Source organism: Plecotus auritus, assembly GCF_963455305.1.
Source record: "Plecotus auritus genome assembly, chromosome: 2".
Taxonomy (NCBI): Eukaryota; Metazoa; Chordata; class Mammalia; order Chiroptera; family Vespertilionidae; genus Plecotus; species Plecotus auritus.
In genome coordinates this window covers 113,417,248-113,561,426 of record NC_137771.1, presented here as the reverse complement: position 1 = coordinate 113,561,426, position 144,179 = coordinate 113,417,248, and the positions used below count along the sequence as shown (strand labels likewise).

Sequence of the window (144,179 nt, the reverse complement as noted above, 5' to 3'; positions counted from 1 at the left end):
TTCTGTCTCTCCCTGGCCGCTTTTAAGATTCTTACTTTGTTATTGGTGTTTACCAATTTAATTATAATGTGCCTTGGTGTCAGTCCTTTGGGCTTCATTTTGCTTGGGATTCTGTAAGCTTCTTGGATTTGTGTGGGTTTTTTCTTCCCTATATCAGGGAAGTTTTCTGTCATTATTTCTTCAAACAGGTTTTCTATTCCTTGCTCAGTTCCCTCTCCTTCTGGAACCCCTATTATGCGGATGTTGTTTTGTTTTGTGTTGTCCCAAAGTTCCCTTAGGCTCTCCTCCTGCTTTTTAATTTTTTTTTAGACGCTGTTCTACTTGGGTATTTTTTCCTACCTTGTCTTCTAGCTCACTGATGCGGTCCTCTGCTTCTTCTAGTCTACTCTTGATGCTTTCTATTGATTTCTTTGCAGCAGTGATGTCATTTTTCATTTCTTCTTGGTTCTTCTTCATTTCCTCTTGGTTCTTATACATATTGTTGAATTTTTCTTCCATTCTTTTCAGCCACCGTATGACCGTTTCTCTGACAGGTTGCTTGCCTCCATTTCGTTTACTTCCTTTTCTAGTGATGCCTGCTTTTCTTTCATATGTGGGCTGTTTCTTTGTCTCCCCATGGTCTCTCTTCTCTGGTTATCTGGTTATGTAGTTCTCTCTCTCCTGCGTTGATTTAAAGGCAGAAAATACAAAACAACCAGGAACAATGCACAAGGCACTGAACTGAAATGTATTCACAATATTAATAACCCCAAATAAAGGTGACCACCAGAGAAAGGCAAATTAGAGGAGAGGAGAGAAAGAAGAAGAGAAAGAAAGAATTGTAAAAATGAAATTGGGAAAAGGAAAAAAAAAGTAAGAGAGAAAAAAAGAGAATATGAAAGAATAGGGGAACAAACTATATATATTGGGAGAAAACTCCAATAGAACAGCCACTAATCCCAATAAATGCCAGCAACAAGTACCTGGAAATGAATACAAACTACAAACAACAATTAATATCAAGCGAGGTGAGGGAAAACAGAAGCAAAAAACAAACAGAAACAAAACAAACAAACAAAAAAGAATATGCAAAACAATCTCACAAACAAGCATAAAAATCAATATAATCAACAACCAAGTAAACAACAACAAAAGGACAGAGAGAAAAACAATTTTTTTGGATAGTGAAGACAGAGAAGAGAGAGGTGTGTTTGGACTTGGAGCAGGGGATTGGAAATTAGATATATAAGTAGGGTGAAATTTTAACAGGGGTTAAAAAGGAGGTATAGGGAAAATCTAAAGCAGGAAAAGGGTAAGAGAAACAGGACAACAAAAGGGGAAAAGTTAGGAAGAGAGTGATGGCATAAAGGTAAAGTTGAGATAGAGTAAAATGATGCTAAAGGGAAGATGAAAATAGAATGTAGAACACTAATCCCAAAGTAAAATAAAGAGAAAATAAAATGATACTTTTTAAAAAAAGGTAAAATAGTAGTAGTAACAATACTGATTGAAAATAAAAATGTAAAAATTAAAAAGGTAAAATCAAGTGAGGAGAAAAGAAAATTAATTAGTTTCTTAAGTAAAAGATGAAAAAATAAAAATAAAATGTGCAGTAGTGAAGGTCATTCACTTCCTGTACTGTTCTGTTTGGCACACCTGTTTCCTAGTCAGGACAGTATTGCATTTCCCTGCATTCCACTGCTCCTCAGTGTTGTAAGCCAGTCCTGATTTTTAAGCAGGCAGTGTGTTTTAATTTCTTGTATTCCTTTACTTGTGTTTACACAAGAGTCAATTTGTGATTCAACCCCTGGGTGACAGTGTTTCTGGATTGACCTCCAGGTCTATAGGTCCTCTCTAGCCAGTGCTTGGATCCTGCTTTCCTTGTGGCATTCAATACCAGTTTGTGGGAGTGGGTTGCCCCAGAGCTGGTTCTCTGATAGTTATTCCTTGCTCTGATCCCCAGGTTTGCAGAAAAAACAACTTTCCCCTGCAGTCTCTTAGGGTGTCCTCAATTGGGTGATCCTATGTATTGGGCTTCATAATCAGAAGCAAGGATTTAAAGGAAAAAGAAAAAACAAAAACAAAAGAAAGAGCCAGCATAAGTTTGTAAACTCCGGGGCTGTGCACAAGTCTGTGCAGTCTTTTTTCCCCCTTGGGTCTAAGCAGCTGCCACACTTTTAAAATTTTTAGGCTGTCCTTTTGCGTCAGATCAAAATGGGTTGCTTTTAAGAGTTTCTTTCTGTTAGCAGCTCTGAGGACCCCCTTTCACATTCACGGATCACACCAGCCCCAACAGCCTTGGATTTTTCTAGGTGAAAACTTCCTCTGGTCCTCCAGCTCCCACAGTGCACACGTTTCTCTCTCATGCTGGGACCAGAGAACTCACCTTATCCCAGGCAACATCTGACCTTACAGTGGTGGAGTGTAGAGCTCCTCTGAATCCGCATGTTTGTGCCAATTGGGGACCGGTGCTCTGGGGTTTGTAGCTGTTCGATGGGTGCTGCAGTTGTAGATTTTCAGGCTTCTGATAACATCCACTTTCCCCTTCAAGATGGTGTGGTCTCTGCATCTGAGCCAGTTGCTCCAGAGGGGAACCCAGCAGCAGTGGTGGCTGCCCGGTCAGGGGAGCCCCGTCCAGCATTCCCCCACCATCTCCTGGAGTATAGCTGTCCCTCAACTCACCAACAAACACTCCCCATGAGACCCTCAGCTATTCTTTCTATCTGCTCTGGGACAAGACTCGGGACACATCTGTCTATTCCGCCGCCATTTTTTCCTCCTCTTAATAAATGAATTTGGCAATGTAGCAGGATACAAAATTAACACCCAGAAGTCTGTGGCTTTTCTATACAACAATAATGAACTCACAGAAAGAGAAACTAAAAAACAATCCCTTTTACCATTGCAATAAGACAATTAAGTAATTAGGAATAAATTTAACCAAGGAGATAAAGGACCATACTCAGACAATTTCACAATGCTGAAGAAAGAGAAAGAGGAAGATATAAGCAAATGGAAAATATACCATGTTCATGGATTGGTAGATTCAACATCATTAAAATGTCCATATGACTCAAAGCAATCTATAGATTCAATGCAATCACCATTAAAATACCAAAGGCATACTTCAACGACCTAGAACAAACTCTCCAAAAAATCATCTGGAATAAATAAAAGACCCCGAGTAGCTGCAGCAATATTGAGAAAGAATAACAATGTTGGAGGGATCACAATACCAGATATCAAGCTATAAGACCAAGCCACGGTTCTCAAAACTGTCTGGTACTGGCACAAGAACAGACATATAGACCAATGGAACAGAACAGAGAACCCAGAAATTGATACAAGCCATTATGCTCAATTAATATTTGACCAAGGGGACATACGCATACAATAGAGTCCAGCCAGTCTCTTCAACAAATGGTGTTGAAAAATTGGACAGATACATGCAAAAAAATGAAACTAGGCCACCAACTTACACCATACACAAAAATAAACTCAAAATGGATAAAGTATTTAAACATAAGATGGGAAACCATAAAAATTTTAGAAGAACCCATAGGCACCAAAATAGCATACATTTGTCATAGCAATATCTTTACCGATACAGCTTCTAGGACAATGGAAACTAAGGAGAAAATAAACAAATGGGACTACATCAAAATAAAAAGCTTCTGCACAGAAAACACACACACACACACACACACAAAAAAAAAAAAAAACACAACAACAACAAACAAACAAAAACAAAAACAAAAAAAAAAATCAACAAAACAACAAGAAAGCCCACTGCATGGGAAAACATATTTGCCAATGTTATATTTGATACGGGTTTAATCTCCAAAATTTATAGGGTACTCATACAACTTAACAAAAGGACCTTCAGTTGATCCTTTTGGATCAATAAAAAAATGGGCAAAGGACCTAAATAGACACTTTTTAAAAGAGTACATACAGCCCTGTCTGGTTTGGCTTGGTGAATAGAGCATTGGCCTGCTGACTGAAGGGTCCCAGGTTTGATTCCAGTCAAGGGCATGTACCTTGGTTGCGGGCACATCCCCAGTAGGAGGTGTGCAGGAGGCAGCTGATAGATGTTTCTCTCCCATCGATGTTTCTAACTCTCTATCCCTCTCCCTTCCTCTCTGTAAAAAAATCAATAAAATATATTTTTTTAAAAAGAGGACATACAGAAGGCCAAGAAACATATGAAAACATGCTCAAAGTCACTAATTATCAGAGAGATGCAAATCAAAACAGCAGTGAGGTACCATCTCACATCTGCAAGAATGGCTATCATCAACAAATCAACTAACAACAAGTGCTAGAGAGGATGCAGAGAAAAAGGAACCCTCCTTCACTGCTGGTGGTAATGCAGACTGGTGCAGCCCCTATGGAAAACAGTATGGCATTTCCTCAAAAAATTAAAAATGAAACTTCCATTTGACCCAGTAATACCACTTCTATGAATATATCCCAAGAAAAACAGAAACACCAGTCAGAAAGGATATGTTCACTCCTACGTTCATAGCAGCACAATTTACTATAGCTAAGTTTTGGAAACAACCTAAATGCCCATCAGTAGATGAGTAGATTACAAAACTGTGGTACATCTATACAATGGAATACCACGGTGCTGTAAAAAAGAAGGAATTCTTACCTTTTGCAACAGCATGGATGGAAGTGGAGAGCATTTACGCTAAGCGAAATATGCCAGTTACTGAAAGATAAATATCACATGATTTCACTCATTTGTGGAATATAAAAAACATTGTAAACTGATGAACAAAAATAGATACAGAGGCAAAGAAGCATGGAACAGACTGTCAAACTACAGAGGGAAGGCAAGAGCGAGTGGGGGAGGGGGAGTAAGAGATCAACCGAAGGACCTCTATGCATGCATATAAGCATAACCAATGAACACAAGACTCTGGGGGGGGCGTGGAGTGAGGGCATGTGCCAGAGGGTAGGGGAGGCCAGGGGGTGGTCGATGGGGAAAAAAGGTGACATATGCACTAGTATTTGTAATGCTTTAAACCATAAAAATAAAAAATAAATAAATTGACTTTCTGCATTGTGGCTTTAAATGACATATAAAATGTATCCTGAACCCACAGATGAAGACTGATTCTCCCCTTGGGAGAGAGAGGATGTCTTCACACAAGATGCCAAAATTATAGCTGGGACCATGCTCATTCAGAGGAGGGTAAATACTATCTGGGCACAGAAGCCTGACTTCCCTTCTTACTAGTAGTCTCCTGGTCTCAAAATGTGGAAAACCATGAAAGAAGGGGAGGGGTGGTATCTAGAGCATGAGACCTGATGAAATATTATTACCTGGCAATACAGGGTTTGAACTAGAAGCTCTGGATTTACAAGCAAGGATGGCTATAAGATGATACCCAACAGAGTCAATTGGCCACAGATTTCTGAGCTTCTCTCTATACTAAACATTCAAGTTAAACTTCAATTACTTTTAATGTTAAATGGTGGCAAAATATCCTATTTGTGCCAAAAGAGGGCTTATAAATTTACCCACATTGGAAACCAACTAGATTTGGAAAACAGATTCTTGAAGCTGGCTTGCCTACTAAAGGCAATTTATTTCTGCTGGTGGATTCTGATTTTCTAGCATTAACACACTGAGGTTATTCTGTCTGGCAATGGCAGGAAACAAACATTGGCTTATTTCTTCCTACATTCAAAGTTGCCTTTGAGAATTAGTTGCTAGGGAACATTTTACCTTTAATCAAACATTCCCAATAGATGGCAACCATCAAGAAATATTCCAGAAAAAGTCCCTGTTAGATGAAGTTCATAGTGTAAGTTGGATTATTGTCTACTGTGAACCTCCTAACATATTTCTGTTAAGTCTCACTGCCAGAATTCTCTCCTCATCATTGCTATTCACAGGAAAAGAGTACTTGCACAATTCATTTTGTTTACAAATCTTTGTTTGTTTGGTTGGTTTTGGTTGATTTTTTTGTTTGTTTGTTTGTTTTTGTTGTTGTTGTTAATCCTCATCTGTGGGGAAGCACAGGACTTGGTTGGAAAGTCTGTAAAAAGGATTCTCCGAAAGGTCGGAGGCCTCTAGGAGATTCTTGCTAAAGGCGGCAGACCCTGCCTTGACTTTTCCAAACAAGTCTGAGCCCCTGGGATCTTTATGTTTAAACTTCAAAACGTCCTTGTTTTAAAGACACTACAGGTACATGTGTTTTCTCAAGGATACTTACCCTGCTGATAATATCTAGAGGTTAATTTCTATTCAAGCTGTTGCTACAATAAAAAGCCTAGGGAGGCAGGTGAATGGGGTTGTCTGGTTCCTTTAGCCAGGCAGTCCCTTAGCCCTCTCTTTCACAGAGATGTGTGTCAGAGTAATCATTCATCCGTCGCTCAGGGTCTGCTGGTCAGTCCTGGCAAGTATTTCCCAGTGTGAGGAACAAGGAACACAACGAAAAGCTATGGAACCCTTGAAAATGAAGAGGAAGAAAATGAAAGTAACTGCATTAAGTCATTGGAGCCCACTTGGGATTTCCAAGTACAAGGGAATTGTTTCTCAGCTAAGGTTTCATAATGGGACAACAGTTGTCCACAGAACAGCAGCAATATATTACAGTGCTGAAACAGTTATTAAAAGCAGGTGGTGCCTCTGTTGCAGAAGAACAACTAAAAAGCTTATTACAAACTGTTATAAGTTATAATCCTTGGTTCTCTGATGCTGGAATGCTAGACCTTAATCTCTGGGAACAAGTGGGCAGAAATTTAAAGAGAAATCAGGCCCAGGGAAAACAAGTGCCCTTATCATCAAGTATGTGGGCTCCTGTTCGAGCTGCATTATGCCCACTTCATACTGAGGATCAAAAGCCTACAAAATGACAGGAGGATTTACTACTACCCCCTCCTCCTGAATCAGAGCTTGTAGAGCCTATAATACCTAAAGCTCTGCCACTGGAGGAAATATTTCCCGATCCTCCACCTCCAGTGTGGGAGAGTCCATCAACTAGATCCTTGATTATGGGATCCTGTGTCAGGCAAGCCATGTTAGAAGGAGAGCTTTTGGCTTGCCCAGTTATGAAAGAGCAACAAGGTAATAGAATTCATGAGCTGCTCTCCTTTAATACCTTTAAAGAAATAAAGAAAAGTATTAGAGAAAATGGGACTAACAGTTCATTTACAAAAGGACGCCTTAATGCCTTGTCTGAAAATTATCACATGACTCCTTGGGACTGGCAGATTTTGGCCAAAACAACTCTGGACTCCAGTCAACATTTTTTATGTAGAGCAGAATATAATGAGATCTGTGAACAACAGGCTGTTTGCAGGTGTTCACTAGCCACCCAACCCAGAAGCCCTCTGGCTGTAAGTCCCGGGCACTATAAGACATCTTCTGAAAGATCCATGGAAAGGAATCTGGCTTATTAAGTCTTGTCTGTAGGTTGTGTGTACCTATAGATATTGTACATAGAGTGTCTCTGTTAATTGTTGTTTTGTGTCTTTGTTGTTTGGTTTAATTTGTTTAAAGATGGGGCATATTTCACTTTGCTAGGGGTCCCAGCTACTTGTGGCAGGCTGAACACATGGCAGGGATTGCAGGAACTTCCCAGCAGCTGCCAAGAATTCTTAACCTTGGGAAGCCTTCCTGCTCTCCCTCTCAAGGCATCAGCCACTAGAAACTCTTATTTAGTAGAAGTTCTTGTCTGTCTATAATGTAACTTGGTTACTAATTGATGTTCTTGCGTCCTTATCTTTGGGGAAAGTAGTTTGCATTTCACTATTTTATGAATACAGGGAATCCTCGGTCTCTATTGTTTGGACTTTGTGCCACTCAGAACCCATTTGCTATACTAGGTTAATATATAATAATAAAAGGGTGGTATGCTAATTAGACCGGACGTCCTTCCTGACAAAGCCGGGGCCAGAGGGAAGCCAGCCCAGGTCCTGGATGCCTGTGGGTGGCCCAATGGAAGCCAGCCTAGGTCTGGGTGCCTGCAGGTGGCCAAAGAGAAGCAGCCCGGGTCCCGGGTGCCTGCCAGAGGCCAGAAGAGGGAAGCAGCCTGGGTGGAGGAGGGAAGCCCAGGTCCCAGGTGCTGGAAGGAAGCCAGTGCTGGCATCCAGGGGAAGAAAGACTTACTCTTGCACGAATTTTCATGCATCAGGCCTCTAGTGTGAAATAAGATTCTAAGGCTAATGTTCAAGTCCACCCTTTTCTGAGTACTCATTCATTTAATGTAGGGTTTTCTTTTTTTGTTTGTTTGTTTGTGTCTGTGTTTAAGATCTCTTTTTATATACAAGATTTCATATTGTTAATCTACTCAAAAAGAGAAAAATATGGGAAATAATTATTTAAACTCCCCAAGTATTTATCCTAGAGGGTTGGAGCTACAGAAGTACACTTGAATAGGCTGCAGAAGCAGCAGCAGTGGGGGAGGGGGAGGGGGGAACACTCCTTGTGGTACTTTTACACTAAAGCCATTAGAGGCCGAAGAGTTACTGCAGTCCTGGGAACAAACCCCAGGACCTGCTATATTCCCACATACACACCCACCCTTTCTCCAGTCCCCTAAGAGTTGTCAAGGTCATGTTATATCTTTTATGCTTTTTAAGAATGTGAGTATATTTTCCACTGGAAAAATAAGCCTGTTTCTAAAAGTAAAGGAAAAAGAGTTTTTCCTATATTTGCCTAAGAAGCAAAGGTTTTATATATGTACTAGAGACCAGATGCATGAAATCCGTGCACAGGGGGGATCCCCTCAGCCCAGCCTGCACCCTCTCCAATCTGGAACCCCTTGGGGGATGTCAGACTGCCGGTTTAGGCCCTATCCTGTGGATTGGTCCTAAACCAGCAGTCGGACATCCCCGCTCTGCCAGCCTGGTCGCCCCCAACTGCCCCCCCACGGGCCTGGTCACCCCATGCAGCCTGCTGCTCAGTCGTTTGGTTGCCCCTCACTATCCCCCTGCCGGCCTGGTTGCCCCACGCAGCCTGCTGCTCAGTCGTTTGGTCACCCCTCACTAACTCCTCTGCCAGCCTGGTTGCCCCACACAGCCTGTTCGGTCTTCCGATGGTCACTTAGCCATATATATATTGACAAAGCTTCCCATGTACCTTAAGTAGAAAAGGCCTGTTTCATGAATATTGGTGCAAGAATAGGCCTTTCTTTCCCTGGCTTCACTCCCGGCCGCTCAGGAGCCTGCAAGTCCTCACTCCCTGAAAGTCCTTGCTCCCGGCCAGAGTGCCGCTCCTGTAGCTCCCTCCGTCCCCCACCGTCCCCTTCATAGCAGGTGTCCCGCCCCGCCCCGCCCAGCAGCTCTGCACCTGCATATGCAAATTAACCCACCATCTTTGTTGGGTTAATTTGCATACTCACTCCTGATTGGCTGATGGACATCACAGAGGTATGGTCAATTTGCATATCTCTCTTTTATTAGTGTGTGTATATATATATATATATATATTTATATATATATATATATATATGTATGTATATGTATATATATGTATATATATTTAAAATAATTATGTTAGTCAGGAGCTTGACTTCTTTAAATGAATAAATTACTTAATACTGTTTAATAATAATAATAAATAATCTTTTAGTCTAACATATTTGACTACCTTCCCAGGGTTTGAATTTTAAAAAACTTCTTCTTGACCTAGAATTGGCTTTAGATCATTCCAATAGGCTCTAGAATGCCTCAAGTGTTTGTTTTCTCTCTTGTGAAGGAAAATTTTCTACTTAAGGTACAGGGGAAGCTTTGTCAAATAAAAATAATTATATTATGCTTTCACTTATAGCTGTAATTGTTATTCTGGAATATTGTATTTTGCAGAAAGGTCAAGATTCCATGTCATTTGCATTACTCTATAAAGTATCTGAATTTATAGATATATTAGCAGGAAAAATCAGAGGAAACAATTTTATTCAGAAATAAGGAAGCCTTTTTAAAGCAATTTGGTAAATTATATATTTTTCTCAGCAGGCAGTCTGGCTTGCGGTAATCTGACTAATGCTACTGTGCCTCCCATCCCTCCGTATAAGCAAAATAAATGGTTGGAACCCTCTGCTGAGGCATTCCATTGGGAAGTTTGTCGAGGAAATCATGCCCATTTGACGGTCCTATGGGACCAAGAGGTTATAGATTGGAGCCCACATTGTCATTTGCAAGCCAACCACATTGTCATTCTGGTACACTGTGCATCTAATACTAGCTACATTGGTTATGCAGGTATGCTTGTAGTGTGGACTGAGGGAGAGATAAGTTCCCCATGATCTTGAGTACTAGGCTTGCCAGTTTAGAAAACTTTATAGAGATTAGGCCATGTTTTCAGCCCTTTGAAATTGTGACACGGTGACTACCAGAATTCCTCTGGCTGCTATAGTATAATTTTACTAATATCTTACTGACAATAACCTGATTTGCACCACTCACTCCTATGTCTTTGTTATGGGCCCTAATCTACTAATAAACCATAGTTCATCTTTTCTAGTACAAGTTAGAGAAGGAACTTATTTTGCATCCTGTATTACCACCCAGAATATTACCTCATTGAACATCAGCACTATTATGATACTTAGGAGACAAGCAGAAATCCTAATACCTGTTAATCTCACCAGAAAATGGCAAGGCTCATCAGATATCAAAGTCTTAGAAAGAACATTGAGCCAATTATGGCCCAAAAGAATTTTGGGAATGCTCATCGCAGCCATCATCTCGGCTGTTGTTATTCTTACTACTGCCAGCATTGCTGTGGCAGCCCTTTCTGAGTCTGTACAGATGGCCACATTTGTAGACAATATGGCCTATAGTGTAACTAGGGAATTCACTATACAACAGCACATAGATAAAAAAAATATTAGCTAGACTACAGGGAATAGAGGCAGCCATTGAATATCTGGGGGAAATACAGGACACTATAGCATACAGGCAAGTGTTATATTGTGATTGGGAGCATAAGCACATATGTGTCATCCCTTTAAAATGGAACAGTATTCACCATCATTGGATTGATGTTAAAAAAGTATCTATGGGGAGTCTTTCATGATAACCTTACTGAAGAAGTAAACATGTTGCAAAGGCAAATTAGAAAGTCCTTACTTGCTATCAGTGAACATGAAAAACAGATTACTGCTTGGAATACGGTGAAGGAGCATTTGGAGTAGATAGACCCCACCACATGGTTTCCTAGAATCAGTTGGTACCTGATCAGACTAACCACTGCTGTCATTGTTATTCTCTTTGTTTTTCTTATAGTCTAAAAAATCAGAACTTTAGCAGTGAACGTGTTTTGTGGACCAAGACATTCCAAAGCAGAAAGTTCACCGCCTCCCTCTCTCTTCTGCAGCCAGCAAAACAAAAAGGGGGGAGATGTGGGAAAGCACGGGACTTGGTTGGAAAGTCTGTAAGGAGGATTCTCCAAAAAGTCAGAGGCCTCTAGGGAATTCTTGCCAAAGGTGGCAGACCCTGCCTTAACTTTTCGGGTGTTTAACTGGAATCTTTATGTTTAGACTTCAAAACGTCCTTGTTTTAAAGACACTACAGATACATATCAGACACATGTGTTTTCTCAAGGATACTTGCCCTGTTGATAGTATCTGGAAGTTAATTTTAGTTCAAGCTGTTGCTACAATAAAAAGCTAAGGAGGCAGGTGAACAGGGCTGTGTGGTTCCTTTAGCCAGGCAGTCTCTTAGTCCTCTATTTCACAGAAACATGTGTCAGAGTAATCATTCACCTGTCGCTCAGGGTCTGCTGGTCAGTCCTGGCACTCACCTGCAGATATTTTTCCATTGTTTTTTTTAGAGAGTGGGAGAGAGGAAGAGTGGGAGGGGAGAGAGAGAGAGAGAGATGGGAATCAAACCAGCAACCCTTTGGTGCACAGGCCGACACTACCATTGAGCCATGCTGTTTAGGACTATTTTGTTTTTTTGTGTGAAGAATACAGATTCACTCAAATAATTCAGATAAATGTGTTTGTGCCAATTGTTCTCTGGAGACACTGAATAGTCAAAGAAAAAATTAAACTCCAGATTTTGGAGTACCTGAAGGAAAAGCAATGCAACTTCTTATCCAATCACAACACAGTGAAGCTAACCAGTCAACAAGGCCTGTTGCAGAGGGGCCTGGCATGAAGGAGCTAAGTGCACTCATGACTCCCCCACCGGACACTTAATGAAGAGAGACAAACACACACACAAAAAAGCTAAACTTGGAAAAAAACAGAGATATTATTGGTAGCAGAAAAAGAAACAGAAGGAAAATAGCCCATAATTACAACCTCAGGGACATAAAAAAAATCTACAAAATAAGAATAGGAAAATATAATAAGTTCATTTGTGGAGGGTAAGAGTTAAAAACAGGATAGTAAAATTTTAAATTAAGATAGGAAACATAAAAATTAGATATTCTCTTAAAAATTTAAATGTCAATTAAATCCATCTGATCCAGTGTGTCATTTAGAGTCACTGTTTCCTTGTTGATTTTTTTTTGGTCTGGAAGATCTATCCAGTGAAGTTAGTGGGAATGGTACAGTCCCCTACTATGATTGTATTGCTGCCAAACTCTCCCTTAAAGTCCTCCAAGAGTGTTTTTTGTTTTTTGAGGTTTTTTGTTTGTTTGTTTGTTTTTGGCGTGTGTGTGTGTTTTTTTATTTAGGTGCTTCTACACTGAGTGGCCAGATTATTATGATCTCTGAACGCATAATAATCTGGCCACTCAGTTCAACCAGCAGGCAGGCCAGCCAACTGCCCATGTCCCCTGCCCCTGGCCAGGCTGGCTAGACCCCACCCATGCACAAATTCATGCATTGGGCCTCTAATATATATATATATATATATATATATATATATATATATATATATATATATATATACTGAGTGGCCAGATTATTATGTGTTCAGAGATCATAATAATCTGGCCACTCAGTGTATATTGGGTGCATATATGTTTACCTCTCTTAGAATTTTAAACAGACAAAAAATGTGGGTATGAGAGGGGAGGGATGCATGGAGAAAGTGGAAATGAAAGAGAAAGGTGACTTTGAATTCCCTATTAGGAGAGGAACACAGGTTGACCTTGGCCATTAGAAAAGAAGTACATTTACCGCCTGAATTGGGCTCACTGAAACACCAAGGTACTCTGGTCCAGAGGAAAGTAACCTAGGTGGTGATGTTTTAATTTTCCAAGAAGCGGGGGTGGGGATTACTGAAGCACACCTCCTGAATCTATCTATCTATGTGTTCCATTTCACAGTTCATGAGTACTCTTTTTTAAATAAAATGGTCCACCTCTTTGACGAAAACTTTTATGTAGACAATTTGTGAGAGAGCCCTCAAGATATTATTTTGCAAAGAATGGATCAACTCTAATTATAATAGAGGATAATGCTCTTATGTTGAGGTCTCTATCCCAATTCGAGGTGTCATCTCTTCTCCAGAGAATGCATTCTAAATTTTCACAAATTCAAAACAGGTCTCTCCATATAAGCCATATATTAAAGATACCAGTGCTTCCTTCCCTTAGCCTTTTCCTGGTATGATGATGTAAAGCAAAGCCCCACCCAAACAAAAAGAAAAACTTCCATTTGGTTGTTATATCATGAGATAATAACCAAAAAAGTCCATGTTATATTAAAGAAGTTTTATGGTTATTGGTGCTTCCAGCATCACCCTCAAATGTTGAAGACTAAAGAATTTGTGTTTGCTAGTCTAATTAGAAAATCTAAATGCCCTATTAAGCCAATTTCCTCAAAATAGAAAACGTTGCCCTACTTCACATAAACCTGAGGCACACAGATGTCAGGCCCTTTTCTACTGTTTGCCATGAGGCCCTATTATACAAATTCCACCTTGGGGCTATGGGACTCTTGGAGCTACTGGCCAACAGCAATTGGCCTGGACAAGAAAACAGAGACAACAGCAATAAAAAGGATTTTAAAAGAAATATATTTAAGATCCTCAGTGATACAATGCTTTTGACTAAAAATTACCTTAAATAGCTTAAACAAAAAGCCAGAATCACAAGAGCTACAACTATGACATAATATTAAAAGGGAATAAACTCTACCATGCAGAACAGGACAGCAATAAAACCTCTGTTTGTCCAGCTAGTGTGGTTCAGTGGTTGAGCATCAACCTATGAACCAGGAAGTCATGGTTCAATTCCTCATCAGGGCACATGCCCAGGTTGTGGGCTTGACTTCCAGTAGGGGGCGTGCAGAAGGCAGCCAATTGATGATTCTCTCTCATCATTGATGTTTCTATCTCTCATTCCCTCTCCCTTCCTCTTTCTGAAATCAATAAAAACATACATTTTTTTAAAATCCTGTTTGTTTTGAGTATGTAATCAGGCAAAGAATAAAAACAAATATTGTTGTTGAGTCCATAGCCACAAGCCAGCCTTTACATAACAAATCATCAGGAACTATGTGAGTCCAATGTTTTTTTTTTGTTGTTTTTTTTTTACCCACTTTTTTTTTTAAATAAATCTTTATTCAGATTATTACAATTATTTCTCCTTTTTCCCCCCATAGCTCCCCTCCACCCAGTTCCCACCCCACCTTCTGCCCTTACCTCCCCCTCACTGTCCTCATCCATAGGTGTATGATTTTTGTCCAGTCACTTCATGAACCCCCCCATACCCCTTTCCTCCTGAGAATTATCAGTCCACTCCCTTTCTATGCCCCTGATTCTATTATATTCCCCAGATTATTCTGTTCCTCAGGTTTTTAATTCACTTGATTTTTAGGTTCACTTGTTGATAGATATGTATTTGTTGTTCATAATTTTTCTCTTTACTTTTTTCTTCTTCCTCTTCTTTAAGAATACCTTTCAGCATTTCATATAATACTGGTTTGGTGGTGATGAACTCCTTTAGCTTTTTCTTATCTGTGAAGCTCTTTATCTTCCCTTCAATTCTGAATGATAGCTTTGCTGGGTAGAGTAATCTTGGTTGTAGGTTCTTGCTATTCATCACATTGAAAATTTCTTGCCACTCCCATCTGGCCTGCATAGTTTCTGTTGAGAAATCAGCTGACAGTCGTATGGGTGCTCCCTTGTAGGTAATTAACTGTTTTTCTCTTGCTGCTTTTAATATTCTCTCTTTGTCTTTTGCTCTTGGCATTTTAATTATAATGTGTCTTGGTGTGGTCCTCTTTGGATTCCTTTTGTTTGGGGTTCTGTGCGCTTCCTGGACTTGCAAGTCTATTTCTTTCACCAGGTGGGGGAAGTTTTCGGTCATTATTTCTTCAAATAGGTTTTCAGTATCTTGCTCTCTCTCTTCTTCTGGCACCCCCATAATTCTGATGTTGGTACGCTTGAAGTTGTCCCAGAGTCTTCTTACACTATCTTCAACTTTTTGGATTTTTTTTTTTTTGCTTTTTGCTTTTTCGGTTGAGTGTTTTTTGCTTCTTTGTGTTTCAATTCTTTGACTTGATTTTTGTGTTCCTCTTGTCTGTTTTTGGGTCTCTGTATAATATTTTTTATTTCAGTCAGTGTATGTTTAATTTCTAGTTGGTCCTTTTTCATATCTTCGAGGGTCTCGTTATATTTATCAGCCTTTTCTAGGATATTCTTAAAAAGCCTTATAACCATGGTTTTGAATTCTATATCCAGTCGTTTGTTTTCCTCCATTTCTTTCGTTTGTGATCTGATTCTTTGACGCCACATTTTCACTCTTCCCTGAGTTGGTAAGGTAGATTTGTGTGCTAGGTTTCCAATATGGCCCAGTGGGTCTGCCTCCCCAGTTAACCTGAGGTGGACACTCTTGGTGCACCCCTTTGTGGACTGTGTGTACAGCCTTGTTGTAATTAAGTCTTGATTGTTGTTGGTATCACTGGGAAGAATTGACCTCCAGGCCAGTTGGCTGTAAGGATCAGCTGTGTCTATGCTGGGAGAAGTTCGGTGCTGGAGACAGCCTTATAGGATTAGACTTGCCAAATTGCAATAGCCTCTGTGCTCAGCTTGGATGGGGTGGAGTCTCAGTCTTGGCTTCCTGTCAGCCTTACCCTTGCGCGCACGTGTGCACCTTCAGACCTCCACCTTCCCTGGCTCCTGAGTCTCTGCCCGAGAGTCCAGACTCCCCCCACAAGAGCGTGGGTCCCCAGGGGCTTGCCTGGAACCGGGGTTCAGTGCAGTCAGGAACCTCTGACTCCCTTCCACTAGGGAAAGCCTGTGGCAACCTCCGCAGCCTTTGTGCGCACTGCCGTGCGCGCGCGCGCTTTCAGTCCTCCACCTTCCCCAGCTCCCGAGTCTCCGCCCGAGAGTCCAGACTCCCCCCGTAAGAGCGTGGGTCCCCAGGGGCTCGCCTGGAACTAGGGTTCAGTGCAGTCAGAACTGGGGTTCAGTGCGGTCGGGGGCTTCCTTCCCCCTTCTGCCAGAGAAAGTCAGCCAGGCTCTCAGCCACCCTTCCTCTCTGCACGCACAAAGACCCTTTGCCGTACCTCCAATTCTCTGTGAGCTTTTCTCTTTCCTTCTAGTTGTAGAGTTTTCACTCAGCCAGCTTTCCTGTGGTTCTGGATGGTGTCCGTTCTGTCTTTTAGTTGTAGTTTTGAAATTGTTGTGCGAGACAGCAGTTTAGGTGCTTACCTATGCCACCATCTTGGTTTCTCAGTTCGTGAGTCCAATGTTAATCCTAAACTCATCAGTGTCACTTGGGCTGTTTCCACAATTTAGTTCTACCATCCTCAAGACTTGTTCTCTCATGGTCTCAAGATGTTTGTCAAATTCCACATATCACTGCCATATGTAAAGGTGAAGGAGGCATGCATAGATATATGCACACAAACATACACACATATAAAAGTAATCAGGAAACTCCTAGATTTTTCCTTTGCCAAGTCTGGGTACCATGCCCACATATGTACGAATCATAGGTAAAAGAGTCTATTGTCACTATGATGGTCTAAGAATGAAAAGTCATCCTTTGGATTTGGATCCTCCTTTTATGAACACATTGCTCACAAGACCTGAACAAAATAGGATTTATTTTCTAAGTGCTTCTCAAAGTGAGGTTCAGGGAACATTGTCAACAGCATCACATGGACGCTTGTTATCAAAGCCAATTCTCAGACCCCAACCAAACCTACTAAGTCAGAAAGCCTGGAAGTGGGCACGGAACATTGAGTTTTACAAGATTCAGATGCACTCTAAAATTTGAAGACCACTACTTTACCATGTAAAAGCAGATACTGAGTTTAGGTAACTAATAGTTTATACCATACCTAGATGTTATTTAATTAAAGATGACACTTTTATTCATAGACCATAATAAAATGAAAGTGAAGACAGTTAAAACAGAGCTGTCATTTCATTACACCAATGACAACAAAAACACAAGAATGTCTAGTAGTGAGTAAGACTTCAACAAATTTGAGAAAATGAAAAGCAGCAACAAATGTGATAAATTATTTAGAAAACAAGAAATCACAACCTACAATGTGTAAAGAGGGATGTAAGAATAAGGATATCCAATTTACCTCCACAGAGATGAGGACTTAGTGATGCCAAATAAAGAGGGTATAAATTTTCTAATTTTATTTCAAAAATTACAAATATAAATAATGCATAAAGGTCTATATTCCGAAAGCTATCCACCCACCCTTATTCACCACCCAAATGGAGAAAATGTGACAAGGGATGAAAAATTTCTTCTGTGTAAAACTGAACAGAAATGTCTTGGGATTTAAAAACACAATATTCATTGGGGGAGTAGAGGTTGAAAAATAATTTAAAATGGTAGCTACTAGATCTCTATAGTTTTCCTATCTGCTCTGCAGCAGAAGATCAACAGTCAGGAAGCAAAACCAAAAGCAGAAGCTTCTGCAAGTACTGGAGACCTTGGGCATCTACTTAGACCACTGCATGAAAATGTTTGTGTCCTCTAAATTTTACATGTTAAAGCTGTAAGCCCCAATGTGACAGTATTTAGAAAGGGGCCTCTGGGAGGTATTTAGATTTAGATGAAGTCATGAGGGTAGGGCATTATGATGAGCTTAGAATCCCTGTAAGAAGTAGAAGAGAGACAAGAGTTAGTTCTCTCTGCCAAGTGAGGACACAGTGAGAAGGCTGTTGTCTCCAAGCTTGGAAGAGGGCCCTTTACCAGGAGACAGATCTGCTGACACCTTGATCTTGAACTGCAGATCTCCAGAACAGTAGGAAAAAGTGTGTTGTTTAGTCAACCCAGTATGTGAGTTTTATTATAGCAGCACAAGATGAAGAAAACTGATGTTAAAACCAAAAATAAATTTCAGGGCCCAACAAGAAGAAAAAGCTAATAGAACATCCCTACTAAAATCTGAGCTCATAAAAAGTTATGACCACATAAAATGAAAAAGAATTAAATTCCACCATGCAGAAGTTAAGAACACAGAAAAAAACTTACTCCTATTGATGTGTTGCTGGATGAGAGAGCATATCTGTGTCTTTCTATGTATGTTTTCCCTGCTATCAGAGAGTAGAGTGTTCCTATGAAACCTTCTGTAAGCTGAAATGGCATAAATCAATCAGAGAATTACCTTAGGAGACAACTCAGTAAGGGTTCACAAAAATATAAATGGAGATAAAACACAGGCCCACAGGTCCTCACAGACATAGTTCAGAACTATGGTGGTTTGATGCTGAGATGCTGAGGATTGTTTCTGGGGGAAAAACTTGGTGTCACTAGTGGAGAGAAAGGATGGCTGCTGAATAGGCAGATGTGTCCCTATCCTTATCCCGAGCAGACAGAAGGAGCATTTAAATCGAATAACATCCACCTAGAATTGACAAAGGGGACATAGCTAGTGAGATAATTCACAGCCGGGAAGGGCAGAGGACCCCTGGAGAATGGTAGGATCCGGGTTGTTTTACCTCTGTTTTGTCTTTGTTTTTATTCACTAAACCCAGTTCATAGGACCTTTCAAGTACAAACAATCACCCGTGGCTCAGGGCAGACTTGTGGAATCTGGGGAGAGGCTGTGGAGGAGAGCAGGTTGGGGAGAGGTGACCAGGAGTCTGGCACTGGGACATTCCTGACCGTCTGGACCTAAGCAGCCATTTTTCTCCTGAAGAGCCAGCACCTCCAAGCAGCCTCAAGGCAGATAATACAGCCACACCCAGACTACATGCTGAGTGGTACAAAGGACACAAAAAATCTGAATAGCCCCAAAGAGCCCTCAGGGACTGGGTTGAAGAGAAGCCATTCAGTCCCACAAAGGGATAACAGCACCCTCCCTACCTATAGCCGTGTCAGAAACAGCTGCTTGACAGATTAAGATTGACAGCAGACAGACAGGCTAAGTGGGCAGATTGGTCCCGCCTGCTTTGCAGTCAAGACTTTGGAAATAGACACAAACAGAGGAGCAGTGGATCGTTTGGAACTTCAACATGGTGCTGAATACCCAACAGGAAAATGAGAAGTGGCAGAGAGAACAGAAGAGTGGGATCTTAAACCAGCCCCCATAAGGCATTAAAACTCAGCTGAAAGAAGACACTTCACTTTTTTCTTTTCTTTTTTTTTTAAAGTCTTTTTTTTTCACATTATTGTTTCTTCATTCTATTTTTATTTTTTATTTTATTTTATCTTATTTTTGTTATTTTTATTTTTTTATTTTTAAATTTTTTCTCTTTCATTTCTTCTTATCCACTCATTCTCTTTCTACCTCCTCTATACTGAAAGAAGGTCCTCCCCCTACGCATTAAATTCCTTAACCTTATAATCTGTATATAAGCTCTGCCTCTACAGATTCTGCCCCCACCTTTTTCTGGATGTTTGTTGTTTGCATTTTTTAGTTTTTTTGTTTGTTCTGTGGTATACTATATATATCCTATATAATAAAGAGCTAATATGCTAATTAGCCTGGACAGCAGAACGACCTTCTGGAATGACCAGTGGGCAGGGCCACAAGGCAGCTGGGGCTGCAATGGACCAAGGCAGCTGGGGCTGTGAGGGCTGAGCCCCTTGCACGAATTTCATGCATCAGGCATCTAGTAGATATATTTTTTCTTCTTCCTTTTCTTCTTTTTCTTTGCTCTCTTACTTTTCTTTCTTTTCTAGATATAATTTTTGTTCTCTTTCCTCTCTCTTAATTCTCTTTTCTCTGGTGATCACTTATATTGGGGTAATGGGTGTTGTGAGTACATTCGTGTTTTATTCCCTTTGTGTAGTGTCTTCTCAAGTTGTATTTTGTGCTGCTCAGTCAACATGGTAGGACAGCAAATCACATAACCAGACACCCTGAGAGGACATTCCATCCACAAATGGGAAAATAACAATCAAGACCCAACTACACCAAAAGAACCCGGCCCTGATCATGCACTGGTGGGGCTCGACCTGGCCTGCACCCTCTCCCAATCCAGGACCCTCAAGGGAGAGCTGGTTTTGGCCCCATCTCACAGGCAGCTCCACTCAGGAGGGTGCCAGACACAAGGCTCATGGCTAGCGAGTACTGCTGCAGTGGCACAAGCCTCTCCTGATCAGGACTGATTGGGTGAGAGTCCGCAGCAGGTGCAGTGGGGCGGGGATGACTGTGAGCTGAAGGTAGGAGCTGCAGGCAGTGTTGGACTGCAGGTTTTGACCTGATCCCCACAGGCCACCCCAAGGGACCCTACCCATGCATGAATTCATGCACTGGGCCTCTAGTAGGATATAACTCTGGTAAACATATATGCACCCAATACAGGAGCACCCAAACACATAAAAAACTTCTAGAAGATATCAAGGGAGAGATCGACAACAATAAAATCATAGTAGGGAATTTTATTATCCCACTAGAGGCCTGATGCACGAAATTCATGCAAGAGTAGGCCCTCCTTCCCCTGGTTGCTGGCACTGGCTTCACTCTGGCACCCAGGACCCGGGCTTCCCTCTGGCCGCTGACAAGCACCCAGGACCCAGGCTTCCCTCACAGCTCTGGCTTCATTTGAAGGTCATCCGGAAGGACATCTGGTCTAATTAGCATATTATGCTTTTATTATTATAGATTGACACCACTGGATAAATCCTCTAAATAAAAAATCAGCAAAGAAACAGCAATCTAAAATGACTCACTATATCAGATGGAACTAATTGACATCTTTAGGACATTTCACCTCAAAGCTACAGAATATACATTCTTCTCAAGTACATATGAGAAATTTTCAAAGATAAGCCACATATTAGGACACAGACAAAGTATCTTCAAATTCAAGAATATTGAAATCGTATCAAGCATTTTCTTAAATCACAATGGCATAAAATTAGAAATCAGCTACAATAAAAACAATGAAAAAATCAAACATTTGGAGGCTAAATAACATGCCATTAAACAAAGATTGGGTTACCAAAGAGATCAAAGAAGAAATAAAAAGCATCCTGGAAACAAATGACAATGAAAACACAACAATCCAAAATCTATGGGATATAATGAAAGCAGTCCTGAGCGGGAAGTTCATAGCTCTACAGGCCTACCTCAAAAAAAAAAAAAAAAAAAACAAGAAAAAATAATAATAAAGCATCTAACTCTGCAACTTGAAGAATTAGAAAGAGAGAAACAAGAAAAGCTCAGAGTGAGCAGAAGGAAGGAAATAATAAAAATCACAGTGGAAGCAAATGACATGGAGATGAAAAATATAAAAAATTAATAAAGCCAAGAGCTGGTTCTTTGAAAGGATAAAGAAGATTGACAAACCTCTAGGCAGGCTCACCAGGAAACAAAGAGAGAGGACGCAAATAAACAAAATCAGCTATGAAACAGGTGAAGTAACAACTGACCCCACAGACATACAAAGGATTATAAAAAATACTATGAAAAACTCTACTCCAACAAACTGGACAACCTAGACAAAATGGACATATACTAAAATAAGACAAGCTTCCAAAACTCAATCAGGAAGAATAAAAAAACCTGAATAGGCTGATAACTACTGATGAAATTGAAACAGTAATAAAAAAAAAAGTTCAGCAAACAAAAGCCCTGGACTAGATGGCTTCAAAGGGAAGTTTTACCAAACACTCAAAGAAGACCTAAAACCTAATCTTCTCAAATTATTCCAAAAGTTCAAGAGGAAGGTATACTTCCAAGCTCTTTCTATGAAGCTAGCATTACCCTAATCACAAAACCAGATAAAGACACTACACAGAAAGAGAATTACATGCCAATATCCCTGATGAACATAGATGATAAAATCCTCAACAAAATTCTAGCAAATCAGATCCAGCATTACATTAGAAAGATCATACACCATGACTAAGTGGGATTTATTCTAGGGATGAAAGACTGGTACAATATCTGCAAATCAATAAACGTTATACATTACATAAACAAATTGAGAGACAAAAATCATATAATCATATCAATTGATGCAGAAAATGCATTTGACAAAATCCAACACCCTTTCTTGTTAAAAACTCTCAGCAAAGTGGGAATATAGGCATCATACCTCAACATAATAAAAGCCTTATATGACAAACCTACAGCCAACATCATACTCAATGGGCGAAAACTAAAACAATTTTCCCTAAGAACAGGAACAAGACAGAGATGCCCACTTTCACCACTCCTGTTTTACATAGTACTGGAAGTGCTAGCCATAGTGATTAGAGAAGAAGAAGAAATAAAAGGCAACCAAATTGGAAAAGGAGAGGTAAAACTGTAATTATTTACAGATGACGTGATATTTTATATAGAAAATCCTGAAGACTCCATAAAAAAACTACTAGACTTAATAAATGAATTTGGCAATAGAGCAGGATATGAAATTAACACCCAGAAATCTGTGGCTTTTTTATACACCAATAATAACTCACAGAAAAAGAAACTAAAAAAACAATCCCATTTACCATTGCAACAATTAAGATACCTAGGAATAAACTTAACTGAGAAGGTAAAAGACTCATACTCACAAAACTACAGGATGTTGAAAAAAGAGATAGAGAAAGATATAGACAAGTAGAAGAATATATTGTGTTCATGGATTGGTAGAATCAACATCATTAAAATGTCCATACTACCCAAAGCAATCTATAGATTCAACGCAATCGCCATTAAAATACCAACTGCATATTTCACAGACCTTGAACAAACTTTGCAAAAATTCATATGAAATAAAAAAGACCCTGAATAGCTACAACAATCCTGAGAAAGAAGAACAAAGTTTGAAGGATCACAATACCAGATATTAAGCTCTATTAAAAAGTCACTGTTCTCAAAACTATCTGGTACTGGCACAAGAACAAACATATAAAACAATGGAACTAAACAGAGAACCCAGAGATGGACCCAAGCCATTATGCTCAATTAATATTTGACAAAGGAGGCATGAACATACAATGGAGTGAAGACAGTCTCTTCAATAAATGGTGTTGGAAAAATTGGACAGATACATGCAAAAAAATGAAACTAGACCACCAACTGAAACCAACACAAAAATAAACTCAAAATGGCTAAATGATTTAAACATAAGATGGGAAACCATAAAAATCTTAGAAGACTCCATAGGCAGCAAAATATCAGATATATGTCATAGCAATATCTTTACGGATACAACTCCTAGGACAATGGAAACTAAGGAGAAAATAAACAAATGGGACTACATCAAAATAAAAAGCTTCTGCACAGCAAAAGAAACCATCAACAAAACAACAAGAAAGCCCACTGCATGGGAGAACATATTTGCCAATGTTATATTTGATACGGGTTTAATCTCCAAAATTTACAGGGAACTCATACAACTTAACGAAAGATCAACAATCCAATCAAAAATGGGCAAAGGAGCTAAATAGACACTTTTCAAAAGAGGACATACAGAAGGCCAAGAGACATATGAAAACATGCTCAAAGTCACTAATCATTCAAGAGACACAAATCAAAACAACCATTAGGTACTATCTCACACCTGTCAGAATGACTATCATCAACATATCAACAAACAAGTGTTGGCCAGGATGTGGAGAAAAAGGAACCCTGGTTCACTGCTGTTGGGAATGCAGACTGGTGCAGCCCCTGTGGAAAACAGTATGGAGTTTCCTGAAAAATTAAAAATGGAACTCCCAATTGACCCAGTAATCCCACTTCTAGGAATATATCCCAAGAAAACTGAAACACCAATCTAAAAGGATATATGCACCCCTATGTTCATAGCAGCACAATTTACAATAGCTAATATTTGGAAACAGTCTAAGTGCCCATCAGCAGATGAGTGAAAAAACTGTGGTACATTACATAATGGAATACTACCTGCTGTAAAAAAGAAGGAATTCTTACCATTTGCAACAGCATGGATGGACCTAAAGAGTATTATGCTAAGTGAAATAAGCCAGTCAGAGAAAGGTAAATATCACATGATCTCACTCATTTATGGAATATAATGAATAACATAAACTGATAACAAAAATAGAACCATAGTCATAGAAGCATGGAACAGATCGTCCAACCTAAGAGAGAAGGAGGGTGGGGAGTTGGTAAGAGATCAACCAAAGGACTTATATGCATGCATATGAGCATAACCAATGAACACAGACAGTAGGGGGTGGGGGGTGAGGGCATGTGCTGGGGGGTGAGAGCAGCTGGGGAGAGGTCAATGGGGGAAAAAGGAGACTTATGTAATACTTTATGTAATACTTTAATCAAACAATAAAGAATTTAAATTAAAAAGAAAAAAAAACTTGGTGTCACTCTTGCTGCTCCAGGTGCATGCTGCCTTTCTAACAGCTGACTGCAAAACAAATGCTAAATGCTAACTTTTTGCCTTTTCTATGTTAAAGCAAAAATCTTCTTTGGATTTCTTTTCATTAGGGAAAATAGGTACTAATGTAGGTCTTTTGAAAAAGTGAAGTGGTGAAAGAAAACTTTAAAAAGCAAATCTTACCACTACACCTCAAAAAAATAAAATAAAAAGCAGGGATACCCCTATATGTGTATATGCCATATATGTGTAAATGACAAATATGTATATATAACATATATACATATATTTGTATATATAAATTAATTAAGCATTAATTTCAGACAAAACAATGTATAAAAAGCATTACTAGAAGAAAAACACTTCATAGAAACAAAGGTTCAATTCACCAAAAAGATACAACTTTTAAGTTTTGCCTAATCATATAACCTCAAAATATATGGGGGAAGGGGAATCTAAGCAGGAAGAAATAAATAAATTCATAATTAATAATTACAGCTGAAGTTTTAATATTCCTCTGAATAAATGATATAACATGCAAACAAAATAAAATAACTTTGCAAGTAATAAATTCAGCCAATAGGAAAAAACACTGTACCCACAGTTGAAGACTACACCTATTTTTCTAGTAATTGTAAAATATATACAAAAATTGACTGTGCACCAAAGGGTCATAATGCAAGTCTCAAAATATTGCAAACTATTAAAACCATTCACAGCATGTTCTTAGAGCACAATACAATTATAAATAATAAAAATATAATTAAAATTTTTCATTCCCTTGGCAATTAGGAAATAAACAGGTGTCAATGAATAAATAATAATGAATTTCCTGAGGTACAGTAGGCTTTTAAAAATGTGGAAAGCCCAAAAGTAAAAAGTGAAAAACGCAGTAAAATGTAATAAAAAATAAAAAATGTATGTATCATGAAAACAACTTTAAATAATTTACAATCCAGAGACCCACTAGGCAAAAGAATTGTACCTTATTTAGGAGAAGAGGACTTCAACTCCACAACATGATAAAGTGCACCAACAAATCAGCAGGGGGAAAGAAATGAACATCCCACAGAAAAATGGGTATCAAATACAGATAGATCACAGAATAAAATGGTAAATGATGGTAATAATATTAAAAAGTACTCAACCTTATTAATAACTAGAGGCCCGGTGCACGAAATTTGTGCACGGATGGGGTGTCCCTCAGCCCAGCCTGCACGCTCTCCAATCTGGGACCCCTCAGGGATCGGGCCTAAACCAGCAGCCGAACATCCCTCTCACAATCTGGGACTGCTGGCTCCTAACTGCCTGCCTGATTGCCCCTAACCAATCTGCCTGCCAGCCTGATAGCACCCTAACCACTCCTCTGCCGGCCTGATTGATGCTTAACTGCTCCCCTGCCAGCATGATCGCCCCCAACTGCCCTTCCCCTGCTGGCCCAATCGCCCTCAACTGCCTTCCCCTGTGGGGCTGAGGGGACTGGGGGACTCCAGCTGGATGAGGCAGGGCTGAGGGGACTGGGGGACTGAGGCTGGACCAGGCAGGGATGAGGAGACTGGGAGATTCTGGCTGGATGAAGCATGCGGCGCCTGCCAACCCCCCTCTCCACCCCCCCACCCCAGATGGGGCTGAGGGGACTGGGAGAACTCCGGCTGGATGATGCAGGGCTGAGGGGACTGGGCGCTGCCATCTTGTGGCTGTGGGTGCCACCATCTTGTAAGGGTGTGGCAGTTAATTAGCATATTCCCTCTTTATTAGATAGGATTGTTAATTACAAATAAAAATAAGATAATCCTTGCTAAGCAGAGCAGCAAACATTTAGAACTGATAATATGGAATTGGAAAACAAGCATCCTCATACTTTATTTGCAGAAAAATAGAATATTTTTCTGTAGCTTGTACAAAAAAAGATATGTGCAAGGATGATGACTACAGCAAAATTTATAATAGCAAAAAACTGAAAATGAAGTACTCCTAGATTATTAGATCAGTGAGACAGTTTTGTACTAAAGGCCTAGATCTAGATTTACATCAGAAAACAGTTTGTATAAAGTAATCCTACTTACGTTAATAAAAAACACTATATAGATGTGTATATACATATTTGTATTGTTAAAAAAAAATTTAAATGGAGACTAGCCTTGAAAATTCCCTGAGCAGACAAAACCAGTTTAGTCATACAAATAAAGTTTAATTTATTTTGCAAGACAAACCTGGGTCATTTCATGCTTATGCCAGCACACCTTGAACTGTTTCCCAATATTGATAATCTTTGAAAATTCTAATATAACTAATCACTGTAAAAAATAAAGTCACTGCTTTCTCACTATATAAGCTGCTTATTAACATACTCCTGAGCTTCATTCCATGTTTTGGTTTTATTGCTTCCAGTTTGGAAATCATCTTTTTGGTGTCTGCACAATAAACTTTCACTAATTACTACTTCAGTGAATCATTGATTTCACTTCTGTTACTTCTAAACTTTTTGACAGTATAATAACATTTACTGAGTGCTTATTCTGTGGCAGGTACCCATTCTATAGCCTTTATATATTTTATCTCTTTAATTCTCATAAAAATCCTATGATGTGGATGCTATTACTACCCTCACCTTACCTACATAAATACTGTCAGGTAAGTTTCACAAGGTCACAGAGATGAGTGGTTGAGAAGGATCAAAGTGATGAAAGCATTACAACTGAAGTGGCTTGGTTTTCTTCCCTCCTTTTTCCATCTGATTTTCTGTTTCTCTCTGTATTACTCTTCCTTCTAACGCTCTTCTTCTCCAGTCCCACCGACCTCTCTCTTAATTAAATCTTCAAATCTCTGTTAATCATGGTTTAAAGTATAATGGCAAGAATAGTGGGAAGGAAGAGGATAATTTCACTTTTTTCTCCATATTAGGCCATATTATTTAGAAGATCCTGTGTTACTTTTGTAAATAAAAATCTATAATAATAAAAGCATAATATGCTAATTAGACTGGACAGTCAAACAACCTTCCAGACGTCATCCCAGATGTCCTTCCAAATGAAGCCACCGTGTCGGGGGCTGAGGCAGAGGTGGTTAGGGGCAATCAGGCAGGCAGGTGAGCAGTTAGGGGCAATCAAGGCAGGCAGGCAGAGGTGGTTAGGGGCAATCAGGCAGGCAGGCGAGCAGTTAGGAGTGATCAGGCAGGCAGGTGAGTGGTTAGGGGCAATGAGGCAGGCAGGCAGAATGGTTAGGGGCGATCAGGCAGGCAGGAGAGCTGTTAGGAGACAGCAGTCCTGGATTGTGAGAGGGATGTCCAACTGCCAGTTTAGGCCAGATCATGCTTAAACTGGCCGTCAGACATCCCCCAACGGGTCCCAGATTGTGAGAGGGTGCAGGCACTGGGCCTCTAGTAATTTAAAGAAAAATCAATGAACAGTTCAGTGTAACAAGTATGTATAGAAAGGTAAATATTCCAAGAACCTGGTCACTTTGTATCTTAAACAAGTTAAAACGTCATTTGACAGAAAGCAAGAGGAACTAAGCATGAGCAAAGATAAAAGACCTTAAAGAAAAACAAGCTTGACCCGTCCTCACTCATACTCAGAGCACTGCCAGCTTTCCGGCTTTGAAAGCAGCAGGCATCCAAGGGACAGAGGTCAAGCCAGAGCCAAGGAAGGTCCTCTAGGGCCGGGCCCACCACCCCGGGCAGCCACCTCTGGATAATGACCCCCAGTTCCAGCGGGTGTGGACGCCCCAGATCATGTCGATAGAGTCAGTCCAGAGAGCAAGAGGAGGGCGAGCAATGGTTTCCCTGCAGCTCCCCTTCCAGCAGCCAGGGGAACCAGAGGAAGACAGCCAGCCCCAGGCCCCAGGAGGCCCAACTTCCACCCCACGGCCCTGCCTGCACGCAGGCAGGGCCCAGTGGAGGGGTTGGGCGGGGGAGGGGCACAGTGTCAGCGTCCCAGGGTGGGGTGGGGTCCAACTGCCACAAGAAGCCGCCCGGAAGTGGAGCCCGGGCTCAGGAAGGGCCCTGCTGGCCACCGGGTGCTCCAGGCCAGGAACTTGCCCTGACGAGGATCCCCGCCTGAATCCGCCAGCCAGGCTCCGCTTCTTCTAAGTGGGCGTCTTCACAGTCCCGAGAGCACCTTGAATCAAGGCACGAACCTGGGCCCAGGGGTATCTGCCAGCCCATGGGGGTAGTTGGAAGGGACGAGTAATAGAGCCTGCTAGCTGTCGTTTAACAGTAAACACTAAATAGGAGTGTGGGTGGAACTATGCCAGGCACCCTGGAACACCAGCATTGGAAAGATAGAGGCGGTTTGTAGAGGCCAAGACCATTATCTCAGGAGTCCACCTGCCTGACTGAATCCTGCCTGTACTACTTAATATCTGGGACTTCCAGCCAGTTTCTTCAAAGACCGTTCTTCCTTACCTCATTCTGGAAATTGTACAACTATTAAGATTTACAAGAGTTAGAGTATGGCCTGAATTAGTGAACTTCGTTAGGGCAGGATCTGGCACTGCAGAAAGTACTCAGTGAAAATCAGTTCTTATTGTTTGAATATTTGACAAAGTTCAGCTTCTCCATGCTTACTATCTGGTTCCCTGGGGTTTTATTTATACATTTATTTATTCCTGGAATTCTGGCATGGTAAGTTCCCAGTTCCAGGAACAGGCAGGAAACTATTGTTTCTCCTAGTTTAGCAAGATACGGAACATGATTAGTACTGTGCAAAGTGTCCCTTGCTTAGTGTCAAGTGTCAGGCAATTTGGGATCACTTTTTCTCCCTTGAATTTTTGTAACAGCAGAAGTTCCTCTTAATACTACCCTGGCGATTGGAGGAGTTTGAAGGCTGAACTAACACAAGGCTGCTTGTAAAATTAGTGGACTTCTGCACTTAGCTAGTACACACCCTATTGAATCAACAAGCACCAATTAAGTGCCTTGCCTTGGACTGGCTATGCTCTGGCCTTTCAGAGTGTAAAGTGCAGCTGGAGTCAGTGAATGTGTGAGCACTCCATCTCATGTCTAATGACCTCTTCCTCCTCGTCTGTAACTCACAGAACTTTCCTTTTCTTGAATGACACAAGCTCCCTCAGCCTCAGGACTTCCTACCTATGCAGTTACCTCTGTCTGTAATGCCACACCCTACCCACTCTTCACACACACTTCCTTCAGCTCTGGGATCTGTCTTCCTTGACACACACATCCCCACTATCTAACCTGGTGCCCCCATAACTCTATTTTAGCACTGTTGTACTTATTTATAGCACTTAGAGTGTTCATAATATATTTAATTTTGTTCATTTTCTATCTCCACCACTTTGTTCCATGCTTGGTATAGGGCCTTGCATGTTAATAATTTTGAAATGGAGATGAAGAAAGTGGTTTCTTCCTGTGAACAACAGAATTCACTTAAGCACATGAAGAGAATCATTGACTTTTATTTACCACTTATGATGAGCCAATAGGAAAAGTTAGTAAAGGGCAGTCAGGGCAGGACAGGGTCAGAAAAGGGGTAGGACTAATATTAGTGTATGGGTCTAAGATAAATCACATAAGGAACAGACTGTGTCATCTGTGTTCATTGTAATTAGGCAAGTAGGGGGTTGGTTTTAAAGTGGAGTGGTAGCAAAAGTAGTCTTTCCCACTATGGAAAGGCTAGGATAGGATCAAGGCACTGGAAGGCAGAAATACTGAATACACTGTTCTGTTTGGTTATTTGTTTGTTTTCTGTAGAAATAGGCAACACAAAGTTTCCACTGTCTGGTCATGGTCCTATAACAACTACTGAGAGGAGTAGGTTTTCTAGCTAAAAGCATGGGTGGATGAGCAGAACAGGTGATCAGGTCTACACAAATTTACCATCCACAGGACCTGGAATTTCCAGAGGTGTTTGCAGTAGTGATCTGATAGCTAACCTTTCTCCCTCTCATGGTGGACTATGCCTGTACCCCGAGGCTAGGGGCTAGATCATATGCTCTCCTTAGGTTGTGTAAGTTGTGAAGACTCTAATTTTTAACTTAGTTACCATGTGGGTCTTAACACTCAAAGTGTTTCTTCATGGCTTTTTGCCTCATTGGGCCCTCTCCTGCCAGTTTTTTAGAAATTTTTCACCATGCTGGGCTGACCAACAATTCCAAAATCCTACTCAAAAACTTAGCAATGAGAATGGGTCAAGCCAAAAGGATTTAAATGGCCAGATATGTATAGATAAGATGACTAAAGAGAAATATACCATGTGTGTGACTATGTAGTTTCAGAGTATTTTGTTTCAACAGTCCCATTTGACCTATAAATGTGTAGATAATGTATTAATAGTAGATCTTCTTTTTCAGAACTCTAAATCATGGATGACCAAAGTAAGTCATTTGCTTTGTTTATTTTCCTCCCTATTTGTTAATTCTGTTGTTAACAGGTTGTCATATGCTTTATTTAGTTTTTGAAAGGATATAATTTGCTTTGTGTTGCTTGTGCTCCAGAATCCAATGCCTAGTTCCGTATTTGAGAAGATATACACAAATATCCACTACAGCTACTTTTCCCTTTAAAAAATAAACAATACAAATCTTAGAGAAACCTAATAAATGCCAGGCTTATTGGAAAATATATAATATATACCATATTTCATCCAGATTGTTTTTTTTTTCATTTTCTAGTGCATTTTATATACATAAAGATTATTCAAATCATACTAATTAACAGATAATAAATTTGATGTGTCAGTTCATTGTAATAAAATTCTCAGGTCTCCTGATACATATTTCAAAACATACATAAGTGTATAGGTTTCAATAAATACCAATCATTATGTTCTGGATTTTTTCTATCAAGAAAATTCTAAATTAAATAAATATTTATCACCCTGAAATGTAAGTCCTCTTTTTAAAATATTAATTTTCTAAAGAAAAAAACAGTACATATTAGGAAAAAATATCAAGAACATAATCCCAAGAAAAACACTGTTAAAGAACTGATGCTAACCTAACAATAAGAAGTACTTATATAGCTACAGTAATCAAAACAGTGTGGTATTGGTGAAAGAATAGATGAATAAATCAATGGAACACAATAGAGAGCCCATAATTAGACACCATAAATATTGTCAACTGATCTTTGACAAAGGGGCAAAGGCAATACAATGGAGCAAAGATTGTCCTTCAACAAATGGTGCTGGAACAACTAGACATCCACACACAAAAAAGAATGAACCTAGATACAGACCTTACAACCTTCACAATAATTAAGTAAAAATTAATTACCTACCTAAATGTAAAATGTGAAACTAAAACCCTTAGAGATGATATAGAAGAATGTCTAGATCAGCAATTTTCAACCTTTTTCATCTCACAGCACACATAAACTAATTACTAAAATTCTACTGCGCACCAAAAAGTATACTTTTTGCTGAACTGACAAAAATAGATATAATATTGATTCATTCACACTGGACAGCTATTGTTGTATTGGTTGTCATTTTTTATTTAACAATCTAAGGGAAAAGAGGTCAGTGCCTTGACTAAATAGTCATGTATTTCATGTTTTCAAAATTCTTGCAGCACACCAATGTGCCTGCTAGAGCACACTGGTTGAAAATCGCTGGTCTAGATCAGTGGTTGGCAAACTCATTAGTCAACAGAGCTGCAAACCGCGGCTCACGAGCCACATGACATTACATGCATAAATTTTAAATGCATATTAGTAAGTGAAATAAGCCCATCTGAAAAGGCTGTATACTGTATGATTCCAACTATCTGCCATTCTAGGAAAGGCAAAACTATGGAGACAGTAAGAAGATCAGTGTATACCAAAGGTGGGTCTTGCAGGAAGAATGACTTGGCAGAGCACAGAGGATTTTTAGGACAGTTAAAATACTCTTTCTGATATAATGATGATTATATGTCATGATACATTTGTCCATACCTATAAAAGGTTTAACACCAATAGTAATCCTTAAGGTACACAAGGGACTTTGGTTGATTATGATCTTGTATCAATGTAGGTACATCATTGGGAAAAATATACCATTCCTTTGAGTGATGTAGAAATGGGACATATGAGAAAGCTTTGTACTCCCCTCTTAATTTGTTGTAAACCTAACTTCTCTAAAAAAAGTTCTTACCACAAAAAAAAAATGTTTTTCTGAAATGACCTTCCTTCTCCCTTTTATCTTCATTAATATATCCAAGATGATGTTTATTTCTCACTACAAAACAGCTCACTAGATTTATTAGATACTCTCAGGATCAAAAATCTCAACTATCTCTTATGAAGTTTCATCATTATCTCTTAATGACTGCCATATTGACTTAATTATGTTTACAAAACTCAAAGTTTTTAAATGTAAATTTATGCAATATTAAGCAAATATGTTTTATTTGCTACAAATATTAGGATGCTTCAAATCACTTAACAATGATATATTAGACCATGGTAATAATCACTTTTTAACTCTTCAGGTTCATTTAAACAATTGTACCTGTATGTATATGTGTGTAAAAATAGAAATAAAATATATGTATAAATGTAAATATATATAAAAGTAAAATATTTTTAAAACCATGTGATAGTCCTATGATTTTTATAATTTATTTTAACTTTCATATCACAAATAATAAATTACAGAAATACAGAAATACATTCATAATTCATATGTCCATTCACATATTTTCTCTTCGTATGAATTTTCCCCAAACTTCCTAAAACCAGGATCGTTACTCTAGTACCAAAACTAGAGATTAAGAGCTTCTAATATTTTGAATCTGTCAGTTCTAAATGTGTGTGTGTTTATAGTTGTTGAAACAATAGTCCTTTTTAAGAGTCCTGAAGTGTGACATATCATTTAAAGGTAGGTCTTTAAGTCCGACTTGCAGTGTGTTGTCTTGAGATCTGTTGACTCTGATCCTGTTCTCTCCAATGCAGGCTGAGAGTGGTGGCTCTGGGCTGAGCCTTGAGAGCCAGAAAACTAGGAGTTAGGCCACTCATGTGACACTGAGAAACAGAAAGAAATGGTTGGGAGGAAATAGCTTGCAGTATTTCAGAAATCTGTGACAATTTGGTGTGTCTGTCCAGGGGAAAGCCCTGATGGAAGTATCTCTGTTGCCTGAATTTGCAGTCTCCAGGGACTCCATTCTGCCGAACTTATTATGAAGCAATTGAATGGAGGAGAGAGTGGGCCCACAGTTCAGCCTTCCTGCTGAAACCACGTATTGAGTGATCTTAAAAGGCTCATGAAAGAGAAGCATACAGGGGAGGTGTCAGATTGAAAGTTAAGCCAAAATTTTCTTCTGCATTGATGCCATGTCCCCATGATTCAAAAAGAAACTTTTGAATTTATAGTTAGTAAGTCATAGGAAAGAGAGGAGGACATAATAAAAGAGAAGAGTCTACTAGACTTTAGGTTCTGTGAAGACAGAGCTAGTGTAGCCCCAGAGCCTAACTCAGTAAATACTTATTGTCCAACTGGGATGAATCCTATATAATAAAGAGTGAATATGCTAATTAGACTGAACAGCAGAACGACCATCTGGACGACCTTCCGGATGAAGCTGGGGCTGGGAGGGCCAGTCGAGGCTGCTAGGGGCTGCGAGGGCCGGCTAAGGCTGGGAAGGCTGAGGCAGCCAGGGCTGGGAGGGCCGAGCCCCTTGCATGAATTTCATGCATCAGGCCTCTGGTAATTAGAATAATTAGAGAAACACAAATATGAAGAACTAGGATGTTGAACCATTTGTACATATATTGGAATTATTTAAGGCATAGTTATGATTTTTGTAGGTCAAAATCAGTCAAATATTTACTTTGGTCAACTTTATTAGGGTAGTCCCAGAGTTAGCATGAAAAGGATATTTAAATACAGATATATATGCATTAATTCAAATATTTTAAATATAATTTATAAAAATGATTATAGATATCTTTAAAATCATCTATAATTCTTCCATTACCATCCACACATCCAACTAATTACATTTATTTATTTCTTCACAGTCTACTTATGGTTTTAAATATTTTTTTCTAATACAAAAAAAATTGAAGTATGGAAGTGAACACTCATCAGGCATAGTTGAAAACTAGAAATTCAACCCCAGTAACTCAGCTGTCTCAGTTTATCAAAAAAGGAATTTTCTTGAAACAGGATTATACTGCAAAATAACTATCTACAAATATCCAAGATGGCAGCGAAGTAAGTAGAAGTTACACTCATTTCCTCCCAGGACCAAACTAAAATTATAACTAAAATATAGAATAATTACCTTGATTGAAGACTAGCTGAACAGAAGTCTTATAAAGGATTTAGAGAAGCCACATTGAGACTGGTAGGAAGGGTGGAGACCTGAAAAAAGCGGGCCCCACACCCATGGGGTGGCAGCTGAGAATCCAAAGGGATATCTTAGCTGAAGAGGTCCCTCCTGAGAAGCATGAGAGTCTCAGCCCCATGCTAAGATCACCAGCCCAGAGCATCAGAGCTATAAAGAGGAGCCCACATAACATCTGGCTGTGAAAATCAGCAGGAACTCTCTCCTCCAGGGAGAGATGGGAGTCTGCTAGGCACCGTCTTAAAAGGCCAGCACACAAAATCTACTTGGCAGCCACTCACCCTAGGCTCCAGTGGAGGGAGGTGGGTGGCTCACAGCAGACTAGAGTCCTGTGAGGAGAGACTGGATTGTGTGGGTCCAGGGTGAGAGCTGAAGAGACAGCCACAAGGTCCCATGTGTTGAGTCTCTTTCTCACAGGACAGATGCCATCTCCATTAGCCTGGGAGAATGCAATAACTCTACTCTCTTGACTCCTGTAGCCCCACCCTGTGAAGCTTGTGCCCTGCTGAGGAGTCAGCTGCCTAGGCCCAGATGTAGAGCTCTGGGTGGAGTCAGGAGGTGTCAGAGACTGAGTTGTATGGCTCTGAATGAGAACCATTCACCCCACCTTTCCATGAGCCTGATTAGTGCAACCCTCTCATTAGAAGTCCACTAGCTCCACTGTTTCAACCCCCAGTAATCCTACCTATTTAGCTCAGGCCTTCAGGACATCCAGGGAGAATCCAGAACAGACTGAGTTCTGTGGCTTTAGGATGGGGCGATTTTCCCCTCATAATCCAAACTAGTGCAGGTGCAAAGCACTCATTTCACTTGGCCAAATATGTCTGGGCCTAATAATCTCTGCTGGCCTCTCCCTGATGACTCCTTGAAACCCTGCCCCTCTACAAAGGTCTGTGGGCACCCAGTGGGTGGAAGCTAACTTTGGTATACTCTGGAACTTTTGCTGGGTCCAGCAGAGGCAGCCACAAACTGTGGATCTCTATTTACTCCAAACAGGTTATTCAGGGCCATTCACAGGCACCATCAAACATTGACCTGCAACAGAGTCATCAGAGGGCCCAGAACCAACACACCAAGTGACTAGCTTCAGAAAACATCAGAGCAGGATCCAATTAGCTCCATAAGTGGCACACCTAAAGGTAGGCCTCAGCAGGCACCAGACCATGCAGAGGCAAATTCAGCTTCATGTGATCAACCTCTGCACAGCAGCTTATACTCTCTAGTCAGGTTTGATCCACATAGCCAGCCAGACTCATGCATGAATGAGCCAACAGCAATCAAGATTCAGCTTAAGCCCAGCCATTGTGGCCTAGTGGTTGAGCATCGACACATGAACCAGGAGGTCACAGCTTGACTCCTAGTCAGGGCACATGCCTGGTTGTGGGCTTGATCCCCAGTAGGGGGCATGCAAGAAGCAGCTGATCAAAGTTTCTCTCTCATCATAGATGTTTCTATCCCCCTCCCCCTCCCCCTTCCTCTCTCTCTTTCCAAAAACAAAAAAGACTCAACTTTAACTGGAGGTCTCACATAACCCACACAAGGGACATTCCTGGAGCACACAACTCAGGTGATTAAGGAGTTAAGGAGACTGCACCACTTGGTCCCACAAGACACCAACTACATAAAGACACCCTACCAAAAATGGCCAACATAACAGATCAATCTAATACACAGAAAAAAATACAGGCAGCCAAAGTAGGGAGACAAGCATGCCCCAAATGAAATAACAGGAAAAAATTTCCAGAAAAAGAACTAAAGGAAATAGAGTCAAGCAAGCTACCAGATACAGAGTTCAAAACAATATTTATAAGGATGCTAAAGAAACTTAGTGAGAACTTTAACAAATAGATAGCAAGCATAAAAAATAATATTTAAAAACTCATTTAATATATACCAGTCAGAAATGAAGGGTATAATATTTGAAATGAAATAAGTCTAGAAGGAATAAACCCTCAGTTAGATGAAGCAGAGGATCGAATTGGTGACTTGGAAGACAAGGTAGCAGAAGACACTCAATCAGAGCAGCAAAAAATGAATTTTAAAAAATGAGGATAGTTAAAGGGACTTTGGGACAACAATAAGCATAAAAACATTCACATTATAGAGGTACCAGAAGGAGAAGAGAGCAAGAATTGAAAACCTATTTGAAAAAATAGTAACGGAATACTTCCCTAACCTAGTGAAGGAAAAAGACACACAAGTCCAGGGAGTGTGGAGAGTTCCAAAAAAGATGAATCCAAAGAGGCCCACAACAAGACACCTCATAATGAAAATGACAAAGGTTAAAGATGAGAGAATCTTAAAACAAGCAAGAGAAGGACAGTTAAATACAAAGGAGATCCTATAAGACTGTCAGCTGCTTTAACAATAGAACATTTCAGGCCAAAAGGGATACACATGAAATATTCAGTGATGAAAAGCAAAGATCTACAACCAAGACTTTACACAGCAAGGCTAATATCATTTCAAATTGAAGAAGAAACAAAGAGCTTCCAAGACAAGAAAAAGCTAAAGATCTTTACCACCAAACCAGTATTACAAGAAATGTTAAAAGGTCTTTTTAAGAAGAAAAAAGACAAATGAAAAATTACATAATTATAAAGAATAAAATACATTCTTATCAATAATCACTTTAAACATGAGTGGCTTCAATGCTCCAATCAAAAGATATAGGGTAGTTACTTTGCCCATTTTTAATTGGATTATTTGTCTTCCCTTTGTTAAGTTGTATGAGTTCTTTATATATTTTGGAAATTAATCCCTTATCAGGTGTATCATTGACAGATATGTTCTCCCCTACAGTGAGCTCCCTTTTCATTTTGTTGATGGTTTCCTTTGCTATGCAGAAGCTTTTTATTTTAATGTAGTCCTATTTGTTTACTTTCTTCTTTGTTTCTCTTGCCCTAGGAGATGCATTGGAAAACATATTGCTATGAGAGATGTTTGAGATTTTGCTGCTTGTAGTTTCTTATAGGATTTTCATGGTTTCATAACTTACATTTAATTCTTTTATCCATTTTGAGTTTATTATTGCATCTGGTGTAATTTGGTGTTTCTTTTTTTTTTTTTTTTACAAGTATCTGTCCAATTTACCCACCACCATTTATTGAAGACACTGTCTTTACTCCATTGTATGCTTTTGCCTCCTTTGTCAAATATTAATTGAAGTAATGGATTGGGTGAAATTCTGGGGTCTCTGTTCTGTTCCATTGTTCTATATGCCTGTTCTTAAAAATGGACAAAGGAATGAAATGGACACTTCTCTAAAGAGGATATAGATATGGCCAAGAGATACATAAAAAATGCTCAGAGTCACTAATCATCACAGACATACAAATAAAACAACAATGAGATATCACCTCACAACTGTCAGAATGGCTACCATCAACAAATCAGCAAGTGACAAGTGTTGGCTAGGATGTAGAGAAAAAGGAACCCTAGTACACTGCTAGTGGGGAGGCAAACTGGGTGCAGCCACTATAGAAAACAGTATGAAGTTTCCTCAAAAAAGTAAATGGAACTGCCATTTGACCCACTTCTAGGAATATATCCTGAGAATCCAGAAACACCAATCAGAAAGAATATATCCTATGTTCATAGCAGCACTATTTACAACAGCTAAGATTTGGTAACAGCCCAAGTGCCCATCAGTAGACGAGTGGATAAAAAAGATGTGGTACATGTATACAATGGAATACTATGCAGCTGTTATAAAGAAAGATTTCTTACCTTTTGACACAGCATGTATGGACCTGGAGAGTATTATGTTAAGCAAAATAAGCCAGTTAGACAAAGACAAGTATCACATGATCTCACTTATATGTGGAATCTAATAAACAAAATAAACTGACAAATCAAATAGATCCAAAGACATTGAAGCATGGAACAGACTGACGAATCTTAGAGGGAAAGGAGGAAAAAAGTTAGGAAGACATTAACGAAAGAACTTATATGCATATATGCATAACTATTAACACAGACAATAGTGTGGTAGGCTTGGAGGGGTGTTGGGTAGAGGATCAATGGAGGAAAAAAAGGGGACATCTGTAATACTTTCAACAATAAAGATAAATTTAAAAAAAGACATGGTGTAGCCATATGGATAAAAAACAAGATCCATACATATGCTGTCTATAAGAGATACACCTCAGAATGAAATACACACACTGAATAGAAGTACAAAGATGATAAAATATAATTTATGCAAATGGAAATGAAAAAAAGCTGGGGTAGCAATATTTATATCAGAAAATATACATTAAAGTGAATACTACAATCAAAGACAAAGAAGGATATTACATAATGAAAATGGGATCAATCCAATACGAGGATATAACCCTTGTAAACATTTATGAAGCCAACATAGGAGCACATAAATATATACAGAAAATCTTGACAGAAATAGAGATTGAGAATAATACAGTCATAGTAAGTACATGCACTGATATTACTGGATAGATTTTCCAGACAGAAAATCAAAAAGGAAATTGTGGCCTTAAATGACACACTAGATCAGATGGATTTAATTGATATTTTCAAAACATTTCACCCCAACATGGCAGAATGTTAATTCTTTTCAAGTGCACATGGAACATTTTCCAGGATAGACCACAGATTAAGACACAAAGCATGTCTCAATAAATTTAAGAGGATTAAAATCATATGAAGTATGTTCTTTGACCACAGTGGTATAAAACTAGAAATAAATTAAAAGAAAAAATTTAAAACACAAACATATGGAAGTAAACAACATGTTACTAAACTATGTGAATGGATTAACAATGAGATTAGGAAGAAATCAAAGATACCTTGAGACAAATGAAAATAAAAACACAATAACTCAAAGTCTATGGGACACAGTGAAAGCAATCCTACGAGGAAAATTCATAGCATTACAGGCCTATGTGAAGAAACAAGAAAAATCTCAAAGAAACAATCTGACTTTATTCTTAAAGGAACTAGAAAAACAACAACAAAGCCCAATGTATGTAGAAGGAAGGAAATAATAAAGATCAGAGCAGAAATAAATGAAATAGAGTAAAAAAATAACAATACAAAAGATCATTGAAACCAAGAATTGGTTCTTTGAAAAGATTAACAAGATTGCAAAACCTTTATCCAGACTCATAAAAAAAAAAGAGAGGACCCAAATGAGTAAAATCAGAAATGAAAGAGAAATAACAACTTACACCACAGAAATACAAAGGATTGTAAGAAAATATTATGAACAATTATATGCCAACAAACTGGACAATCTAAAAAATGGACAAACTCCTAGAAACATACAGTATCCCTAAAGTGAAACAAGAGGAAATACAAAATCAGAATAGACTGATTTTAATTAATGAAATTGAAGCAGTAATAATAATAAAATACAACTCCCAATTTAAAAAAAAAAAAACAGCCTTGGACAGGATGGCTTAACAGGTGAATTTTACCAAAGCAATTTACAGATTCAACACAATTCTTATCAAGATACCAATGTGTATTTCACACAACTAGAACAAACATTCCAAGGGTATGGAATTACAAAAGATCCCACATAGCAACAGCGATCTTGAGAAAGAAAGAACAATGTTGGAGGAATCATGCTACCTGATATCAAACTAACAAGGCAATGTAATCAAAACAGCATGGTACTGGCATAAAAACAGACATATATGTCAATGGAATTGAATAAAGATAGATGAAAAAAAAAGAAATTAAGACAACCTTCTTGCACCACACACAAAAATGAACTCAAAATGGATTAAAGGCTTTAATATGGGATTTGAAACCATAAACATCTTAGATCAAAACATATGCAATAAGATGTTAGACATTTCTTAAAGCGACATTTTATCTGATATATCTCTTCAAGCAAAGGAAATAAATGGGACTACATCAAACAAGTTTTTGCAAAGGAAAAGAAACCATCAACAAAATGAAAAGACAACCTACTTTATAGTAAAACATATTCTCCCATATATCTGATAATGGCTTAATATACAAAATTTATAAAGAATTTACAAAACTCAACACCAAAAAATAAAACAATCCAATTAAGAGATGGGCAAAGAATTGGAATAGACACTTTGAGAAGACATACAGATGGCTAATAGACATATGCAAAGATGCTCAACTTCATTAATCATCAGGGGAATGCATATTAAAACAATGAGATATAGCCTCACACCTGTCACAATGTCTATCATCCATAAACCAACAACAAGTGTTGACAAGGATGTGAAAAAAGGGAACTGTCATGCACTGTTGGTGGGAATGCAGACTGGTACAGCCACTGTAGAAAACAGTAAGGTGTTATCTCAAAAAAATAAAGATGGAACTTCTTTATTACCCAGCCATTTTGCTTCTGGAAATTTATCTGAAGAAACCTGAAACACTAATTCAAGAGAATATGTGCACCCTATGTTCATTGCAGCATTATTTATAATAGCCAAGATTTGGAAGCAACCCAAGTATCCATCAGTAGATGAGTGGATAAAATAGCTATGATACATTTATACAACAGAATACTACTCAGCTCTAAATAAATAAATAAATAAATAAATAAATAAATAAATAAATAAATGGAAATTTTATCCTTTGCCACAGCATTGATGGACCTGGAGAGCATTATGCTAACTGAAATAAGCCAGTCAGAGAAAGACATGTACCATGTGATTTCACTCATATATGGAATCTGATGAACATACTGAACTAGCAAGCAAAATAGAAAGACACTCATAGATAGAGAGCTGGGTGAAAGTTCCTGGGCAGGTGTGGGGGTAGCTGGGGAGATGAAGGCATTGAGCAAAAAAATATTTTAAAAAAGAGAAAGAACTCATGGACATGGGCAACAGTGTGGTGATTGCAGGGTGAGTGGGGTAGATGGAGGTGGAAGAGGGTATACAGGGGGTAAATGGAGATGTAAAAGAAATCTATGCTAATAAAAGCCTAGGTGGTCCTCATGCCTTAGTGCAATGCCCTCATGTAATCACAAGATGGCCACCACAAGATGGCCGGCAGGGGAAGGCAGTTGGGGGTGATCGGGCCAGCAGGGGAGGGCATTTGGGGGCAATCAGGCCGGCAGGGGAGCAGTTAGGGGGTGATCAGGCTGGCAGGCAGAAGTGGTTAGGGGCAATCAGGCAGGCAGGCGAGCGGTTAGGAGCCAGAAGTCCCAGATTGTGAGAGGGATGTCCGACTGCCAGTTTATAAACCAGCAGTTGGACATCCCCCAAGGCGTCCCAGATTGGAGAGGGTGCAGGCCGGGCTGAGGGACATCCCTCCCCCCAACCCCCATGTAAAATTTCATGCACTGGGCCTCTAGTTTAAAAAATAAAAAAAGAAGAAACAAAAATCTGAATAGATCAATTACAATTAATGAAATTGAAGCAGTCATTAAAAAAAAACAACCTCCCAACAAACAAAAGTCCTGGACCAGATAGCTTCACAGGTGAATATTGTCAGACTAATACAATACGATTTTATGTATATGTGGAATCCAAAGAACAATATAAATGAAAAAAACTAAACAGAAATAAACTCACAGATACATAAAACAGATTGATGGTTGCCGGAGGGAAAGGGGTTTAGGGGACTAAAGGTAAAGGGCTTGAGAAGTACAGATTGGTAGATACAAAACTGTCATAGGGATGTAAAGTACAGCATAGGGAATATAGTAAAAAATATTTTAATAACTAGTTATGGTGCCAGGTGGGTACTAGAAGTATCAGGGAAATCATTTGATAAAGTACTTGATTGTCTAACTACTATGCTGTACAACTGTAACTGAAAAAATATAATGAAATATTTTAAATTACAGCAATAAAGTATGTATATACAGACATTGCATTTTTCCTTCTATTATATATCTTATTAAAGTAGAAAAATGTTTACCTCTCCTTGAATTACAAATGCCCAAATGAATGCTCCTTACCCAGGAACAAAATTTCCAGCTGGGTATCATCCTCAATATCCTCTGGCAGTGTTTCAAAGTAAAACATTTGTTTAAATAATAAATTGAAAATAAATCAATCATTGATATTCCCCAAAGGTTGTGTCTATCTGTCCATCTGTCTGTGTATTTATTATAGTACTAGAGGCCCAGTGCACAAAATTCGTGCACTGAGAGGGATGTTCCTCAGCCCAGCCTGCACCCTCTCCAATCTGGGACCCCTCAAGGGATGTCCAACTGCCCATTTAGGCAGTGGAGCTAGTGGACTTCTAATGAGGGGGTTGCACTAATCAGGCTCATGGAAAAATGGGGTGAATGGCTCTCATTCAGAGCCATACAACTCAGTCTCTGACACCTCCTGACTCCACCCAGACCTCTACATCTGGGCCTAGGCAGCTGACCCTTCAGCAGGGCACAAGCTTCAAGAGAATAGAGTTATTGCATTATCCCAGGCTAATGGAGATGGCAACTGTCCTGTGGGAAAGAGATTCAACACATGGGCCCTTGTGGCTGTCCCTTCAGCTCTCACCCTGGACCCACACAACCCAGTCTCTCCTCACAGGACTCTAGTCTGCTCTGAGCCACCCACCTCCCTCCACTGGAGCCTAGGGTGAGTGGCTGCCAAGTAGATTTTGTGTGCTGGCCCTTTAAGAGGGGGATTGTGGGGGATGACCCTCAGCCCAGCCTGCACCCTCTCCAATCTGGGACCCCTCTCACAATCCAGGACTGCTGACTCTCAACGGCTCGCCTGCCTGCCTGCCTGATTGCCCCTAACCACTTCTGCCTGCCAGCCTGATCACCCCTAACCACACCCCTGCCAGCCTGATCAACGCCTAACTGTTCCCCTGCTGGCCTGATTGCCCCTAACTGCCCTCCCCTGCCAGTCTGGTCACCCTTAACTGCCCTCCCCTGCTGGCCTGGTCACCCCCAACTGCCCTCCCCTGCTGGCCTGGTCGCCCCCAACTGCCCTCCCCTGCAGGCCTGGTTGCCCCCAACTGCCCTCTCTGCTGGCCTGGTCACCCCTAACTGCCCTCCCTTGCAGGCCTGGTCCCTCCCAACTGCCCTCCCCTGCTGGCCTGATCACCCACAACTGCCCTCCCCTGCCAGCCACCTTGTGGCAGCCACCTTGTGTCCATATGGGGGCAGCCATCTTTGACCAATGGGGGTGGTCATCTTGTGTGTTGGAGTGATGGTCAATTTGCATATTACCTCTTTATTATATAGGATTGCACTTCATTGTAGGTGTAATAATGAAATTGGCAGAATAGTTCTTGATCTGTTTTGGTTGACTATATGTTATCATCAATAGCATTAAATTAATATTTATTGATTGTATTGATTCTCCATCTCTTCAGAAAATTGTGATCATGAAATCAATCAGTTAGAACAGTGGTTGGCAAACTATGGCTAGCGAGCCAGGGTTTACCGCTCTGTTAACTAATGAGTTTGCCGACCACTGGGATAGGGACTTAATCACAAGGAACAACAACAGCCTGTAATTATTGGAATCGAGAGTCTAGGTCAGTGGTTGGCAAACTCATTAGTCAACAGAGCAGCAAACCGTGGGGGCAGGTATGATCCTGAGTGTTTTTGAATCATGTGGAGCTGAGGTTAATTGTGTTCAGAGAGAGTCACAGAAAAGACATGACTGCTTAAAAGGAAGTGCAAGCAATATAAATGCAACTACCTGAGCATATTCTCATCTTCATCTGGTAACAAGTGAAAGCTTTCCTTTCATGTACATGCTGGATCATGCCTTGCATTTCAGTAGGCAGGATCCCCACATCTTAAGAGACCATCCTGAGGACTTGGGACCAAAAGGAATCAGATTTTAAAGGAAGGGTGTATACATTTTGTATGTTACTCTCAACAGTCTACTTGGGAGCTGAAAGTCTCCAAGGTGATAGTCCCAAGGGTGCCTGCACTTAAATATTACATGAGAGCTATTAAAAACACTAGTGCCAGAGCACTACCCAGAAAAACTGAAGCAGAAGCTCTGGGAATGGGACACAGGGATTAGTAATTTTTAATTCCCCAAATTAGTTTAATGCAGCCGTGGGCAAACTATGGCCCGCGGGCCGGATCCGGCTGTTCTATCCGGTTCTCTTGCTCTCCCCTCTGCTCCTTTACTTTGAATTTATGTTAGTTCACACAAACACTTCATCCATGCTTTTGTTCCAGCCCTCTGGTCCAGTTTAAGAACCCATTGTGGCCCTCGAGTCAAAAAGTTTGCCCACCCCTGGGTAGCTACGGCTGAAAACCACTACACTAAATGCTTATATGGTTGGTGCTTGCAAAATTATTAGCAAGTCCATAATATTCATCCAAGGCACTTGGAGAATGATTTAATGCACCCACAGCTAATTAAAAGTAGGTGATATATCATTAAGTTTGGTTATCATCAGACTTGAAAATTGTAAGAAAAAAAATTAGCTCAATTTTATTTCTCAAGTTCAAGGCTATATACAGTATATATAATCTATACTAATAAAAGAGTAATATGCTAATTAGACCAGGAGATCTTCCAGAGACCTTCCGGATGTCCTTCCGGACAAAGTCAGGGGCTTGGCTGGCCTGCAAACCGCCCCCAAATGGCCCTCAGCCCCTCGCCCAGGTCGGCCATGCCCCCCAGTGGGGACCCTCACACTGATGGGGGCATGGCCAGCCTGCAAAGGGCCTTCAGCCCCTCGCCCAGGCCAGCCACGCCCCCCGGTGGGAACCCTCACCCCGATGGGGGCATGGCCAGCCTGCAAAGGGCCCTCAGCCCCTCGCCCAGGCCCACCCCACCCCAGAGGAGATCCTCACCCCAAAAGGGGAGTGGACAGCCTGCAAAAGGCCTTCAGTCTCTGGCCCAGGCTGGCCACACCACCTAGTGGGGTCCTCCATCCCGAAAGGGGTGTGGACGGCCTGAAAACAGCCCTCAGCCCCACACCCAGGCCGGCCACACCCTCCAGTGGGGATCCCCCACCCTGATCCAGGTCCTCCTTCAGGGCAGACCAGCAAGCCCCCACCCCTGCACCAGGCCTCTATCTATACTAATAAAAGGGTAATATGCTAATTAGACAGGGAGACATTACGGAGACCTTCCAGACGTCCTTTCGGTCAAAGCCATGGTGGCAGGGGCCTAAGGCAGAGGCAGTTAGGGGCAATCATGCCAGGAGGGGAGGGCAGTTGGAGGTGAGCAGGCCAGCAGGGCGGGGGGGGGGGCATTTGGGGGTGAGCAAGTCGGCAGGGGGGGGCAGTTGGGGGTGAGCAGGTCAGCAGTGGGGGGCAGTTGGGGGTGAGCAGGCCGGCAGGCAGGTGAGCAGTTAGGAGCCAGCGGTCCCAGATTGTGAGAGGGATGTCCGACCCCTGTGGGATCAGGCCCAAACCAGCAGTCTGACATCCCCTGAGGGGGTCCCAGATTTCGAGAGGGTGCAGATCAGGCCGAGGGACCCCACCAGTGCATGATCGGGGCTGGGGAGGGACCACAGGAGGGCTCTAGCACATGTTCATCCCATCTTGCTCAGTCCCAATCACCCAGACCCCAGCAGCAAGCTAAACTACAGGTCGGAGCGTCTGCCACCTGGTGGTCAGTGCACATCATAGCGACTGGTCAACTGGTCGACTGTTTGCCCCTGGTGGTCAGTGCACGTCATAGTGAGCAATTGAGCAGCCTTAGCATACCATTAGCATATTACACTTTGATTGGTTGAACAACTGACTGGTGGACTGAACACTTAGCATATTAGGCTTTTATTATATACTAGAGGCCTGGTGCACAAAATTTGTGCACTTGGGGGGGCGGTCTCTCAGCCCAGCCTGCGCCCTCTTGCATCTGGGAGCCCTCGGGGGATGTCCGACTGATGGCTTAAGCAGTCAGTCAGATATCCTTAGCACTGCCGCAGAGGCAGGAGAGGCTTTGGCCACGGCTGCTGCGTTCACCAGCCATGAGCTCAGCTTCTGGCTGAGTGGCACTCCCCTTGTGGGAGCACACTAACCACCAGGGAACAGCTCCTGTGCTGAGCATCTGCCCCCAGGTGGTCAGTGCCTGTCATAATGACTGGTCATTTGCAGTTTGGTTGATTTGCATATTAGCCTTTTATTATATAGGACTAGAGGCCAGGTGCATGAGGCGACCCAGTGATCAGGGGAAGGCAACACCCCATCACACCTCTATTGCTGCCACTGCCGGCAGCGCAAGCCTTGGCTGGCCCTGGTTACCTGAGACTCAGGCAGCCCTGGGTGGCTGGGCAGCCGCCATCTGAGGCCTGCCTGTGCTTCGGGCCCACCCTGGGCAGCTAGGCAGCTGACATCCTAGGCTTGCCTGTGCCTTGGGCCAGCCCTGGCTGGCTGGGGGACTGAGGGGACTGGGGGACTCCAGAGGCAGGCGTGTTTAGCAGCCTGACCTGCCTGGGGGCTGGCCCAGCCATGCCGTGCACCTGCCACCCCAGTGGGGCTGAGGGGACAAAGCATCGCCATCTTGTGGCTGTAGGCACCACCATCTTTAAGGGTGTGGCAGTCAATTAGCATATTCCTTCTTTATTAGATAGCACTAGAGGCACGGTGCATGAAATTCGTGTGTGGGGGGGTCTCCTCAGCCTAGCCTGCACCCTCTCCAATCTGGGACCCCTTGGGGGATGTCTGACAGTTGGACATCCCTCTGACAATCCAGGACCACTGGCTTCTAACTGCTCACCTGCCTGCCTGCCTGATCACCCCTAACTGCACCGCCTGCTGACCTGGTTGCACCTCACTGCCCCCCCCTGCCAGCCTGGTCACCCCACACACCTGCTGTTCAATCCTTTGGTAGGCCCTCACTAAACCCCCTGCTGGCCTGGTCGCCCCACGTAGCCTGTTATTCAGTCGTCTGGTCGTCCCTCACTAACCCCCCTGCCAGCTTGGTCGACCGATGCAGCCTGTTTGGTCATCCGTTCGGTTGTTTCGGTTGTGACAGCCGCTTAGGCTTTGATATATAGAGAGGATAGCACAGGTCTTAATATAACAATGGTACTAACAATATTGATAGCTTACTCTGCATAATGTGTATTAGTTCATTTTAGTCTCAGCTATCTTATGAGGTAAATACTATTAATTATCCTTATTATGCAAGTGGAAAACAGGTATAGAGGGGCTTGATCAGGCTTCCAATTCTGGGTTCTGTACTTAATAGCTGTTGGTGGTTTCAAACAAGTTGCTGTTACCGCTAAGCCTCAGTTCTTATCTATAAAACTAGAGGCCCAGTGCATGAAATTCGTGCACTGGGGAGGGGGTGTCCCTCAGCCCAACCTGCACCCTCTCCAATCTGGGACCCCTCAGGGGATGTCCGACTGATCCCACAGGGATCGGGCCTAAACAGGCAGTCAGACATCCCTTTCACAATCCAGGACTGCTAGTTCCCAACTGCTTGCCTGCCTGCCTGATTGCCCCCAACTGCTTCTGCTTACCAGCCTGATCAGCCCCTAACCACTCCCCTGACAGCCCAATTGTCCCCAACTGCCCTCCCCTGACAACCGGTCACCCCAAATGCCCTCCCCTACATATTCCCTCTTTATTAGATAGGCTTTTTTCTTTAACATATTGGACAGCCCTAACTGGTTTGGCTCAGTGGATAGAGCATCGGCCTGCAGACTCAAGGATCTCAGGTTCGATTCCGGTCAAGGGCATGTACCTTGGTTGGGGGCACATACCCAGTGGGGAGTGTGCAGGAGGCAGCTGATCGATGTTTCTCTCTCACAGATGTTTCTAGCTCTCTATCCCTTTCCCTTCCTCTCTGTAAAAAATCAATAAAATATATTTTAAAAAAAGGAACATTTAAGATTCCTCCACATCTGCCTGGCTGGTGTGACTCAGTGGTTGAGACCCCAGGCTGCCGCTGCTGCAAGGGGATCACACTGTGGGGTGCGTGCCACTCCCAGGCTGAGATCCCAGCCCAGGCTGCCTCCACTGTGATGGGATCACGTGCTGGGGGTGCACACCCCTCCCAGGCTGAGACCCCAGCTCAGGTTGCCGCTGCTGCAAGGGGATCGCGCCGTGGGGGTGTGAGCCCCTCCCAGGCTGAGACCCCAGGCTGCTGCCACTGGGATGGGATAGTGCTGTGGGGAGTGAATTTGTTTTTGTTTTTTATAAAGGGTCTGGAGGGCCTCTGGGCAGCATTCTGCCAGGCCACTTACTCTGCAGGCTCTCAGCTGCAGCTCTCCCTGAGACTGGGGGACTGCGGCAGGGCTGAGAGGACTGGGGGCCACCATCTTGTGGCTATGGGCACTGCCATTTTGTGACGGAGTGATGGTTAATTTGCATATTACTCTTTTATTACATAGGATGGGGATAACATTTTCCAATTCTGTTCAATTTTGAGATTAAATGAAAGTGTATGTGAAATACCTCATAAATGCTTTATCCTATCTAATAAAAGAGTAATGTGCAAATTAACCATCACTCTGCTACACCCACAACCCACAAGCCAGGCCCAACAGCCAATCAGGAGCAAGGATGCAAATTAACCCAACCAAGATAACTGCGGCCACAAGCTAGAGAGAGCAGGAAGCTTGGGTTTCCCCGGCAATGGAGGAAGCCAAGCTTTCCGCCTGCCCTGGCCTGCCTTGGTCTCCACTCAAGGCTACAAAATTTCATTTATAGAAGATAAATAAATCCCAACAAAAATGGCAGCAGCCACAGAGCTGGAGAGAGCAGGAGGCTTGAGTTGCCCCTGGTGATGGAGGAAGGCAAGCTTTCTGCACACCCTGGCCTGCCTTGGTCTTCGCTCGAGGCTACAAAGTTTCAATTATAGATGATAAATAAATCCTAACAAAAATGAGTGTCGCCACGGAGCAAGCAGAAGGCTTCGCTCTGCTCAAGGCTACAAAGTTTCAATTATAGAAGATAAATAAATCCCAGATACCAGGGCCTCTGCTTGGGTCACTGCGGGGTGTGGCCAGCCTGCAAACCACCACAGGCCCCTCACCCAGGCCACCCCACACCCCAAGGGAACCCCCACCCTGATCCGGGACACACTTCAGGGCAAACCAGCTGGCCCCCACCCATGCACCAGGCCTCTATCCTATCTAATAAAAGAGTAATATGCAAATAGAACATCACTCCAACACACAAGATGGCTGCCCCCATGTGGTCAAAGATGGCTGCCCCCATTTGGACACAAGATGGCTGCCACAAGATGGCCAGCAGGGGAGGGCAGTTGAGAGGCACCAGGCCTGCAAGGGAGGGCAGTTGTGGGTGATCAGGCCAGCAATGGAGGGCAGTTGGGGGCAATCAAGCCTGCAGGGGAGGGCAGTTAGGGGTGACCAGGCCGGCAGGGGAGGGCAGTTAGGAGCAAACAGGCTGGCAGGGGAGTGGTTAGGGGGTGATCAGGCTGGCAGGCAAAAGTGGTTAGGGGCAATCAGGAAGGCAGGCAGGCAGGCGAGCAGTTGGGAGCCAGCAGTCCTGGATTGTGAGAGGGATGTCTGGGATCGGGCCTAAACAGGAAGTCAGACATCCCTCAAGGGGTCCCAGATTGGAGAGGGTGCAGGCTGGGTTGAGGGACACACACCCCCGTGCACGAATTTTTTGTACCAGGCCTCTAGGCTATATAAATAAAAATGTAAATGTTTGTTTGTTCAAAATCTTAAATCTCCGAAAGTTCTTCACTGATTGCTTTGAAATTTTGACACAACATTGCTTTCGAATATGTGTGTGTTTTTATGTACCTTATGCCTACTATTATATAGATTTCACACTTGTGACAGGTAAAAACATGCTTTTTTTGAAAAACAGCGCCATCTGTTGGACGTAAAAGCAACACACGCTATACTAAATATTTTACGATTCCATTTCAATGTTTCCTATTGCATTGTTAAATTGAATTTTCATAAATTTCGGTTTATTTTCATTTAGATTTAATTATTTCATGTGACATTGCGTTGGAATTGAGTTGTGTCATTTACCATAGCATTCATTTTGTGAGTATAGTTCGACCTTCTTTAGTTCATCCAAATAATGCCTCACAGAAGATCAAACCTAGGTCATCATACTCATGGAGCAGAAGCAGTGCAACGAGTAATTGCAAATCAAACTGAGGAAGAATGGGCATCAGCAAACGAGTGAAACAGACAAAGAATGGCTCAAATACGTGCCGAGGAAGCAGCAGAGCGACGTTCAGCCAGACTTGAGGATGCATGGTTGCAAGCACGGCGATCGTGTTCTGCAGCTTCAGATCTGCTTCGTTCTCAACAGAATGAACGCGACAGGCTGAGAGTGGCTGAAAGACGTCAACAAGAAACAACAGATCAGTGTCAAACATGACTCCGTGCTCAGCAATCATGCGATTGCAATCGCCTTGCATTCCAGTACAACCCAGCTGATGATTATAGTTTGAGCCGGCATGTTCTCATCGGCACTATGACTGAAGTGTGTCCTTATTGCAAGGCTCTGAAATTTAATGGAGAAACAAAAGGAATGTGTTGTGCCACCGGAAAAATTAAACTGCCTCAACTTGGAGAACCACCAGAGCCATTAAAAATTTTGTTTGCCGGATATACCGCCGAATCAAAGCATTTCCTATCTAACATCAGGAAATACACATCAATTGCTGGAAATTGGGAATGGAAAGGTGCCGGTTGATCTGACCTCAGGACAAATTTCATTGCCTCATAACTTCTGCAATTTAGTGACGTCAAAAGAAGAATTGGTTGAAAAAGTATTTCCCAATATTCAAACCAATTATAAGAATCATGATTGGCTGAGTGAACGAGCTATTCTTGTGGCCAAGAACAAAGACGTCTACGAACTTAACAATATTATTCAGTCTAACATTCAAAGCGAGGCAGCCACATACAAGTCCGTCGACACTGTTGTGGAAGCAGATGAAGCGGTTAATTATCCAACAGAATTTTTGAATTCACTCGATCTGCCAGGGATGCCACCGCACATACTGCAATTGAAAATCGGCGTCCCAATTATCATGTTGCGAAATATCAACCAGCCAAAGCTTTGCAAAGGCACGCAGCTTGCAGTAATGAGCAATGTCGTAGAAGCAACAATCTTGACAGGACCTTTCAAAGGTCAAGATGTCCTCATTCCTCACATTCCTATGATTCCAACGGATATGCCATTTCAATTTAAGAGGTTGCAATTCCCAATTCGACTGGCGTTTGTAGGACCTACACAGCAATGTTTGCATTTAGAATTGAGGGTCAGATAGAGCTTCACAAACAAAAAGCTAAAGGAGTTCACCAACACTAAACCAGTGTTATATGAAATGTTGAAGTGTATTATTGAAGAAAAGAGAAGAAGAAGGAGGAGGAGGAAGAGGAATTAAAAATATAAACAATAAAATGGCAACAAATACATATCTATCTGCAATCCAATCTAAAATCAAAATAAATGAACAAGAAATCTAATGAACAAAATAAACTGCTGAATAAAACAGAATTAGTGGCATGGAAGCACAGAACAGACTAATGAATCTCAGAGGGAAAGGGGGAGGAGGGCGGAAAGAGATTAACCAAAGATCTTACCTATGTAAACAGACAGTAGTGAATGCATGGGGTGGTGAACGCATTGGGGTGAGGTGGGAGCCAGGTGGAAGAGGTCAGTGAGGTGAAAAAAGGGGGACATCAGTAATATTCTCAACAATAAATATTTTTTTAAAAATGTACAACAGCAAGAACAAAATAAAATAAAAGCTGTAGTATTTAAAAGATATCAGTACCAGTGCCCTGGTTGGATGACTGAGTTGGTAGGAGAGTCCAACCATACACCAAAAAGCTATGGTTTGATTCTGGTCATAGCACATACCTAGGTTGCAGGCTGATCTCAGCTCAGGGCATGTAAGGGAGGCAACTGATCAATATTTCCCTCACATCTCTCTCTCTCTCTCTTTCTTTCTCTCTCTCTCCAATAAACATATCTTCGAGTAAGGATAAAAAGATACAACCTTTGCAATATAAGGTAATGCATTTCTCGTCAGTGTCCCATTCAGTTTTTTACAAATTGCATATTCTAAGTTAAATTTTGCATAGCCCTTACTTTTAAAATATTTTGAAGCACAGTACTTTAAAATTATATTCTATTACTATGAAATTATTATTCTATGCACTATATGTAGAAGCTTATGAAGCTTCATTGTAGTCAAAATTCACATGGAATATAGAGTATACACTGAGCCTATTATGTAATTAAGACAGTTTTGCTCATTAAAAATGTTTTGCCTACCCTGGTTCTCAAATTGTATTTCCAGAGAGCTGAGGGTACTAAAATGTGAAATTTAAACTTGTTATCTTAATATCATAGTGGATTTTTCTTTTTCATTTAGAGGGTCTCAAAAACTTCTTGCAAATGTTAAATCAGACAAGTATCTGGACAGTACTAGATGGAATGACATGTCTTTACCTCTGAACCAGGGTTTTAAAATAGTGGCATTATATTTTTGTATGGATAATTCTTTTCCTCAGGATTATGTTTTAGGAATTTTAGGATATTTATCAGCATTCCTGGTCAATATCACCATCCTCTACCATTTTGACAACCAAAAACATGTTCAGATTTTGCCAAATATCCCTTAAGGGGACACAACTGGCCCCAATTCTATATATCCAAGAGATACTGTTTGTTAGAATTCCAAAATATCATTTTTTTGCAGTCTGCTTTGGATCTGGAAACATTGGCTCACAATTTCTATGATGGCCTTCTTCCCACTGCCATCTCTCTTTTCCATGAAGAAATTCCAGAATCTTGATGTAGGTGACTCTAGATCATTGTTAACTTTATTTATTTTCCTTAGGTTTCTAACATATCTAATTTTAACAATAATGGTAAGGCTGCAAGTTGACTTGATTCACATTCAACCACCCTCAGAATAGAAGTATATATGAAACCAGAGATATTTAATAGAAAACTTGCTGAAAGACAAAAACACAAACCTTAAGCTTTGTTGAAACAGTATTCTTTTCTTTTTATCAGTGATCTTTTGGTATTTCAATTATTTATTTTTCTTTTTTTCTTTTATCTTTATTGTTGAAAGTATTACATATGTCCCCTTTGGTGTTTTTTTCCCATTAACTACCTTCACCCTGCACCTGCCCCTCCCAGGCCTTCATCATGCTATTTTATATGTCCATGGCTAAGCATGTATGCATATAAGTTCCCTGGTTAATCTCTCCCACCCACACCCACATTCACCTTCCCTCTGAACATTTTCAGTCTGTTCCATGCTTTTATGTCTCTGGATCTATTTTGTCCATCAGTTTATGTTGTTCATCAGACTCCACATATGAGTGAGATCATGTGATACTTACCTTTCTCTGACTAGCTTATTTCACTTAGCATAATACTTTCCAGGTCCCTCCATGCTGTTGCAAATGGTAAGAGTCCATTCTTTTTTATAGCTACATAGTATTCCACTGTGTAAAATGTACCACAGCCTTTTTATCCACTTGTCTACTGAAGAGTACTTGAGCTGTTTCCAAATCTTAGCTATTGTAAATTGTGCTGCTATGAACATAGGGTTGCATATATTCTTCTTAAGTTGAAATTTCAGCTTGTAGATAACTGGGGCAATTCTAAATGTATTGATGTTTCTGTTTTTCTGTCCAGATACAAACTATTTTACTTGTTCATATTTCAGGACCTCAAGGATATAGTGCCCAAATCAGCCTCCAGAATGCCTATCCTCTCCCCGAGGCTGACTACTCAGTGCCACTACCTGGCTATTCAGGTGCTGGTCCAGTGGACTCTCCTGTTAAACACCAACCAGTGTATAATCAGCCAGGTGGACCAGCAGGGGTACCATGGATGCCAGCACCACCACTTCCATCAGACTGTCCACCAGGGTTGGAATATTTAAGTCAGGTAATTTCAAGTACCTAAAACAGTCATTCAAATTAAACTGTGCTTCCAGTTTACTTATTAACAAACTAGCTGTACCCGGCCACGTGTTGCTGTGGCTCAGTCTGGTTAAATGGAAAAGAAAGAAAAGAGAAAGCGCATGTTTTTAATATGTTTAATTTCACAATGCTTGTGGGTATACAATATTTTTTGTTGTTCCATTGTCTGTGCAGATATAGAGATTGTCTGGTTTGCTGAGTACATGAAACATATAATTGTCCATGAGAAAAGCAATCCGTGTCTAGATCTAAACCGCACAATTCTAAAGATTGGCCCTGAACTTTGTTGATGGTGATTGCAAACGCCAATCGAATTGGGAATTGTAACCTCTTAAATTGAAATGGCATATCCTTTGGAATCATAGGAATGCGAGGAATGAGGACATCTTGACCTTTGAAAGGTCCTGTCAAGATTGTTGCTTCTACGACATTGCTCATTACTGCAAGCTGCGTGCCTTTGCAAAGCTTTGGCTGGTTGATATTTCGCAACATGATAATTGGGACGCCGATTTTCAATTACAGTATGTGCGGTGGCATCCCTGGCAGATCGAGTGAATTCAAAAATTCTGTTGGATAATTAACCGCTTCATCTGCTTCCACAACAGTGTCGACGGACTTGTATGTGGCTGCCTCGCTTTGAATGTTAGACTGAATAATATTGTTAAGTTCGTAGACGTCTTTGTTCTTGGCCGCAAGAATAGCTCGTTCACTCAGCCAATCATGATTCTTATAATTGGTTTGAATATTGGGAAATACTTTTTCAACCAATTCTTTTGTTGTCATTAAATTTCAGAAGTTATGAATGAGGCAATGAAATTCGTCCTGAGGTCAGATCAACCGGCACCTTTCCATTCCCAATTTCCAGCAATTGATGTGTATTTCCTGATGTTAGATAGGAAATGCTTTGATTCGGCGGTATATCCGGCAAACAAAGTTTTTAATGGCTCTGGTGGTTCTCCAAGTTGAGGCAGTTTAATTTTTCCGGTGGCACAACACATTCCTTTTGTTTCTCCATTAAATTTCAGAGCCTTGCAATAAGGACACACTTCAGTCATAGTGCCGATGAGAACATGCCAGCTCAAACTATAATCATCAGCTGGGTTGTACTGGAATGCAAGGCGATTGCAATCGCGTGATTGCTGAGCACGGAGTCGTGTTTGACGCTGATCTGTTGTTTCTCGTTGACGTCTTTCAGTCACTCTCAGCCTGTCGCGTTCATTCTGTTGAGAACGAAGCAGATCTGAAGCTGCAGAATGTGATCGCCCTGCTCGCAACTGTGCATCCTCAAGTCTGGCTGCACGTCGCTCTGCTGCTTCCTGATGCCCGTTCTTCCTCAGTTTGATTTGCAATTACTCGTTGCACTGCTTCTGCTCCACGAGTACGATGACCTAGGTTTGATCTTCTGTGAGGCATTATTTGGATGAACTAAAGAAGGTCGAACTATACTCACAAAATGAACGCTATGGTAAACGACACAGCTCAATTTCAACGCAATGTTACACGAAATAATTAAATCTAAATGAAAATAAATTGAAATCTATGAAAATTCAATTTAACAATGCAATCGGAAACATTGAAATGGAATCGTAAAATATTTAGTATAGCTTGTGTTGCTTTTATGTCCAACAGATGGCGCTGTTTTTCAAAAAAAGCATGTTTTTACCTGTCACAAGTGTGACATCTACATAATAGTAGGTATAACGTCATAAAAACATGCACGTATTCGAATGCAACTTTGTGTCAAAATTTCAAAGCAATCGGTGAAGAACTTTCGGAGATTTAAGATTTTGAACAAACAAACATTTACATTTTTATTTATATAGATGACTAATTCACAAAAGTCTGAAATGGTATAACAACATTTTTTACTAAAAAACTACTACTCTAATTCAGTTCTAGGTCAGGTTTACTTTTAAAGCAAATGGCTTAGGAAATAGTGTTTTCTATGATCTTGAATATAATCTGTGATACTAGCCAACAGCAAACATTTACTTAGCACCATTTTCCAGGCTTTGTTTCTAAGTCTAATACAAGTATTAACTACTTTAATCTTTTTAGAAATGCTATGATATTTAAGTGCTATAATTATTAACATTTTATTAAAGAAGAAACTGAGGTCCAGAGAAGTTACATGAAATGTTCAGCATCAAAATGCCAATGAAGTAAGAATGGCTTTTTACTTCTTGAACTTTGGTTCTGTATCCTGGGCTCCCTAATCCCAATCCTATCTAATAAAAGAGTAATATGCAAATTGACCATACCTCCCCTACACCCACAAGCCATGCCTACCAGCCAATTAGGAGCGAGTATGCAAATTAACCCAACCAAGATGGCTGCAGCCAAGGAGAGAACAAGAGGGTTGGGTTTCCCTGGCAATGGAGGAAGCCAAGGTTTCCACCTGCCCTGGCCTGCCTTGGCCTCTGCGTAAGGCTACAAAGTTTCAATTACAGAAGATAAATAAATCCCAGATACCAGGGCCTCTGCTTGGGTTGCCGGGGGGCATGGCCAGCCTGCAAACCACCACAGACCCCTCACCCAGGCCACCCTACACCCCAAGGGAACCCCCACCCTGATCCGGGACACCCTTCAGGGCAAACCAGCTGGCCCCCACCCCTGCACCAGGCCTCTATCCTATCTAATCCTATCTAATAAAAGAATAATATGCAAATTGACTGTCACTTCAACACACAAGATGGCTGCCCCCATGTGGACACAAGATGGCCACCACAAGATGGCCAGCAGGGGAGGGCAGTTGGGAGGGACCAGGCCTGCAAGGGAGGGCAGTTGGGGGCGATGAAGCCTGGCGGGTAGGGTAGTTAGGGCTGACCAGGCCGGCAGAGGAGGGAAGTTGGGGCGAATGGGCATGCAGGGAAGGGCAGTTGGGGGGGACCAGGCCTGCAGGGGGGGGGCAGTTAGGAGTGACCAGGCCTGCAGGAGAGGGCAGTTAGGGGTGACCAGGCCTGCAGGGGAGGGCAGTTAGGGGCAAACAGGCTGGCAGAGGAGCAGTTATGTATCAATCAGGCTGCCAGGGAAGTGGTTAGGGGGTGATCAGGTTGGCAGGTAGAATCAGTTAGGGGAAATCAGGAAGGCAGGGAGGTGAGCAGTTGGGAGCCAGCAGTCCTGGATTGTGAGAGGGATGTCTGATCCTACCTGGATTGGGCCTAAATGGGCAGTCGGACATCCCTCGAGGGGTTCCAGATTGGAGAGGGTGCAGGCTGGGCTGAGGGACACACCAACCCATGCACGAATTTCGTGCACGGGTCCTCTAGTACTTAATAATTTCCTAGGAGTAGGAAATAAATAACAAAGTTTAGTGCTGAGTTTCAATAAGTGGTACCAAGAAAGGAGTTTGAATTTTTATATAATATGACTCATTTTTTAATTGTAATTAATAAAATTATATTTTATGATGCTTTTGTTCTTCAGAAAACCCAGTTTTATAGATACTACTGTAAACTGACAGTTGTTAGTGCCAGTTCAATGCATACAGGAATTCCCTATTTAAGGTACAGTAAAGAAGGAAACTTTGATCAGTGCCAACAACTCAATTGAGATTCAACATGGCTGTGAAACAGCTCAATGGTGTTATAATTACCTAGAGGCCCGGTGCACGAAATTCATGCAGGAGGGGGTGTCTCTCAGCCCAGCCTGAACCCTCTCCAATCTGGGACCCCTCGAGGGATGTCTGACTGCCCATTTAGGCCTGATCCTAAATGGGCAGTCGGACGTCCCTCTCACAATCCAGGACTGCTCACTCCCAACTGCTTGCCTGCCTGCCTTCCTGATTGCCCCTAACCACTTCTGCCTGTCAGCCTGATCACCCCCTAACCACTCCCCTGCCAGCCTGTTTGCCCCTAACTGCCCTCCCCTGCAGGCCTGGCCCCCCCCAACTGCCCTTCCCTGCAGGCCTGGTTGCCCCCAAATTCCCTCCTCTGCTGGTGTGGTCACCCCTAACTGTCCTACCCTGTTGGCCATCTTGTTGGGGCCATCTTGTGTCCATATGAGGGCAGTCATCTTTGACCACATGGAGGCAGCCATCTTGTGTGTTGGGGTGATGGTCAATTTGCATATTATCCTTTTATTAGATAGGATTAGATTGGATTAAATAGGATAGAGGGCTGGTGCATGGGTGGGGGCCAGCTGGTTTGCCCTGAAGGGTGTCCTGGATCAGGGTGGGGGTTCCCTTGGTGCGTGGGGCAGCCTGGCTGAGGGGCCTGTGGTGGTTTGCAGGCTGGCCACGCCCCCCAGCAACCCAAGCAGAGGCCCTGGTATCTGGGATTTATTTATCTTCTATAATTGAAACTTTGTAGCCTTGAGCAGAGGCCTAGGCCCGCCACGGCAGGCGGAAAGCTTGGCTTCCTCCATCACCGGGGGCAACTCAAGCGTCCTGCTCTCTCCAGCTCCATGGCTGCCGCTATTTTTGTTGGGATTTATCTATCTTCTATAATTGAAACTTTGTAGCCTTGAGCGGAGACCTGGGCCCACCAGGGCAGGTGGAATGCTTGGCTTCCTTCATTGCTGGGGCAACCCAAGCCTCATGTTCTCTCTGTGGCTGCAGCCATCTTTGTTGGGTTAATTTGCATACTTGTTCCAGATTGGCTGGTGTGTGTGGCTTGTGGGTATAGCAGAGTGATGGTTAATTTGCATATTATACTTTTATTAAATAGGATTATGAAATAGCATGGCTGTGGAACATCCCAGTGTGAGGCAGGCCTTAGGTGAGGCACCCCAAGGGTGAGGCCTCTCTTCAGCTAGACAGCTGTGCTCTTCCCCAATCCACTCTGGTCCAAAGTGCTCCACCTGTTCTTCTTTGTTCCACACTACTCCTGACTGCTCCATTCAGGTCTGATGAAACATCTTTGGTACTGCAGATCCAGCCAGGGAAACTCAATCTTCAGTGTATGGTGGAAAGGGAAATTACACTCCCTGAGCCAAAGGGGAGCTGACTTACATAGAAAGAAATTCCTTGTCCCTCATTGCTGATTGGTCTGTCCTCATGCAAATGAGGAATTTAAATCCTCACAGTTAGATTGATCCTAAAAGTTGTCCTATCCTAATTCATCAGAATGAAACTGTTCTGATTGATCAGTTAAAGATATTTATAAGAATATAGCTGCACAGCTCCGAATGGACAGGGAAAGTCTTAGTCCTATTGGTTGAAATACAATTACAGGAACTCCTTTAAACAGGCTGGCTCAGATGACAGGAACACAGTGTAGGCAGGCAGTTCAGTGCAGGAGTCAGGAAGCTTAGTGCAGGCTTCTCCCTGAAGTGTGGCTTGCATAAGAGGCCTCTGTTTAGAAATGGCTACCAGGATTTTTTTTTAAAAATTTGAGCCCAGTTAGTCATCAGGATCCCTTATTGATAGGTATCTTCTTTCTGAGGATCAACACTACCAATCCTATCTAATAAAAGAGTAATATGCAAATTGACCATACCTCTGCTACACCCACAAGCCATGCCACCAGCCAATCAGGAGGGAATATGCAAATAAACCCAACCAAGATGGCTGCAGCCACAGAAAGCAGGAGGGAGGCTTGGGTTTCCCCGGCAATGGATGAAGCCAAGCTTTCCACTTGCCCTTGCCAGCCCAGGCCTCCACTCAATGCTACAAAGTTTCAATTATAGAAGATTACATAAATCCCAACAGAAATGGCTGCCACCACGGAGCGAGCAGAAGGCTTGGCTCCACTCCAGGCTATGAAGTTTCAATTGTAGAAGATAAATAAATCCCAGATACCAGGGCCTCTGTTTGGGTCGCTGGGGGGCGTGGCTAGCCTGCACACCACCACAGGTCCCTCACCCAGGCTTCCCCACACCCCAAGGGAACTCCCATCCTGATCCAGGAAACCCTTCAGGGCAAACCAGCTGGCCCCCACCCATGCACCAGGCCTCTATCCTATCTAATAAATGAGTAATATGCAGATTGACCATCACTCCAACACACAAGATGGCTGCCCCCATGTGGACACAAGATGGCCACCACAATGGCCTGCAGGGGAGGGCAGTTGGGAGGAACCAGGCATGCAAGGGAGGGCAGTTAGGGGCTATCAAGCCTGCTGGGGATGGCAGTTAGGGGTGACCTGGCTGGCAGAGGAGGGAAGTTGGGGGTGACTGGGTCTGCAGGGAAGAGCAGTTGGGGGGACCCAGGCCTGCAGAGGAAGGCAGTTAGGGGCAAACAGGCTGGCAGGGGAGCAGTTAGGCATCAATCAGGCTGGCAGGGGAGTGGTTAGGGGGTGATCAGGCTGGCAGGCAGAAGCAGTTAGGGGCAATCGGGAAGGCAAGCAGGCGAGCAGTTGGGAGCCAGCAGTCCTGGATTGTGAGAGGGCAGTCGGACATCCCTTGAGGGGTCCCAGATTGGAGAGGGTGCAGGCTGGGCTGAGGGACACCCCCCCCCCCCCATGCATGAATTTCGGGCACTGGGCCTCTAATAAAAAATAAAATCCTGGACTTTAATGTACTACAAAATAGTTTATCACACCAATGAGAGACTATATTTGTTTGGTATTAGGAATCTCATAGATAAAGTAGGAATTGAAGTTCTAATGTATCAATTTATAAATAAATAATTATTGCTATAATAGCCAATCACTACTCTCTTTACTAATTTAATTTCCCATAATGCACTTGAGCAGTGTATAAGAATTTTAGTAGTTCACATATTCAAGAAATACCTAAGTAGATTTTTTTTTAAATCAGGGACTCAGAAGAAATTGTTCTGTATGTAGCTATAGATTCAGTGTGTCCATCACCATCTTGAACTGGACCATTATAAGTAATTTAAATGTAATAGGTTGTAATTGTATATTTTAATCAAATCCATTACTCTGCTAGTACAATTCATGTTCTAAATCTACAAATATAAAGGAACTTTGTATACAGAGAAAGATGGATTCACTGGTGAAAAAAATAGATCCAGAGACATTGAAGCATGGGACAGACTGATACATCTCAGAGGGAAGTTATTCTTACTACAAATAATGATATCAAGTATACTTAGAAAATAATTTTGCGATTTATAGAAAAAAAGTTCCTTAAATGCATGAAAAGGTCTCACTAATTCCTAAACATCTTCTAGAAGGAATAGTGTTTTCTCATTTTTATAGGCATTCCTGTCAAAGTAATTTGCTCATCTTAATAGTGAACATACTCAAGCTCCTTTATAAATTATAAACTATTCAACCTTAGTTTTACACTTTAAATTAATACAATTATTAAATATTGATAATATTGACAAATATTGATATTTGCATACATTTTAAAAATATAAAAATGATTCTTAATTTGGTTAACTTAAAAATCATGATGTATACTAACAGATCAATTATTTTTACTATATTAGGTAGATGAGATACTGATTCATCAGCAAATTGATCTTCTGGAAGGTATGCATTTATTCTATTATCATCTAAATATATAAAAGCCTAATATGCAAATTGTCCCCTTGGGAGTTCGACCAAGAGACTGGGTGTTCAATTGCTCGCTATGACATGCACTGACCACCAGGGAGTGACACAGAAAGAAGGAAGGCCCCAGCTGGCAGCCAGAAGGCCCCAATCGGCCCTGATCGCTAGCCAGGCCTAGGACCCTACTCATGCATGAATTTCATGCACCAGGCCTCTAGTCTATTTATACTAATAAAAACCTAGGTGGTGTCTCTCCCTCATGTCATCATAAGATGGCCGCCCCCATGTCATCACAAGATGGTTGCCACAAGATGGCCACCCCCATGTTGTCACAAGATGGCCACCCCCATGTCATCACAAAATGGCCTCCACAAGATGGCCGGCAGGGGAGGGCAGTTGCCAGGCCAGCACTGGAGGGCAGTTGGGGCAACTGGGCCTGCAGGGGAGGGCAGTTTCAGGGGGATCAGGCCAGAAGGGAAGGCAGTTAGGGGTGACCAGGCCGGCAGAGGAGGGCAGTTAGGGGCAACCAGGCCAGCAGGGGAGGGCAGTTGGTGTCGACCGGGCCTGCAGGGGAGGGCAGTTGGGGGTGACCAGGCCTGCAGGGGAGGGCAGTTGGGGGCAATCTGGCCAGCAGAGGAGGGCAGTTGGGGGTGAACAGGCCAGCAGGGGAGGGCAATTGGGGGGAATCAGGCCACCAGGGGAGCAGTTAGGCATCAATCAGGCAGGCAGGGGAGTGATTAGGGATGATCAGGCTGGCAGGCAGAAGCAGTTAGGGACAATCAGGCAGGCAGGTAGGCGAGTGGTTAAAAACCAGCAGTCCTGGATTGCTAGAGGGATGTCCAACTGCCGGTTTAGGCCCGATCCCATAGGACATCCCTCAAGTGGTCCCAGAATGGAGTGGGTGCAGGCTGGGCTGAGGGACACCCCCCACCAGTGCACGAATTTCATGCACTGGGACTCTAGTCCTATATAACAAAGAGGTAATATGCAAATTAACCCTCATGCCCTCACAAGATGGCTCCCTATGACCAGGCCAGCAGAGGGGTTAGTGAGGGACGACCAAACTACTGAACAAGCAGGCTGCATGGGGCGACCAGGCTGGCAGGGGGGTTAGTGAGGGATGACCAAACAACTGAACAATCAGGCTGTGTAGGGGCAACCAAGTCAGTGGGGGGCCATGAGGGGCAACCAGGCCAGCAGGGGGTGCAGTTGGGGGCAATCAGGCCAGCAGAGGGGCAGTTGGGGGCGACCAGGCCAGCAGGGGTGGCAGTTATGGGTGACCAGGCCAGCAGAGGGATGCAGTTGGGGGCAACCAGGCTGGCAGGGGGGGGGGCAGTAAGAGGTGACAAGGCTGGCAGGGAGGGGGCAGTTAGGGATGACCAGGCTGGCAGGGAGGGGGCATTTGGGGGCAACCTGGCTGGCTGCATGGGGCAGTTAGGGGTGACCAGGCTGGCAGGTGCAGCAGTTAGGGGCGATCAGGCTAACATGCAGAGGCAGTGACGGGCAATCAGGCCGGCTGGGGTGGGGGGCAGTTATGGGTGACCAGGCAGGCAGGCAGATGAGTGATTAGGAGCCAGGGGCTCAGGACTGTGAGAGGGATGTCCAACTGCCAGTTTAGGCCTGATCCCGAAGATATCCCCAAGGGGTCCCAGATTGGAGAGGGCGCAGTGCTGGCTGGGCTTAGGGGACCCCCCCAAGCACAAATTTCATGCACCAGGCCTCTAGTCTGTACTAATAAAAGGGTAATATGCTAATTAGACTGGGAGACCTTCCGGACATCCTTCCAGACAAAGCCATGTTGGTGGGGCAGAAGCAGAGGTGATTAGGGGCAATCAAGCCAGCAGGGGGGGGGGGCAGCTGGGAGTGAGCAGGCCAGCAGTGGGTTGGGGGGGAGTTGGGGGCAATCAGGCCAGCAGGGGCAGAAGTTGGGTCAATCATCCTGGCAGGGGCAGGCAGTAAGGGGTGATCAGGCCCGAAGGTGGGGGCAGTTGGGGTTGATCAGGCTGGCAGGCAGAGTGGTTAGGGGTGATCAGGCAGGCAGGCAGGCAGGTAAGTGGTTAGGAGCCAGCGGTACCGGATTGCAAGAGGGATGTCCAACTGCCGGTTTAGGCCTGATCACATAGGACATCCCCCAAGGAGTCCCAGACTGGAGAGGGTGCAGGCTAGACTGAGGGACCACCCCCCATGCATGAATTTCATGCACCAGGCCACTAGTATCCTATCTAAATAGAGGTAGTATGCAAACTGACCATCACTCCAACACACAAGATGGCTGCCCCCATGTGGTCAAAGATGGCTGCCCCCATGTGGTCAAAAATGGCTACCCCCATGTGGACACAAGATGGCTGCCACAAGATGGCTGGCAGGGGAGGGCAGTTGTGGGCGATCAGGCCTGCAGGGGAGGCAGTTGGGGGGAACCAGGCCTGCAAGGGTGGGCAATTGGGGGGACCAGGCCTACAGGGAAGGACAGTTGCGGGGGACCAGGCCTGAAAGGGAGGGCAGCTGGGGGCGATCAGGCCGGCAGGGGAGGGCAGTTGTGGGGAACAAGGCCTGCAGGGAAGGGCAGTTGGGGGGGACCAGGCCTCCAAAGGAGGGAAGTTGGGGGCAATCAGGCTGGCAGGGGAGCAGTTAGTCATCAATCAGGCTGGCAGGGGAGTGGTTAGGGGGCGATCAGGCTGGCAGCAGAAGCAGTAAGGAGCAATCAGGCAGGCAGGCAGGTGAGTGGTTAGGAGCCAGTGGTCCCGAATTGCGAGAAGGATGTCCAACTGCCGGTTTAGGCCCGATCCCTTAGGACAGTGGTCGGCAAACTCATGTCAACAGAGCCAAATATCAATAGTACAATGATTGAAATTTCTTTTGAGAGCCAAATTTTTTAAACTTAAACTTCTTCTAATGCCACTTCTTCAAAATAGACTCGCCCAGGCCATGGTATTTTGTGGAAGAGCCACACTCAAGGGGCCAAAGAGCTGCATGTGGCAACCACGGCCTTAGGCCATCCCCCAAGAGTCCCAGATTGGATAGGGGGCAGGCTGGGCTGAGGGACAACACCCCGTGCATGAATTTCATGCACCAGGCCACTAGTATCCTATCTAAGAAAGAGGTAATATGCAAACTGACCATCACTCCAACACACAAGATGGCTGCCCCCATGTGGTCAAAGATAGCCACCCCCATGTGGACACAAGAGGGTCGCCACAAGATGGCTGGCAGGGAGGGCAGTTGTGGGCTATCAGGCTACAGGGGAGGGCAGTTAGGGGTGACTGGGCTGGCAGAGGAGGGCAGTTGGGGGTGACCAGGCCTGCAGGGAAGGACAGTTGGGGGGACCAAGGCCTGCAGGGGAAGGAAGTTGGGGGGGACCAGGCCTACAGGGGAGGGCTGTTGGGAGGCCAGGCCTGCAGTGGAGGGCAGTTGGGGGGGACCAAGCCTGCAGGGGAGGGCAGTTGGGGGGGACTAGGCCAGCAGGGGTGAGCAGTTATGGGTGACCACACTGGCAGGGGAGGTCAGTTAGGGGTGACCAGGGTGGCAGGGGAGGGCAGTTAGGGGCATCGGGCTGGCAGGAGAGCAGTTAGGCATCGATCAGGCTGGCAGGGGAGTGGTTAGTGGGCGATCAGGCTGGCAGGCAGAAGCGGTTAGGGACAATCAGGCAAGCAGGCAGGCAAACGGTTGGGAGCCAGCAGTCCTAGATTGTGAAAGGTATGTCCGACTGCCTTAAATGGGCAGTCAGACATCCCTTGCTGGGTCTTATATTGGAGAGGGTGCAGGCTGGGCTGAGGGACACACACCCCCCATACACGAATTTTGTGCACTGGGCTTCTAGTATATATATAAAAGGCTAAGCGTCTGTCCTTCCCTCCAATCAGTAGTTATGACTCGCACTGATACCGAGGGGCAGATGTTTGACACAGGAGCTGCCATGATGAGCACTGGCCATCCTATACAATAAAAGCCTAATATGCTAAGTGTTCAGTCATCCAGTTGGGCATTCTACCAATCAAAGCATAATATGTTAATGATATGCTAAGGCCACTCAACTGCTTGCTATGATGTGCACTGACCACCAGGGGGCAGATGCTCTGACTGGTAGGTTAGCTTGCTGCTTGGTTCCAGCTGATAGGGACTAACTGAGATGGGCCAGACATGCCCTAGAGCCTTCCCACGGTCCCTCCTTGGCTGGCCATCCTTGGCTGGCCAACATCTCTCCGTGGCCCTGAATGTGCACCAGTGGAATCCCTTAGCCTGGCCTGCACCCTCTCGCAATCTGGGACCCCTCGGAGGATGTCGGAGAGCCGGTTTTGGCCTGATGGTGGAATGACTGGGTGCTATGATGCCCACTGACCATCAGGGGGCAGATGCTCAATGCAGGAGCTTCCCCTTAGAGGTCAGTGAGCTCCCACAGGGGGAGCGCTGCTCAGCCAGAAGCCAGGCTCATGGCTGGTGAGCACAGTAGTACTGGTGAAAGCTTCTCCCAACTCCACTGCAGTGCTAAGGATGTCCAACTGCTGGCTTAGGTCCCCTCCCTATGAGGAGTGGGCCTAAGTAGGCAGTCAGACATTTCTCGAGGGCTCCTGGACTGTGAAAGGGTGCAGGCTTGGCTGAGGGATACCTCCAAGTGCATGAATTTCATGCAATGGGCCTCTAGTTTAAAAATAAATGGCACCATGGACTTGGCACTGACAAGCCAACACTCGACATCCCCCAAGTAGGACACAGGCCTCGCCACCACCTCAGAGCGACACCCCACCAAAGTGCAGCCAAAGCTGCCAAGACCCAAGGTACAAAATGTGTCCCACAGCCCAGCCCAGATTGGAAATTGTCACTGTTGGCACCAGGTAATAACATCATGTTGCAGCACCCGGCTTCCTCTCCCTAGCAACTAGCTTCCTTGGAGTTTCTTCAGCCCAAGAACCCGTCTTGCTTGATAGTCAGGTGCAAAAATTTTACAGTTCAACCAAATGTTTGTGAAGCATTTTCCCGTGCCTCATCTCATTTGATCCTCACAGAAGTCCTGGAGTAGGTAGATAGGAGACTCAGTAGAATCCTATTTTCTTTTTATTAGCAAGACAATGGAGGTTTACAAAGTTTAGAAACTTGATCCAACTGAAAAGAAGTAAGAAATGGTGGAACTTGAAAATGACTTCTGGTTTTCTCACTGTGTAGAATAGTCTAACACTGCTACAGGTAAATATTTTACCCTTTTTTCTCCCTGCATGATCTACAATAATAATCTGCTTCTTGTTGATATTTATTGCTGTGTTGTTGACAATTACCTGAAAAAAAATTTGGGGTGCTTCACTGGGCTGGAAAAAGTTTAGCTAAATCAGAAAGCAGATCTAATTAAGCAAGTTTATCTATGTATATAAAAGTCTAAGTTGACAAGCACTTGCACGATACATATAAAGCTCTCACTGGTGCCAATTGCACGTGTGTGTTTTAATCTGTCATTGTGGATCATGAATTTGGTTGACACTTCTATTATAGAGAAAGGATGAATAGAGATATTAAAATATTTCTTCTAATTAATTTCCTTTCAATGTGCACACATCCATGCACCAAGACACTAGTATTCTCATGAAAAGAAGACATTTATGCAGATAAAGACACATCAATAACCCCAAACATAACAACTTTTGTTAATGTGTTCGTTAAGCCTCATTATTTACAAATGTCTCTCTTCCTGATAGTAAAATGATAAAGATTATCATCAGCTCATTTCTTGAAATTAGGAGTCACGTGGTAAAATACTATTTCTTTGGGCATCTGTCCTCATGACCCTGGGCCTAATTTAGAAGGACAACAATCAAACCTTCTTTTGTTCCCCCTTCACTCTAGAAATCATTTCAGTGGTTCTATTACTTTATCTGACTTGTATCACTTCAGCTATTTTCTCCCAAATTTGTGAAAACCTTGAGATTGACACAGAGCCACATGCAATAGTTCATGTTACCTTAATACCATGTTTTAATAGTTGTATTAGTATATTTCCAAAGCAAGTGAACTTTTAAAATTTGGATGGCTATATTTTGGAAAATCATATTCCTGCCCACAATTTCTCTTTAAAATTGAGATGAACCCTGAAAAACCTTTGTTCCATGGACTGTGAATTACCAGCTTAGATGAAGCAACACTGTAATGTTGGATTGTGCTGATCAGCAGGTCCAGTGGCCTAGCTTCCTAGAAAAGTATTCCTGATCAGTTTACATGACAACTTTGACTCTACAAGATGCTTCCAGTGCTCCCCAAATGCAAAAATAAACTTGGGAAGCCACTAGATGTTTCAGGACCACCAACAGAAGACCAAGACCTGGATTGTTTCAGTAGCTATAGTGTCTTCCTTCTAGATCAGGGGTGGGCAAACTTTTTGACTCGAGGGCCACAAGGGTTCTTAAACTGGACCGGAGGGCCGGAACAAAAGCATGGATGGAGTGTTTGTGTGAACTAATATAAATTCAAAGTAAAGGAGCAGAGGGGAGAGCAAGAGAACCCACCGTTCTTTCGGCTCCGCGGGCCGGATAGAACAGCCGAACGGGCCGGATCCAGCCCACAGGCCGTAGTTTGCCCACGGCTGTTCTAGATATAAGAAGTTTTGAGAAAACTGCTAAGTTTTAGAATATACCTGTTGAATCCATCTTTTGAAAAAATTTATCTTTATTGTTGAAAGTATTACAGAAGGCCCCTATTTTTTCCCCATTGACCTCCTCCATCCCATACCCTTCCCCCCCAATGCCAGGTCTTCACCACACTATTGTTTGTGTCCATGGGTTATGCCTATCCTATCTAATAAAAGAGTAATATGCAAATTAACCATCACTTCGCTACACCCACGTGTCACACCCACCAGCCAATCAAAAGCAAGTATGCAAATTAACCCAACCCAGATGGCTGCAGCCACGGAGCCAGCAGGAGGCTTGGGTTTCCCTGGCAATGGAGAAAGCCAAGCTTTCCGCACACCCTGGCCAGCCCAGGCCTCCACTCAAGGTTACAAAATTTCAATTATAGAAGATAAATAAATACCAACAAAAATGGCAGCAGCCACAGAGCTGGAGAGAGCAGGAGGCTTGAGTTGACCCCGGCGATGGAGGAAGCCAAGGTCCCACAGCCCTGGCCTGCATTGGCCTCCTCCCCTCAAGGCTACAAAGTTTCAATTATAGAAGATCAATAAATCCAAGATACCAGAGCCTCCGCTTTGGTCACCGGGGGGCATGGCTGTCCTGCAAACCACCACAGGCCCCTCACCCAGGCCTCCCCACACCCCAAGGGAAACCCCATTCTGATCTGGGACACCCTTCAGGGCAAACCAGCTGGCCCCCACCCGTGCACCAGGCCTCTATCCTATCTAATAAAAGAGTAATATGCAAATTGACCATCACTGCAACACACAAGATGGCTGCCCCCATGTGGACACAAGATGGCCACCAGAAGATGGTCAGCAGGGGAGGGCCGTTGGGAGAGACCAGGCCTGCAAGGGAGGGCAGTTGTGGGTGATCAGGCCAGCAGGGGAGGGCAGTTAAGGGTGACCAGGCCAGCAGAGGAGGGAAGTTGGGGGCAACTGGGCCTGCAGGTAGCCTGGCTCTGATAGTCAGCAGGGCCTGTGTTTATGGATTCAAGGAGAAAGTGGCATACAAAGAAAGAGTTCTTATCTGCCCATTCTCCCAGGGATCAGTTCAAATAGAAGAGAGAAACTCCCATCTTCCTATATTCACCTAAAAAAAAAAAGTATGTTTGCATATTTTGAAAGCTGTTACCTGAAAGTCTGCCTTCCGATCAGCCTGTATCTAGGCATTTACTTAGATACTGTCCTTTGGGAGATTAAAAGGTCTTGGCATATTCTAAACTACTGGTAGCCATTAAGAATAAGAAGACTGCTTGGGCAATTACAAAGGTCTGAGAAACAACTAAGAGCTACATCAGAGTCAAATGGGAGGTTTTATCTGCTACAAAAGCTACTTCTTTAAAACTGAGAGAGGCGGCTATTTTATTTAATTCACAGAAACCAACATAGGGAGTCAAGGAAAATGAAAAACAAAGAATTATGTTCCAAATAAACAACAACAAAAAAAGATAAAAACTCAGAAAAGACCTTAATGAAACAGAGCTAAGTGATTTACCTGATAAAGAGTTCAAAAGAAGGGTTATAAAGATGCTCACTGAAGTCCCCAGAACAATGAATGAACAAAGTGAAAATTTAAAGAAGGGACAGAAAGTACCAAACACAAATAGATAGCTGAAGAATACAGGAACTAAACTGAAAATTTCAATAGACGGATTTAACATAAGAAAATATGATACAGAAAAACAAATCAGAAAATTTTAAGACAGGACAGAATTTATCCAATCATAAGAGCTTAAAGAAAAAAGAATGAAAAAGAGTGAAGATAGCATAAGATCTTATGGGATAACATCAGGTGGATCATGTTGGTTAGCAAACTGGCTCCTTACTCAAAGGGCAAGGAGAGGCCTAAGAGGCAGATGACAACAGATTGGCAGGTGGCAGGTTTAATAAGGGAACTTATTTATTAGAATTACCTTGGTTCACACAAGATGAGTAGATCTCATTTGCTGTTACAATCTGAAAAATTTATATAGACACTTTAATTCAGTTCAGTTATATATACCATTCAAATGGTGTTAACTTATTCTCTCAATGTTATGTCATTGAAACAGCTCCCACTGTGGGAAAGATAGTAATATCTTATATTCCAATGACAGGTAAGGAACTCTGATTGCCTGGTTCCAGCTTGTGAGTCAACCAGCAGCCCAATTTTTTTATTACCTCCACCAACAGACCAATATTTGCATTATAGGGATCTGAGAAAGAGAAGAGAGAGATAAAGAGGCTGAAAACTTATCTAAAAAATAATAGCTGAAAGCTTCTGTAATATAGAGGAAGACACAGACATCTAGATCTAAGACTCAGAGAATTTCAATAAGAAATTCTGGTTTGGATCTTAAAGGAAAGAGCAGCTGTAATCAGAAGCCCAGCCTAACCTTCAACCGGGAAGACCTTGGGTACCTCCTGGGACCCTACAACCACAATGCCCAGGAACCAGATGCCTCAGTTGCAAACCCACAAACACCAAGACTCTAGCCTCCCAGCCACAGGTATCTAAAAAGTTTGTCCAGGGGGAGACAAATTGGCGCTGAATATGCGGATGGGCCCTGCACCTTCTCACAGAGCAGACAGAAGGAACAGCAGAACAAAAAAAAAACATCCACCTGGAGTTGGTGAAATAAACACAGCTGGTGAGGCAATCCATGAATAGAAAGGTCAGAGATCACCTAGAGAGAGCTCTGCCTCCTCAGATTCAGCTAGGTGTTTGTTGTTTGGGTGTTTGTTGTTTGCATTTTTTTGATTAGTTGTTGGTTTTTTTGAGTTTTTCCCCATATACATATATTTTCCCCCTTCTTTTTTCTTCTATTTCTTTTCTTTCTTATATTTTTTCTTTTCTCAATATCATTTTTGCACTCTTTTCTCTCCGCTAATTCTCTTTTCTCAGTTGGTCACCTTTATTTGGGGTTATTGGTGTTGTGAATATATTTGTGTTTGGTGCCCTATGCGTTGTGTCTTGTTGTGTTGTATTTTGTGCCTTTAAGACAATGAAGGAGAGAGAGAGAGCTACATAACCAGACACCCTGAGAGAAGCGAACATGGGGAGAAAAAGAAACAGCCCCCATATGAAAGAAAAGGAGTAATCACCAGAAAAAGTAAGTAAATGAAATGGAGGCGAGCAATACGTCAGAGAAAGAATCCAGAGCAATGTTCATAAGGATGCTGAAAAAAATGGAAGACAAATTCAACAATATGTGTAAGAACCAAGAGGAAATGAAGAACCAAGAAGAAATGAAAAATTACATTGCTGCAATAAAGAACACAATAGAAAGCATCAACAGTAGACTAGAAGAAGTGGAGGACCGCATCAGTGAGCTAGAAGACAAGGTAGGAAAAAATACCCAAGCAGAGCAGCAAATGGAAAAAAAACTGAAAACACAGGAGGAGAGCCTAATGGAACTTTGGGACAACATGAAATGAAACAACATCCTCATAATAAGGATTCCAGGAGGAGAGGAAACCAAGCAAGGAATAGAAAACCTGTTTGAAGAAATAATGACAGAAAACTTCCCTGATACTGGGAAGAAGAAAAAAAAACTCACACAAGTCCAAGAAGTTCACAGAGTCTTAAACAAGATAAACCCAAAAGACCGACACCAAGACACATTATAATTAAATTGGCAAACAACAAAGACAAAGTAAGAATCTTAAAGGCTGCCAGGGAGAGACAAAAAGTTACCTACAAAGGATCTCCCATCACACTATCGACTGATTTCTCAACAGAAACACATCAGGCCAGAGGGAATGAAATGAAATATACAAAGTCATGCAAAACAAGGGTCTGAGTCCAAGATTACTGTACTCAGTAAGGCTATCAATCAAAGTTGAGGGTGAAATCAGGAGCTTCACAGACAAAAAAGAACTAAGGGAGTTTATTATCACCAAATCAGCAATGCAAGAAATACTAAAGGGACTGCTGTAAAAGTAGAAATAAAAAGTGAAGAAGGAACACAGGCATAAAGAATAAAAATGGTGACAAACAAGTACCTATCAATAATAACTTTAAAAGTAAATGGATTAAATGCCCCAATCAAAAGACATAGGGTAGCTGAGTGGATAAGAAAACATGACCCATATATCTGCCTTCTACAGGAAACCCACCTCAGAACAAAGGACTCAGACAGACTGATGGTGAAGGTATGGAAAAAGGATTTTCAGGCGAATGAAAATGAAAAAAAAGCTGGGGTAGCAATACTTATCTCTGACAAATTAGACCTCAAAGTGAAGGCCATAACAAGAGCTAAGGAAGGCCACTTCATAATACTAAAGGGAGCAATTCAACAAGAAGATATAACTCTGGTAAACATATATGCACCCAATAAAGGAGCACCCAAATAAAATAAAATAAAATAACTTCTGGAGGATACCAAAGGAGAGATTCACAGCAATACAGTCATTGCAGGGGACTTTAATACCCCAGTAACATCACTAGATAAATCCTCTAAACAGAAAATCAGCAAAGAGAAAGCAATACTTAATGACTCACTAAATCAGACAGAATTAATTGAAATCTTCAGAACATTTCAAGCCAAAGCCACAGAATATACATTCTTCTCAAGTGCACATGGGTCATTTTCAAAGATAGACCACATATGGGAACATAGGCAAAGTCTCTTCAAATTCAAGAAGATAGAAATATCAAGCATTTTCTCAGATCACAATGGCATAAAATTAGAAATCAACTACAATAAAAACAATGAAAAAAATCAAACACTTAGAGGCTAAATAGCATGCTATTAAAAAGTGATTGGGTTACCAAGGAGTTTAAAGAAGAAATAAAAAGCATCATGGCAACAAACGACAATGAAAACACAACAATCCAAAATCTGTGGGACACAGTGAAAGCAGCCTTGAGAGGGAAGTTCATAGCTCTACAGGCCTACATCAGAACACAAGAAAAAATGGTAATAAATTATCTATTCCTACAACTCAAAGAGTTAGAAAGAGAGAATAAGAAAAGCCCAGCATAAGCAGAAGGAAGGAAATAATAAAGATCAAAGTAGAAATAAACGACATAGAGATCCAAAAACAATACAAAAGATCAACAAACCCAAGAGCTACTTCTTTGAAAGGATATACAAGATGGATGAACCTCTACCATGCTCACCAAAAAGCAAAGAGGGAGGACCCAAATAAACAAAATCAGACCAGAAAGAGGTGAAGTAACAACCGATCCCACAGAAATACAAAGGATTATGAAAAAATACTATGAACAACTCTATCCCAACAAAATGGAAAACCTAGATGAAATGGCCATATTCTTAGAAAAATACAAGTTCCCAAACTCAATGAGGAAGAATGAAAAAACCTGAATAGGCTGATAACTACCAAAGAAATTGAAGCAGTGATCAAAAATCTTCCAGCATACAAAAGCCCTGATCTGGATGGCTTTACAGGGGAGTTCTACCAAGCATTCAAAGAACTAAAACCTACCCTCCTCAGACTATTACAAAAAATTTAAAAGGAAGCAACATTCCCAAGCTCTTTCTGTGAAGCCAGCATTATCCTAATTCCAAAACCAGATGAAGACACCACAAAAAAAGAGAACTACAGGCCAATATCCTTGATGAACATAGATTCTAAAATCCTCAACAAAATTCTAGCAACTCAGATTCAGCATTACATTAGAAAGATCATACAACATGACCAAGTGGGATTTATTCTGGGGATGCAAGGATGGTAAAATATCCACAAATCAATAAATGTGTTACATCACATAAACAAATTGAGAGACAAAAAATCACATAATCATGTCAATCAATGAAAAAAAAAAAGCATTTGACAAAATCCAACATCATTTCTTGATAAAAACTCTCAGCAAAGTGGGAATAGAGGGATCATACCTCAACAAAATAAAAGCCTTATAGACAAACCTACAGCCAACATCACATTCAATGGTCAAAAATTAAACTCATTTCCCCTGAGAATGGGGACAAGACAGGGATGCCCACTTTCACCACTCCTGTTGGATATAGTACTGGAATTGTTAGCCAAAGTGATCAGACAAGAAGAAGAAATAAAAGGCATCCAAATTGGAAAAGAAGAAGTAAAACAGTCCTTATTCACAGGTGACATGTTACTCTGCATAGAAAACCCAAAAGACTCCATCAAAACACTACTAGACCTAATAAATGAATTCAGCAATGTAGCAGGATTAACACCCAGAAATCTATGGCCTTTTTATATACCAATAATGAACTCATAGAAAAATAAATGAAAAAACAATCCCATTTACTATTGCACCAAAAAAATTAAGACACCTAGAAATAAACTTAACTAAGGAGGTTAAAGACCTGTACTCAGAAAACTACAGGACATTGAAAAAAGAGATAGAGGAAGACATAAACAAATGGAAGAACATACCATGTTCATAGACTAGTAGAATCAACATCATTAAAATGTCCATGCAATCTACAGATTCAATGCAATCCCCATTAAAATATCAATGGCATACTTCGAAGATATAGAACAAACTCTCCAAAAATTCATCTGGAATTAAAAAAGACCCCTAATAGACACAGCAATCCTGAGTGAGAAGAACAAAGTTGGAGGGATCATAATACCAGATATCAAGCTATATGACCAAGCCATGGTTCTCAAAACTGCCTGGTACTGGTACAACAACAGACATATAGACCAATGGAATAGAACAAAGAACCCAGAAATAGACCCAAGCCATTACACTCAATTAATATTTGACAAAGGAAGCAAGAGAATACAATGAAGTCAAGAGACTCTCTTAAATAAATGGTGCTGGGAAATTTGGTCAGATACATGCAAAAAAAAATGAAACTAGATCACCAACTTACATCATACACAAAAACAAACTCAAAATGGCTAAAGGACTTAAATGTAAGATGGGAAACCATAAAAATCCTACAAGACTCCATAGGCAGTAAAATAGCGGACATATGTCGTAGCAATATCTTTACTGACACAGCTGCTAGGGCAATGGAGACTAAGGAGAAAATAAACAAATGGGACTACATCAAAATAAAATGCTTCTGCACAGCAAAAGAAACCATCAACAAAACAAGAAGAATGCCCAGTGCATGGAAGAACATATTTGCCAATGCTATTTCAGATAAGGGTTTAATCTCCAACATTTACAGAGAACTCATACAACTTAACAAAAGGAAGATAAATGATCCAATAAAAAAATGGGCAAATGACCTAAATAAACCCTTTTCAAAAGAGGACATACCGAAGGCCGAGAGACATATGAAAACAGGCTCAAAATCACTGATCATCAGAGAGATGTAAATCAAAACAACAATGAGATACCATCTCACACCTTCAGAATGGCTATCATCAACAAAACAACAAACAAGTGCTGGAGAGGATGTGGAGAAAAAGGAACCCTCGTGCACTGCTGGTGGGAATGCAGCCACTGTGGAAGATAGTATGGAGATTCTTCAAAAAGTTAAAAATGGAACTCCCATTTGACCCAGTAATCCCACTTCTAGGAAAGTATCCCAAGAAACCAGAAACACCAATCAGAAAGGATATATGCACCCCTATGTTCATAGCAGCACAATTTACCATAGCTAAGATTTAGAAACAACCTAAGTGCCCATCAGCCCATGAGTGGATTAAAAAACTGTGGTACATCTACACAATGGAATACTACACCGCTATAAAAAAGAAGGAACTCTTACTATTTGCAACAGCATGTATGGAACTGGAGAGCATTATGCTAAGCAAAATAAGCTAGTAGAAGAAAGATAAATATCACATGAACTCACTCATACGTGGGATATAATGATCAACATAATTTGATGAACAAGAATAAATCCAGAGACAAATGGCAGGGGAGAGGGGGTTAGAGAGCAACCAAAGGACTTGTATGCATGCATATTAGCATAACCAATGGACACAGACACTGGGTCAGAGGGTGCTTGCTTGGGGTGGGAATGCTTGGGGGAGTGGGTCAAGCAGGGAAAAAGGAGACATATGTAAAACTTTAGACAATAAATAAATAAAAATAAAAATATGTATATGTAAGGAAAAAAAGAAATTTTGTTTGGCTCAGTGGCTAGAGTGCTGGCCTATGAACAGAAGGGTTCAAGTTTTGATTCCAGTCAAGGGCACATGCCCTGGTTTCGGGCTCAGTCCCCAGTAGGGGGCATGCAGGAGGCAGCCGATCAATGATTCTCTCTAATCATTAATGTTTCTATCTCTCTCTCCCTCTCCCTTCCTCTCTGAAATCAATAAAAATATATTAATAAAAAGAAAAAAAACAAACAGAGAGATTCACACCAAGATACATTATAATTACTAGTAAATTGCTAATAATTAAAGACCAGGAGAGAATCTAAAATGCAGCAAGAACCCTTGCCGGTTGTTCAGTGTTTAGCGCATCAGCCCATGGATTGAAGGATCTCAGGTTCAATTCCCAATCAAGGGCACGTACCTTGGTTGCAGGCTTGAACCCCAGCCCCAATCGCGGCTTGTGCAGGAGGCAACCAATTGAGAGACACATCAATGTTTTTCTCCCTCCCCTCACACCATCCCTCCCTTCCACTCTCTCTAAAAACATCAATGAAAAAAATATCCTCAGTTGAGGATTAAAAAAAAATTAACAAAAATAGTAAGAAGCAAGAGAAAACAATTTATTACCTACAAGGGAACCTCCATATAACCATGAGAATATTTTTTAGCAGAAATTTTGCAGCCCAGACACAAGTGGGATGACATTATTCAGAGTTCTGAAAGAAGAAAAAAAAAAAACAGCCAACCATGAATATTTCACAGGGCAAAGTTGTCTTTCATAAATGAGAGGTAAAGGGTTTTTCTGGACAAGCAAAAGCTGAAGTAGTTCATCACCACTAGATCAGTCTAATGAGAAATGAAAGGACTCTAATTAGTAACAGGAAAACACATGACAGTGTCAATAACTGGCAAAAGTAAATATATAGTTAAATTCAGAATAATCTAAAGTTGCAATTGTGGTAAGTCAATCACCTCTAAATGAATGTTAAAGAAAAAAAGTAATAAAAAATAACTACAACCACAATGATTTGTTAATGGATACACAAGGTTAAAAGATATAAATTGTAACATCTAAAGCATAAAACATGTTTGAGGGGAAAGAAAAATTTAGATCTCTAGAATGCATTCAAACTTGTTGTTTTTAACTTAAAATAGACTGTTATGAATATAAGATGTTTTATGTAAGCCTCACGGTAACTAACAAGCAAAAACATATAGTAGATGCACAAAAAGTAAAAAGAAAAGAATATAAGTGTGCCATTATAGACAATTACCAAAGGACAAATGAAGAGATAAGAAGAAAGGAACAAAAAATTACAAAAACAGCTATGAAAGAAAATGATAATAGTAAGTCCCTACCTATCAATAATTATTTTAAATTTAAATATAAAATTTTGCCCTCAAAATAAACCTTGAGTGGCTAAATGGATAAAAAAAAAAAAGATCAAATTACATGCTGCCCAGAAGAGACTCACTTCAGCTTGAACAATACCTCCAACTGAAAGTAGACATATGAAAACAATAATCTAAGCAAATGAAACCAAAGAAATTTGGGGTAGCTATACTTATATCACACAAAATGGAACTTATGACAAATACCATAGTATGAGACAAAGAAGGTTATTATATAACTAGATGCCCAGTGCATGAAATTCGTGCATGGGGGGGGGGGGTGTCCCTCAGCCCAGCCTGCACCCTCTCCAATCGGGGACCCCTCAAGGGATGTCCAACTGCACGTTTAGGCCAGATATCTGGCCTAAACGTGCAGTCGGACATCCCTCTCACAATCCAGGACTGCTGGCTCCCAACTGCTCACCTGCCTGCCTTCCTGATTGCCCCTAACTGATTCTGCCTGCCAGCCTGATCACCCCCTAACCACTTCCCTGCCAGCCTGATTGATGCCTAACTGCTCCCCTGCCAGCCTGTTTTGGCCCTAACTGCCCTCCCCTGCAGGCCTGGTCACCCCTAACTGCCCTCTCCTTCAGGCCTGGTCCTCCCCAACTGCTCTCCCCTGCAGGCCTGGGTCCCTCCCAACTGCCTTTCTCTGCAGGCCTGGTCACCCCTAACTGCCCTCCCCTGAAGGCTTGATTGCCCCCAACTGCCCTCCCTTGCTTGCCTGATCACCTACTACTGCCCTCCCTTGCAGGCCTGGTCCCTCCCAACTGCCCTCCCCTGCTGGCCTCATCGTCCACAACTGCCCTCCCTTGCAGGCCTGGTCCCTCACAACTGCCCTCCCCTGCTGGCCATCTTGTGGTGGCCATCATGTATCCACATGGGGGCAGGATCTTTGACCACATGGGGGCAGTGATCTTGTGTGTTGGAGTGATGGTAAATCTGCATAATACACTTTTATTAGATAGGATAGAGGCCTGGTGCATGGGTGGGGGCCAGCTGGTTTGCCCTGAAGGGTTTCCCGGATCAGGGTTGGGGTTCCCTTGGGGCGTGACGCAGCCTGAGCGAGGGGCCTGTGGTGGTTTGCAGGCTGGCCACACCCCCTGGTGACCCAAGCAGAGGCCCTGGTATCTGGGGTTTATTTATCTTCTACAATTGAAACTTTGTAGCCTGAAGCAAAGCCAAGCCTTCTGCTTGCTCCGTGGCGGCAGCCATTTCTATTGGGATTTATGTTTGAAACTTTGTAGCTTTAAGAGAGGCTTGGGCCGGCCAGGGTGTGCAGAAAGCTTGGCTTCCTCCATCACCGGGGGCAACCCTAGCCTCCTGCTCTTTCCAGCTCTGTGGCCATTTCTGTTTGGGTTTATGTATCTTCTATCATTGAAACTTTGTAGCCTTGAGTGGAGACCTAGGCCAGCAAGGGCAGGAGGAAAGCTTGGCTTCCTCCATTGCTGGGGAAACCCAAGCCTCCCTCCTGCTCTCTGTGGCCATAGCCATCTTGGTTGGGTTTATTTGCATATTCGCTCCTGATTGGCTGGTGAGCGTGGCTTGTGGGTGTAGCAGAGTGATGGTTAATTTGCATACTACTCTTTTATTATATAGGATGATGAAAGGATCAATCAAACAAGAGGATATAATATTTTCAAATATTTGTGCACCCAACATAGGAGCTCCTAAATATATAAAATGAATATTGACAGACCAAAAGAAAGAAATATAGATACACATTTAATAATAGTAGGACAGTTCAATAACCTATTTTTATCAGTGGATAGATCCTTCCAACAGAAAATTAAAAAATAAACTGGACTTAAATGACACTTTAGATCAGATTAACTTAAAATACAGTTACAGAACATTCCATCCAAAAGAAACACAATACACATCCTTCTCAAACACATGAAACATTCTCCAGGAAACATTATATGTTATGAAACAAAAATAGGTTTTAATAAGTTATTAATAAGGACATTGAATTAGTAATTAAAAAAAAAAAAAACCCTCTCAACAAACAAATGTCCAGTATCAGGTGTCTTCACTCATAAATTCAGCCATACATTTGAAGATGAATATTTTCTCAAAATATTCTAAAAATAAAAGAGAACACCTCTGTAAGGTTTAATCAGAGATGTAAGACTTAATCTGACCCAAGCCAATAAGTTGACCAAGACAAGCAGGGTAAAATCGAAAAATCGCGTTTATTGAAAGCTCTCGGGTGAGGTCCCGCAGTCCGAGAGCACAGGCCGGGGGAGTCACACTTTATTCACCGGTGGGCTTCACCGGTGGGCTTAGAGAAAATGAATTCAAATTCTAAGCAAGGTTACAAGCAGAACTTCCCTTTTTATTAAAGAGCCAGCCCTATGTGCACTTAGTGGTTATCTTGCTGCTGGCCTTGAAAACAACACAGTTCTATCCAATTAAAAAATGCACCTGGCATGGCATTGAAATTATGGGCATATCTAGTCTCTGGCCTACAAGGTCAGACAGCTTAAGTTTATTTTTCTCATTACTCAAGCAGGCTAAAGCAGGCTAGAAAGCAAAGTTTGTAAAGTTCCTGCTTTCCCAGCCCCAGACCTTACATCCCATCCTCTTCGGTGACATAGGACGATGACCAGTCTGACTTTTTCAGGCTGACCAGGGGCGGAGTTTAAGCGAGGTCGGGATCCGGGGGGGTCCAGGGGCAATGGGCTGTAAGGGTGTAAGAGGAGCTGGTTGACCGTTATCCGAGAGATTTCTTGCATGCGGGACTGCAAAAATTTAAAAATACAGGGAGCAAGCATTAGGATTAGGCTGAGGGTTAGTAAGGGGGTGAGTATGGGGAGTATCCATTGCATCATTTCTCCCTCCCACCATCCCGCGAAGGGGCCTCCCCCCTGTTGGCGTTGCTTTAGTTCCTCCCCCATTTTACTGAGGACATCAATGTTTTCTTCGACTAGCCCTGTTTCGTTGATGTAGTAACAGCATTCCTCTCGCAGGAATAGGCAAGTGCCACCTTTGTCCGCCGTAAGCAGGCCGAGGGCTCGCCTGTTTTGTAAGGTGACTCTGGCCACTGATGTTATTTGGCATTGCAGGGTGGCTAGGGAGGCAGCGGAGGCTTCTAGTGCTACCTGCAGTCTTCCTTCTAGGTTCTGAGAGGAGGAGATGCTGTGGCTTAGAGCCCCGCCACTTAGGCCCCCCGCTGCCAGAGCGGAGGCCAGGGAGAGACCGACCACCACAGGGAGAAAGACAGCGCGTTTTAAGCGGGAGGGAGCTAGCGAGAGTTTTTGTAGGAACTCTCCCCATCCATACATGGTTAGCTGAGGGACCAGGGAAGCTGGGTAACAGACCTGTGTCGAAGGTGATACAGCCTTTGTTAGGGTACCGTTGCACCAGACGAATCCTCCGGGGGATGCCTGGACGGTCTTGTCGACTCGAACCATGATGTTGCAGGAAGTCGGGTTTGGCTGGGAGGAGTAGCAGACCCTCAGGAAATCCGCTCCAGTGTATAGGGGTACTTCTGTAAGATTTTTAGGCTGCGGGGATGGGTGGAGATGCCGGAACCGGTGCAGGGACATGAGGAGGTGCCAGGACAGGCGCAGGGATGGGAGGAGGTGCCGGGACAGGGGGCGTTGCAAGCAACTCCGGCGGGATGGTTAGTGCTGAGTCCTCTGGCTCTGCCGGGGGCAAGTTGCCCGCGGGTCGCTGATCCGGCACCTGTGGAGCAGAAGCTTTCGGGTCTGTTTTAGCGAGGAGAATTTGGGTGGGACAACAGGTCATACAGAGCTGGGGGCGAGAGCAGAGGTACCAGAAAGCCTTAACATAAGGGATTTCAGGCCATTTACCTGTGCGTTGGCAAAAATTGGTTAGGTCAGTCAAGATTCTGAAATCGAAAGTGCCGCCCGGGGGCCAGACAGAGCCATTGTCCAGAGTGTAGCGAGGCCAAATTTCAGTGGACAATTGGATGAGGCGTCACTTTCTCTGTTCCGTCTGATCGTACCCTAATTCGCGCCAATTGGAGAGAATGCACCCTACTGGTGTTTTGGAGTTCGGCTTGGAGGAATTGCTGCCCATACTGATTCAGGTCCCGGGTCGGAGAGGTCTCTCAAGCAGGCGTCCCCAGTTGGGAGAGAACTCCGAATACAGACAGAGGCAGGGGACAGGCCATCTCGGGGGCGTCCCCACCGGAGAGGCAAGTCCATGGAAGATATCCCTGGGATACCTTGCAGGAGGGGCCCCTGGCGCGGCCGCGACTACAGACAGGGTGCCCTAGGAACACTGAATAGAACGGGTGGAAGCCTACCTCACCGCCGGGGGAAGATCGGTTCTGAGGCCCACTGGTCCAGTCAGGAAGGTCCTGGCCGAGAGGCTTAATAAGCCTCCCGGGTTTCGGCACCAGAATGTAAGGTTTAATCAGAGATGTAAGACTTAATCTGACCCAAGCCAATAAGTTGACCAAGACAAGCAGGGTAAAAGCGAAAAATCGCGTTTATTGAAAGCTCTCAGGTGAGGTCCCGCGGTCCGAGAGCACAGGCCGGGGGAGTCACACTTTATTCACCGGTGGGCTTCACCGGTGGGCTTAGAGAAAATGAATTCAAATTCTATGCAAGGCTACAAGCAGAACTTCCCTTTTTATTAAAGAGCCAGCCCTATGTGTACTTAGTGGTTATCTCGCTGCTGGCCTTGAAAACAACACAGTTCTATCCAATTAAAAAATGCACCTGGCATGGCATTGAAATTATGGGCATATCTAGTCTCTGGCCTACAAAGTCAGACAGCTTAAGTTTATTTTTCTCATTATTCAAGCAGGCTAAAGCAGGCTAGAAAGCAAAGTTTGTAAAGTTCCTGCTTTCCCAGCCCCAGACCTTACAACCTCCAAACTCATTTTATGAGGCCAGCATTACTATGATACCAGAACCAGACAAAGACACTCCAAGAAAATAAGATTATAGTACAATGTCCCTGAAAAGCATAGGTGCAAAAATCCTAAACAAATATAAGCAATGGATTTCAGCAATACATTAAAAGAATCATACACTATGATTTAGTGGGGTTTATTCCCAGGATGCAAGGATGTTTCAACATCTGTAAATCAATTCATGATCAAGAACACAAGGAGCCCAGCCGGCATGACTTAGTGGTTGAGCATTGACTTATGAATCACAAGGTCACAGTTCAATTCCCTGTTGGGGCACAAGCCTGGGTTGCAGGCTCGATGCCTAGTGTGGGGCATTCACAAGGCAGCCAATCAATGATTCTCTCTCATTATTGATGTTTTTCTCTCTCCCTCTCCCTGCCTCTCTGAAATCAATAAAAATATATATTTTTTTAAAAAGAACATGAAGGATAACAGTCATATGATCTCAATAGATGCAAACAAATATTTGACAAAATTCAACATCCATTCATAATTTAAAAAAAAACTATCAACAAACTGGATATAGAGAGAATGTACTTCAACATAATAAAAACTTGTCACATATTGACAAGTCCATAGTTAACATCATACTCAATGATGTAAAACTAAAAGTTTTTTCTTTATGATCAGAAATAAGACAATTATGCCACACTAGCCACTTTTATTCAACATGTTAATGAAGTCCAAGACAAAGCAATTAGACAGGAAAATTAAATAAAAGGCATTTAAATAAGAAAGATAAAAGTAAAAATTTATTTGGAGATGGCATGATCCTATATAATAAAGAGGTAATATGCAAATTGACCCTCATGCCCTCACGTCACAAGATGGCTGCCCCCACATCGTCACAAAATAGCTGCCCTCATGTCATCACAAGATAGCCATCCCCACATCATCTCAAGATGATTGCCCCCACATCATCACAAGATGGCCACCACAAGATGGCTGTCCCCACGTTGTCACAATATGGCTGCCCCCACATTGTCACAAGATGGCCAGCAGGGGAGGGCAGTTGGGGGACCAGGCCAGCAGGGGAGGGCAGTTGGGGGACCAGGCCTGCAGGGGAGGGCAGTTGGGGGTGATTGGGCCAGCAGGGGATCAGTTAGGTGTCAATAATGCCATCAGGGGAGTGGTTAGGGGGCTATCAGGCTGGCAGGCAGAGTGTTTAGGGGCAATCAGGCAGCCAGGCAGGTGAGTGGTTAGGAGCCAGCAGTCCCAGATTGTGAGAGGGATGTCTGACTGCCGGTTTAGGCCCGATCCTGTAAACCAGCAGTCGGACATCCCCCGAGAGGGTGCAGGCTGGACTGAGGGACACCCCTCCCAGTGCATGAATTTCATGCATCGGGCCTCTGCTGTTATATAGAAAGCCTTAAAGACTCCTCCAATAAACTGTTAGAACTAATAAACAAATTCAGTATATTGTCAAACTTCAGTCCTCAAACGTCTCCCATCTATAATAATAAAAGCATAATATGCTAATTAGACCAGACAGCTGAACGACCTTCTGGACGTCATTCTGGACGTCCTTCCAGATGAAGCCGCGGTAGTGGGGCCAAGGCAGAGGTGGTTGGGGTGATCAGGCAGGCAGGCTAGTGGTTAGGGGAGATCAGGCATGCAGGTGAGTGGTTAGGAGCAATCAGGCAGGCAGGCAGAGTGGTCAGGGGTGATCAGGCAGGCAGGCAGGTGAGCAGTTAGGAGCCAACAGTCCCAAATTGTGAGAGGGATGTCTGACTGCCGGTTTAGGCTTGATTCCTGCAATCAAGGATATCCCCCAAGGGGTCCCAGATTGCAAGAGGGTGCAGGCCGGGCTGAGGGATTCCTCCTCCCCCTGCACTAATTTCATGCACTGGGCCTCTAGTCTATAATAATAAAAGCATAATATGCTAATTACACCAGACATCCTTCTGGAAGCCGGGGCTGTGAGAGAAGCCTGGGTCCTGGGTGCCAGCAGCTGGGGGAAAGAAGGCCTACTCTTGCACATATTTCATGCATCAGGCCTCTAGTCTTGAATAATTCACTTCTCAACCAAACAACCCTTTCATGCTGATACCTGTATGATCAGTCACACATCTTTTAGGCAACAAAGGAGAGAATGTGCAAGTATGAGTCAGTTTACCACTAAACTTCACGTTGTTAACATCTCAGGAAGTTGTGCTATGAATATTTGTTTGCTGCTTATTATTAAACTTTTCATTTCCTTTTTGTTAAATTTTCATTTACATTTCATGTTCTTTTTGTTTTTAAAGTGTTTATTTTTTGATTAAACAGTACATTAGAAATGAACTGTATATAAGAAAGGTTAAAACAGGAAATTATTTGGGGGTTTAGAATGGATTAATTCAATTTACATTGTTTCTAATGTGAAAAAATGATACTTTTTTTAAACAGCTTTCAGAATAAATTAAGTTCTAGAAACAAGGTTCCACTGTACTTGCAAGTTACAAAATTAATATACAAAAGTCAGTTGTCTTTTTATATGCTAATGATTAACTATCAGTAAGAGAAGTTAAGAAAACAATCCCATGCTGGCTGGGTGGCTCAGTTGGTTGGAGCATCACTCTGTACAACAAAAGGCTGGGGGTTTGATTCCTGGTTAGGACACATATCTAGGTTGTGGGTTCAATCTGTGGTCAGGGCACATGTGGGAGACAACTGGTCGATGTTTCTCTCTTACATCTCTCTCCCTTGCTCTCCCTTCCTCCCTCTCTATAAATAAATAAATAAATAAATAAATAAATAAATAATCTCTGGTGAGGATTTAAAAAATAAGAAAAAGAAAACAATCCCATTTATAATTGCATCAACAAGAATAAAATACATAGCAATTAATGTAACCAGGATGGGGAAAGACCTATACACTGAAAACTATAAGGCACTGATGAAAGAAATTGACACACAAAATAGAAAAAAAAAGTCTCATGGATTGGAACAATACATATTATTCAAATGTCCATACTACACAAAGCAATCTACAGACTACAATTCTAATGGCAATTTTCATTGAAAGAAAAGAACAACCCTAAAATTGTATGGAATCACAAAAGATACCAATAGCCAAAACAGTTTTGAGAAAGAAGAACAAAACTGGTGGCATCAAACTTCCTGATTTTAAACTAAATTACAAAGCTATAATAATCCAAACAGCATGGTATTGGTATAATAGCAGGCACAGAGATTAATGGGACAGAATAGAGAGCCCAGAAATAAACCCATACATATATGGCCATTTGTTTTATGACAAAGAACAAGAATATACAATTGGAAAGGATAAGCTCTTCAGTTAAAGGTATTGGGAGAACTCGATTATCACATGCAAAATAATGAAACTGGAACAGTATCTTACATCATATACAAAAATAAACTCAAAATACATTAAGTATTTGAACATAAGACCAGAAACCATAAAACGCTTAGAAAAAAACATATAGTGGATAAGCTCCTTGACATTGGCCTGAGCAATGGTTATTTGGACACATTAGAAAAGCACAGGTAATAAAAACTAAAGCAAGTGGAACTACATTAAACTAAATACCTTCTTTACAACACAGGAAATCATAAAAAAATAAAAAGTAACCTTTGAAATGGGACAAAATATTTGCAAATCATATATCTCATAATTATATAATTAATATGCAAAATATATAATGAACTCATAAAATTCAGTTGGAAACAACAATTTATTTCTTTTAATACTTATTGTTGAAAGTATTACATATGTCTCCTATTTCCCTCCATTAACTCCCTTCAGCCTGACCCAACCTTCCCATTCCATGCCTTCAGCACCTTATTGTCTGTGTCCATGGGTTATGCTTATATACATACAAGGTCTTTGGTTGATTGTCTCCCACCCTCCCCCACCTTCCCTCCAAGATTCCATACTCTATTCCATAATTCCATGCCTCTGGATCCACTCTGTTCATGTTTATTTTGTTAATTAGATTCCACATCTGAGTGAGAGCATGTGATACTTGCCTTTCTCTGACTAACATATTTCACTTAGCATGATACTCTCCAGGTCCATCCATGCTGTCTCAAAGGGTAAGAGTCTTCTTTTTCACTGTTGTGTAGTATTCCATGGTATAAATGCACCACAGCTTTTATATCCACTCACCTACTGATGGGCACTTGGGCTATTTCCAGATATTAGCTATTGTAAACTGTGATGCTATGAACATAAGGGTGCATATATACTTTCTGATAGGTGTTTCTGGATTCTCAGGATATATTCCTAGTAGTGGGATCACAGTGTCAAATGGCAGGTCCATTTTTAATTTTTTGAGGAAACTCCATACTGTTTCCATAATGGTTGCATCCAGTCTGCATTCTCAACAACAGTGAACTAGGTTTCCCTTTTCTCTACATCCTCACCAGCACTTGTCATTTGTTGATTTGTTGATAGTAGGCTTTCTGACAGGTGTGAGGTGATACCTCATTGTCATTTTAATTTGCATCTCTCTGATGATCAGTGACTTTGAGCATTTTTTCATGTTTCTTGGCCATCTGTATGTACACTTTTGAAAAGTGTCTATTTAGGTACTTTGCCCATTCTAATGGATTTTTTATTTAATATTTGTTATTGAAAGTATGACATAGGTCCTTCTTTTCCCCCCATTAATCTCTTCCAGCCTGCTCCTGTACCCATCACAGTCCCTCACCACCCCATTGTCTGTGTCCATGGGTTATGCATATATGCATACAATTTCATTAGCTTCCACATACGGGTGAAATCGTGTGATACTAATCTTTCTCTGATTGGCTTATTTCGTTCCACATAATACTCTCCAGGTCCATCCGTGCCATTGCAAATGATAATGTTCTATCTTTTTTGTTTCCAAATAGTATTCAATTGTGTAAATGTATCATTGTTTTTATCCACTGATCTGCTGATGGGCACTTAGGATGTTTCCAAGTCTTAGCTATTATAAATTGTGCTGCTATGAACATAGGGGTGCATACATTCTTTCTGATGATGGTTTCAGGTGTCTTAGGATATAGTCCTAGAAATGTGTTGACTGGGTCAAATGGGAGTTCCATTTTTAATTTCTTGAGGAAACTCCAAACTGTTTTTCATAGTGGCTTCACCAGTCTGCATTCACCAGAGTTATATCCTCTTGTTGTATCAACCCATTTAGTACTATGAAGTAGTCATCCTTATTTCTTGTTATGGCCTTCCATTTGATGTCTGTTTTGTCAGATATAAGTATAGCTACCCTAGCTTGTTTTTCATTTTCATTTGCCTGAAAAATATTTTTCCATCCCTTCATTTTCAGTCTGTGTGAGTCCCTTGTTCTGAGGTAGGTCTTTTGTAGACAGCATATATATGGGTCATGTTTTCTTATCCATTCAGCCACCTGATGTCTTTTGATTGGAGCATTTAATCCATTTATATTTAATTTTATTATTGATAAATACTTATTTGTAGCCATTTTTATTCTTTATGCCTGTGTTCCTTTTTCCCTTTCTATTTATTCTTTTTACAACAGTCCCTTTAGCATTTCTTGCATTGCTGGCTTTGTGGTAATAAACTCACTTAGCCTTTTTTTTTTGTCTGTGAAGCTCCTGATTTCTCTTTCAATTTTGAATGATAGCCTTGCTGTTAACGTTTGCCATTGTAATTACAACGTGTTTTGTTGGGGGTCTTTTGGGTTCATCTTGTTTGGGACTCTCTGTGCTTATGTGACTTTTTTTTCTTCCCCAAATCAATGAAGTTTTCTGTCATTATTTCTTCAAATAGTTTTCCTAATATTTGCTCCTCTTGTCCTTCTGGCACCCCTATTATATGGATGTTACTTCGTTTCATGTTGTCCCAATGCTCCCTTAGGCTCTCCTCCTGCTTTCTAGTTGTTTTTTTTTCTCCAATTGCTAAGGTGTTTTTTTCTCCAATTGATAAGGTGTTTTTCTACCCTGTCTTCTAACTCGCTGATTCGATCCTCCTCTTCTTCTAGTCTATTGTCGAAACCTTCCATTGTGTTTTTTATTGCAGCTATATCATTCTTCATTTTCTCCTGATACTTACATATCTTGGTAATTTTCTCATCCAGTTTAGTAACTGTATGACTCTTACTCTTAATTCTTTCTCTGACATATTGCTTGCCTCCATTTCATTTAGTTCTTTTTCTGCCATTTTCTTTCCTTGGGGGTTGTTTCTTTGTCTCCCCATTTTTGCTGTCTCTTTCTGGCCCTGGGCTCCCTGCTTGGTGTCTGAGGGGCTAAAGCCCCTAGCAGTTCAATGATCTGGAACTCACTAGACCAGAGGCTGGGTCTACATTGAGTTTTAAACATTTATTGTCTCTGCTCTGAGTTGTACCCCATTGTCCCCAGTTCTGGTCCCTTGGTTGTCTACTTCAGATTCTCAGGGTTGGTGGGGACCTGTGCACAGTTCCTCTGGTATGTGACTCCCTGTCCAGGGAGTCACTGAGATACATATCACGTGGGTCACGTAGGGCCCAGAGCCCTCTGACATGAAATTCACTGTGCAGCCCTGGCACCCAAGGCAGGATGGCACCCTAAGACCCTCTGGCAGTGTACATGCAGTGTGGTCCTGTGACCTGTGGCTGGACACACCAGGTTACACCAGCAGATATGACCTGGGTTGGGAGTAGGGAATGCACAAGGTGACAGCTCTGTCTGTGCTGGGGGATGGAGCCTGTCTTGGCCTGAGGGCTCTGTACTTGCTGGGGAGTGGATCCTGCACCAGCCTAAAGACTATGTCTGTGCCTGGGGGCAGAGCGTACACTGGTCTGCAGCTCTGTACTGGGATGGGGTATAGAGCAGGAGTGGGTACCCCTGGCTTGCACTCACAGCATGGGGACTTGTAGCATGGGATCCTGGGATGCTGGGTTTGGGCTCTGGTGAGAAGGTACAGCTCAGAAGGTCTCTCTGGTGACACTCACTATGGACCCACAGAGTAGTACCATGCTGCTCTGGTACTACTGTCTATATTACCCCATTGCCAAAGCACAGTGGTGGTTCCATGCAGGTTATGTCTTCAAGTGGCTCCCTGCACAGGTCTGGTTATGGTGTCCAAGGTTGGTCTGAGTGTTGGTGTGGCTGCACTTCTGGCCTCCATTGCTGTCCTCTAGAACATGGTGTGGGTTCCCATCCACTACAATGCTGAAGGGGGCCAGGTGCTGAGGCATGAGTTGCGTGGGGTCTGCAGCTTAAGTAGTGTACTTGCAGGAGGAGTGTGTACCCTGAGACTCACCTAGGTGGCCAGGCTTTGAGGGGTTTGGGGTAAGCAGCTGAATCGGTGGGTTTGGCAGAAGAAATGCACACACCAAAACTTTCCGAAGGGTCCAGGCACCCAGACATGAATTGAGTGGAGTCTATGTCACAAGCAGTAGACTTGGAAGGAGGAGCATGCACTCCAAGTCTCACCAAGGAGTCCAGTCACTGAGGCACAGGTTGCATGTGGTCTGCAGCTGAAGCAGTGGACTTGGCAGGAGAGGGGTGCACTCTGAGACTCATCAAGGGGTCCAGGCGCTGAGTCATGTGGGGTCTGCAGCTGAAGCAGCAGGCTTGGCAGAAGGGGAGCACACTCTGGGGCTCACAGGAGCCTGCAGCCAGGGAGGCTGAAGTCGCAGAGTCTGTGGGTCTGCAAATGAAGTAGCAGGTCTTTGCCCAGAGTGTCTTCAGGGTCCAGGACAGTGTCTGATGCCAGTCTGGGTAGTGGTGAGTCTGGGCTCCTAATCACAGGAGCTCTCCCCTTCAAAATGGTATGGTTTCTGTGACAGAGCTGGCCACCCCAGGAGTGCTTTCAGTTGTAGCAGGGGCTCCCCATCTAGGAGAGCATGGTCTGCCAGCTCCTGAGGTTCCTGCTGGATATAACTCACACACACACACACACACACACACACACACACACACACACACACCACATCCACACACTCCTTTTTCTCTCCCTCACTCACTCACACTCTCTCCCTCCTGCTGTCCTGTTGGCTCCTGTGAGCCCCAGAGTGTGCTCTTAAATCCCTCTGTTGGTATTTTAATAGGGATTTAATTGAATCTGTAGATTGCTTTGGGTAATATAGACAGTTTAATGATGTTGATTCTACTAATCCCTGAACATGGTATATTCTTCCACTTGTCTATATATTCCTCTATTTCTTTTGTCAAGATCTGTAGTTTTCAGAGTACAGGGCTTTTATCTCCTTGAGTAAGTTTATTCCAAAGTATCTTCATTTCTTTGTAACAATGGTAATGTTTTTTAATTTCTCTTTCTGAGAGTTCACTATTGGTGTACAAAAATGGTATAGATTTTTGGGTGTTAATTTTGTATCCAGCTATGTTTCTGAATTCACTAATTAAATCTAGTCATTTTTTGATGGAATCTTTAGGGTTTTCTATGTACAGTATCATGTCATCTACAAATAATGACAGTTTTACAACCTCCTTGTCAATTTGGATGCCTTTATTTCTTCTTATCTGATCGCTATGATCAGGACTTGAAGAACTAAGTTGAACAAGAGTGGTGAAAGAGGGCACCCTGTCTTATTCCTGTTCTTATCGGAAATGGTTTGTTTTTGCCCATTGAGTATGATGCTGGCTGTCGGTTTGTCATATATGGCCTTATGTTGAGGTATATTCCCTCTATTACCACTTTGCTGAGTTTTTATCAAAAAAGAGTGTTGGATTTTGTTGAATTCTCTTTCTGCTTAAATTGATATGATCATGTGATTTTTGTTATGCAATCTGTTTATGTGTTGTAACACATTTATTGATTTACAAATATTGTACCAGCTTTGCATCCCATAATAAATTCCACTTAGTCATGATGAATGATCTTTTTGATGTGTTGCTGGATCTGGTTTGCTAAATTTTGTTGAGGATTTTAGTGTCTATGTTCATCAGGGATATTGGCCTGTAGTTGTCTTTCTTTCTTGTGTCTTTATCTGGTTTTGGAATTAGTGTAGTTGTAGCCTCATAAAAAGAGTTTGGAAGTATTCCTTTTTCTTGAATCCGTGAATCCGTCTGGATCAGGGCTTTTGTTTACTTTAAGTTTTTTTTTTTTTTTATTACTGCTTCAATTTCATCAGTAGTTATCAACCCATTTCTGATTCTTCTTTATTGAGTTTTGCAAGGTTGTATTTTTCTAGGAATATGTCTAGGTTGCCATGTTTGTTGACATAATGTCATTCATAGCATTTATTATAATCTATTGTATTTCTATGGGTCAGTTGTTATTTCAGCCCTTTTGTTTCTGATTTTGTTTATTTGGATTTCTCTTTTCGTTTTCTGGTGAGCCTGGATAGAGGTTCATCAATCTTATTTATCCTTTCAAAGAACCAGCTTTTGATTTTATTGATTGTTGTGTGCTTTTTAATCTCTAAGTCATTTATTTCCACTCTGACCTTTATTATTTCCTTCATTTTACTTGTTCTCGGTTTTTCTTGTTGCTCTCTTTCTAATTCTTTAAGTTGTAATGTTAGAAAACTTATTACCAATTTTTCTTGTTTTTTTGTTTGTTTGTTTTTTTGTTTTTTGTTTGTGTGTGTGTGTGTGTGTGTGTGTGTGTGTGTGTGTGTGTGTGTGTGTGTGTGTGTTTATTGTTATTTTTTTGAGGTAGGCCTGAAGTGCTATGAACTGGTTTCTTAGAACTGGTTTCACTGTGTCCCATAGGTTTTGGATTGCTGTGTGTTTACTTTATTTATTTTCAGGATTCCTTTTATTTCTTCTTTGATCTCTTTGGTAACCCAGTCATTGTTTAATAGCATGGTATTTAGCCTCCATGTATTTGATTGTTTTTGAGTGTTTTTATTATAGCTGATTTCTAATATTATGCCATTGTGACCTGAGAAGATGCTTGATATGATTTCAATCTTCTTGAATTTGTAGAGACTTAGCTTGTGTCCAAACATGTAGTCTATCTTTGAAAATTCCCCATGTGTACTTGAGAAGAATGTATATTCCATACATTTGGAGTGGAATGTTCTGGTGATGTCAATTAGTTCCATCTATCCTAGAGTGTCATTTAGGATTGCTATTTCCTTGTTGATGCTTTGTCTAGAAGATTTATCCAGTGATATCAGTGGTGTATTAAAGTCCCCTACTATGATTGTATTGCTGTTGATCTCTCCCTTGATATCCTCCAGAAGTGTGTTTGTTTTTTTTTTAATACGTTTAGATGCTCCTGTCTTGGGTGCATATATGTTTACCAGAATTATAGCATATTGTATCTGTCACTATAGTATTATGAAGTGGCCTTCTTTATCTTTTGTTATGGCCTTCATTTAGAGGTCTATTTTGTCAGATATAAGTATTGCTACATCAGCTTTTTTTTTTTTTTCATTTCCATTTGCCTGAAAGTTTTTTTTTTCCATCCCTTCACTTTCAGTCTGTGTGAGTTCTTTGTTCTAAAGTGGATTTCTTATAGACAGCATATATATGGGTCATATTTTCCTTATTTAAAAAAATAAATAATCCTGTAATGTTGAAAGTATTACATATGCCACCTATTTTCCTCCATTGACCTCTTCCAGCCTGCCCCCACATTTCTGCCCCATGCCTTTAGCACCATATTGTCTGTCCATGTGTTATGCATATATACATCTCTGGTTGATTATCTCCCACCCACCCACCCAACCTCCCCCACCTTCCCTCTGACATTCCATACTCTGTTTGATGCTTCCATGTCTCTAAATCCACTCCATTCATCAGTTTATTTTGTTACATAGATTCCACAAATGTGTGCATTCATGTGATACTTGTCTTTCTCTGACTGACTTATTTCACTTAGCATGATACTCTTCAGGTCCATTCATGCTGTCTCAAATGGTATGAGATTCTTCTTTTTTTTTACTGCAGCATAGTATTCCATGGTATAAATGTACCACAGCTTTTTCATCTACTTACCTACTGATGGGCATTTGGGCTGTGTCCAGATCTTAGCTATTGTAAATTGTACCGCTATGAACATAGGGGTGCATACATTCTTTCTGATTGGTGTATTGGGTTACTTAGTATATATTCCTAGAAGAGGGATCAGTGGGTCAAATGGCAGTTCCATATTTATTTTTTTTACAAAATTCCATACTGTTTTCCATAATGATTGCATCATTCTGCATTCCTACCACCAGTGTACTAGGGTTCCCTTTTCTCCTCATCCTCTCAAGCACTTGTTCTTTGCTAATTTGTTGATGGTAGCCATTCTGACAGGTGTGAGATGATACCTCATTGTCATTTTAATTTGTATCTCTCTGATGATCAGTGACTTTGAACATTTTTTCATATGTCTCTTTGCAACCTGTCCTCTTTGGAAAAGTGTCTATCTAGGTCCTTTGATTATTTTTTAATTGGATTGTTTGTCTTCCTTTTGTTAAGTTGCAGGAGTTACTTATATATTTTGGATATTAATACTTTATCTAATGTATCATTACCAAATGTGTTCTTCCATACAGTGGGCTCCCTTTTTGTTTTGTTGATGGTTTCTTTTGCTGTGCAGAAGCTTTTTATTTTGATGTAGTTCCATTTGTTTACTTTCTCCTTAGTTTCCTTTGCCCTAGGAAATGTATCCATAAACATATTGTTATGAGAGATGTCTGATATTTTGCTCCCTATGGTTAATTCTGGGATTTTTATGGTTTCATGACTTACATTTAAGTCTGTTATCCATTTTGAGTTTATTTTTGTGTATGGTGTAAGTTGGTGGTCTAGTTTCATGTATTTGACCTATTTTTCCATCACCATTTATTGAAGAAACTGTTTTGACTCCATTGTATGCTCTTGCCTCCTTTGTCAAATATTAATTGAGCATAATTGCTTGGGTTGATTTCTGGAGTCATGATTCTGTTTCATTGATCTATATGCCTGTTCCTGTGCAAGTACCAGCATGGTTTATTACTATTATTGCTAGAGGCCTGGTGTACTAATTCATGCACCAGTGGGGTCCCTCAGCCTGGCCTGCAGGATCAGGCCGAAACTAGCTCTCTGACATCCCTCGAGGGGTCCCAGATCGCAAGAGGATGCAGGCCAAGCCGAGGGACTTCACCGGTGCACCATCAGGGCTGGGGAGAAACACGGGTGGTTGGCCAGCCAGGGAGGGTATGCAGGAGGGCTCCAGAGTGTGGGCAGCCTGTCTCGCTCAGTCCTGATCGACCTGACCAAGCAGCAAGCTAACCTACAAGTCAGAGTGTCTGTCCCCTGTGGTCTGTGCACATCATACTAACTGGTCGACCAGTCGACTGTCTGCCCCCTGGTGGTCAGTGTACGTCATAGCAAGTGGTTAAACGGCCTTAGCATATCATTAGCATATTGCATTTTGATTGGTTGAATGGACAACCAGATGACAGGACACTTAGCATATTAGGCTTTTATTACATAGGGTTATTATTGTTTAAAGTATTACATATGTCTCCTTTGTCCTCATATGTCTTCTTTTGAAAAGTGTCTATTTAGGTCCTTTGTCAATTTTGTGACTGGATTGATTATCTTCCTTTTGTTATACTTCTTTATAGTGAAAGAAACTATCAACAAAACAATAAGAAAGCAAACTGCATGAAAGAACATATTTGCCAAAGTTATCTCCAATATGGGTTTAATCTCCAAAATTTATAAGGAACTCATACAAGTTCCTTCTTTTTTATATCAGTGAAGTATTCCATTGTGTAGATGTACCACAGTTTTTTATTCCACTTATCTGCTGATGGGCACTTAGGCTGCTTCCAAATCTTTGCTATAATAAATTGTGCTGCTATGAACATAGGGGTGCATATGTCCTTTCTGATTGGTGTTTCTGGTTTCTTGGGATATATTCACAGAAATGGGATTACTGGGTAGAATGAGAGTTCCATTTTTAATTTTTTGAAGAATCTGCATACTATTTTCCATAGTGGCTGCACCAGTCTGCATTCCCACCAGAAGTGCACTAGTGTTCCTTTTTCTCCACATCCTCACCAACACTTTTCATTTGTTGATTTGTTGATGATAGCCATTCTGACAGGTGTGAGATGATACCTCATTGTTGTCTTGATTTGCATCTCTTGGATAATTAGTGACTTTGAGCATGTTTTCATATGTTTCTCAGCCTTCTGTATGTCCTCTTTTGAAAAGGGTCTATTTAGTTCCTTTGCCCATTTTTGATTGGATTCTTGATCTTCCTTTTCTTAAGTTGTATGAGTTCCCTGTAAATTTTGGAGATTAAACCCTTATCTGAGATAGCTTTGGCAAATATGTTCTCCCATGCAGTGGGCTTTCTTGTTTTGTTGATGGTTTCTTTTTCTGTGCAGAAGCATTTTATTTTGATGTAGTCCCATCTATTTATTTTCTACTTAGTTTCCATTGCCATAGGAGCTGTATTGGTAAAGACATATGTCTGATATTTTACTGCCTATGGAGTCTTCTAAGATTTTTATGGTTTCCCATCTTACATTTAAGTCCTTTAACCATTTTGAGTTTATTTTTTGTATGGTGTGAGTTGGTCATCTACATTTTTTTTTTTTTGCATGTGTCTGACCAATTTTCCCAGGACCATTTAGTGAAGAGACTGTCTTCACTCCATTGTATGATCTTGCCTCTTTTGTCAGATATTAATTGAGTATAATGGCTTGGGTTGATTTCTGGGTTCTCTGTTTTGTTCCATTGGTCTATATATCTGTTCTTTTGCCAGTACCAGACAGGTTTGAGAATAGTGGCTTTGAAATATAGCTTGATATCTGGTATTGTGATCCCTCCAACTTTGTTCTTCTTTCTCAAGATTGCTTTTGCTATTCGGGGTCTTTTTTTAATTCCAGATTAATTTTTGGAGAGTTTGTTCAAGGTCTGTGAAATATGCCATTGGTATTTTAATGGGGATTGCATTGAATCTATAAATTGCTTTGGGTAGTATGGACATTTTAATGATGTTAATGCTACCAATCCATGAATATGGTATGTTCTTCCATTTCAAAGCATCTTCTCATACCACGATGGCATGAAATTAGAAACCAGATACAATAAAAACACTCAAAAATATTAAAACACATTGAGGCTCAGTAGCATTCTGTTAAACAATGAATGTGTTACCAAAGAGATCAAGGGAGAAATAAAAAACATCTGATAACAAATTAAAATGAACACACAAGAATCCAAAATCTATGGAACATCAAACGCAGCCCTGAGAGAGAAGCTCATAGCACTAGGTATATAGGCCTACCTCAAAAAACAAGAAAAACATTTCATAAGTCATCTAACCTTACAGCATATATAATTTGAAAGAGAATAATAAGAAAAGACCAAAATAAGTAAAAGGAAGTATATAATAAAGATCATAATTGCAATAAATCACATAGAGACCAAAAAGAAAATACAAAAGTAAGTAAAACCAACAGCTGGTACTTTCAAAGATAAAACAGATTGGTAAACTTCTAGCCAGACTCATCAGAAACTAAAGAGAGGAATAAAATATACAAAATAAAAAAACAAAAGAGCTGAAGTAACAACTGACCCCACAGAAATACAATGGACTATAATAAAATGCTATGAATGACTTTACTCCAAGAACCTGAACAAAATGGACATATTCCTAGAAAAATACAATCTTCCAAAATTCAATCTGGAAGAATCAGAAAACCTGAATAGTCTGATAACTACTGATGAAATTGAAGCAGTAATTTAAAAAAAAAAACAAAACTGCCAGCAACAAAAGTTCTGGTCCAGACGGTTTCACAGGGGAGTTTTACTAAACATTGTAAAAACTAACACCTATTCTCCTCAAATTATTCCAAAAAATTCAAGAAGCAGGAATACTTTCAAGCTCTTTTTATGAGGTCAGCATTACCCTAATTTTAAAATCAAATACTAGTAAAGACACTACAAAAAAGAAAAAAAAGACAATTACAGGCCAATATCTCTGATGAACATAGATGTTAAAATCCTCAACAAAATATAAGCAAATCTGATCCAGCAACATATTAAAAAGATCATACACCATAACCAAGTGGGATTTACTTTAGGGATGCAAGGCTGAAACAATATTTACAAATCAATAAGTGTAATATATCACATAAACAAATTGAAAGACAAAAAGTCACATGATCATATCAATTAATGCAGGAAGAACATTCAACAAATTCCAACACCAATTTTGATAAAAACTCTCAGCAAAGTGGAGCTATTATTATTTTAACATAATGAAAGCCATTTATGACAAACTGACAACCAACATCATACTCAATGGGCAAAAACTAAAACCATTTCCTCTAAGAACAGGAACAAGACAGGGTTGCCCACTTTCACCATTCTTGTTCAACCTAGTACTGGAAGTCATAGCCTCAGCAATCTGGCACTAAAAGAAATCAAAAGCATCCAAATTGGAAAGGAAGAAGTAAAACTCTCATTATTTGCAGATGACATGATATTGTACAAAGAAAACCAAAAGACTCCATAAAAAACTAATAAGTTTAATAAATGAATTAGGCAACGGAGCAAGCTACAAAATTAACACTGAGAAATTGATGGCATTTTTATACACTAATAAAGATATCTCAGAAAGAGAAACTGAAATAACAATCCCATTTACCATTGCAACAAAAAAATTAAGATACTTAGAAATAAATTTAACCAAGGATATAAAAAACCTGTACTGGGAAAACTACAGGATGTTGAAAAAAGAGACAGATGAAGATATAAACAAGTGGAAGAATATACCATGTTCATGGAATGGTACAATAAACATCATTAAAATGTCCATACTACCCAAAACTATCTATAAATTCAAAGCAAACCCCATTAAAATACCAATGACATATTTCACAGATCTAGAACAAACACTCCAAAAATTTACATGGAACCAAAAAGAGACCCAGAACATGGGCAGCAATCTTCAGAAAGAAGAACAAAGTTGGAGGAATCACAATACCAGAAAAAAAGTTATACTACAAAGCCACTGTACTCAAAGCAGCCTGGTATTGGCACAAGAACAGGCATATGGGTCAATGAAACAGAACAGAGAACCCAGAAATCGACCCTAGACATTATGCTCAATTAATATTTGACAAAGGAGGCAAGAGCATACAATGGAGTAAATAAAGTCTCTTCAATAAATTGTATTGAGAAAACTGGACAGGTACTGCAAAAAAATGAAACTAGACCACCAACTCACACCATATACAAGAATAAACTCAAATTGGATTTAAAAAAAAACACCTTAAATGTAAGTTGTGAAGCTACTAATATCTTAGAAGAAACCATAGGCAGAAAAATATCAGACATCTCTCATAGCAATATGTTTACCGATATATCTCCTAGGAAAATGGAAACCAGAAGAAAATAAACAAATTAGTCTACATCAAGACAAAAAGCTTCTGCACACTAAAACCAACCATCAACAAAAAGAGAAGAGAGACCACTGCATGGGAGAATACATTTGCCAATCATACATGTGATAAGGGGTTCATCTCCAAAATATATAGGGAACTCATACAACTTAACAAAAGGAAGACAAAATATCCAATTTAAAAATGGGCAAAAGAGCCGAAACCGGTTTGGCTCAGTGGATAGAGCGTCAGCCTGCAGACTGAAAGGTCCCAAGTTCGATTCCAGTCGAGGGCACATACCTTGGTTGCGGGCACATCCCCAGTGGGAGGTGTGCAGGAGGCAGCTGATCGATGTTTCTCTCTCATCGATGTTTCTAACTTTCTATCCCTCTCCCTTCCTCTCTGTAAAAAATCAATAAAACATATTTTTAAAAAATGGGCAAAGGACCTAAATAGACATTTATCCAAAGTGGACATACAGAAGGCCAAGTGGCATTTGAAAAGTTGCTTAAAGTCACTAATAATCCAAGAGATGTACATCAAAACAACAATGAAGTATCACCTCTCACCTGTCAGAATGGCTATCATCAACAAATCAACAAACTACAAGTGTTGATGAGGATGTGGAGAAAAGGGAACCCAAGTACACTGCTGGTGGGAATGCAGACTGGTGCAGCCTCTGTAGTAAGCAGTATAGTTTACTATACTAAGAAATAGGAAACACCAATCAAAAAGAATATGCACCCCTATGTTCATAGCAGCACAATTTATAATAGCTAAGATTTGGAAACAGCCCAAGTGCCCATTAGCAGATGAGTGGTTAAAAAAAAACAAACATTTACACAATGGAAAACTACATAGCTGTAATAAAGAAGGAACTCTTTTCATTGGCAACAGCATGGGTGTACCTGGAGAGTATTATGCATGTATACATATTTGCATAACCCATGGACACTGACAATAGGATGATGAAGGCCTGAGGTAGGGGCGGGTCAGGCTAGAAGAGATCAATGGGAAAATAAAGGGGACATATGTAATACTTGCAACAATAAAGATTTAAAAATAAAATAAAAAAAACACAAACACAAAAACTGTATATGAAATATAAACAAGTATTTAAAATTAAAAAAAATGAATATTACACAGTATAATACTATACAGCTGTAAAAAAAAAAAAAAAGAAGAAGAATTTCTTACCATTTGAGACAGCATTGAGAGACCTGGCAAGCATTATGCTAAGTGAAATAAGCCAATCAGAGAAAGACAAGTATCACATGATCTCACTCATATGTGAAATCTAATGAACAAAATAAACTGATGAACAAAATAGATCCAGAGACACAGAAGCATGGAACAGACTGATGAATCTCAGAGGGAAGGTGAGGGTGGAGAGAGGTGTGTGGGGAGAGATTAGCCAAAGAGCTTATATGAATGTATGCATAACCCATGGACACAGATAATAGTGTGGAAGAAGACTGTGGGGTAGGGTGGACAGGGTCAATGGGGAAAAAAGGGAACATCTGTAATATTTTCAACAATAAGGATAAATTAATTTAAAAAACTCATATATCTCAACACCAAACAAATAATCTAATTTAAAAATGGGCAGAGGAAATGAACAGACACTTCTCCCAAAAAGACCCACAAATGGCCACAGATATATAAAAAGATGCTCAACTTCATTAACTATTAGGTAAATGCAAATTAAAAAAAACTACAATGAGATACCACCTCATCCCGGTTAGAATGGCTATTATCAACAGGATAAGTAATAACAGGAGTTGGGGAGGTTGTGAAGGAAAAGAAACCCTCATTCACTGCTCATGGAAATGTAGACTGGTACAGCCACTATGGAAAACAGATAGAGGTTCTTTTAAAAATTAAGAATAAAGTTATCGTATGACCCAACAACCCCTCCTCTAATTATCAACCTGAAATTTTTGAACATTTATTCTCAAAGTCAATTCATATGCACCCCTATGCCATTGCAGCATTGTTCATGGTGGCCAAGACATGGAAACAGCCAAAGTTTACTTCAATAGATAAAGGTGTGGTACATATATGCAGTGGAATACTATTCAGCCATAAGAAAAGATTAAATACTTCCGTTGGAGACAACATGGATGGACCTTGAGAATGTCATGCTAAATGAAATAAGTCAGGCAGAAATGTTGAAGAATCATATTATTTCATTTATATGTGGGATATGAAACTGAAAGCAAGAAATGAACAAACAAGAAAAGCAAACAAACCAAAGCTCATAGACACAGACAACAGTACAGTGGTTACCAGAAGAAAGGTGGGTAGTAAAAAGTAAAGTTGGTCTAATATATAACCCATGGACACAGATAATAGTGTGTAAAAGGTGATGGAAGATGATTTGACTTTGAGTTGTGGGCACATTAATGCAATATGAAGATCATGTATCATAGAAATATACATTTGAAACCTATATAATCTTATTAACCAAGGTAACTCAAATACACTTAATACAAATAAAAAAATAAAAACAAAATATAAAAATTTAATATACCTTAAAGATATAACCAACCATAGAATTCTATGTTGTTTTTATTTATTTTTAAGTAACTAGAAAAATATTTAGAGATTGTGTAACACCATTGATCTCATTTTACAGATAAACACTCATATTTTTGAGATTTAGCTACTTAATGAAACACTTTGGTAATAGATCCCATGTCATAAAACAGTTTTTTTTGTTGTTGTTGTTTCATGAAACATTTGACTGGCAGATGTTGAAATCAAGGGTGGTTCTTATAAAGGTATAATCCAGGGCCTATGTGAGTCAGAGGAAAGACACCTGAGGGAAGTCACAGTGCTAGACTTTGCACAGGATGTCTCTATCTGAATAAAAGTCCACCCACACACATATTAGAGAGTAATTTTCTCTCCATATATTTCTTTTAATCACTTGTTATTTGAATGGCCTGTGACATCCTATGACCCAAGTTAATGAGGGCTTTGGACAAGTGGGACTAAGAATTGCTCCTTCCAGGCTATAAGCAAAGAGAGGTTTCCAGTGTGTGGTTCAGCTGTTGAAGACTTCACTAAGATACCAGGCAGGTGTCAGTATTTAGCATATCTATTTTTCTCCTGTGTAAAGATTAGCCCCTGTAAGCTACAGAGTTCACCTAGGATGCCAGTGGTCTAGATATCCTGTGAGTTGCAACCTGGTTGCCAAGCACCTTTTTCCTTGTCTAATACCACCTCCTACCTCTGAACAACTACTGCATTAAACAAGGGTTTAATGCATGATGACCATTTGCCCTGGGCTCAGTGTGATGTTCTGATTCACTTTCATGTGTGCATTGAGAGTAAACTCCTTCATTACCTTCCCTCACACAGTGAAAACACTAAGCCATGAATATGGTATAAAGTAAAACCACAAGCCAATTTACTTTATATTGTGTTTCACAGAGCATAAACATAGCAGTCATCCTCTATTCCCCCTTTAATTGAATATCTGAAAACTGTATCAAGCAAGTGGATGTGTTCTGCATACACCTAGCATGATTGTGACCATCTGCAGCACAGCCCATCCCTCAGTAGCTAAGTCCCCCTTTCTGACATGACTCTATGGAATTAGGAGGATATGGGTTTTCTTTTCTATGTCTCACATAAATCTCATAATATTTTATACTTTCACTAGTTGCCTGGTGCACAAAATTCGTGCACATTAAAAGGGAATTATTTAGAGGAAATATTCTAATATTGCTATTTTCCCTTTATCTATAATAGAAGTGTCAGAAATGAAAGAAAATTATTAAAATGTATATGAAAATCTCCCTCCTGTCAGAGTCTGGGGCATGCCGTGGGAACCAGAGTCAAGTCCCTGCCCACACACGCACGCCTCAAAATCGCACGAGACCCAGACCCAGCCGGCCCCACCCCCATTGGGCGAGACCCAGCCGACCCCACCCCTGTCAAGCCCCACCAGGTGGGGGGCACAGCCTGAGGTCCCCCATCAAGCCCCGCTGGGTGGGGGGCATGGTCTGAGGTGCCCCGTCAAGCCCCACCTGGCAAGGGGTGTGGCCTGAGGTCCCTGGCCCAGCCAGGAGCCACACAGCCTCAGGTCCCTGCTGATCGGCCATTACAGTGTCACTGCATGATGCCCATTTGCATATTAGCCTTTTATTATTAGGACTAGAGGCCCAGTGCATGAAATTCGTGCACTGGGGGGGTGTCCCTCAGACCAGCTTACACCCTCTCCAATCTGGGACCCCTCAGGGGATATCCGACTGCTGGTTTAGGCTCAACAGTCGGACATCCCTCTCACAATCCAGGACTACTGGCTCCTAACCACTCGCCTGCCTGCCAGCCTGATCACCCCCTAATCACTCCCCTGCCAGCCTGATTGATGCCTAACTGCTCCCCTGCCTGCCCAATCGCCACCAACTGCCCTCCCCTGCAGGCCTGGTCACTCCCAACTGCCCTTCCCTGCCGGCCTGGTTGCCCTCAACTGCCCTCCCCTCCTTGCCTGATTGCCCACAACTACCCTTCCCTGCCGGCCATCTTGTGGTGGCCATCTTGTGATAGCCATCTATTGGCGGCCATCTTGTGGTGGCCATATTGTGACGATGTGGGGCAGCCATCTTGTGATGACACGAGGGCACAAGGGCCACCTAGGCTTTTATTAGTATAGATTCCCTCTTCTAGTTCTCTTCCTTTGCTATTTTTCTCTGCCTATATCATCTCTAAACACCTTTCCTTTTCAATCTCCCAATGTGACATGAAGTATCATCTAAAGTAATATTTGAAAGTATTTGATTTTAAGTATTTAGATTAATTATATTTTTAAATATAAAGGTGATTAAGATGTCCTCTTCTTTATTTTCAGTCATCATACATATTGAAACAAATAACAAATATGAAATTAAGAACAGCCTTGGACAGAAGATTTACTTTGTCACTGAGGATAATAATTTCTGTATCCGAAATACTTGTGGGGCTCATAGGCCTTTTACCATGAGGATTCTTGATCTTATGGGCCGAGAGGTCATAACTCTGGAGAGACCACTAAGATGTACCAGCTGTTGTTGTTGCCCCTGCTGCCTTCAGGAGGTCAGTGAGCATTTACCCAAATAATATGTAAAGTAGTCCAAAAAGAATTATCACCCTTTCGCCCTAGCTGGTTTGGCTCAGTGGATAGAGTGTCAGCCTGGGGACTGAAAGGTCCTGGGTTTGATTCCAGTCAAGGCCACATGCCCAGGTTGTGGGCTCAATCCCCAGTAAGGGGCGTGCAAGAGGCAGTCAATCAGTTATTATCTCTCATCATTGATGTTTCTATCACTCTCTCCCTCTCCCTTCCTCTCTGAAATCAATAAAAATATATTTTTTTTAAAAATGAATTATCACCCTTTCATTGAACCTGTATAATCAAATGAGATTTTCTAAAAATTGGTCCATGAACTATTGTTTTATGCTTGAGAGTAATTGTGAGAGAAAGGATGGCAGGTGAAAAATAGTGACTCTGCTCAGAGTCAGACTTCAGGGAGAGTTGAGAAGATAAGGCCCTTACTTTAAATGACCGTGAGAGGTCTGGCTAAAGTCAGAGGAAGGCACCACAGAGAATATCCTAGAATATAATTCTAGGAGCAAGTGTAGAGAAGAATGAGGAAAAGAACAGATATGTTCATCTCACAATTTTGGCCAACTTATTATGGAAGAAACCTAGGAGATACCACCTTTGAGAAATCTCAACTCCTACGTTCTTAAGTTCCCCATTTAAAAATTAATATATTTGAGCACCTGTAGTAGGTACATGCTAGGTGTGGGTATCTTCAGCTCTATAAAGAACAGGTGTCTATTTCATATTACTTGTCAGCTCACTGGTACAGAACATGGATCTTAGGGGAGGCACCAGGGAACAGAGAGCATACAGGAAAGTTGGCCTTTGTCTGTTTCCCCACTGGCCTGAAACCAGCCCTGCCTGGTCAGTAAATCCAGACAAGTAGCTGTGAGACCAGGTCACAGACCAAGGCACAGGCACAAAGATATTTGAAGTCTAAGACTTCATTTATTTTCAAAAGGTAACTGAAGTTATTCCTACTGAATTATGTTGTGTTTTGTCATTTAGGTAAGGTGTAACAGTATCTATTCATAGGAATATCTGAGGAAAAACTGAGAGTTTGGTGGAATATTCTCTGAATGTAAAGAGCACATTGACAAACATTATACTATTGACCTTAGAACATAGTTTAAGACGATGTCACTTACACATGAGCATGCTGAGGAGCTCCCTAGGTCACTCCGCTAATAGCAGAGCCAAGATTCCAGGCTCCAGTTCCTTTCCATTATAGAGCCATTGCCACTCAGATTTAAAAATTGCACCAGCAATCAGTATTCTAATTCATACATCTAAACCACTGTTTTTATAGGAGTTTGAGAAAACAGTTCCTTAATAATTTCAATATGTTTCATAAGTATGGAAATTTTTAAATGTACAGGTCAGGGGAGCAGTGCTTAAGAGTGGAATCTATGCATGCAGCCTGTCCTAAGTATGTGACTCATCTTGTCTACCTTGCAGCTAAGGAATCTGATACAAGTTAGTTAACTCTCTGTTCTTCAGTTACTTTATCGATAAATAGAAATAATAATACCAATGTGGTGTTTGTTGTCAATTAAGTATTGTATAGAACAGTATCTTTTACTTAGAAGTCAGCAAAGGAGCTTGAATAGACATTTTTCCAAAGAATTAATACAAGTGGCCCAAAGATGTTTGAAAAAGTGTTCAACAGCCCTAACCGGTTTTGCTCAGTGGATAGAGTGTCAGCCTGCGGACTCAAGGATCCCAGGCTCAATTCCGGTCAAGGGCATGTACCTTGGTTGCGGGCACATCCCCAGTAGGGGGTGTGCAGGAGGTAACTGATTGATGTTTCTCTCTCATTGATGTTTTTAACTCTCTCTCCCTCTCCCTTCCTCTCTGTAAAAATTCAATAAAATATATTTAAAAAAAGAAAAAGTGTTCAACATAACTAATCATTAAGAAAATTAAAACCAAAAACACTATGAGATGTCACATTACACCTGTTAGAATGGCTGTTATAAAAAAAAAACAAGACATAATTTGGCAAGGGTGTGAAGATAAGGGAACACTCATACACTTTTGGTAGGAATATTAATTTTTACAGCCATTATGAAAAACAGCATGTGATCCAGCAATCCCTCTTCTAGGTATATATGCAAAGGAAATGAGATCAGGTTTTCAAAGAGATATCTACATTCCCATGTTAATTGTAGCATCAATTGCAATAAACAAGATATGGAAATAACCTAAGTTCTGGTTGATGGATTCATGGGTAAGAAACATGATATAGATATATAGATATATATAATGGGATATTATTCAGCCAAATAAAAAAAACAAAAAACCTTGCCATTGAAACAACATGGATGTACCTAGAGGCCATTGTGCTGAGGGAAACAGGTAACACAGAAACAGACAAATGCAATATGGTATCAATTACATATGGAATCTAAAAACAAAAAAACTAACTCATCAAAACAGAGATTTAAATAGTGGTTGCCTGGCCAAAACCGGTTTGGCTCAGTGGATAGAGCGTCAGCCTGTGGACTGAAGGGTCCCAAGTTCGATTCCGGTCAAGGGCATGTAACTTGGTTGTGGGCACATCCCCAGTGGGAGGTGTGCAAGAGGCAGCTGATCGATGTTTCTCTCTCATCGATGTTTCTGACTATCTATCACTCTTTCTTCCTCTCTGTAAAAAATCAATAAAATATATTTAAAAAAATAAATAAATAAATAGTGGTTGCCTGGGACTCGGGAGAGGAGAATAGGGAAATGTTGGACAAACCACAACAACATCCTATCTAATAAAAGAGTAATATGCAAATTAACCACCACTCTGCTACAACCACAAGCCACGCCCACCAGCCAATCAGGAGCAAGTATGCAAATTAACCCAACCAAGATGGCTGCAGCCATGGAGCGAGCAGGAAGCTTGGGTTTCCCCGGTAATAGAGGAAGCCAAGATTTCCGCACACTATGGCCAGCCTAGGCCTCCACTCAAGGCTAAAACGTTTCAATTATAGAAGATAAATAAATCCCAACAAAAATGGCAGCTGCCACAGAGCTGGAGAGAGCAGGAGGCTTGAGTTGACCCCGGCGATGGAGGAAGCCAAGCTTTCCGCACACCCTGGCTGGCCTAGGCCTCCACTCAAGGCTACAAAGTTTCAATTATAGAAGATAAATAAATCCCAATAAAAATGGCTGCAGCCACGGAGCAAATTGGAGGCTTGGCTCTGCTCAAGGCTACAAAGTTTCAATTATAGAAGATCAATAAATCCCAGATACCAGGGCCCCTGCTTGGGACACCAGGGGGGTGTGGCCGGCCTGAAAACCACCACAGGCCCCTCACCCAGGCTGCCCCACCCCAAGGGAACCCCCACCCTGATCCGGGGAACCCTTCAGGGCAAACCAGCTGGCCCCCACACGTGCACCAGGCCTCTATCTTATCTAATAAAAGAGTAATATGCAAATTGACTATCACTCCAACACACAAGATGGCTGCCCCCATGTGGTCAAAGATAGCTGCCCCCATGTGGACCCAAGATGGCTGCCACAAGATGGCCAGCAGGGGAGGGCAGTTGGGATGGACCAGGTCTGCAAGGGAGGGCAGTTGGGAGCAATCAAGCCTGCAGGGGAGGGCAGTTAGGGGTGACCAGGCCTGCAGGGGAGGGCAATTAGAGGCAAACAGGCTGTCAGGGGAGCAGTTAGGCATCAATCAGGCTGGCAGGGGAGTGGTTAGGGAGTGATCAGGCTGGCAGGCAGAAGCGGTGAGGGGCAATCAGGAAGGCAGGCAGGCAAGCAGTTGGGAGTCAGCAGCCCTGGATTGTGAGAGGGATCCCAGATTGGAGAGCATTTTGGCTGGGCTGAGGGACAACCCCCCACCCCGTGCACAAATTTCATGCACTGGGCCTCTAGTTTAGTTATAAGAAGAATAAGCCCTGAGGCTCAAATATGCAGCATAGTGAGAATAGTTAATAATACTATGCTGTATACTTGAAATTTGCTAAGAGAGTAGATCTCAAGCATCACTATATGAGGTTACTGATGTGTTAACTAACCTGATTGTGATAGTCATTTCACAATATATATGTATATCAAATCATCACATTGTACACTTTAAATATATTACAATTGTACTTGTCATTTATACCTCAATAAAGCTGGAAAAGAAGATTATTGCCCATTCCAAAAAAGCACTTAGTGCATGAAAGCTCTTATTAGACATGAGTGATGATGATGATGATGGCAATGATTACACATTATATATATTCTTTTGCAGATAAAAATCTATGCTCCTCCTGGTACACCAATAGGTTATGTTATTCAGACCAAGCACCCATATCTGCCTAAATTTACAATTCAAAATGAGAATAAAAAGGATATACTAAGAATTACCGGTCCATTTTTTGCATGCAAATGTTGTGGAGATGTTGATTTTGAGGTAAGAGATATGATAATTTTTATAGGATTTGAGGTAAGAGATGTGATATTTTTTATAGGATTTCCTTACATTTTTCAAATGTAAGGAAAATATAATTTTGTGAGAAGTTACAAATATATTTTTAGAAATGTATATCCTAATTCTCAAGCAGGAGACAATGTGCTCATATATATTTAACTTTGGTCAGAAAGGAAGTTATTAATCTCATAGAGCTTCAGTATTGATTATGCTAAGTGTAAAATAGAAAAGTGGAACCCTGGACTCAAATAAATATAAACAAAACAACTAATATTTCAACGTGGTGGTTTCTGTATAGAGGTCTTATACATTATCCATTTTGAATAGAACATTTGCCTTGTCATCTAACCTTTGTCTGACTGACAAAGCCTGTGATCCTTCCTTAGTCTGAAACACAGGCTGCCAGTGCACTTGGCCCTCTTCAGAAGGTCTGACATCTTTGAGTTCCTACAAGTCCAATTATGCAAAGAGAGTTTTCAGAAATATAGTGTAAGATTTGCTACCCAGTTATGCTTCTTTGTGGTCTCTCCTTTACCTTTGTATTAAATTTGATTGTTAGAAACCACAATATATCTGTTTACTTACTACATGGAGCAATTTCATCACAGCAGTTTTCCAATGGTTGGTCTAGCCTTAAGCCCACATTATTTAGTAGCAAATATTTAAAAATCGGGAAATTTTTTAAGCTAATCTTGACATGATTCTCTTGGAAAATTATAAAAATCTGTTAAACTGGGCTCACATTTTCACAGAAGGGGCAAAAATATCCTACAACTAACTGAGCATGGATGCCCCCTTATAATAAGACTAGAGGCCCAGTACTGAATTTGTGCACAGGTGGGGGCCAGGCCTGTCGGGAGGAGGAGTCAGCGGGAGGTTGAACAGCCAGCCAGCCCCGATTGGGGCCTATCAGGGCCAGGCTGGCTGGGGGGAGGGGCCACAGGTGGTTGGCCAGCCAGCCCTGCCCCTGATCGGGGTGGGGGACCAATATGGGGGGAGAGGCTGCAGGAGGTTGGCCAGCTGGCCCTGCCCATTATTGGGTAAGGGGGGGGCAATCAGGTGCAGGGCTGACCAGGGGGAAGGGATGTGGGCGGATCAGGGTGGTGGGGGCCCACTGGGGGTGGGCCCTGCCAGTGGGAGGGGCTGTGAGAGGTCTGGCTGGCCCCACCCCCAGATCGGGCTGGTTTGCTGGCCGCAGTAGGCAACATAGCGACTGGTCATTCTGCTTGTTACAGCATTTCAGTTGCTGGCTTTTTATATATAGAGATTTGAGAACTCTGCCACTTTCCCAACTTTGGTAGGCTTCCCAATATTCCCTTCATTTTTTATATTACTTGGTTGACTTCCCCAGTTATGTGATTTTTCAATTCTTCTGTTAGAATGTAAAGATTAATTATTTCCTTCATGGATTTAATAGGCTCATGACAGAAATGGACAATTATAAGAAGACACAAATAATGTAAAGGCTCTTTTTAAAAATGTATCTTTATTGTTGGAAGTATTACAGATGTCTCCTTTTTTCCCCCCACTGACCCCCTTCACCCTGAACCCACCCACCAGGTCTTCACTGCACTATTGTCTGTGTCCATGCGTTAAGCATATATGCATATAAATTCTCTGACAAATCTCTTCCCATCCCCCATGTGGAATATGGATAATGTTTATGTTTGTGTGTCTGTAATATGTATGTGTAAGAACTTTATATAGATGTATGTATAATAATCATTCCTATGTAGGAAATGGCATACTTATCAAAGATCCAGAGGAGTGGAAATATAATTACTTATTCGGGGAACAATATTAACAAAATTTTAACTGTCATGTATTTATTTTGAAGAAATTGGTGAAACACTAAAAAAATTGTGAAATTATTATAGTTAATTCTAAGGAATTTAGATTTCATTGAGTATACCTTTGCAATAGAAACCTTATAGCATTTATTATAGGTAATAAATTAACTTCTATGCATCTAGAATGCTGCTAACTAGGTACCATCTTTCAGAGATTTGAGAAATGATCATTTGAATCAATTTCTTTTTTATATCAAACAAAATAGACTCTATTTTTTGTTTTCTTTTTTAACCTTATTTTTTTATTGTTGACACTATTACAGATGTTCCCATTTTCCCCTCCTTTGCCCACCTCCACCCAGTCCCCTACCCTCTGGCCACCACCATACTATTGTCTGTATGTATGGGTTATACATACATATTCTTTGGCTAAGCCATTCACCTTCTTTCAATCAGTCCCCTCTCTACCCTCCCCCTTGACACTTAAATTAGGAATTTTGAGTATGAGGGACCACAATGGAATATGGACTACATCATGGTGTCAGTGGTTATAAAAACTTGGAGTAGAAAAGAGATAAAAGCCTGAACACAGCAGGGGTCGTTCTATAGTAAGAAATAACTCAGAGATATTTTATAAATATACTAGAGGCCCAGAAGGCATGAAATCATGTGTGAGTAGCTAGCTTCCACTTGCCTCAGCTGGCCACCCCACCCATCTACACTCTTAGTTCGCGCTCTGCCCTCCACCACTAGTAGCTGTCCACTGCTCATACCTCTCTGCTGCTAGTAGCTCTCTGCCATGAGTAGCTTGCACCCTGCCCCACCCACCACAGGCCTTTTATGATATAGATTGAATGGAACTGTCTCATGAATTTGATGTCAATTGAGAATGAAAAAAAAAAACATCTGGAGATGACTCTGATGTGGGAGAATTAAGAAGCTGAAATAATGCATTTGGCAATGATAAAAATCTTGAAGGAGAAACAGTTGAGTTTCTCCTTCAAGCTAGTAATTTTTATTTGAGTCATGTTGAGTTTTAGGTATGTAGAGAAAAATATTGGGGAGTTTTCAGCATACACATAGTAGTTGAAGCCATGAGGTGATTATCCCAAGGGTGAGGAGAAGACAATAGATTCTTATCTACATCCTATAGAGATGATAAGGGAATCTGTCTCCTTCCAGGACTCTTGGTAAGAGAAAAACATGTACACATTAAACTTATATCCCAATCCAGGCCCCTCTATGAATTTGAAATCTGAATTCACACCATTATTATGGTAGTTCAGGAATCTCAATACATAGAAATAGATCCTGAGTGGCAGGATCAAATGGGAAAGCACACTAGAGGAGATTAATCACCAAGGATACCTTCTATTCTTACAGGGGAGGGGGGACCTATCTTTACATGAACATATTTTAAAATTACATAATTCTCTAGGAACCAATCTAAGAACAAACTGCATGTAATAAAATAGTCTGCAAGCATACAAGAAACACCTAAATAAACAGTAAAGAGACTAAACAAAGAAGGGAAGAATGAGACCAATAATAAAGGACAGGACAATTTGAAGATAAACCAAACAGAACTTCTGAAAATGAAAAATAGTCATTAATAAAACCTCATTGGAAAGGCTGAGCTGCAAATTAGATACAGGTGAAGAGAACTGGATTATCCATACATGGAAAATAAACAGGTGGGGAAGGCATTATAATTTGAAGGGACAAAGTAAAACTGAAGGGAGATAGAAGAAAAAACTACTCTTGCATATGTCAAAGAAGAGCTACAGTGAAAGAGAATGCACTGAGATGCTCTTCAAAGAGATGAACGACAGGAAGTTGCTAACTTGATACCATGCACCCGCAGATTCAGAAAGCAAAAGGAGTTCTGTGTGTGGGAAAAAAAAAAACCTAACACTCCTATATAGCTAAGGTAAACAGGAAACTTCAAATTAAAAAAGAAAATATAAAATATGCAATCAAGATGGTGGCATGAGTAAACATGGTACTTGAATCCTCCCACAATCATATCAAAATTATAACTAAACTATAAAACTAGCATCAATTTCAAGGGGATATGTCCTGATATGGCTGTTCAAGTTGAGGCCTGTCCACCCTTAACTCATGTGTGATGGGTCCAACCTCGCTCTGCAGTCCAAACAGCAGTCTCTGTGGTAAGCAACACTGGTAGGGTTCTTCCCAGGAGGGTTCCAACTTGCTTCCCTTCCAAATCTTGATTAGAACAAACAGTCTTCCAGTCAATGGTGATGAACGGGAAACTCAAGAGGGCTTTGGTTCAGGAGGCCTTCTAACCTGAGTACTTTCCCATTTGATATTTTAGTTGGTAAATTCGGAAGGCCCTTCTTTGCCTTGCTGAATATTGAAGGCTTTACTTAGGTTTTGAGCCCCACAGGGGCTCTTAGGTTTGGAAATCCTACACTGCTGGAAGCACACCAGGGCCAGCCAGGTGCTCCCTTTCCCAGATAGCCATAGCATTTCATTTCTGTATGCCCTTGTTCTCTTTCAGGCTTTTTTTTTTTTCTTTTACAGGCTGGTCCTTTCCTCCAACAAAAAGCACAGTCAGTCTCCCCTTGAATGACTAGACCAGCCATGGGCAAACTATGGCCCATGGGCCGGATCCAGCTGTTCTATCCGGTTCTCTTGCTCTCCCCTCCACTCCTTTACTTTGAATTTATATTAGTTCACACAAACACTCCATCCATGCTTTTGTTCCGGCCCTCCGGTCCAGTTTAAGAACCCATTGTGGCCCTCGAGTCAAAAAGTTTGCCCACCCCTGGACTAGACTTTTATTATTAACATATTTATAATTATTACTGAAAAGCTTTATCACAAATTATTTTAGTTATATTTATTTATTATATCTTAACAATTTTGAGATTTTAAAGCCAATTAGTACCTAAAGCATTTTCTTGACCAATAACCATGATAGCCCTTTCTGTTCAAGGAAAGGACATGCTAATTTGGCTGGGAGTTATGTGCTCCTGAGCAAGAACTACCCATTTTCATGGAAGCATTAATCTTGTTACCCAACCCAGCCTGCATAGCTTACTTCCTTATGTAATTTCAAGTATATTGTATTGGTCTAATTTAGTTCAAAAATATTTCTTTTTAGGGAGAGAGTATATCTTTGTGTCACATCATGACCCTTGAGATGTCACAAAGCTGTCTCTCAGTTAAATTCTCGAAATATTGCATTTGGAAAAGCTGTCAAATACACCCAATTTAAATATTATTAAAACTTAAACCAGTTGTAACATTAAAGATTTGGTCTTGACCACAGAATTAATTATTTTCAATTTGGCTATTAAATTTTTCTATTTTAGTAATGTCACAGATACGATATATTTTTAATGTCTCAGAGAAAAAGCTGGGAGGACACGCCTACCAGCGCCCATTTTCTTGCTGCAAGGGTTCAGGAGCAGCAAGCTGTGCCCATCCCATAGCCTCAGTTCTACTTCCGCCGGCCTGCACATGTTTGTGACGTCACAGGCAGGCGCCAGACCACCTGGTCCCCTGTAATACTGATACTGCCTGCTAGATGCTTAATGGACATGATGCTGGGCAGGGCTTTTCAAATTCCTCCACCCTGCCCCTTTCAGAGTGCCTGCGCAAGTTTCACGAGTGTGCCTTTTATTCTGCAGCTTTTAAATCTAAAAGCCGTTTTCAAAGCTGCCTTAGAATCTTAAAATCTTAACCCAGCACAGCAAAATGACCTTTGGTTCTGAGTGGTACAAAGCCTACAGGGAGGGTTCCCTATATTCATAAACCAGGGGAGAGCAAACTAAAGTCCCTAAAAGATAGAAAGTCAACATTACATTACAGACATACAGACAGAAATCTCACAAGCTAAGAGTTTCTGGGTGGCGAACACAGTGTCAGGGAGAGCAGGATGAATCCCCAAGAATAAGGATGCTTGGCAGCTGCTAGGATATCCTGCAATCTCTGTCATGTGTTCAGCCTCACCACACATAACTGGGCTTCCTCAAAGTAGGACTCGCCCCATCTTTAAACAAATTAAACAAACAACAAAGAGACATAAAACATCAATAAATACTCTCATACAGGTGCACACCACACTGAAAGTTTACACCACAGAGCAATGTCTTCTGTCCCTGGTTCGGGGCACTGCCTCTCCCCAGAACCTCAGCATTCTCCCAATGGACTATTTCATGGGAATGTATTCCCTAGGCCTAGAATTTCTGTTTCCCATCCTTGGCAGGTCCCTTGTGACTATGTACTCAACACCCCATATTAGAGGTTTGTCATACTCCCCAAGATCTGATTCATCCCTCTCTGGCCACTTCCCTCGCAGGAGAATGGAACCACAGATCAGAACTCTGCACTCCCTTTATGTCCAAGACACATCCCAGTCACATATGCTCTACCTCCAAGGATACCCAGTCACCAAAGTATTACTAAGTCCAATTTCCCACCTTGGCTCATGCATGAGCTTACCTGATTGCTGCGGGTCTTGCTTGGGCCCTTCATGCTTTGCTGGCTGACTCTCGATCCTGAACTCATAGTCAGCCCAGGGTTGATGGCTGTCCCTCCTCACCGAGGCCACCGCATCTTGGCAGTGGGTGCCAAGGAGAGGGTTCCAATTTTCCCGTGATGACAAATGGTATCCTGGATGAGCCCCCAGATTGTAAAATATAAGGTGAGCCCCCCAGTTCAGGGGTCCTTGTAGAACACAAAACATACTCGGGAGCCAGGCAGCAAGGCAAACATCTTTACTTCTACATAGGAGGGTGTGCACACATGGTCTGTAAGCATGTGCACACTGAGCAGGCGGCCTGCTTGGCTTTATAATCCCTGAGGCATGTGACGGGTCCCTTACTCTTCATTGGAGCTGTCTAAACTGTTCTTTGACAGAAAGATGATTTGTTTATTCTTACATAGTTCATTACCATGAAAACAGTATTACAAGAAATGTTAAAGGATTAACATTAAAAGATTAAAAATATGATAATAAAATGACAATAAATACATACCTATCAATAATTACTTTAAGCGCAAATGGATGAAATGCTCCAATCAAAAGACATACAGTGGCTAAATGGAAAACAAAACAAGACCCTTACATATGCTGTCTACAAGACACTTGCTGTAGATCAAAAGACACACACACTGAAAGTAAAAGAATGGAAAAAGATATTTCATAAGAAATGGAAATAAACAAACAAAAGCTGGGGTAGCAATAGTTACACCACACAAAATAGACCTAAAAAATAAAAATAAAATAAATGGCCAAACAGAACAGAAACAGACTCATAGATACAGAGAATATTTTGATAGTTCCCAGATGGGAGAGGTATTGGGAGTATGGAAGGAAAAGGTGAAAGGATTAAGAAGTATAAGTTGATAGTTACAAAATGTCATGGGGATGTACAGTACAACATAGGGAGACTATAGTCAGTAATCTATACTAATAAAAGCCCAGGTAGCCCCCGCACCCTCACATCATCACAAGATGGCTGCACCCATGTTGTCACAAGATGGCCACCAAAAGATGGCTGCCACAAGATGGCCATCACAAGATGGGGCTATCAGGTCTGTAGGGGAATGCAGTTGGGGGAAAGATCAGGCTGGCAGGGGAGGACAGTTGGGGGTGACCAGGCCGCCAGGGGAGGGCAGTTGGGGGCCATCAGGCAGCCAGGGGAGGGCAGTTGGGGGCCATTGGGCTGGCAGGGGAGCAGTTAGACATCAATCAGGCTGGAAGGGGAGTGGTTAGGGGGCTATCAGGCTGGCAGACAGAAGCAGTTGGGGGCAATCAGTCAGGCAGACAGGCGAGTGGTTAAGAGCTAGCAGTTCCTGATTGTGAGGAGGATGCCCAACTTCCAGTTTAGGCCTGATCCCAGATTGGAGAAGGTGCAGGCTGGGATGAGGGACACCCCCCAAGTGCATGCATTTCATGCACTGGGCCTCTAATATTCTAATAACTAAGTAAAGTGTCAGATGGTACTAGATCTACTGGGGTGATCACTTAGTAAGTTATATAATGTCTAATCACTGGCTCATACACCTGAAACTAATCAAATATTGTATGTCAACAATAATTAAAAGAAATTATTAAAAAAGAAATTAATAAAAAGGAATAAGCCCTAGCTGGCTTGGCTCAGTGGATAGAGTGTCAGCCTGCGGACTGAAGGGTCCCAGGTTTGATTCCAGTCAAGGGCACATACCCTGGTTGTGGGCTTAATCCCCAGTAGGGGGCATGCAGGAAGCAGCCAATCAATGATTCTCATCATTGATGTGTCTATCTATCTCTCCCTCTCTCTTCCTCTCTGAAATCAATAAAAAATATATATTTTTAAAAAGTGAATAAGACTAGCCAATATAGACAGCAGCTCTTGTCACAATAGCCAAAAAGTAGAAACAATCCAAATGCCCATCAACAAATGAATAAACAAAATGTAACCCTATATAATAAAAGGCTAATATGCAAATTGTCCCTATGGGCAGGAGTTCAACTGACTGGGAGTTAGATGTGCTCTGACCACCAGGGGGTGGTGCGGAACATGGTGGGCATCGGCGATGCAGCACTGGTAGTGGAGCAGGTGAGCGGGCAGTGCCAGGCCAAGGTGGGTGCGAGGAGGGGCCAGTCTCCCTGCAGATGGCGGTGGTGGTGGGGGTTAGGGATGGCAAGTGGGTGGCACCAGGCCAAGGTGGGTGCAAGCAGGGGCCCCGATTGTCCAGCTGGTTGCCCCACAGATCAGCCCTGATCTCTGGCCAAGACTAGGGATCTTACCTGTGCTGAATTTGTGCACCGGGCCTCTAGTGTATAAATAAAATAAAATATGCAAGTGTGAAGGGAGATTATCTCTTGGGATTTGGGGCATTTTACTATAGGTTTACTGACTAATTGTTTTTCCTCTTTTTGTATTGTCTATTGATATCCATTTATCTATTGCGTTGTTTACATTTTTCTTGTCAATTTATAAAAAAAATTTGTTTATTGTAGACAATCCTGCATCTATCCTCTGATTTACATTTTTAAGAAATCTAACTCTTGTTTTTAAACTTAATTTCATATATATATATATATATATATATATATATATATATATATATATATATATTTGAGGCCCAGTGCACTAAATTTGTACACTCAGAGGAGGAGTCCCCCAGCCTGGCCTGTGCACTGTCACAGTGCGGGAACCCTGCGATCAATTGCCCCAAAGAGGTAGGCGGGAGCAGGGAGTCTTGCCTCTGCACCACACGGAGCCGGGAGGCAGGACCCCCAAGACCCCCATGCAGGCCTCGTTGCACAGAGCCGGCAGGAGGCGGGACCCCCAGGTAGGCCTTGACACGTGGAGCCAGGACCACAGGCAGGCCTCACCTTCTGGAGGCAGGACCCCCAGGCAGTCCTTGCCACATGGAGCTGGGACTCCCAGGCAGGCCTCACCTCATGGAACCAGGAGACCCGCCTCCTCCTGGCTCTGTGCACAGAGCCAGGAGGAGGTTGGACTCCCAGGCAGGCTCTGTGCTGTGCATGCAGCGTCAAACCTAGCCCCACCCACCTGCATGCACCTGCTGTGCACACAGCCATCTTGTGACGGCATGAGGGCATCACGGCATGACGACCACTTAGGCTTTTATTAGTCCTCAGGTTACGTTGGACTCGATGTATGTTGTTTCATGGTTATGTCGCCATTTCCCTTTTATTTATATAAAAAAAAGTTCCGTCATTTTGACATATGTACATATGTGCTTTTTGTTTTTTATTATTTACTTACCACAAGTAAAGGTCAGGAATTGTTATCTTTCTTTTAAATTTATTTTACTGTTTCACTTCATTACTGCTGTGTATGTGTTCCATGTGAATGATATAGGTGCTTATGTAGGTGGGTTCTGACTTATGGTGAAAATCGCGTTAAGTCGCACCATAGAAACGGATCTCCAACATAACCCGAGGACCTACTGTATAGATATGGAGATGATAGATGATAGATAGATAGATAGATAGATAGATAGATGATAGATAGATAGATGATATAGAAATAGATATAGATATAAATATAGATATAGATATAGATATAGATATAGATATAGACATAGACATAGACATAGACATAGACATAGACATAGACATAGACATAGACATAGATATAGATATAGATATAGATATAGATATAGATATACACATATATATAGCCATACAAAAATTTTAAAATCTTATATGGTCACGTATATCTGTTTTTTATTGCTTTTGGTTATCTTAATTATAAAGGTCCTCCCCAAACCTTCTACACCTTCTACTTTATTGGTTCTTTTTTATTTTTATAATTAAATCTATAACCCAGCAGGAAATTTATTAGCAAAGGATAGACACAAACTTTATTTTCTTTCAATGACTAGACAGTTTATCATCAGAATTTATTAAGTGAACTATTTATTCCTTGCTAAATTGAAATACTATCTTGCCATACATTAAATTCCACAAGTAATGGAATGTATTTCTAAATTCTCTCCTCTGTTGCATTGACCTAACTATATGGTTTTACAAGCAGTACCTTATGATATGATTATGTCCTCTGTTATAGAAAAATGATCACTCATTCTTCTTCATCATATTTTCTTGCTATTATCTTATGTTCCTTTCATATGAGCATTAAGTTCTTTTCATTCAATTTTTCAGAAGTTAGAATATAATCAGAATTATGTTAATCTATTTTTTTAACTAAAATATTTATGATACTAAACCTGTGCTATCCCAGAGTGTTATGTCTTTTTAAAAAAATCTTTATTGTTTAAAGTATTACATATATTTCCTTTTCCCCTCATTGATCGCTTCCCTGCCACTCCCACACCCCAGTACATGCTGTTCCATGCTTCTATGACTCTGGTTCTATTTTTGTTCATCAGTTTATAATGTTCTTTATATTCCACAAATGAGTGAGATCATGTGATATTTATCTTTCTCTGACTGGCTTATTTCACTTAGCATATGCTCTCTGATTCCAAATGGTAAAAATGCTGTTGCAAATGGTAAAAATTCCTTCTTTATTACAGCAGTGTAGTATTCCATTGTGTAGATGTACCACAGTTTTCTAATCCACTCATCTGCTGATGGGCACTTAGTTTGTTTCTAAATCTTAGCTATGGTAAATTGTGCTGCTATGAACATAAGGGTTCATGTATCCTTTCTGATTGGTGTTTCTGTTTTCTTGGGACAAATTCCGAGAAGTGGGTCAAATTGAAGTTCCATTTTTAATTTTTTGAGGAAACGCCATACTGTTTTCCAAAGTGGCTGCATCAATCTCCATTCCCACCAGCAGTGGAAGAGGATTCCTTTTTCTCCACATCCTTGCCAACACTTGTCCTTTGTTGATTTATTGATGATATCCATTCTGACAGTGTGAGATGGTACCTCATTGTTCTTTTGATTTGCACCTCTCAGATGGTTAGTGACTTTGAGCATGTTTTCATTTGTCTCTTGGCCTTCTGTATGCCTTGTTTCTAAAAGGGTCTGTTAGGTCTTTTGCCCATTTTTTGATTGAATTCTTTATGTTCTTTTATTTAGTTGTATGAGTTCCCTATAAATTTTGTAGATTAAACCCTTATCGGAGATAACATTGGCAAATATGTTCTCCCATGCAGTGGGCTTTCTTGTTGTTTTGTTAGTGATTTCTTTTGCTGTGCTGAAGCTTTATATTTTGATATAGTCCCATTTGTTTATTTTCTCCTTAGTTTCCATTGCCCTAGGACCTGTATCGGTAAAGATATTGCTATGTCAAATGTCTGCTACTTTGCTTCCTATGGATCCTTCTAGGATTTTTATGGTTTCCCATCTTACATTTAGGTCCTTTAGCCATTTTGAGTTTATTTTTGTGTATGGTGTGAGTTGGTAGTCTAGTTTCATTTTTTGCATGTATCTGACCAATTTTCTAAACACCATTTATTGAAGAGATTGTCATGACTCCATTGTATGCTCTTGCCTACTTTGTCAAATATTAATTGAGCATAATGGCTTAGGGTGATCTCTGGGTTCTCTGTTCTGTTCCATTGTCTATATGTCTGTTCTTGTGCCAGTACCAGGCTTTTTTGAGAACAGTGGCTTTGTAGTATAGATTGATATCTGGTATTGTGATCTCTTCAACTTTCTCATGATTGCTGCAGCTTTGTGGATATTGTACCAGCCTTGCATTCCTGGAATAAATCCCACTTGTTCATGGTGTATGATCTTTCTAATGTAATGCTGGATCTGATTTGCTAGAATTTTGTTGAGATTTTTAGCATCTATGTTCATCAGGGATATTGGCCTGTAGTTCTCGTTCTTTGCAGTGTCTTCATCTGGTTTTGGTATTAGGGTAATGCTGGCTTCATATAAAGAGCTTGGAAGTGTGCCTTCCTCTTGAATATTTTGGAATAGTGTGAGAAGGATAGGTTTTAGTTCTTATTTTAATGTTTGGTAAAACTCTCCTGTGAAGTTGTCAGGCCTCATGTTTTTGTTTGCTGGAAGATTTTTGATGACTTGTTCCAATTTTCTCCTTAGTTATCAGCCTGTTGAGATTTTTTTATTCTTCTTGATTGAGTTTTGGAAGGTCGTATTTTTATAGGAATATGTCCATTTCCTCTAGGTTTTGCAGTTTGTTGGAATAGAGTTGTTCATAGTTTTGTTTTTTTGTTTGTTTTGTTTTGTTTTTTACTATCTTTTGTATTTCTGCGGGGTCTGTTGTTATTTTGCCTCTTTCATTTCTGATTTTGGTTATTTGGGTCCTGTCTCTCAGATTCTTGGTGAGCCTTGCTAGAGGTTCATCAATCTTGTGTATCCTTAAAAAAAAAAAAAACAAAAAAAAAAAAAACTCTTGGTTTCATTGATCTTTTGTATTTTTTTGTCTTTATACCATTTATTTCTGCTCTGATCTTAATTATCTCCTTCCTCTGGGCTTTTCTTGTTGCTCTCTTTTTAATTCTTTAAGTTGTAGAGTTAGATAATTTATTACCAGTTTTATTTGTTTTTTTATGGTAGGCCTGTAATACTATAAAATTCCCTCTCAGACTGCTTTCACTGTGTCCCATAGGTTTTGGATTGTTGTGTTTTCATTGTCACTCTCTTTCAGGTTATTTTTAATTTCTTCTTTGATCTATTTGGTAACCCAATTATTGTTTAATAGCATGCTATTCAGTCTCCAAGTGTTTTAATATTTTTATTGTTTTTATTGTAGTTGATTTCTAATATTATGCCATTGTGGTCTGAGAAGATGCTTGATATGATTTCATCTTCTTGAATTTGGAGAGACATTGCCTGTGACCCAATATGTGGTCTATCTTTGAAAATGACCCATGTGTACTTGAGAAGAATGTATATTCCATGACTTTGGGGTGAAATGTTCTGAAGATGTCAATTAAGTCCATCTGATCTAGTGAGTCATTTAGGACTGCTGTTTCTTTGCTGATTTTTTTGTCTAGAGGATTTATCCAGTGATGTCAGTGGGGTAATAAAGTCCCCTGCTATGATTGTATTGCTGTTGATCTCTCCCTTGATATCTTCCAGAACTTTTTTAATGTATTTGGGTCCTCCTGCATTGGGTGCATATATGTTTACCAGAGTTATATCCTCTTGTTGCATCGATCACTTTAGTATTATGAAGTGGCCTTCCTTATCTCTTGTTATGGCCTTCACTCTGAGGTCTATTTTATCAGATACAATGATTGCTACCCCAGCTTTTTTCTCATTTCCATTTGACTGAAAGATATTTTTCTATCCTTTCACTTTCAGTCTGTGTGAGTCTCTTGTTCTTAGGTGGGTCTCTTGTAGACAACATATATATGGGTCATGTTTTCTTATCCATTCAGCCACTCAATGTCTTTTGATTGGAATATATAGGCCATTTACGTTTAAAGTTATTGCTAGGTACTTTTTTGTAGCCATTTTTATTTTTTGTGCCTATGTTTTTTCTCCCCCCCCCCACTTTTTTTTTCCTTATTTTTTCTACAGTCCCTTTATAATTTCTTGCATTTCTGGTTTGGTAGTGATAAACTCCCTTAGCCTTTTTTTTTTTTTTTTCTTCTGTGAAGCTCCTGATTTTCCCTTCAATTTTGAATGACTGCTTTCTGGGTAGAGTATTCTTGGATTCAGTCTCTTGCTTTGCATCACTATGTTTGCTTCTTTCCATTCCTTTCTGGCCTGATGTTTTTCTGTTGAGAAATCCTTTGATAATCTAATGGGAGATCCCTTGTAGGTAACTTTCTGTTTCTCTATTGCAGCCTTAAAGATTATCTCTTTGTCGATAATGTTTGCCATTGTAATTACGATGTTTCTTGGTGTGGGCCTTTTTGGTTCATCTTGTTTGGGACTCTCTGTGCTTGTGTGACTTTCTTCTTCTGGGACGTTTTCTGACATTATTTCTTCAAATAGATTTTCTAACCCTTGTTTCTCTGTCTGTCCTTCTGCCACCCCTATTATACACATATTGCTTCATTTCATTTTGTCCCAAAGCTCCCTTAGGCTCTCCTGCTGTCTTTTGATTTTTTTCTCCAATTGCATTTCAGATCGTGTGTGTTTTGCTTCCCTGTCTTCTAATTCGCTAATTCCATCCTCCGCTTCTCCTAGTCTACTGTTGAAAGCTTCCATATTGTTTTTTATTGCTGCTATGTCACACTTTATTTCCTCCTGATTCTTACATAGATTGTTGATTTTCTCATCCATCCAGTTTATGAACTGTATGGTTCTTATTCTGAATTCTTTTCTTCTGACATATCACATGCCTCCATTTCATACAGTTTTTTCTGGTGATTTCACCCTTTTCTTTCCTTTGGGGGTTGTACCGTCTCCCCATTTTTGCTCTCACCAAAGGATCTAGGTGTTGAGTCGCACAGGACGTGTGGCTTCAGTGGTAGGCTGAGTGGCAGGTCACACAGTCACATGTGGCAGCTGATCCTCAGGTGGTCACGAGCAGTGTCTGCTCCTTGGGCAGTCTCAAGCAGCAGACCCTCCTCAGGTGACCGCAGGATGGCTATTCCTCCTCTCTTGTGTGCAGGTCATGGCTGTTCTTCAGGGGGTTGGTGGCGGCAGCCACTCATTGTGTGGTCAAGGGGTGGCCACTTATGGCATGGTCACGGGATGGTCACTCATCACACCATCACTGGCAGCAGCCACCATTCGCGTATCACGTGTGGCGGCAGCTCCATGCATGGTCGTGGGTGGCCTCTACTCCTCGGGTGTCCTCGGGTGGTCATGGGAAGAGGCTGCTTGTGGGGCGGTTGCTCCTTGGGTGGTTGTGGGCAGCAGCTGCTCCTTGTGAGATTGCAGGGCTGCTGCTCCTCATGTGGTTGTGGGGCGGCTGCTCCTCAGGTGATCATGGGGTGGCTGCTCCTTGGGTGGGTGGAGCGGAGCACTGCTCTTTATGTGGTCACGGGTGGCAGCTGCTTGCTTGGCTGCTGGAGTGGTTGTGGTGCCTGGGGCTGCTGTGTAAGGCTCAGTTGTTTACACATGCAGTCACTGCGCCCGGGGCTGCTGTGTAAGGCTCAACTGTGTGTGCACTCAGTCTTGGACAACAGGTTTTCTGCGTAAGGCTCAGCTGTTCGCACGCACACATGCAAGCAATCACTATGCCAAGTCTAAAGCATCTGGCTGGCAGGAAGGGAGTGTGCTCTGGAACTAACAGTAGCTCTCAGCTGGGGTGGCAGGGGGGCTGTATTCCCAGTGTCCTTGGGTCAGCAGCCAAGGCAGCAGGTCCCTGGATAGAGTGACTGTAGGATCCTGGTTGCTGTCTGAGAACACCCAGCATGGAGGTGAGGCTGGGTTCCCAGTCACAGCAGCTCTCCCTTTCACGATGGTATGGCCTCTGCAGCAGAGCCGGTGCTCTAGGAGAGATTACAGCAGTAGCAGAGGTTTCCTGGCTATTTGAGCCTGGTCTGCCAGCCCCCAAAGGTCTTGTAAGATCTAGCTGTCCCTCACTCAGCCACACACACACACTACATGTCCACACACTCCCCTTTTGCTCCCTCCTTCACTCACATTTTCTCCCTCACTGCTGTCCTGGCCACCATCTTGGAATCAATGGAGAATTATTCAAGTCTAATCGTTTTTGATGGAATCTTTAAGGTTATCTATGTACAATATCATGTCATCTGCAAATAATGACAGTTTACTTCTTTTCCAATTTGGATGCCTTTTATTTCTTCTTCTTGTCTGATCATAATGGCTAGCACTTCTAGTACTACATTGAACAGGATTGGTGAAAGTGGGAATCCCTTTCTTGTTCCTATTCTTAGGGGAGATGGTTTTAGTTTTTGTCCATTGAGTATGATGTTGGCTGTAGGTTTGTTGTATAAGGCTTTTATTATATTGAGGTATGATCGCACTATTCCCATTTGGCTGAGAGTTTTTTATCAAGTGGGTTGGATTATGTCAAATGCTTTTTCTGCATCAATTGATATGATTATGTGATTTTTGTCTCTCAATTTGTTTATGTGATGTATAAAGTTTATTGATTTGTGGATATTGCATTCCCAGAGAAAAAAAAATCACACTGGGCCATGGTGTATATGACCTTTCTAATGTAATGCTGAATCTGATTAGCTAGGATTTTGTTGAGGAGTTTAGCATCTATGTTCATCAGGGATATTGGCCTGTAATTTTCTTTCTTTGTAGTGTTTTTGTTCTGACTTGGGGATTAGGGTAATGCTGGCTTCATAGAAAGAGGTTGAAAAAAAAAAAGAGCTTGGAAATGTGCCTTCCTCTTGAATTTTTTGGACTAGTCTGAGGAGGATAGATTTTAGTTCTTCTTTGAATGTTTGGTAAAACTCCCCTATGAAGCTGTCCAGACTAGGGTTTTTGTTTGCTGGAAGTTTCTTTTATTACTGCTTCAATTTCATCAGTAGTTATATGCCTATTCAGGTGTTGTTGTTTTTTATTCTTCTTGATTGATTTTGGAAGTTTGTATTCTTCTAAGATTATGTCAATTTCATCTAAGTTTTCCAGTTTGTTAGAGTAGAATTGTTCATAGAATTTTTTTTTACAATGCTTTGTATGTCTGTGGGGTCAGTGGTTACTTCACCTCTTTCATTTCTGATTTTGTTTATTTGGGTCCTCTCTCTTTGCTTCTTGGTGAGCATGGTTAGAGGTTCATCAATCTTGTTTTTCCTTTCAAAGAACCAGCTTTTGGTTTTATTGATCTTTTGTTTTGTTTTGTTTTATTTTGGTCTCTAGTCGTTTATTTCTGCTCCAATCTTTATTTTTTCCTTCCTTCTGCTTGCTTTGGGCTTTTCTTGTTGCCCTCTTTCTAAAGTTGTAGGGTTAAATTATTTATTACCATTTTTTCTTGTGTTTTGAGGTAGGCCTGTAGAACTATGAACTTCCCTCTCAGGACTGCTTTCACTGTGTCCCATAGATTTTGGATTGTTGTGTTTTCGTTGTCATTTATTCCCAGGATGTTTTTTATTTATTCTTTGATCTCTTTGGTAAGCCAATCATTGTTTAAGAGCATACTATTTATCCATCAAGTGTTTGATTTTTTTTCATTGTTTTTATTGTAGTTGATTTCTAATTTTATGCCATTGTGGTCTGAGAAGATGCTTGATACAATTTCTGTCTTCCTAAATTTGAAGAGACATTGACTGTGTCCCAATATGTGGTCTATCTGTGGAAATGTCCTGTGTGCACTTGAGAAGAATGTGTATTTAGTAGCTTTGGGGTGAAATGTTCTGAAGATGTCAATTAATTCCATTTGATCTAGTGAGTTATTTAGGATTGCTGTTTCTTTGGTGATTTTTTTATTTAGAGAATTTATCCAGTGGTGTCAATGGGGTATGAAAGTCCCCTACTATGCCCTGGCCCATGTGGCTCAATGGATAGAGTGTCAGTCTGTGTACTGAAGGGTCCTGGCTTCTATTCCGGTCGAGGGGATGTACCTCAGTTATAGGCTCCTCCTCGGTCTGGGTACCTGGTGGGGGCTCATGCAGGAGGCAACCAATTGATGTGTTTCTATCACATCGATTTTTCTCTTGGTCTTTCCCTCTCTCTTCCACTCTCTTTAAAATCATTGGAAAAATATCCTCGGTGGAGCATTAAAAAAAAGAGAAAAAAGTAAGAAAAAAAATGTCTCCTACTATGATTGTGTTGCTGCCAATCTCTCCCTTGATATCTTCCAGAAGGTTTTTTTTAATATATATATTTGTGTGCTCCTGTGTTAGGTACACATATGTTTACCAGAGTTATATCCTGTTATTTAATTGCTCCCTTTAGTATTATTCAGTGGCCCTCCTATCTCTTGTTATGGCCTTCAATTTGAGGTCTATTTTGTCAGATATAAGTATTGCTACACCAGCTTTTTTTTTTTTTTTTTTCATTTCCATTTGCCTGAAAAAAAATTTCCATTCTGTGTGAGTGTTTGTTCTGAGGTGGGTTTCTTGTAGACAGAAAATATATGGGTCATGTGTTTTTTATCCATTCAGCTTCCCTATCTCTTTTGATTGTAGCATTTAATCCATTTACTTTTAAGGTTATTATTGATAGGTGCTTGTTTGTTGCCATTTTTACTCTTCATGCCTCTGTTCCTTCTTCCCTTTCTATTACTTCTTTTTACAGCAGTTTCTTTATCATTTCTTGCAATGCTGGTTTGGCGGTAATAAAATCCTTTAGTTGTTTGTTGTTGTTTTTTTGTTTTTGTTTTTTGGGGGTTTTTTTCGGTCTGTGAAGCTCCTGATTTTACCTTCAATTTTGAATGATGACCTCCTGGATATAGTATTCTTGGATTCAGTCCCTTGATTTGCATCACTTTGTATATTTAATTCCATTCCCTTCTGGCCTGATGTGTTTCTGTTGAGAAATCAGTTGATAGTCTAATGTAGTTAACTTTCTGTCTCTCTCTGGCAGCCTTTAAGATTCTTACTTTGTCATTGATGTTTGCCAACTTAGTTATGATGTGTCTTGGTGTCTGCCTTTTTGGGTTTATCTGGTTTGAGAATCTGTGTGCTTCTTGGACTTGTGGGAGTTTTTTCTTCCCAAAGTCAGGGAAGTTTTCTGTTATGATTTCTTCAAACAGGTTTTCTATTCCTTGCTCAATTTCCTCTCCTCTGGCACCCCTATTATGTGGATGTTGTTTTGTTTCATGTTGTCCCAAAGCTCTCTTAGGCTCTCCTGCTTTTTAAGTTTTTTTTTTCCAGTTGCTCCTCTGCTTGGCCGGGGGGGGAAGGGGGGGAGGGTTCTACATTGTCTTCTAACTCACTGATGTGGTCCTTAGCTTCTTCTAGTCTATGGTTGAAACTTTCTATTATGTTCTTAATTGCAGCTATGTCATTCTTCATTTTCTCTTGATTATTCTTCATTTCCTTTTGATTCTTACACGTTGTTGAATTTGTCTTCCATCCTTCTTAGCATTCTTATACCCATTGCTCTGAATTCTTTTTCTGACAAATTGCTTGCCTCAATTTCATTTATTTCCTTTCCTGGTGATTTCTCCTTTCCTTTCTTATGGGTGTTGTTTCTTTTTCTCCCCATCTTCGTTGTTTCTCTTTGTTTTTTTTCTATGTAGTAGATCAAACTTCTATGTCACCCAGACTTTTTTTATTTTGTCTTATATAGTAGATGTTTTTTTGTGCCTAGTGGTGCAATCTCTTGGGTCTTCTGGGCTGGATATTCTAGGGATGCCCTCTACTTGGGATATTTGGATTCTCTTGGTGTAGTTAGATCTTGAGTGTTATTGTCCCATTCATGGATGGAGTCTCCTTTCTGGGTGTCTGGTTATGTAGCTTACTCTCTACCACACTTACCACATAGCTGATATACAACTTGATAAGACACTACACAGAGGGAACAAAACACAAATGTACTCATGACACTGATAACCCCAATAAAAGTGACCACCAGAGAAAAGAGAACTAGCAGAGAGAAAAGGGAGCAAAAATGATATTGAGAAAGGAAAAAAGATATGAGTGAAAAGAAAAAAGAAAAGGGGGGTGAGGGCCTTTACTGGGTGGAGCCGTCAGGGATTGGTTAATGGGGAAAAAAGAGACTCATGTAATACTTTAAACAATAAAGAATTTAAATTTTTAAAAGAAAACAAAAAAAGGAGAAAATATATATATGAGGAGAAAACACCACAAAACAAACAAATCTATAATAATAAAAACATAATATGCTAATTAGACTGGACAACCTTCCAGACGAAGCTGGGGCTGCAAGGGAAGCCTGGGTCCCAGGTGCCTGCCTGCAGCTGGAGGGAAGCCTGAGTCCTAAGTGCCTGCCAGCGGCTGGAGGGAAGCCCGGGTCCTGGGTGCCAGAGTTAAGCTGGTGCTGGCAGCCGGGGGAAGGAAAGCCTACTCTTGCATGTATTTCATGCATTGGGCCTCTAGTGAACCATAAAATGCAAACAACAAATACCCTGATAAAAGGGAGGATATAATCTGAAGAGGCAGAGCTTATATATAGAAAGTAAGGTTAAAGTATTGAATGAATATGGAAAGGACAATGCTTCAGTTTAGAGGAGGTAGGAAAAGAGTGAGTGGATAAGAAGAAAAGAAAAAACACACAAAATAATCAATAAATTAAAAAAATTAAAAAATTCAAAGATAAAATAAAAAATTAATTTATCTATTTATTCATTTATTTTTGGAAAAGGAGAATAAAGAAGAGAGCAGATAAGCTTGAGTTTAGTGAGTGAAACTAATTAAACAATTAGGACAAGAAGAGAGCAAGAGAGGAGAAGAAAAACAAAAGCATAAAGAAATTGGCTAGTGAAGAAAGAGAAAAGAGAAGGTTGCATGGACTTGGAGCATGAGAAAGGAAATTAGATATATGAGTAAGCCAACAGAGACCAAAATAATAATAACATGTCAAAAAAGCAGATAAAGAAGATCAGTTTTTAACAAGGGGTAAAAAAGAAAGGAGAGATAAAAACTAAAGCAGTACAGGAGAGGAGAAAACAGGATGAAAAAGGGAGAAGTGAGAAAAAGGGTGGGGAAAAAAGAGAAAAAAAAAACAAGATAAAATAAAATAATGATAAAAAATAGAATGAAGAAAAATAAAACAAAAAATAAAAGATAAAACAAAACAAAAAATAAAAATAAAAGGAAAAATATTTAAATAAAAGATAAAAAATTAAAAAGTGAGGTGTCATTTGCTTCAGCTGAGTTTTAATGCCACATGGGGGCTGGTTTAAGACCTCACTCTTCTGTTCTGTCTGGCACTTTTCAGTTTCCTGTTTGGTAGTCAGCACCGTGTTGAAGTTCCAAGTGATCCACTACTCCTCTTTGTCTCCACAGCCTTAGCTACAAGTAGGTGGAACCAATCTGCCTGCTTTCCCTGTCTGCCTGCTGTCAGTCTTAATCACTCAAGCATCTGTTTCTGACAAGAGCTTTGGTTGGGGGTGTTTCTGTATTGCTTTTGAGGACTGAACAGCCCCTCCTCAACCCAGTCCCCAAGAGCTCCCTGGGGCTATTCAGAGTCTTTATTTCCTCTGCAAAGCTGGAGGCTGAGTGCTGCAGCACTACCTGCCTGAGGCTGCTGGGAGGGACTGGCTCTTCAGAAGAAAAATAGCTGCTTAGGTTTATAGACTCTACAGCAGCGGTTCTCAGCCTGTGGGAGAGAACCACAGGTTGAGAACCACTAGCAGGGTCGCCTAAGAAAACACAGATATTTACATTATGATTCATAACAGTAGCAAAATTACAGTTATGAAGTAGCAACAAAAATAATTTTATGGTTGGGAGTCACCACAACATGTATTAAAGGGTCATGGCATTAGAAAGGTTGAGAACCACTGGTTTAGAGGGTCCCATATGTCTCAGTGCCAGATTCCTGGTCACCTCTCCCTGTCTGCTCTCCTCTACAGTTGCTCCCTAGCCTCCACAAAACTGCACCTCCACCTTCACTGCAACCTCCATGAGTGTTTGTAAGTAAAAGGTCCTATAAACTGGGTTTAGCAAATAAAAGCAAGGACAAAACAGAGGCCAAACAACCATGCAGCTGCAAGTTTCTCTTCCCCCAGCACCATGCAGCTCAGGCAGCTCTTCAGGATGCCTTTCTGGGTGCAGCCTCTCATGGCTGTGGACTTAGATCTAGATTCCCCAGCCACCAGCAGCCCTGTGGACCTCCCTTCCATAATCAGGTGTTACACCTGCCCCAAGGGATGCGGACTTATTGCATTGTAGGTTCCTTCTGACCTTCTCGTTTCAGGTGGCCGCAAGTCTCTCTCTCCAGCCCACATCCCTGATCCTACCATTCTCCAGGAGTCCTCTGCCTTTTCTAGCTATGGATTGTCTCACCAGTTATGTCTAATTGACCAATTCAGGGTGGATGTTATTTGATTTACTTGTTCCTTCTATCTGCTCTGTGACAAGATTCAGGACATGGCTGCCTATTTGGCTGCCATTTTGAATCCTGCTCCACAGAGTGTTATGTCCTTTAATTTATTTTTATCTGATTGCATTCTTCATAAAACCATATAGATTCATCATATAGAAGTTCTGCCTTTTTTGTTAATTTTAATCTTGAGTAATTTATAGCCATTTTTAACAAAAGGGAGGAATACTTATATTTTTAGGGGCTGATTACTTAATGAAAATTATTTACTTCTATTTACCTTTTATCTAGTCATTTAACAGTATTCTAGTATTAAACTTAGGTGTTTGTGCTTAATTTATGTGGGTTCTCTAAGTGTAAAATCATAGTGCAAATGAGATTATGGTAGCTCTTATATTCATTATATACCAACTAGAAGCCTGGTGCATGAATTCATGCATAGGTGGGGTACCTGCAGGGATCGGGCCTCAGCTCGCACCCCCAGGCTCGCATTTCCAGCTCACCCCCCCCCTCAGCCTTGCAGCCCCGCAGCCCCACCTGGCATCCCGCTGAGGCCTGGAACCTCCCCCTCACCTGCTCCACCATCCCGTTTGTGGGGCCGTCAATCAGGGCTGGGCCTCTTGCCCAATTCCCTCAACACCTGGGACCCAGGAAGTGACCGCTGGTCACCGACTGTAGTGTGATCTGGCCCCCGCTCACACACGCCTTGGCCTGGCACCACCCGCTCATCTGCTCCACCATCCCACCATGGTCCTGCTCTCATCAGGGCCCATTGGGGCCAGCAGCGCCTCCACTGCTGCCCGCTGCCAGCACTTCATCGCCAGTGCCCACCATGTTCCCCACAGTCCCCTGGTGGTCAGCGCACATCATAGTGAGCGGTTAAACTCCTGGTCTCCCCTCTGAACGACCGCCTGAGTAGTCAATTTGCATATTAGGTTTTTATTATATAGAATAGACTTGGATTTTTTTTTCCAGCCTACTTATACTGCAAAATTATAATGATGATAATAGTGAGAATATCTACCAAGTTGATGATTTCAATTGAAACAGTAGCAAATATTCCATAATTTAGAAAAATATTACTTTAAAAATATTTCACAATTTAAAAAGACATTTCTATTGTTTTTCATGTCATTTTCCTGTCCCTACTTTGCCTAGAGCAAGAATCAGCATACCTTTTTTTCTGTAAAGGGCCATATAGACAATATTTAAGGTTTTGTAAGACATATGGTTATTGTGACAGTTACTCAATTCTACCATTGTAGCATGAAATTAGTCATAAACAATATATGAATGAATGGACATATTTGTGTGCTAATAAAACTTTATTTTAAAAAACACAAGGCAGGAAGATTTGTCCCACTGACCATTATTTCCTGACTCCCAACTGAAATTTTTATTAGGATTTGAAACTTAACTTTTTAAAAGGAAGAATATTATAGTGGTCAAGGGTTCAGACTTTGAAGATAGAATTCCTGGGTTTGAAACACATCTCCACAATTTCTTATCTGTGTAATGTTGGATAAAGTACTTAACCTTCCTTTTTTCAATTGTTTTGTGAAATTTTCAAATAATAATAGTAAATACTTTGCAAGATTATTATGAGCATTAAATTACCTGTCAATCAAAAGTCTTTGTATGTCATACATCTGCTAAATGTTACATAAATCCTTAATTAGTAAATAATAAACTATCTTTTCAGCAGCCAATGATATGAGCATTTGTTTTGAATTGCATCAATTTTCTAGTATTTTATACTTTACTAGGAGCCCAGTGCATGAATTCGTGCACCTTGAAAGGAACTGTGGGCCACAAGGCTGCGGTAGGCACAGAGGCGGTTCTCAGCCCATCCTTTGTGCCCCTGCCTGGCCCTTCCTGCCATGTCCCCCCCATCCCATGTCTGCCCTGCTCCCGCCACTGCTGCTCCCACTCGCTGACAGTGCCAGCCCAGCTCACACCTGCTGACTGTGCGGTGTGATTGGGGCCAGCACCAGCAGCGGTGCGAGTGGGACTGGTGCTGTCAGTAGGTGCAAGTGGTGGCTACTGCTCTGATCACCCCTCAGGAACAGGGGGAAGTGGAGAAGCCCTCAGGGATGATGAGGGCCAGCAGCCACCGCTTGCACCTGCTGATGGCGCCAAGTGATCAGGTATGACTCTGGCCACTCGCAGCGGGTGTGAGTGCCAGGCAGGACAGCGGCGCACAGAAGCAAAGAATTTTCAGTAACCACCTGGGGCTCGCTCCGATGACAGTGACCGGTGCCCCACCTTGGTCTGGCACTCCCGCTCACCTGCTCTACCATCTCACCATGGCTGATGCCCGCCATGTTCTACACACGCCCCCTGGTGGTCAGTGCACATCACCGGTTGTTCCGTTATTCTGGTTGTTCCACCACTCAGTCTATTGGCATATTAGCCTTTTATTATATAGGATTATAGCATATTATTTTGATGCTAATCTAGGTATATGTGCTAGTGTCATATTTGGGTTTGTTTTGAAGAGTTGCATTGTATTTACATTATAGGTGAATCTACAGTATTCTTTTTAAAATATCTTTAACATTGGGGGGTCATTTGGGGAAAAAGACATATGTACTAGTAAAACTTTAGACAATAAATAAAAAGAATATTTTAACAATTATTGTTAAATTATTGGTATTAAATTTATGTATTTATACATTTAATTCAAATGTAATATACCATAACGGCATCCACACTTATTGCTCAGGAGAATCCACAAGTTTTAGGATCTGTGTGCCAGGAAGCTGAGACAAAGACCAAATATTATAACAAAAGACTCTCCTATAATTCTCATTTCAAAAAGTTTTAAGAGCTTTAGAGCTTTATCTCAGGAACCAAAAAAAAAAAAAAAAAAAAAAAAACCCACTAAAGATCTATTTCTTATTGTGACACAAATATGAATTTATTATTTCAAGGTGGAAATAACTTTATTATATGGATTTTCTGTTTTTAAAAGGTTAACTAGAATTTAGTTTAAGATTACCTAGTCCTGATATCTTTTCAGTTGTCACTTTTCATATTTCTTATTCTTTCCATAAAAAAACCCTGTTGTTTTTTTTTACTTTTTTGCATGATTATTGGTAAAGTTTGAAATTTCTTACTATAGGAATAAAAAGGGGAAATATTAATATCTGTTAAATCTAGTGCAGCGTTATTGTGGCTCATAAGTTATCCTCTGTATTTTTCATTTTCAAAATTAAAAATAAATTAAAAAAAATAAGATTACTTTACAAGCTACAAATACATAGATTACAGCTATTAGCAGATAAAACACTAAAGAGTGCACAAGATTTATTTAGTCTGTTTTTCCAGAACAGTGTTGTATAACATAAAACCCCTAAAGATCAGTGGCTTAAAACAACAGGCATTTGCTCTCATGCTTATGCATCTGCAGGTCAATTATGTCTCAATGGATACACATAGGCTCAGCTAGATGGCACTGATTTAGGCTTGAAGTTGGCCTCGGGCCTGTTCCAAGTATGCTCATTCTAGAGCTTTAGCAAGAACTACATGATTTTCTGGTGGCTGATCACTGGAGAGCAAGAGCCAGGCCAAACCGCTTAGCCATGTTTAAGGTCTCTGCTAACTGTCATATACACTAACATTCCATTGGTCAAACAAGTCACATGGCCAAGCCTAAGTTCAGAGAAGAATACTGGGCCTACAGTGGGAGGGGTGGATGAATATTGATGAACAGCAACCCATGCTATCACAGTTTTCATATTAAAAAAGAATTAATTTTCATTTGTAATGCTAACAGCAAGACACCCATGAAAAACACACATGGTGTCTAAATAAGACAAAGGAAAATTGTTTGGGCAAAAATAAAAAGGATCCCAAATCAATTATATAGAAAAGATTCCTTTATTAACTTTTGGTCGAGAATATGTTTGTATATTTTCAGAAAACAACTCCAAGACCATGTGGATTCCTGCAACAGAGAGGAATTGACAGGTCTGCTCCAACCACGAAGACAAGAGGAGAAACAGTCCAGAGATAGAAGATGCTGACGACGCCTTGCCACGCTAGCAGTCAGCAGTTGTGTGACGCAGCAGGTTGCCTAGGACCAAACCAGAGAGGGTCGGACCTGCATTGCCACCATGTGCCCACCATCCAGATATCATTGCTGACATGTACACATAAGGAACTGTTTGACATTGAAACGGGGACTCAGAATTGTTGGACATTGAAATTGGGACTCAAACATTTTTTTGTTATTATATGTTTATTTCTAGTCTGCAGATGCAAGATTTTTTAAAGGAAAGAAATGGGGGGGAAAGTAGATACAGAGGCAAAGAAACATTGAACAGACTGTCAAAATACAGCAGGAAGGCAAGGGAGGTTGGAGGGGGGTGCTGTAAGAGATCAACCGAAGGACTTGTACGCATGCATATAAGCATAACCAATGGATACAAGACACTGGGCGGGGGGCAGGTAAAGGCATGTACTGGGGAGAAGGGAAAGCCAGGGGGAGGTCAATGGGGAAAAAAAGAGACATATGTATTATTTGTAATATTTCAAACAATTAAAAAAATTAAAAAAAAAACTTAAAAAATAAATAAATAAAAATAAATAAATTGCTAGGACAGACAAGACAAAGGGCATGAATTGTGATGGCTTTTCAGCAGTATTTGGGTACAGATATGTGTTCCTGAGTAAAATTTCAGTGGAACAGCAACAAAAAGTTTGAGTATGTCAGAATGACTAATAAACTAAAAACTAAAAAGTTTGCTAAGGAGGACAATAAATAGTAAATTGTGTGGGGAAGCATGAGACTTGGTTGGAATGTTTGTAAGGAAGAAATTCCAAGAAAAGAAAGTGTGCTGAAGACTGCCCACCCTGTTTTTTGGAATTCTGACTTAGGGGAATGCTGAAGGTGGTGCCCCTAATTAATCCTTGACCTTTCCAAACAAGTCTGTGCACGTGCAGACCCCTGGTGTTTACTGGAATCCTTATGCTTAACCTTTGGGTGTCCTTGCTTACAGGACACTACAAACACATGTGTCCTCCCAATATTACTTACCCTACTGATTGTATCTAAAAGATAAACTTTATCTCAAACTGCTGTTACAATAAAAGCCTAATGAAGCAGGCAATCGAGGCTGTCTGGTTCCTTTAGCCAGACAGTCCCTTAGCCCTCTTTTTCACAGCAATAAATAAATAAATAAATAAATAAATAAATAAATAAATAAATAAATAAATAAATAAAAGTATATTTCAGGTTTGTTAAGAACTTAAGCACCCACACTGGAATAAAATGAGTCAACTGTTTTTAGTTTCCCCACATTTATTTAGCAGCTCCAACTTGAGCTGTGGCTTCAAAGGATGTTGTTGGCACATGTGCTACCTTGTGTACATTTGAAAAGGACATATCTCTTCCTGTGTTGACATAACCTTACGTGTACACACCATGGTGAGTGTGGCTACCATCAGCTGCCATATGCCCACTTGGTGAGGCGCAACTGTCCAACTCTTTATAGTGGTCCTGGAGTTTCCTCAGGCAGAATTGTAAAATCAAAAAAAATTTACTTCAGAGCTTTTTTTTCATACACCTTTCCTATTTTGTTGTTCCCTCACACTTCTGTTGTCCAGTCTTACCCCAACTCTGGACCTGTGGCATCCCTTTAAGTTACTTATTAGATACTTTCCTTCACTCAAAACTGCCAGTCCTCTTTCCCAGGCCCTTAGCACTTCCTGTTTGTCTACTGACAATGAGTGGTAATGTCCTTCCTATCACATGTAATTACTCAGCCTATGTAAACTCTGTGCTTGTCTTAAAGCAGATGTCACATGGGATTTAGTTTGGTACCTTTCTTGTGGCTTCTAGAAATGTAATCTAAAAAACATTTAATGTTTGTATCTTTTCCTACTTAAGTTTTGTTTTAGATCACTTCAAAGGATTTAGTACTGTGTCTTAATGTACAATATAAAATGTTAAATATTTCAGTGAAACTACTTTCACATAAGTTTTCTGTAGCAAAGAAACAATTTTTTTCATGTATCTATAGGTACAGGAATTTATATGCATCTAATGAGTGATATAAAGTATTACATGTAAGTTTAATAAATATTTTTCATTTTATTCCAAATTTGAAAGTTGATTTATTATTTTCTAGAATTCTTTAAGACTGTCATTTTTTTTTCAATTTAGATCAAATCTCTTAATGAAGAAAATGTGGTTGGCAAGATTTCCAAGCAGTGGACTGGTTTTGTGAGAGAAGCATGTACAGATTACAGTGACTTTGACATCCAGTTCCCTTTAGACCTTGACGTGAAAATGAAAGCTGTGATGCTTGGTGCATGTTTCCTCATTGTAAGTCTATTCTTGCTAATCGTGATTATTTCTTTAATATCACTCTGAAAAATTCAGTAAAGTGTATCTTTTTAAATGACCTGCTTAAACTTATAGGTTTTATTCAAAGGGAGCCCCATTTAATCCTAGCTTTGAAATTCCATTTTCTCCTGATGGTCTGGATTCACAGGTGACTAGTTATCTGGAAATTCTACAGTTTCACGTGGCAATAGAAAGACTGTGTGTTATAGAGAGGCTCTGGTCTTTGGGGCTTCTATTTAAAAATCAAAATAGGTGCACTCAGATATGGACTAAGGTGGAGTAGAACCCATTGAAATGGGAAGATATCATCCTGATTCATTATTAAATTAAATGCTCTACTACTTAAGTGCGAACTGCAATAAAAGTGCATCCAATCCAGCCACCAGATGGAACTGCCAGTTGACACACATGGGATAGAGCAGTGATTCTATACTTGTCTTCCATTATATGACTTAGGGAAATTTTAAAAACCTAAAGTACCAAATCAGACCCCATTCTATTAAGTCAGAAGCTCACACATTTGTTGTTTTGCTCCCCAGGTGATTCAATATGCAGCCAAAATCAAGGACACCTGGGAGAGAGTCATGGTTCTCAATCCTAGCTGCACATTTGGAACACCTGCGTAGCTTTTTAAACTCCCTGTAACAGGACTGCACCCAGATAGTGAATCAAAATCTCTGGAAATGGGACCAAGATTTAAGCTGTTAACCTTTCAGAAATCATGGATCATGAGTGGTCTGCGGACCACTGGTTGGTACTGCTGGTTTAGATCACTCAAGCATGGTTTGGAACCACTAACGAATATCTGAAATATTTATTTGGGGATGCACTCAGAAAAAATAAAATAAAACATGAGAGAATATACAGCAAAAGGATCCAGTTCCTTCAACTAATAAATGTCAGGAAAATAAAAAGATAAAAATAAAATTCAACCTAGTAAAATTTTTTGACAATGTTTGTATATTGATTTGAATAAATCAATTTAAAAAACATTTACAATGCAATTAGGGGAATTTGAACCTTGGCTATTTAATGATAATGAATTATGGTTGGATTTTTTTGTTTGTTTTTGATTTTTAACTTCCAATTTTTTAAAATTTATTTTTCAAGCATAGTTGACATACAATATTATATTAGTTTCAGGTATACAACATACTTATTAGACATTTATATACCTAGTGTTGTGACTTGCACAATAAGTCTAGTACCCATCTGGCACCATACATATTTATTAGAATATTATTGACTATATTACCTATACTGTACTCTACCTGTCCATGACTATTTGTATAGTTAGCAATTTGTACTTAATCCCTTTTATGTTTATCGCCCATCCTTTCAACCTCCATTAAAAAATTAAGGTGTTTTTGAAGCTGTGGTGATGATACTGTGGTTGTGTAAAAGCAAAACACCATGCATATCTTTTAGGGGCACATATTGAAGTAAACCAGTATAAAATGGTATATTAGGGTTTAGTTTTAAATAATAGGGTGAGGGCAGGGGGAAATAGGGGATGCAGTAATTGTTAAACCAAGATTGGTCATGTTAATCATTCAAGCTGGGTGAAGGGTTGTTGGGACTTTATCATGGTATGCCATCTAATTTGGGATATGCTTAGTATTTTCTATAAGTCTTAATATAACCAATGTTCTTTGTAAAAACTTTTCCAATAAGCATTCATTTCACATAAAATGTCAAATCTAACCTTGTGTAAACATTTCAACTAACAGCTGGGTAATATGAAATATATGATGTGTTTGAGGAAGAGAGTCTTAGGTGTTTTGATTGATAGGAAATGGGACTGGGATGGTGGTGGGCTTATTAGTAAATTACTAAGGGCTTCCTCTAAAGGGCCTTCAAAGATCAGGCAACTTTTTTATAGAGTTGTAATTCATTAAAATTGTTTCATTAAATGTTGATTTTAAATTAGTTATAATGTAATAATATAAATCAAAGGTAAATCTTGGTGTCTGTGCGAGAAATGAATTTGAGAGGTAAAATTGCAATAATGCAATCACTAGTAATTGGCAATAAGGATAAAATTATTTCTGTTGAAGGTATAAAGGAAAATGATAGATTTGGGAATTATGAATTCCAAGGGTTTGGCTGAAGTCATAGGGGTAGGGGTCTGTATTGACACTGATGAAATAAAATAAGCTGGGAACACAGTGGACAAAATTGGAAGACGAAACTAACACAAAACATTCTATCTCTTAAGAAAGCTGTCATTCTTGTGACAATTTTTTTTAAATTTTACATGGAACTCTAGTCATAGAAAAAGTCTATTACTAGAGAGGGACTAAAAAAGTTGAGTAAGAAAGATTGAAAGAGGAAGATTTCTAGGGAACTAGAAAAAATGAAATATATTGAAATTACCAGATCGTTAAATTCATGCAGATATCAACAAATGAGTAGAATTACAGGATTTAATTGCTAATAAAATAGAGTGCTGAAGGTAGAGCTTATATAACTATTGACTTTTCACAGATTTAATTATTACAGTTAAATTTTCTTATTTAACAGACATATTACTGTTTTCCTCAGAACATTTAGCATTTCTACATCAGATAATTGCCTGTTTTGCTGCTGAAAACTCATTTCTGTATTTTTGTTTTTATCTAGGATTTTATGTTTTTTGAAAATAATTCATGCCCTCAAATATTGGGTTCATTCCTGAAAGCAAGATTGTGTTAGTGTTTTAATGAATGTCTCAAAAGTTGAAGTTCTAAACTGATTGGGACTGTCTAAAAGAAAAATCAGTGATTTTTAAAAAATAATTATACAATATGTGAATTACTCTGTGATTCCTATAGTCCAGGTATGTGATTTCACTTTTAAATTATATAGTTTATTTTCTGTATTATTGCGTATAAAAGTTTTACACATTTTCTTTGAATGCCCATTATGTATTTGGGAGAAATGACATAGGACATTTTACCTTTAGACATGAAACTTCTTATGCAAAACTACTTGGAATTATAGTCTAATTTATTTTCCACTTTTATAATAAAAATAGATTATTACTATAATTATAAAATTATACTTTATTAAATCTAGTTATAATTTACTTCATTTATAACAAGTAATATTATTTTGCAAATAATGCATATTCAAGAGTTAAATACTAACAAAATTTCAGTCTCCTTTATAATTATGTTCAAATAATACTTAATATATATATTATCAAGAACATAAAATTCAGAATTTTCACTATATTTAACTTCTTCTATAATCTAAGCTGGTACTATCAATAAAATTTTCATACTGACAAGACAGCAAGTTACCAATTTTTTATGGTTTTTAGTGGACAAAGACATGATTCTGTTCCAAAGGACACATTTTAAAGACTCACTCTAAAACTGGGGTATCGTTATAATTTTTGAAGTAATTTTTAATATGGAATGATTAGCTCCTACATTCTATCATCCATTGAACATAAAAAACTCTAGATGTTAATAGATATGCATATTCCTTCACAGAGTAAAAACTTCAATAGTAGTCTATATTACCTATATAATAAAAGCCCAGCAACCATAACGGCAGAACAACCAGAACGACTGCTTGACCAGTCACTCTGAGGTACACTGACCACCTCTTGGTCCCTTTCCCTGGCCAGCAGACTCCAATCGCCCAATGGCAAATGGGGACCCGGGGTGGGTGATGGGGGATGTGGGTGGCACCAGGCCAAGGCCCCCAACCTGCCAGTTGCCCCACACACAGAGGGCAACCCGCAGCGGGGGTGGGGCTGGCGAGCGGGTGGAAACGGCTGACCTCTCGGTCCTTTCCCCTGGCCAGCAGGCTCCGATCGCCTGATGGCGAACAGGGAACCAGGATGGGTGGCTGCAGGTGGCAGGGCCAGCGAGTGGGCAGGAACAGCCAACCTCTTGGTCCCTCCCCACAGCCGTCAGGCTCTGATCACGCAATGGTAAATGGGGAACAAGAATGGGTGGTGGGGGATGTGGGCAGCACCAGGCCAAGGCCCCCACCCCACCAGTTGCCCCACACACAGAGGGCAACCTGCGGCAGGGGCGGGGCCACAAGCAGGCGGGACCGACCAACCTCTTGGTCTCTCCCCCTGGCCATCAGGATCCAATCACCTGATGGCAAACTGGGAACCTGGGTGGGTTGCAGCTGGGGGTGGGGCTGGCTGCCGGCAGCCGGGCAAGATGGCCCTGATCACAGGCTAGGCCTAGGGATCATATCTGCACATGAATTTCATGCACTGGGCCTCTTGTTTATAATAATAATCAAATAACTGAAATAAAAATTTGATGACATATTTCATAATATATTTTATTTCTTTTTATTTAATTTATTGGGGTGACACTGGTTAACAAAATTATACAGGTTTCAGGTGCAAAATTTCACAACACATGATCTATGTACAGTATATTGTGTTCAGCACCCCAAGTCAAGTCTCATTCCATCACTATTCATTCCTCCTATAACCTTCTTCCACCTCCCTCCTCCCCCCAGGCAATCACCAGACTTGTTCATGTCCATGAGTTTTTTTTTTTCTTTTTTGCTCAATCCCACTCTCCATACCTATGCCCCCAACCCCTTCTCAATAGCTGTCAGCCTGCCTTATATCTATGAGTCTGTTTCTATTGTGCTTGCTAGTTTATTTTTTTCATTAGATTCCACCATATGAATGAAATCATATGGTACTTGTCTTTCTCTAATTGGCTTATTTCACTTAGCATAATACTCCCCAGGTCCATCCATGCTATCACAAAGGGTCATATTTCCTTTCCGTTATGTTAATGTATCAATGCTTTTTTAAAAAATGTGTGATGTGTGTGTGTGTGTGTGTGTGTGTGTGTGTGTGTGTGTGTGTTTATTGATTTTAAAGTGACTGGAAGGGAGAGGGAGACAGAAAGAGAGAAATATCAATGTGAGACAGACACATTGATCGGTTGTCTCCCACAGGCACACCATCTGGGGATTGAACCTGAAACCTGGATATGTGCCCTGAGCAGGAATCAAACTGGTGACTCTCTGGTGCATAAGACAATGCTCAACCAACTGAGACACACCAGCCAGGGCCACAGCTTTTTTAACTATTTTTATACTGATGGACACTTGAGCTGCTTCCAAATCTTGGCTCTTATAGATAACACTGCAGTGAACATAGGGGTGGGTATATTTTTTTGAATTAGTGTTTCAGGTTTCTTTGGATATATTCCCAGAAGTGGAATCACTGGGTGATAAGGCAGTTCCATTTTTAATTTTTTGAGGTAACTCCATAATGCTTTCCACAGTGGTTATACCAGTCCGTATTCCCACCAACAGGGTTACTTTTTCTCCACATCCTCACCAACATTTGTTGTTTGTTGATTTATTGATGACTAGAGCCCCGAGGCACATTGTGCATGGGTAGGGTCCCTAGGCCTGGCCGGTGATCAGGGCTGATCGGGGGCCTTCTGGCTGCCGGCCGAGGCCTTCCTTCATTCTGCACTGCCCCCTGGTGGTCAGCACATGTCATAGCGAGCAATAGGTCTCCCAGTCGAACTCCCTCAGGGACAATTTGCATATTAGGCTTTTATATATATTGATAGCCATTCTGACCAATCAGTTGCTGGTTTTAAGGGTGCTCCCTGTAGGTAACTAACTGCTTTTCTCTTGCTGCATTTAAGGTTCTCTCTTTGTCTTTAGCCCTTGGCATTTTATTATTTTTTTAATATTTTTATTAATGAGGTGATATCTCATTGTGGTTTTATTTTGCATTTCTCTTTTTTTGTTTCTTGTTTTTTCTCTTACGATTGAGAGTATTACAGAGGCCCCTCTCCCCCCACACCATTGCCCTCCTCCACCAGGGTCCTGCCACACCCCAGGTCTTCACCACCCTAGTGTTTGTGTCCACAGGTAATGCATATATGCATATAAATTCTTTAGTTAATCTCTTCCCACTGTCCCGCCCTCCTTCTGCAATTCATTAGTCTGTTGCATGTTTCCATGCCTCTGGTTCTATTTTATTCATTAGTTTATTTTGTTCATTACATTGCTTGTTCCTTTATTTTGATATTTCTTCTTGTTGTTGTTAATCCTCACCTGAGGATAATTTTCCATTGATTTTTGGAAAAAGTGGAAGGGAGAGGGAGAGACAAAGAAAGAGAAACATCTATGTGAAAGAGGCACATTGATTGGTTGCCTCCTACACATGCTCATACCAGGGCCCCCAGAGAATCAAGCCTGCACCAAGGTACATGCCCTTGACTGGAATCAAACCCAGGACCACTCAGTTTGTGGGCCGACACTATCCAGGGCTATTTTGATTTTTAGATTCAATCATTGATAGATATGTATTTATTGCCATTTGATTGCTCATAATTGTTATCTTTTTTTCCCTCTTCTTCTTAAAGAATACCTTCAACATTTCATGTAATACTGGTTTGGTGGTGATGAACTCCTTTAGCTTTTTCTTGTCTGTGAAGCTCTTTAACTGTCCTTCAATTCTAAATGAGAGCTTTGCTGGGTACAGTAATCTTGGTTCTTTGCTATTCATCACTTTGAATATTTATTGCCACTCCCTTCTGACCTGCAAAGTTTTTGCTGATAAATCAGTTGCTGGTTTTAAGGGTGCTCCCTGTAGGTAACTAACTGCTTTTTTCTTGCTGCATTTAAGGTTCTCTCTTTGTCTTTAGCCCTTGGCATTTTATTATTTTTTTAATATTTTTATTGATTTTAGAGAGGAAGGGAGAGGGAGAGAGAGATAGAAACATCAATGATGAGAGAGAATCATTGATCGGCTGCCTCCTGCACGCCCCCTACTGGGGATCAAGCCCGCAACCCAGGCATGTGCCCTTGGACGGAATCGAACGGAATCGAACCCGGGAACCTTCAGTCTGCAGGCCGACGCTCCATCCACTAAGCCAAATTGACTAGGGCAGCCCTTGGCATTTTAATTATGATATGTCTTGGTGTGGGCCTCTTTGGGTTCCTCTTATTTGGGACTCTCTGCTTCCTGGACTTGTAAATCTATTTCTTTTACTAGGTAAGGGAAGTTTTCTGTCATTATTTCTTCAGATAGGTTTTCAATATTTTTCTCTCTC

The 144,179-nt window shown here is 41.2% G+C and overlaps 1 protein-coding gene across 1 annotated transcript; it reads left to right on the top strand.

Moving 5' to 3' along the window:
- Positions 1-53,490: 53,490 nt before the first annotated feature.
- Positions 53,491-139,821, top strand: LOC308241180 (phospholipid scramblase 2-like; the record flags this gene model as incomplete). Its single annotated transcript, XM_080654660.1, has 7 exons — positions 53,491-53,547; positions 54,404-54,658; positions 62,036-62,078; positions 104,072-104,295; positions 108,540-108,701; positions 136,945-137,106; positions 139,750-139,821. The coding sequence occupies 7 exons, from the start codon at positions 53,491-53,493 to the stop codon at positions 139,819-139,821; spliced, it is 975 nt and encodes a 324-aa protein (XP_080510786.1).
- Between the last annotated feature and the right edge of the window lie 4,358 nt (positions 139,822-144,179).